Source organism: Oryctolagus cuniculus, chromosome 16 (genome assembly GCF_051225735.1).
Source record: "Oryctolagus cuniculus isolate XC-2025 breed Fujian yellow rabbit chromosome 16, ASM5122573v1, whole genome shotgun sequence".
NCBI classification, from domain to species: Eukaryota; Metazoa; Chordata; class Mammalia; order Lagomorpha; family Leporidae; genus Oryctolagus; species Oryctolagus cuniculus.
Genome location: NC_142882.1, coordinates 84566109 through 84707296, shown reverse-complemented (window position 1 = coordinate 84707296; position 141188 = coordinate 84566109). Strand labels below are relative to the sequence as shown.

At 43.8% G+C, this 141188-nt stretch overlaps 3 protein-coding genes and 1 long non-coding RNA gene across 12 annotated transcripts; 2 read left to right on the top strand and 2 right to left on the bottom strand.

Annotated features, from left to right (window-relative positions):
- Nucleotides 1-21747: 21747 nt before the first annotated feature.
- Nucleotides 21748-39185, bottom strand: LOC127492632 (uncharacterized). The gene is made up of 2 exons (XR_007922265.3): nt 38507-39185; nt 21748-22712 (listed from the first exon to the last, which is right to left on the bottom strand). It is a non-coding gene; the product is annotated as an uncharacterized LOC127492632 (long non-coding RNA).
- A 29-nt stretch (nt 39186-39214) lies between these two features.
- On the top strand, nt 39215-86515 carry DMTF1 (cyclin D binding myb like transcription factor 1). Of its 7 annotated transcripts, XM_070059436.2 has the most exons (19): nt 39263-39396; nt 41069-41208; nt 50342-50463; nt 51534-51650; nt 53669-53791; nt 59004-59098; nt 63096-63210; nt 65024-65100; nt 70123-70280; nt 71452-71484; nt 72343-72452; nt 74558-74786; nt 76581-76732; nt 78119-78328; nt 81068-81153; nt 83422-83577; nt 83971-84348; nt 84955-85099; nt 85235-86515. In XM_070059436.2, exons 4-19 carry the CDS (start codon nt 51542-51544, stop codon nt 85342-85344), a joined length of 2286 nt encoding a protein of 761 aa, XP_069915537.1. In that variant the 5' UTR covers nt 39263-39396; nt 41069-41208; nt 50342-50463; nt 51534-51541; the 3' UTR covers nt 85345-86515. The 7 variants fall into 7 exon arrangements, with proteins under 7 accessions (XP_017199821.1, XP_002713886.1, XP_008260021.1 ...); XM_017344332.3 differs by lacking the exons at nt 41069-41208; nt 74558-74786 and adding an exon at nt 74978-75047 and having other exon boundaries at nt 39215-39396; XM_002713840.5 differs by lacking the exon at nt 41069-41208 and having other exon boundaries at nt 39215-39396.
- TMEM243 (transmembrane protein 243) lies at nt 77580-103414 on the bottom strand. Of its 3 annotated transcripts, XR_016222814.1 has the most exons (6): nt 103272-103414; nt 102809-103047; nt 88992-89042; nt 87895-87999; nt 86745-86940; nt 77580-77793 (listed from the first exon to the last, which is right to left on the bottom strand). XR_016222814.1 is itself a non-coding variant. In XM_002713839.6 (5 exons), the coding sequence occupies exons 2-5, from the start codon at nt 102884-102886 to the stop codon at nt 86818-86820; spliced, it is 357 nt and encodes a 118-aa protein (XP_002713885.1). In that variant the 5' UTR covers nt 102887-103047; nt 103272-103414; the 3' UTR covers nt 86342-86817. The 3 variants fall into 3 exon arrangements, 2 of the variants coding, with proteins under 2 accessions (XP_002713885.1, XP_051708969.1); XM_002713839.6 differs by lacking the exon at nt 77580-77793 and having other exon boundaries at nt 86342-86940; XM_051853009.3 differs by lacking the exon at nt 77580-77793 and having other exon boundaries at nt 86342-86940; nt 87895-87966.
- On the top strand, nt 102962-105642 carry LOC149121852 (uncharacterized). Its single transcript, XM_089315628.1, has 3 exons — nt 102962-103075; nt 103162-104101; nt 105438-105642. Exons 1-3 carry the CDS (start codon nt 102962-102964, stop codon nt 105455-105457), a joined length of 1074 nt encoding a protein of 357 aa, XP_089171754.1. The 3' UTR covers nt 105458-105642.
- Nucleotides 105643-141188: the final 35546 nt, after the last annotated feature.

Sequence of the window (141188 nt, the reverse complement as noted above, 5' to 3'; positions counted from 1 at the left end):
TCTGCTGGCTAATCAGACCTGAATCCTCCATATGAGCATTCAGACCATACAAATGTACTCTTCTCACATGCAAAGCCCAGCCAGAAGCACTGTCTCTCTCTCACTCCCATGTAGGTTCTCTTGTTGCCATCAAGGTTATATTCCTCATGATTCGAAAGCATAGATTGACAAGATTTGTGGCACAGAGGAGGGGACACAATATGATTTACCCTAGGCACCATACCCTACAACCCCAGCTCAAGTGTTGCCCACTTCCTAGAACTAATTAGAAAAAACACAATTAATAACACATTAGTCAGCCTTTGGAAATGCCTCATAGGTCAGCAGCCATGGGCCCTGCTGAGTTTTATGCTTGAGAAGTTGACTAACTTGACTTTTTTTCAAAAGGAAGCGTAGTAAGGGAAACACTTCTTTCTTTTCCAGGTAATGTATAATAATATCCCTTAGAGTAAGTCTGTAGCTAAAATAAGAAGTGCAAAGTTTCCTCCCTAATATTCATCCAAATGATCTTCAAAAATCCTTGATTTATAATTCATTTTTTTTTCGACAGGCAGAGTGGACAGTGAGAGAGAGAGACAGAGAGAAAGGTCTTCCTTTTTCCGTTGGTTCACCCTCCAATGGCTGCTGTGGCCAGCGTGCTGCAGCTGGCGCATCGCGCTGATCTGAAGCCAGGAGCCAGGTGCTTCTCCTAGTCTCCCATGCAGGTGCAGGGTCCAAGGACCTGGGCCATCCTCCACTGCACTCCTGGGCCACAGCAGAGAGCTGGACTGGAAGAGGAGCAAGAAACTGACCCCATTGACATAAATTTCTTAAAATGTATGTATGTCTTCATAAAGGGCAAAGTTTGAAAAATTCTCAAAAAATGGAATTAAATTATAAACTTCATTTGGGTTTGGCACTGTGGCATAGCAGGTTAAGCTGCCATCTGCAGTGCCAGCATCCCACATGGGCACCAGTTTGAGTCCCAGCTGCTCCACTTCCAATCCAGCTCCCTGCTAATGTGTCTGGGAAAGCAGTGGAGGGTGGCTCAAGTGCTTGGGCCCCTGCACCTATGTACGAGACCTGGAAGAAGTTCCTCTATCCAGGCTTCAGCCTGGCCCAGCCCTGGCCACTGTGGCTCTTTGGGGAGTGAACCAGCAGATGGAAGATTTCTCTTTCTCTCTGTTTCTCCCTCTCTCTCTGTAAACCTGACTTTCAAATTAATAAATATATTTTTAAAAAATAAAATAAAATTTAATTTATTGGGTACATTAGCTCCAAGTTTTCTAGTTGGTTCTTTTTTGTGATCTCTCTCTGTCTGCTGAATTTCTCATTCATATCATGAATTGTCATCCTGCTCTCATTGAATAGTCTGAATTTTCTAATATTTCAAAAACTTTACTTCAAAGTACTCTTTTGAATTCTTTTTCAGGCAATTTGTCAATTTCCACTTGTTTGTTGTCTGTTGCTGGAGAGTTATTATGTTCCTTTACAGGCATCATATCAACCTTGTTTTTTCATGTTTCTTGTGTGCCTGTGAAGGTTTCTGTGCATCCAGTAGGTCAGTTTCTTCTGCCATTGTTATAGGGTACTTTTGTAGCAAGACGTTCTACTGTCAATATATGTGTCCTTGGATGTTGGTTGGCTATGTTGTGTTGGCTCTGGTTCCAGACAGGTACTTTAATGTAGTGTCCATGTAGCTTCCTCGTTTCTAATCATTGTTGGTGATGTCTACATGTGTCTCCATCACCTGCACTACAGGGATCGTGGGACTGCACTTTCAGTTGTAATGCACCTTCCTTAGGCAGGGCAGATTCACTGGAAGCTCTGTGCATGGTGAAACCAACTGTGGGTTCAGGGATCACATCTGTTTCAGTTGGTTGTATGAACGCAGGACCACCCCTATCAGCATAGGTGGATGTGGTGCAGCATAGTTAATAATGGTATGAAGGTGCCTGTTAGTATCTGAAGGCTGGACAGGTAGCTTCACAGTATCTCTGGGGACCAACCTGCTCAGGGAAGTTCTGCCTGTCTCTTGAAGTCAAGGGTAGGTAGGCAAGGTCAAATACCTACTTCTCAAGGCTTCAGTAGGATGAACTGCTGTGAACAGGCTGCTCAATTCCCTTTCTGGGATGCAGGAAAATTGCTTGTTGCTTCCCAGAGAAGAAGATGGAAAATGGAAGTCCACTTGCTTCCCAGAGAACTTGGTGAGCCGAGGCACCCGGGAAATCCATTTTGTTACGTTCCAGGGTTGTGAGAACAGGTCTACTTGTCTGCTTCTCTGGGCCACTTAGGGCTAGTTGTCTTGTTGTTTCCTGGGGCCATTCAGCTACTTTCTGTAGACTGTTAAGGCTGAGCTCTCAGGGTAAGGCACTCAAGTTTTTCCAAGGGCTGTGGGAGGGTGGGCTGGGCCTCTTGGCATTCTCATAAGGCTGAGTCTGAAGAGCTGTAGGTAGGAGTTGCCCCACAGGATCCCAGGTAAGCAGTCTCAATATGGCTCCAGGCAACAAGATGGATGAGGGTACATCATGGGCTGGAATCCATCTCAGGAGCAACAAAGTGGTGTGGCCACCCAGGCATTTCCTAAACTGGGCACAGGGCCTACAAGGGCCCCAGGATTCTCCAGCAGTGAACAGAGATAATTAGTTTTTAATAATTAAATCAAATCTTCTTACCCAAGCATATGCTATACCTTTTAATTTGTTCATACTTTGGTTTTATGTTATAAATGCTATAGTTTTGTTCACATAGATCCTTCATTTGCTTTGTTAAAATTTTTGGTAAATTTAACTAGCAAAATTTTAGAAGCATACTATATTTTCCCATATCATGAAACTCGCTTTGGTCAAAAGAATAGAAGTGAGAACATGGTAGTTCCAAGGCCAGATCTCAAAAGCCCTTTGCCACAGCCATGAAAAGAGCTTCCTTAAAACTGCTATGCCTTCAACTTGGAGACAGATCCTGTAGTAGCACCATACAGTCAAGCTCAGCTAAAAATTATGGGTGAAAATACTTCACAAGATGGTCCATGCAAAGCTCCCATTGGCCATTCCCATCATCCTCTTGTGAGGAAAGTAGCCTCCTGTTACCTCTGACAAAGCTGTCATGATCTTTGCTACATGCTCAAGTACAACCAGCCCTGCTGTTTTGACCACAGCAGCTGGATCAGATACCCCTGTATATGCTAAAGACAGATATGATCTGCTTAACATTAGGAAAAGATGATCTTTGAGAGGTAGAGGTAACACAGCAAAGAAGAGTGGTTCTCAAACTTGAGCCGGTATCAATATCATGATGAAGACAGCTTGCTAAAACAGATTCCTCAACATTTCTGATTTAGTAGATCTCGGTGGTAGCCAAGAATTTGCATTTCTGACAAGTTGCTAAGGGATGCTGATGCTGCTGGCCTAGGGACCACAACTGAGACCCACTTCTACAGAAGCACAAAGGCCAGCTTTGGAGTCAGCTAGATGTAGTTCTCAGTCCCTTAACTTACAAGCTAAATGACATGAAGTTGTTATTTTACTTCTCTATTGTCTCGAAAGAATTTTTCAGTTTTCGGCTGGCACCACAGCTCAATAGGCTAATCCTCCGCCTGTGGTGCCGGCACACCAGGTTCTAGTCCCGGTCGGGGCACTGGATTCTGTCCCGGTTGCTCCTCTTCCAGGCCAGCTCTCTGCTGTGGCCCGGGAGTGCAGTGGAGGATGGCCCAAGTGCTTGGGCCCTGCACCCCATGGGAGACCAGGAGAAGCACCTGGCTCCTGACTTCGGATCAGCATGGTACTCCAGCACGCTGGCCACAGCGGCCATTGGGGGTGAACCAACGGAAAAGGAAGACCTTTCCCTCTGTCTCTCTCACTGTCCACTCTGCCTGTCCAAAAATTAAAAAAAAAAAGGAATTTTTCAGTTTTCTTCACTTGTAAAAAGGACACAACACACTGTTTCTAGCATATACTGCTCTCTTCTCTATTATACTGTAAATTTGGAAGGCAACAACAGTGCTTAGCACTGGTACCTGCTCCTATAGGTACTTCATATTTTGTTCCATGGGTAAAATTTTTGATGAAGAGTAACAAATTATGCATCTTGTCCCAGGATTTAAGTGAAATTGATGTTTGACATCTGCATTATCTACATACAAGCAATTATATTTCAATGTTCTTACCTTTAGAATCCAATTCTGGACTGTTAAATCCCTCAGTGCAAAATAGCTGTGCCTTTGTCTCCCATGACTCTCAAAATGAGTGCCATATGCTCCTGTATTACCATGAAGATAATATGGACAATGATGTTCAATTAGCTGCAGCAAATAGTAGATTATTATCTGAACAGATGAAAGAGGACACTCCAAATTTAATCCTTTTAAACTGAGAATTTTCAAGAGTTGGTGTAAAAAAATCATGAAAAGAAAAATAATATATTTTATAGGATATGAGATATACTTAAAACTCATTAAAAATCAAAAGTGGGTACAAATTTAATAAGCAGATGATTCTAAGTAGTAGTCCCATTATAATTCATAAATTGCTGAATGTTAGGATTGTTAATTCTCCTTTATTAGGGATAGCCCTATTGTTACAGACAACATAATAGAAATGGAATCTATCTATTTTTCATGAAGGCCCTTACTGTGATTTTTCACAAGCTTCTTTAGCTATGCATTAACACATAAATAATTACATGATTTGGATTCATAGAGTTCTCTCAGAAAGACTCCTATGTCCTGAAAAATTATATCCAAAGAGATCCTGAGTGATAAAAGATTTCCTACTACAAAAAAAATCCATCTCCAAAAGTAATTGGGAAATGAGAACCAACAATAAAACAAGAGGCAGATAAGATATGTCTTAATTAAATATAAATAGAGTCTTAAATATTTTACATGCCTTTTGAAGGACTTGTTTAAGAAGATGGTTATTTTTATTAAAACATATTCATGTGTTTGCACTGGGGCTTTCTGAAGGACATTTTAAAATGGGAATCTAGTTTGACTGAATCCAGACTATTAGAAAGAAGTAGCTCTGATTTAAGATGAATAAACAAAATTTTTAAAGACTGAGATAACAGGGGCCAGCGCTGTGGTGCAGTAGGTTAAGGCCCCAGCCTGCAGCGCCGGCATCCTATATGGGTGCCAGTTCAAGTCCTAGCTGCTCCTCTTACAATCCAGCTCTCTGCTATAGCCTGGGAATGCAGTAGAAGATGGCCCAAGTCCTTGAGTCCCTGTACCCATATGGGAGACCTAGAAGAAGCTCCTATCTCTTGGCTTCAGACCAGCTTAGCTCTGGCTGTTGAGGTCCTTTGGGGAGTGAACCAACAGAATGTAAGACCTCTCTCTCTGGCTCTGCCTCTCTCTCTGTAACTCTGTCTTTCATATAAATAAAATAAATCTTAAAAAAAAATTTAAACTGCTTTGAGCCATCATGCAAAGACTTAAGATGGAGAAGTCCTGTTTAAAGCAAAAATGAAATGGACTGATTCAGGCCATCAGGGTTAATAATCCCTTTCCCTTGACTGTGGGCTGGATCTAGCAACCTGCTTCTAATGAACAGAAAAGGGCAAAAGTGACGACACATCTTAGATACTCTGTCTTACTATCTCACTCACTCCAAGCGAAGTCAACAATCATGATAAGAATAGCCTTCTGGAGAGCTTCACATAGCAAGGAACTGAGTGAGGGAGGCCAAAAGACAGCAAAGAACAGAAGCCCTCAACCCAATATCCCAAAGTAGCTGAATCCTGCCAGCCATGTGAATAAGCCTGGTACTATGTCTCCATCCTTTGAGCCCCAGATAAGACTGCTTCCCCATTCAGCAGTGTAACTGGAACCTCATAAGAGATCCACAGAGGCATCTAGCACCTGACACATAGAAAATGCAATCATAAGTGTTATTTATTTAAGGTACTGAGCTTTAGGAGTAATTTGTTAAGCAAAATTAAAGCAAGGGATGGTTTAGAATCCTAAAGAGAAGCTAAAATAGAACTCACAGCTGTAGCTTAGCACTGATTCAAAGGTTGAAAGGAAAACCCAATTTTGATGTGTGCAGCTCAAAGGATCAATCCTTAGATGAGAGAAAGATCTGAGACAAAGGAGTAATGGTGGCAGAAGAGAATGAAAAGGATGGATCCAAGTGCTATATCCTTCTCCAGTAACTCAGTAAAGTAAGAATTCACTGTTAATTTCATGTAAAGTGTTTGCTTTGAAATTCCTTTGTGAATTATGAACATTTAGCTGTGCCTTAGTATCAGCTGTTTGGATTATATTGAATAAAAGGCAGAGAGCGAAATGAGGACACAAAAGAAGAAAAGGCAGACTATGGACAGGTCTGCTCCAAAGAGCTTAGCCTTTGAGAAAAAATCCCCTCCTTGGGCTTCATCCAGCAACAATCACAAGAACAACCACCACAAATCCACAGTAGTATTTATTCTGTTCTACAGCTACTGATAGTCTATCTTCTGCACCAGACGATGAGAAACTTGGGTAAAAATTGGACCTTATTTATTTACAAAGGTTGTTAAAAGTTTCACAGAAAATGTGACCTATGAAAAAAAAAAAACTATGGATTTTCAAATTCTTCAAGTCCCCTTGCATATTTTCCAGCACACTTTGTTAGAGTATAGGACATAGTAGGCATTCGAGTATTTTGTAAATAAGTGAATGGATGGGCCAGCGCCGCAGCTCACTAGGCTAATCCTCCACCTGTGGCACTGATACCCCAGGTTCTAGTCCCAGATGGGGCGCCGGATTCTGTCCCAGTTGCTCCTCTTCCAGTCCAGCTCTCTGCTATGGCCTGGGAAGGCAGTAGAGGATCGCCCAAGTGCTTGGGCCCTTCACCCGCATGGGAGACCAGGAAGAAGCTCCTGGCTCCTGGCTCCTGGCTCCTGGCTCCTGGCTTCTGGCTTCTGGCTCCTGGTTCCTGGCTCCCAGCTCCTGGCTCCCAGCTCCTGGTTCCTGGCTCCTGGCTCCTGGTTCCTGGCTCCCAGCTCCTGGCTCCTGGCTTCGGATCAGCGCAGTGCGCCAGCCATAGTGGCCAATTTGGGGGTGAACCAACAGAAGGAAGACCTTTCTCTCTGTCTCTCTCTCTCTCTCTCACTGTCTAACTCTGCCTGTCAAAAAAAAAAATAAATAAGTGAATGATGTATTAGTAACTAGTGGATTAGGGTTCCTTCTATCACACTGTCATATTGAATGCATCAGATCACATAGGAATGGGATCTCTCAATTTAAGAGATAATATACTAGGAATTTCTGGGTCCATTTAAGATAGCATAATCCCACTGCACCCTAACTCTTCTTGTTGATTTACAACTCAAAAAAGCAACAGAGGACTCTGAAAACAGGTAAGAGCAGGCATGCCAAGGAATGAATCGAAAAATCAAAGAGCAACCCTTACAGCATTGATTTGCCCTGCTTACCCTTGAGGGCAGCCCAAATCCTGGAACTCTGCAGCAGCTGTGAACGAGAAAATCTCCAGGAGAAACATTCTCTCTGATCACAGGGCTGGGTTGGGTACTGCTCGAGTGTGTGGGAGAATACGCTTTCTTTTCTTTTTCTCTGTCCCTATCCTGCTCCCAATCAAGTCCCCATGTGATGGCAGTGACAGTGGTGGTCACAGGCTCCTAAAACCCTCAGAGAAAAGCCTTATTTCCAGCTGGAAGACTGGGAAAGAGCACACTCATACTCCAGAGTGTAAGAGAGGCCCAGGGTATTTCTTCCTCTCTTGCCACCGTGTCCCAGAAGAAGACCCAATTATGGGCCATGCCCAACAGTGTGGACAGGCTAAAACTCAGAGGGAAATTGCAGCTCTCTAACTAGAAGTCTGGGAGAAACAGATCCCTAAAAACCAGGGCGATCCAGGAGACATGCTAAAGGAGATTCTCTACATCTGTGTGCCTCTGTGTGCGTGGACACAAATGCCAGGCTCACTCCCCAGATGTGCGTGCTGAAGACAGACCCAAAGGGCATCTTGAAGGCTTTGCAACAGGACTACAGGATGGACACACCACATCCCAGACTGGCAGCCAGGGGCTCACCGTGGGGTGCCTCCAAACAACGGCACACTCTCCCAAATCTGACTCACTGCCCGTAGCAGGCAGACAGGGCTCATGGACTGAACCCCACTGGGCCAACTGCCTGCAACAACTACCAGAAAAACAAAATCAGCCGTTGCCAGAGGAGTTTCACATGATTTGGAGGTTTACATATTTACATAATACCCAGAAGGTTCAGGATAAAATCCAAAATCGCTTGGCATCCAAAGAACAAAGAAAATCTAAACAGCTCTGAAGAGAGACTGCAATCATCAAATGCCAAGCCCAGGATGCCAGATGTTAGGATGATCTGACAAGTATTTCAATGTGGTTTTTGTAATCATCTCTAAGATGTAGAGTTATCTTCTCTGGCTACTGGAATTGCTGAAATAAATACTTTTCGTCTTTCACCAAGAGGGCTTATGCTTTCCTGCTGGTACCTGTGACAGACAAACCTGTGAGCTTACAAGCAGAATAAAATCTCGGAGCTTCCACAATTCCTGACTTGACAGCTTAACAAACAACAAGAATGAAGAAGAAATAGCACTACAGATCCAACAGATAATTTAAAATAAACAAATGAAGGAACACTGCCAAACAATTATATGGCCACTGACTCAACAACTTACATGAAATGAACCCATTCTTGTGTTTTTCAAACAGAAAATATCCAGGAATACATAAAAAGGATAATACATCTAACCACATATATTTTCTCTCATCCTAGAAGTATCAGAATGCTCTAAAACTTGAAAATCAACAAGTGCAATTCATTGTATTAACAAAATAAAGAATAAAATACAGGCACAGGCATTTGGGCAGTTAAGATGCCACTTGGAACGTCTGAATCTCACATGGGAGTGCCTGAGATTGAGTCTAGGCCCTGCTTCTGACTCAGCTTCCTGCTAATGCACACCCTGGGAGCCAGCAGTGATGCCTCAAGTACTTGAGTCCCAGCAACCCAAGTAGGAGACATAGATTACTCAATTGTCTCCTGTCTTCGGGTGAACCAGTGGATGGGAGATCACCCTCTGTGTGTCTCTATGTCTGTCTGTCTATCTTTTCAAATAAGTCAAATAAATAAAAAAATTTTTAAAGAAAGCATATGTGATCCTCTCAATGGATAAAGGAAAGGCATTTTTACAAACTTTTACTAAAAATAAAATCCTATTTATCAAGAACAGTATGGGTTCCTTAAAGTGAATGGAAAGACTAAAGAGGTCTCCTTTAGATATTATATAATTTGTTTGATTATATGAATACACACCTTCAGAGACTAAGAACTATGGTTGGACTAATTTTAGATGAGAAATCTAGGTAAAAGTTGGAAGCCTTAGAAACCACTAGCACCTTAAAGTCTGCTCCGGGTACACTCACTCCACAGACACTGGCAACACAGGAAAGTAGTCAGAACCTAGCTCTGATGCCTGCCTGACTGTGGCTCATCCCAGCCCCAACATAAGTGCACTTGAGGATACACTTAGGTCACCTCTTGGTTTCTTAATTGTAGTGCCTACCTAAGGGGACTGATGAGGTTAAGGGAGTTAAAATGGACAAAGCTCTCGGAGCAAGTTGGCTGGAGACAAATAGACAGCTTACTCCCTTCTACTGCTTGTGGCCTCTTCCTCCTGCTCCCCTCCAGTCCCTCTAAATGTAGTGGACCTTACTGAGATCTACTATGCAGTAGGTGCTGCACTAAATGCTTCACATGCATCATTCCATTTAATATTCCAAATATTACTGTGAAACAGTCATTGTTTTCATTTTTCAAATAAAAAATATTGATTCATTTTATATATACAGACACACACACATCACCACCACCACCATCATCATCAATTAGGTTGCCATCATGTCTTCCTTCATTTGTATGAGTCTTTCTGTCTTTGTGGGTAATCTTTCCTAGGTCTGACCCATCCGTTATAGATCATACAGGTAAATTCACAAAGGTAAAATCTATTTCCCTTCTTTTAAAATTTCTTGGGTGGTGATCCACTGTTGCCCCCATATGCCATCTACCTGACTACCAACTATTTTTCCCTTTAAATATGTAATTTTATAGACTTCCTTTGAGGATAAAATCCTCCTCCGCCCCCAGGTCCAGTTACTTTTGCCTGAGGATGGATGTGTCATGGACAAGTGCAAAACTCTGGATCAGCACAGTATTTTCTGGATGCAGAAGTAGGCATTCTTAGAGCCAGTGTGCAGACAGTTTTCAGTAGCCATTTTACATATTAACAGCAGAGCCATGGCATCAGTGGGTAGATCAGACTCTCCCTGGTGTTTGGAAGCAGAATTGACTCTTTTGGAATGTTTTCTTAGAGAAAAGTTGATCAATTTTTCTGTCCTTTAAGCAATGGCTGTGTCAGCAGAGCTGTTTTGGAGCCTAATTTCATGATTTCATAGCTATTCTGGGAAAACATGAACATACTGGAAATAGAATGGGGGAGGGTATGCAAGTGATGACTGCAAAATAGAGACAAGCCAGACTGTTAATGATTTCTGTGCTGCTCAGTGGAAATGATCTCCCATGTAATCCATTGAAATAGCTTGAATCTAGGAATAACAGGTTTCCAAATTATGATTACTTGTCAAGTGATTATAAGACATAATCTCTTCCTGTCATTAAGAAAAATCTAAGGTCTACTTTAAAATAAATAATCATTATTCAACGTACATTTTTACTGACCAAATTTTTGCCATGGTCCCTATATTAAGAAAGTTGCAATTCATCTCACATAAGAATAAATTAGATGTACAGCTACCACAATCTCAGAAAGTCTTTCAAAATAAGCAGCAAGAAGAGGCAGACATTAGGGAGCAATGAGAGCAGAGCTGCTCATGATGGTTAACAGTTCAGAGCAATCATTTTAAGTGGCTCCTTCCCATACCAACATTTCCATTCATTTTTTTTCTACTACTTCTGTTCATATTTTTGGCTGGTTATCCAGAGTTACAAATAAATTTGACTTTTTAAAATATTTTATTACACGTATCCTTGAAATCTGAATTTCTCAAAATATTTTGTTTGTTTCCTATTTCCACCTACCTGCCCCCACACACACTGTTCAGCACTCCAGAATCTGGCTTCTGTCTCATCTTTATCATCATCATCACCAGTGAGCTCCACGTCACTGGTTCAACTGACATTTCTCAGTTTTTGGATTTCATTACTTGATTTCTCAAGGCCCTAAAAACATTGGACCAATTATTTGCTCTTTCCTTGGACACTTGGACTTCATACTCCCCTGTGATCCTCTTCTTTCTAAGTATTCCAGCTGGTGTCTTCTGTGCAGTCTTACCCTCTTCTACCTAGCCATTAAATGTTGGGATCCCCTCTGTCTAACTCCTCACTACTTTCTTCCCAGGAAATTTCACATTAACACAGTGGTTTGATACATCCTATCACACCAGCTCTTGCATGCAGATAAACTGAAAATTTATATCTTTGGTCTGGATATAAATCTGAGACCCATATCCTATTATCCAGCTGTCTAATTGTGGCACTGATTAGCACTGCTGAGACTCCATCTCCAAAAATCGCCCATCATCCAGTGGCAAAGAATGTGGTGAGCTCATAGCTTTTGGCTGTCGGTTGCGTCAGAGTCCACCACATTTTCAAGACAAAGTCATACTCTTCTCAGGAAGGCAATAGTAACAAAGCAACCTAGTGCAGTGCCAAGGCCTACTCACATCTGCACAGTGCAAGTCTCCTCTCAAGGACAATCCTTGTTCCACTACTACACACTGGGCTGACAGAGACTTTGTCAGCCATGTCTTCATGACCTGATGGCTCCTCCTGGCCAGTCCTGCTTCCTCCACCTTTCTTTCATAGATGTTGCTTCTCAATAAACATTTGAAATTTCCAACTCCACTTCAGCATCCACTTCCCAAAAAACTTAACATTTTAAGCCAGAATTTCTTCAAGAAAACCTACATGGATAGACACATAGGGAGTCCAAAGAATGAAGATCTTCGTGGCACATATTAATACCTTCTAGAAAGAATCCACTGTGGAAGAGGGGCTAAACACAGGCAAAACAAGTTGGCTGGCTCTTGTTAGACTTTCTGAGCAACCGGTTCAGTGCTGGCTGATAGCTGGCTGATGACAACGAGGTAGTCAGAGTAACAGAGATGTAGTCTGTGCATAGATCCTACAGCCTAGACTCCCATGTCTTCAACTAAACACCTTACTTGACAGCAACAGTAATCAGAGCTGAGCTCCGGTTACAGCACTATTCTTCAGAGAGATTGGTTACTTGGCAGCAAGTTGATGGTATTGGACCCCTTCCATTATAGAAGGCCAGTAGTTCTTTCTCATAGGAATAGCCTATGGATTTGCCTTTTTATCCTTCAAAGAATTAGCACCACTATGCCTAATTCACAGGCATGGAATCTCACACAGCATAGGTTCAGACAAGAAAACCCACTTTACAGCGAAGGAAATCTGGGGTGAGGCAATATCCACGGGAGACAGTGGTCAATAGCATACCTTACCACACAGAATCTGTCAGATAGTTTCCGGATATGACAGCCTTAGAAAGGCGTAGCTGAAGCATCAGTTTTCAGGAAGTACCTGTCGCTCCCCCTCTTCGTGGAGGAGCAACACTGAACCCTGCGCTGTTCTTTTTGTCTGCTCGGCCCTCCCCGGGTTTGCCGCTGGCTCCTCCCGGGCTGGCCACCATCCCCTCCACCTCCGTGGAAGGGCAGTTCCCCCTGGCCACATTCCCCACTTCCGCAGGGGAGCGGCACACCGCCGGCCGGCTCTTCTCGGGGGCTGCACAGGTGTTCCCCCAGATGTTCCCCTTAGATGTTCCCCATAGATGTTCCTGGTGCATGCCGTCTCTCTCCTCCTTTATAGTCCTCCTCTGCCAATCCTAACTCGGCTGCCCACACGCCGAGTACGCTGCTCTCCAATCAGGAGCAAGTCCTACAGTTTATTGGTTGAACTGGAGGCAGCTGTGCGGAAGCTGTTTACTTCTCTCCCAGCGCCATATTGTGGGAGAGCAGATGCATAGAATAAGTCTTAATTCCAGTAACTTAGTCCAGTCCGGATTGCTCCCCACAAGTACCCTGTTAAATGAGGCAACATGGGGCCCGTACTGTGGCATAGTGAGTTAAGCCACCATCTGCAGTGCCAGCATCCCCTATGGGCATGGGTTCAAGTCCCAGATGCTCCACTTTCAATACAGCTCCCTGTTAACACATTGGGAAACAAGTGGAAGGTGGTCCAAGTGTTTGGGCCCCTGTACCTACTTTGGAGACCCAGAAGAAACTCCTGACTCCTGGCTTCAGTCTGACCCAGCTCTGGCTATTGTTGCCATTTGGGGAGTGATTCATTCTCTCTCTCTCTCTCTCTCTCTCTCTCTCTCTCTCTCTCCTCTCTCTCTCTTTTTCTCTATCACCTCTCTCTCTCTCTCTCTCTCTCTCTCTTATGTGTGTGTGTCCTTCTCTCTCTGTAACTCTGCATTTCAAATAAATAAATTTTTTAAAAAAAGAATGAGGTGTCATTTTTTTAGGATACAGTATATACTTTGAGTAGAGACATTTCCGTGCTCCTGTGTCTTCAATAAGAATTCAGGAGTTCAGGAGCCAAGCATGGAAGAGATGGCCCAGCTTTCCAACACTCCCACTGATGCACTGAGGAACTCAGGCTGTCCAAACTCAACTCTGAATTCTGCGGGGAGCACACCCTCGCTGGGGCTACAGCAAAGATCCTATTGAACTAAAAGCTCCACAGCTTTTTGAGCTCTTTGTGTCTAGCTCTAGCTGGCAAGGTGAGAAGTTATAATATCATCACAGGCAAATGGCCATAATCAGTAGGACGTACAAGGCTTGATAACACAGTCACAGTGGGAAAGAATAAGCACAAAACTCAGGGGACCCACTTGGGTGCCTCTTGGCTTCTCTTTTCCCTATTTAATGAATGGAGATGTGCAACGACACTGGCCTGAGAAGAATATGACTACCAGGCTCTCTCTCCTTCAGGAAAGAGAAGGCTTACACCACCAGATAGCCCACCAAGAGCAGCAGAGATCTTAGTTGTGGTTGTAAAATAATTCCAGTAGAGAAAATCAGTGAAAGGATTGAGTCATCAAATGATAGGCATGCTAAATTAAAAAAAAAAAAAAACTGGCACCGGCACTGTGGCATAGTGGGTAAAGCTGCCACCTGCAGTGCCAGCATCCCATATGGTGCCAGTTCCAGTCCTGGCTGCTCCAATTCCAATCCATCTCTCTGCTATGGCCTGGGAAAGCAGTAGAAGATGGCCCAAGTCCTTTGGCTCCTGCACCCACATGGGAGACCCAGAGGAAAACCCTGGTTCTTGGCTTCAGATCAGTGCAGCTCCAGCCATTGTGGCCAAGTGGGGAGTGAACCAGTGGATGAAAGACCTCTCTCTCTCCCTCTCTCTCTCTCTCTCTCTCTCTCTCTCTCTCTGCCTCTCCTTCTCTATTTGTGTAACTCAACTTTCAAATAAATAAATAAATCTTAAAATTAAAAAAACAGTGTCATAGGGTCCTTTGGGTTTAAAAAAATTTTTCAAAAAAAAAAACCTGTACCATATGGGTCAGGACCATCTTTATGTTGCAAACAATTTACTTTGAGTAACAGAGCATTAAGTCTTGGTCATTTGAACTATTTAGTCTTGTTGGATTGTTTGTACTTAACTTGTAAATTTACCTTGGGTTTATAAATGTGCATTAAGCACATGCAAAAGCAGCTTAAACCAAGCTTTATGTTTGCATTTAAAGAGTAATATTCATCATCATTGATGGTCCATGAGAACTGGTTTCTTTGGGGGAGATCTATGTATACATTACTAGGGTTTTGAGAGAAAACACTACACAATAGTATTACTTGAGCAGCTGGCTAATTCTCCTTAAATTTTCTCTGATTCAGAATAGGGTCAGTATGGAGCCTGGGCTAAAACAACTCTCAAAGAGAAATTACATGGCTCTGGGGGCAGGCACCAGAGGGCCAAGAATGGCTCAGTGGGAAGCCATCATCAAATTTCTGCCCTACTGAGCTTTCTTAATCCCAGAATAACAAAAATAATATGTGACAATTTGTTACCCCTACATGATTGCCACTCATCATGAAAAGTTAAACTTTCTCTACATGAAAATCGGGTTTTTTTTCTTGCAGGTATCCCACATGGACTTCTTTCTCTCATGTTAGTGTTTTGGAGTTTCGTTTAACTCATTTCTAATAGGAAACCTGAGTGTAGTCTCCTGTATCACTTGGAATACAATATATTCAAAATTCCAAATAATGGATCAGGCATTGTGGGACAGCCAATTAAGTTGCCACGTGAGTTGCCCAAATCCCATATCAGAGTGCAGATTCAAGTCCTGGCTACTCTGTTCCTGATCCAGCTTCCTGCTAATGCACCCTTACAGGCAGCCAATCACGGCTCAAGTACTTGAACCCTGCCACTCACATGGGAGATCCTGATGGAGTTTCGGGTTCCTGACTTTGACTTGGCCCAGCCCTGGCTGTTGCAGGCATTTGGGGAGTAAAACCAGCAAATAGACGACATCTCTGCCTCTGTCTCCTTCTCTCTTCCCCTCCCCCTCTCCCTCTGTCACTCTTTCAAGTAGATGAAAATAAGTAAATATTTTTTTAAAAATCCAAATAATGCTATATAATCATCAATGAACTAATCCATCAAATATCCTATTTTGCAGTTAAGTTCCAAGAAATAGAAGCCTAAATGATATACTGTGATCATAACGTGTCACTCTGACTACCATGACAACAGAAACAAGCTAATTATATTTGAACAATCCATTAACAGTATAGACTGTATGACACTGAAGAGTTGAGGTGGTGACCTACATCAAAGGAATCAGTCTCAGTGACAAACAGCTGTGCCTGATTCAGATGTTTCCATGGAGAAAGGCTGAACAGAAGGGAACACCTAGGTTTCTCTCATCAGTACGGAATCAGGAAGTTAGAAAAACACAGGCCAGACTGCCTAACTAAAGTGAACAGACACATTAATTTCCTGTTTTCTCACCTGACTGTGTGAGAGAAAACCCAACTCCCATCCTAAATGGTAAACCACAGAAACCCTTGCTCAGAACAATACTTTTAAAATTAAGGGGAACAATAAACTTTAGAATCTGTGGACTGGAAGGGATGGAATGGTGTCATCTGACCCAACTCTCTTTTTCCCAAAAAGAAAATAAAAGAGCTATTTCAGAAAAATAGGTATTGGATTCTTTTTCTGAAACAAATAAAATCATTAATTAAATTACAATAACATTAAAAATAAATAACTTTCAAAGGACACCTGTTAGGAAATTCTTTTATCTAATTTCCTGTGTGTGGTCAGAGTATCTGGATGGTTCCTGATGATACTTTCTCACCACAATGGAGCCAGGAAGACTAGGGAAGTGTGTGGAGACTGGCATGCCACCGGTGCTGGCATGCTTGATCAACCTGAGTTACCTAAAGGAGAAAGCCATGATGGTCATCTGGAGGGAGCCAGTTGGATAAGCAGCTGCCAGCAGGGTGGGCACTGCTGCGAACCATCACAGGTCTGGCTCTCAGCTCTACAAGCTCATTGACCTAATCCACTCTGTGGTACCATGGAGCTTCTCACTACCCCAGATCACAGACTGACACACAAACTCAAATCCAAATATATTAATTTGCAGAGGAAATCATTTGCTGCCACTCATTCCAATGATCTACATCTTCTTTACCCATGGGAATACTTCACAGGAAGACAAATTATTATCAAAATATTCATTGGTAGCCATTATCATGGGGAATGAGTGGAGCAAATTTTTTTTAAAGATTTTTTTATTTACTTATTTGAGAGGTAGAGTTACAGACAGTGAGAGGGAGAGACAGAAAAAAGGTCTTCCTTCCTTTGGTTCACTCCCCAAATGACTGCAACGGTCGGAGCTGTGCCGGAGCTGTGCTGATCCGAAGCCAGGAGCCAGGTGCTTCTTCCTGGTCTCTCATGTGGGTGCAGGGGCCCAAGCACTTGGGCCATCTTCTACTGCTTTCCCAGGTCACAGCAGAGAGCCGGACTGGAAGAGGAGCAGCTGGGACTAGAACTGGCGCCCATATGGGATGCCGGCACCGCAGGCAGAGGATTAACCTACTGCTCCAGGGCGCCGGCCCTGTAGAGCAATTTTTTATGCTGTCTTTGGACCAAGGTATTCTCTTTCCATGATCTTTGTCTCTGTGAAGTTTCAGGGCTAGCCCAGCAGGCACCATTCCATCTGACATGTTCTTTCTTTAGCTACTAAATACATCGTGCAATATCAGGTTAGAGTTCAATGTTAGCTGCCAGGCAACCACTGTTCGTCTTTAGAGAAGATTTTGCTACTCTATTCTGAGATCCTGTTAACATTTTAACTCTGAACAGACAATCTGAAGTCTTTAAGAAGGAAAGGACTTCAGATATTAACACCACATAGTAATCTTGAATTTCAGAAATTCCTCTTTATTTAGTCATCTTTGTTTTTGGGAAATATGTTTTTTTCAGTAGCACTGCATTTTTAAGAAAGACATAGATAGTTAGGGAGTGCTAGTATTTGGATATTGGATACCAGTTTGCTTCTATAATTAGTACCCAGACTGATAGGTCAGAAGCTCAAAAACAAACGCAGATGCAAGATCAAGAAAAGCAAGAAGAACCAGAAACTTGAAAAGCAAACAGAAGTCATGATCATGAATAGTGAAAGCACCAACAGAGGGTTGTTTTGAAAACTGGGAACCAAAAAAATCAGAATAGGATTTGGGCCACGCCATTGCACAATTCCAAGGGGTACCTTTTATATCACTGTCTATTTGAATGATGGCTGCACACAGACAGTATTTCAAAGGTCCTAGGCATCAGAGTAAGATCAGAGGCCTAGCTAGTGAAGAATAAAGATGTAAGAGGAAGGGCAAAACAGGAAGACATAAGATGTGAGGCTATGGCACTAACAGGACTTTAAAAATTAGTTTGTCTTATTAGTCGGGAGGAGTTGCTCTACAGCTCTGCCAAGGTAGGAAATAGATTCTCCAAGTATGATTGGTTTGTGATACAAACCGAAGTGAGTTACATCCCCTGCTGCAGTGGGAACAGTTGGGTGAGGAAGATGACAAATTCCAATAGGAAGAGCTATTTATAATTAGAGTTTCATTCCAAGTTTCACACTTGATCCAGACTGTTTCCAAACACACATTCTGAACCAGCCTGAGGCACCATTGAAAAAGCTTCTGTGGCCAAGAAACGTTTGAGAAATGAGTATAAAGTATTCTCTGAATGGGAATTCATAATTTTCAAAAATTTATAATTATTCATGCTTAAAAGGCTAATCCAGATTATTTGAATATGAGATACCTTTTAAAAATAATATTAATATTCTGTGGGATACCCTTTAGGAATACGCAATGATTGTTATGTGGGACAACTACCGGATTCTCCCTTACAGGACTGATAGTACACTTAGGTTATACTGAACCACTAACCAGAAAAATTGAGGGGAAAGGAGATCGGGGGAAGTATACCAATTAGGAAATGGTTTGAGCAGCTGGGGCTCAACTATAATGACTTAAAACCATTAGGATTCCTCTCTGCTTCCCCTGAGAGTGCACACACACACACACACACGCACTCTGGAGATATGTAGCTCAGGAATGCTCTCTGGTCCTACAAGATATGAGGACCGTGCGCTGTGTCTTTCTGCTTCACACTTCATAACTGTCCTCTCCTGGAGAACTCTGTCAATTGGAGTGGAGCTTGGGGTGCCCAGATTAAACATTATTTCTGGATGTGCCTGTGAGGGTGTTTGGGGTGAGATTACTGTTTTCAGGCAGCAGACTCAACCAAGCAGACTGCCCTTACCAAAGAGGGCAGGCATCGTCCACGCCACTGAGGGCCTGGATTGAACTGGGATTTATACTCTCAGTTTCCCTGGTTCTCAGACCTTTGGACCCAGAATGCGTCTACCCCTGGCTTTCCTGGGTCTCCAGCGTGCAAACAGCAGATCATGGAACATCTCAACTTCTTTAATCACATAAGCCAATTCCTCACAACAAATACATAGTAAGTTCCTATTGGTTCTTTTTCTCTGAAGAATCCTAATAAACATCACATTTTCACAATGGTTTTCAGGAAGAAGGAGCAAGATGAGGCATAAAAGCCTCTCCTCCAAGCTGAGTTTACCAAAAATGTAAATAGTGTACAGTGAAATATTCACATCTGGGGCCAGCACTGTGGCACAGCAGGTTAAGCCACTGTCTGCATTGCCAGCATCCCATATGGGTGCTGGTTCAAGTCCTGGCTGCTCCACTTCCAAACCTGCTCTGTGCTAATGCATCTGGGAAAGCAGTGGAACATGGTCCAAGTGCTGGACTCCTATACCTATATGGGAAACCCTGATGAAGCTCCTGGTTCCTGGCTTTGGCCTGGCCCAGCCCTGGCCATTACAGCTCTTTGTGAAGATGTGTGTGAAGTTCTGCTCACGGAGAGGGCCTGGGAACAGCAGCATTCCAATTATATGACCACATATACTACCCAGTTCTTTATTTCTAAATTACATTTTCTATTAAAAGGAAACCAGGACTTCTTGGAGAAATGACTGACTCAAGGGTCTATCAGAGAAAATACAATATGAGCCTGGAACAAGATGTTGACTCATTTATTTACTTATTTATTTTATAAACAACTATCTTACATTTTATTTTACAAAAATAAAAACCCATGATTCCATATTGAAGTAAATAATGAAGTAAATGTTCTATGAGAAATAGGATATTTAAATAGTCTGGAATCTCCCCCATAGAAGTTATTAATTACAGTAGGGAAAAATTAACTTTACAGTGGAGAAAACCAGCAGGTGCCACCTTCAAGTGGTGAAACCTTACCCAGACAGGGTAATGTGGGCAGATCATGTCCCCAGAATGTCCACATCCTTATTCCCAGAATCCGCAACTTTGCTCCTTCCATGGCCAAAGGAACTTTGCGGACGGGATTGAGTCAAGGGTTTTGAGCTGGGGAGATGATCCTGGCCTCTCCACTGGGCTCAATGTCATCACCAAGGACAGCAGAAGCAGAAGAAGCAGTCGGAGAAGGAGATGGAATGAAAGCAGATCTTGGAGTGAGGTGACTGTTGGTTTTGAAGGGGGAGGGAGAAACTAGTCAAGAAATGACAGCGGCCAACAGAAGCTAAGAAAGGGAGGGAAAAGATTCTGCCCAGGGCTGCTGGAAGAAACGCACATGTACTAATACCTTGATTTTAGCCCCATGAAGTCAGTTCAGGTTTCTGATCTCCACAAATGTAAGATAATGAGTTTAAGGTGTCCTAATCCATTAAATTTGTGCTAATTGGTTACAGCAGCAAGAAGAAATGATTACAGAGGGATGAATAAAAATCTTGGCCCATCCAATAGGATCCAGTGAGGGGAATTTGGCATTACTTCTACAATATTTCTGACAAAGTCCACGACTAAATTTAGTCGTGAGGAGACATTAGACAAATCCAAAGGGAGTGATATTTTGCCAAATAACTGGTCTGTAATTTTTCTGTGAAGGCTATGAAAGTCTAGAAAAACAGGGTTGACACTGTGGGGTAGCAGGTGCATCTGCCACCTGCATTGCTGGCATCTCCTATGGGCACCAGTGTAAATACCGGCTGCTGCACTTTTTTTTTTAAGATTTATTTATAGAATCACTATATTCCTAAAGTTGTACTTATGAAATTTGTACTCATTAAATAAAAGGTTTCTTTGGGAAAAAAATTTATTTATTTATTTGAAAGACAGAGTTACAGAAAGGCAGAGGCAGAGAAAGAGAAAGGTCTTCCACCCGCTGGTTCACTCCCCAAATGGCTGCAACAGCTGGAACTGGGCTGATCCAAAGCCAGGAGCCAGGAGCTTCTTCGTGGGCTCCCACATGGGTGCAGGGGCCCACGAAATTTGGCCATCTGCTACTGCTTTCCCAGGCCATAACACAGAGCTGGATTGGAAGTGGAGCAGCTGGGTCTTGAACAGGCGCCCATAAGAGATGCTGGCACTGCAGGTGGTGACTTTACCAACTAAGCCACAGCACCAGCACCTATGCTATACTTCTGATCTTGCTCCCTGTTAATATGCCTGGGAAAGCAGAAGACAGCCCAAGTACTTGGGCCCCTGTATCTATGTGGGAGACCCAGAAGAAATTCCTGGCTCCTGGCTTCAGCCTAGATCAGTCCTGAAAGTCCTGAGAGTGAAGCAGTGGTTGGAAAATTCCTCTGTTGCTATCTCTCTGTAACTCTGCCTTTCAAATAAATAAATCTTTAAAAAATAAAAGTCAAGAAAAGATGAAGGAACTCTTCCATATTGAAATAAAGACACACACATCTCAATGCAACACATGATTCTGGACTGGATTCTTTCTCTACAAGGGACATATTGGGTCAACTAGTGAAATTTGAATATCTGAGGATTAGAAGGTAGTAATATATTGATCAGAGTCATGTTGGAAAATGTCACCGTAGGAAATACACATTGAAGAATTCCTGGGTGATGGTATATCATGTTTGCAACTTATTCTCAAATGGCTTGAGGGAGAAAATTGATTATTCTGTTCTTGCAATTCTTCTTCTGCAAGTCTGAAGTTCATTCTATTTTATATAATAAAAAATAAAGCAAAATTAGGGGCGGCATAAACTTATGTGCAAGGACACTTCAAAAAGTTAATGGAAAATTAAAAGATCAGTTTATTTTGGTGGAAAAAAAGTTTAAATCCATGTATATTTTTAAAAGATTTATTTACTTGAAAGTCAGAGTTACACAGAGAGAGAAGGAGAGGCAGAGAGAAAGCGAGGTCTTCCATCCAATGGCTCACTCTCCAAGTGGCCGAAACAGCCAGACCTGCACTGATCCGAAGCCAGGAGCCAGGAGCTTCTTGTGCGACTCCCACGTGAGAGCAGGGGCCCAAGCATTTGGGCCATCTTCTACTGCTTTCCCAGGCCATAGCAGAGAGCTGGATTGGAAGTGGAGCAGCCAGGACTTGAACCAGCACCCATATGGGCTGAGGGCACTGCAGGTTGTGGCTTAACCTGCTACACCACAGCGCCAGCCCCACCATGTATAATTTTATCATTAAAAAGTTTATGGAAAATGTGTAGTAATGAAAAAGCAATGTATGAATTTCAAATTTTTTGCACAAAAATAATCTTAATTCCATTTTCCACAAACTTTTATGTAGAGATTAAATTCTTCAGAACCCTATAAATAATAAAATTGACTTTCAGTGTGAATTAATTTGTCTAAGAGTAGGTAACTTGTAAGTGACAGAATTAACATTAAATAATGGACACAAATTTTTGGACTGGATTTTTTCCCTGTAGGAGGCTATTACATCATTTTAGGTCATTTTAAATTGTTCGCTTCTTCATTACAAAATTTTCAAGTATTTCTGTCTTCAAAGTTGAGTTTAAATCCAGTTTCTGATTCTATTTTCATTGTGTTGTTCAAAGCAGGCACATGGAGATCTTTGATCTCTTGAGGCTTTGGTCATCTAAATCCAGTCCTCCAGCAGTGGTGGGGAGAGGTTGGGGGCATGAGAAGGATGGGAAGCAGAGGAAGATTCCCTGTTTCTCCACTTTACCTCAGTCTCTGCTATTCACACCGCTCTTCCTACCTTCCGCTTGCCATCATTCTTCCCATGTGAAGACCCCAAGTGTGGTACCAAAATGCTTGAAAGGTAGAGAATACTGTAAAAAAAAAATACAGACTATTACATTCCTTTCTTCTAAACCTAAGAAAGTACAATGAAAGGACCCATTTATCATTCTTTACTTGTTTCCAACAGTCTTTTTAAAAGTAATTTGCAGGGCCAGCATTGCAGTGTAGGGGGCTAAGCCTCCACCTGCAGCATCGGCATCCCACATGGGCGCCAGTTTGTGTCCTGGCTGCCCCTCTCCCAATCTGCTATTGCCTGGGAAAGCAGTGGATGATGGCCCAGGTGCTTGGGCCCCTGCACCCTCGTGGGAGACCTGGAAGAAGCTCCTGGCTTCAGATCGGCCCAGCTTCAGCCATTGCAGCCATTTGGGGAGTGAACCAGCAGATGGAAGACCTTTCTCTCTGTCTCTCCCTCTCTGTAACTCTACCTCTCAAATAAGTAATAACTAAAATCTTTTAAAAAATAATTTGCATGATGTCTTTTTACCCTTAAATATTCAAAGTACCGGTAATTCTACAGTATTCTCTGCTTGCACTCTGCAAAACTCAATTCTAATTTAATAGCCTTTTTTTTTTGTCAACAGCTCATCTAAGTACTGACAGCTCAAACAAGCAGCATATGCTCTACATTCATTCCTGTGTCAAATAATTATTTGAGCAAACAATTACTAGTTACTAATTTGCCATTTGTCAGAAGATATTTTTATTCATTTATTTAACTACCAAACTCCTGGTCTGGGGCTTATACTGAGATGTTATAACTTCTCCTAAGTGCCCTTTGGCTCATGTAACTAAAACTCCCGCCTCCCCACCTTCCACAGGCCTCAACCTCTGGCAAACGCTTTGATAGCTCCTTCCATTGCATTCTATTGCCTCTCTGTTCAACTGTGAAACTCTTTTCACTCAAACTTTTCTAAAAAGTGTTTTTCGGTCATAACAGGGTCAAAATCTGACTTTCATCTGATGGTATCTTTAGCCTTGAAACCTGCTATAATGGAATAATTCTTATTTTCTCCAATTCATATATAGAGGGTTAGGCCTTACCCTATTCCCACTGGCCCTTCAGCTGCCCTTATGCAACTTCCCCTTTGTGCCTCCTATGCCTTATGCCACTTACTCCTCCTACTTGTAAAGCCTGGCTTTCTAAGCTACATGATCCAGTTTTGGATCTCCATGATCTAGGCTATACCTAGGCCAATGATTATAAAACAGTGTCATGATAACTCTGGGCTTGCCCAAATTACCTTCATTTGAACCACTATTACCTTGATGACTGGATTCCATTTTCCCTTTGTAAAATGTTCCCCAGTTAATTACAGAAGTATATGCCTACCATTCACTGTCTGCTATAATTACTGTACCACATCTTCTATATCCTTCTAGTTGTCCTTGTCTGGCTCTCTTCAGATGATATACAGAGTCCTTGAAGCTACATAAAGTTACAGTTCCTACCTAAGAAGTTTCTAAGGGGAAAATTCTAAGTCTCAACAGTCAAGGAAGGGCGGCAGTAGCACTTCATTACACTTGTAACCTACAACTTCCAACACTGCCCTACCTCCAGTGATTATTTTAGCTACATTTAGACTCTTCCCTCTCCTTGACAGTATTAACCTTTGACTTTGACATTTGTCCCTATTCATTCAATATTATGGTCTTATTTCTTGACCCCAAACTCTACCCCACCTCTATTCACCAAGACAACTATATCATAAAAGATGCCTTTTCCATTGCTAAAATTTCAGATTCTGAGTTTCATCTCACTGCTGCTTGTCTTCCACTCTCCCTACTCCATCATTATTCTCTACTCCCCAAGAGATTTTATATTCAGCTAGAAATATAATTACAGATGAAGAGGTCTCGAGATCTCTTCAAGATCAATTTATTTCTCCCTTGTATGAATCTTTGTAGCAGACCGAGACCTTAAAGGACAGAAACTACACATATTTAAAAATTATTTATTTACTGTTTGTTTGTTTGTTTATTTGAAAAGCCAAGGGACAGAAATGCAGAGACAAAGAGATTGAAACAAAGGATCTTTCATTCACTAGTTCACTCCCAAATGCCTGCAACAGCCAAGACTAGAAGAGGCCAAAGCCAAAATCCAGGAACTCAATCTGAGTCTCCCACATGGAAGGCAAGGACCCAAATACTTGAGTCATCACTTGCTGCCTCCAGGATATAGACTTTGGTTATTAATACTATACCCATATCGCCAGCGTCGCGGCTCACTAGGCTAATCCTCCACCTTGCCGCGCCGGCGCACCGGGTTCTAGTCCCGGTCGGGGAGCCAGATTCTGTCCCGGTTGCCCCTCTTCCAGGCCAGCTCTCTGCTGTGGCCAGGGAGTGCAGTGGAGGATGGCCCAAGTGCTTGGGCCCTGCACCCCATGGGAGACCAGGATAAGTACCTGGCTCCTGCCATCGGATCAACGCGGTGCGCCGGCCACAGCGCGCTGGCCACGGCGGCCATTGGAGGGTGAACCAACGGCAAAGGAAGACCTTTCTCTCTGTCTCTCTCTCTCTCACTGTCCACTCTGCCTGTCAAAAAAAAAAAAAAATACTATACCCATACGGACTCATTAAGTGTAACAAATATAACATAGTAATGTAAGATGTTAGTAATAAGGGATACTGAGTGTGAGGCATATAAAAACTGTGTGTTATTTTCTTCATTTTTCTGTAAATCGAAAACTGCCCTAAGGAATAAAGCATTTATTTATTTTTTAAAAAAGTTTATTTGGGTAACATCTAGGGCTGGTCTCTATTTTTTTTTTTAAGATTTATTTATTTACTTGAGAGGCAGAGTTACATAGAAAGGGAGAGACTAGAGAGAGAGGTCTTCCGCCCACTGGTTCACACCCCAGATGGCCACAAAAAACCTAGTCTCTAAGCCTGTGTACTTCTTTCTTCATCATATACCAATTACAAGCCCACATTTCTTAGCTTAGTATCCAAAGGGCTTGAGCATTGCAGTACAATGTCTTTGCCATTCTTGGAACGTTGCTACCTTATGAACAAGCCCATATCCTGCCAACTGCTGCAGCTGGAGTCAGCTGGAAGATCAGTAGAAAAAAAAAAGTGGAAAGATCAGTAGGAAAAAAAAAAAAAGAACTGTACAACTGCCTGCACCCAAGTTGCTAACCCATTAAGTAGTAAACTAAAAATAGTTTTAAGACACATCTCGTTATACAGCAAAGCAGTAAAGGCTAACTGATACATCTGTCCAATTACCCTACCTCACCCAAGTCATATTTACAACTGTTTTCTGGAATTCCCCTAGGCTCCACCCAAAATTTCACTCAAGAAATTTCCACCTGAAGTGACTTTACTCCCAATCTCTACTTAAGGAAATGTCATTCATGTTCTTCTTCCACATAAAGTTTCAAAGATAAATATAAAGAATGGGAGAAACTATAGCCCATATTATTTCCTCTTAGAGAGAGCACCATATACTTAAGAAATTCTGGGGGCTGACACTGTGGCATAGTAGGCTATACCTCTGCCTGTGGTACCAGCATCCCAAATGGGTGCCAGTTCATGTCCCCGCTGCTCCTCTTCTGACCCAGCTCCCTGCTATGGCTTGGGAAAGCAGCAAAAGATGGCCCAAGTGCTTGGGCTCCTGCACCCATGTGGGAGACCTGGAAGAAGCTCCTGTCTCCTGGCTTTGGATAGCCCCAGCTCCGGTCATTGCAGCCATTTGGGGAGTGAACCAGCGGATAGAAGACCTCTCTCTGTCTCTCCCTCTCTCTGTAACTCTGCCTCTTAAATAAATAAATAAAATCTTTAAAAAAAAAAAAAAAAAGAATGAGGAAGAGGAGAAGGATAAGGGGGAGGGGGAGGGGGAGGGGGAGGGGGAGGGGGAGGGGGAGGAGGAGGAGGAGGAGGAGGAGGAGGAGGAGGAGGAGGAGAAGGAGAAGGAGAAGGAGAAGGAGAAGGAGAAGGAGAAGGAGAAGGAGAAGGAGAAGGAGAAGGAGAAGGAGAAGGAGAAGGAGAAGGAGAAGGAGAAGGAGAAGGAGAAGGAGAAGGAGAAGGAGAAGGAGAAGGAGAAGGAGAAGGAGAAGGAGAAGAAATAATCCTGGGAAGAGTGTTGTGCCACAGAAGGTTAAGTTGTTGTTTGGGATGCCCACATTCCATGGAGTGCCTGATTCAAGTCCCAGTTACTCTGCTTCCAACCAAGCCTCCTGCTAATATGCCTGGGAGACAGAAGATAATGGTATAAGTACCCGAGTCCCTGACACCTAAGCAGGAGCCCTGAATGGGATTCCTGGCTCCTGGCTTTGACCTGTATGAGCCCTAGCTGTTGCGGGCATTTGGGGAATGAACCAGTGAACAGAAAAAATCTCTCTCTCTCTCTCTCTCTCTCTCTCTCTCTCTCTACTTTCAAGTAAAGAAACAAATATTTTTGAAAGAAAAATTCTTAAGTTTGAAGGGCAAGAACCTGAAAGGCATGTATTAGTTATGACAGCAGCTCAACTGCAGAAACAGAAACTCAAAACGTAAATGGATTCAACAAGACAGACGTTTACCTCACTGTCATTTAAGAGTCAGAGCATAATTAGTAAAGGACAGGCATGAGGACTCCCTAGTGTCAGTCCCTCTTGCTGTTCCTGTCCCCCTCATCTGCAGAGCTAACAAGGTATCACTCCCACCACAGTCACATTACAGCCAGAAGGAAGAGGGAAAGTTCACATGCAGGGCAGGCTCATACCTTCAGGGAAAAAATAAATAAATAAACAAACAGATGCTGTACATTTCAGTGATGCTCACGTCACACTGGCCAGAGCACAGTTAAACAATCATACAGACTGTGCAGACAGCTAGGAAATGGAATTGTTGCCTTAGTGCTCAAATATTCTACTATTACTATAGAAGAAGGGATAAAAATCAATATAGTCACTATCACAAGTCAGCTGCAGTATATCAACCTGTTAAAATGCTTTCTTTCAGGTAGGAGATGGATTGGCTTTGTTCGTGAGAGGCAGGACGAAGAGCAGGAAAGGAGGAAACCAGGGCAATAGTGGGAAACTATGAAACCTCTAAGTGCCCTATGAATTCATTCTAGATTCTTGGAAGGAGAAATGTTAAGGGAAGAGGAGAAGAGATTGCATTCTTCAAGCTCAAATAAAGTATATGTGGGATAAGAATGAGCGGGATTGTATGAAACTCTGAGAACCTGCCAAGGATAATGGAAAGCTTTGAGTGTGATGGACTTTAGAATTGGGCAGTTAAAGCCGGCGCCGTGGCTCAATAGGCTAATCCTCCACCTTGCGGCGCCGGCACACCGGGTTCTAGTCCCGGTTGGGGCGCCGGATTCTGTCCCGGTTGCCCCTCTTCCAGGCCAGCTCTCTGCTATGGCCAGGGAGTGCAGTGGAGGATGGCCCAGGTGCTTGGGCCCTGCACCCCATGGGAGACCAGGAAAAGCACCTGGCTCCTGGCTCCTGCCAGGATCAGCGCGGTGCGCCGGCTGCAGCAGCGGCCATTGGAGGGTGAACCAACGGCAAAGGAAGACCTTTCTCTCTCTGTCTCTCTCCTCTCTCTCTCACTGTCCACTCTGCCTGTCAAAAAAAAAAAAAAAAAAAAAAAAAAAGAATTGGGCAGTTAAGAAAACTTAAATTAAAAAAAAAAAAAAAACTTTATCTTGATTTCATGAGACAGCAGACAGGAGGCCCTCGCTGATTATCACCAGTTTCTTTAAAGCTTACAACATTTAAACAAACAAAGGTGGTTTTAAAAAAAGCAGCATTAAATAGAGATGGAAAAAACATGGTTTCTTTTTAAAAAAAAAAAAGTGTAGAGTTCCTAATTATGCCACGTATAGCAACTATAAAGTTAGCAACTTGAGAGCGCTTTAGTTGGGCTTTTCGTAGTGTTAGTTTTAGCTACTGAAAATAGACATGAAGTATGAATCACTTTCTTCACTGAAATGTAGGCTAAATGTAGCCATCACAGATTTTAAGAATATCACCTAAATTTCTTCTCAACTACATTTTGTATGCTGACACCAAGCGATCAGTACAGGAAACAGGATGACCTGGCCAATCTACAATTCTTCCAGAAAAGCTCAAGCAGACCATCATGTAGAAGGTCAGTGGAAACTACACAATAGATGGACAGCTGTGTGCTTCTCATGATTGCAAGATGCCTGATTACAAAATCATTCGTTGCTGAATAAGCCTCATTACCAGTAGATGCTCTCATGCAGCATCTGCATTAGAGCAACGGCAGTTAGACTTCAGTAAGCATAAACCAAGAGTCTTCAGAAAACTGTAGGTAAGCCTCAATGTCTCATTTTTCAAGAACATGATTTTCCAGACATTAGCCAGGTACAACATGAGATGGCCCTCTTGGAAGAAATTCCTTGTTCAACAAGTTCAGTTCTTTCTATTTTGCTGTGAGAGAAAATAAATTGAAAATATATCCTCAGCTAGAATATGCAGAACAGCATTCCGTTCCATGATGCTGTTAGTGGGTACTTCAGTTTTCTGCCCAGAGACGCAGGTAACGTTGATGTCACTAATAAATGAAATATAGAATTTAGGCAATTCCTATATTTCACTGCATTAGCAATATAGTAAATACAGAAATGTCTATTATGCTGAGAACATTTCTGCACACACAATGGCTTGCAAGTGCTTATGTCAATTATATTTGGAAATACATTAGGGGTCAGGACGTTTGGAACAGAAGTTAAGATACTGCCTTGGATGTCCAAAGCCCATAGTAGAGTGCCTGGGCTTAAGTCCTGGCTCTGCTCCCAATTCAGGTTCCAGCTAATGTGCATCCTGAGAGGCCACAGGTGATAGCTCCTTGCCATCTACATGGGAGATTTAGGACTAGGTCACCATGAGGCACTGTGAAATTTAAAAGTCAGCCCAACAAAGAAGTATTTACTGAGGCAGAAGGCATTCCAAATAAGGTATCACAAAGCCAGGGAAAGGGGTAATCAAAAAGAGAGGCAATCATCTCAGGAGCAAATGCTGCTCACAAAGTAATTAAAATAATACAAAATTATTCATTGGATTTAGCAGTGGGGAGTCATTACCAATCTTTCACTGTATGTTTTGGGTAGAAACCAGGCTATAGTAGCTGAAAACATAAAAGATGGGGGCAAGCGCTGTGGCACAGCCAGTTAAAGCCCCGGCCTGAAGCACTGGCATCCCATATGGGTGCTGGTTCTAGTCCTGGCTGCTCCACTTCCAATCCAGCTTTTTTATATGGCCTGGGAAAGAAGTAAAAGATGGCCCAAGTCTTTAGGCCCCTGCACCCGCGTGGGAGACCCAGAAGAAGCTCCTGGCTCCTGGCTTCGGATCGGCACAGCTCCAGCCATTGCGGCCATCTGGGGAGTGAACCAGTGGATGGAAGACCTCTCTCTCTCTGTCTCTACCTCTATGTAACTCCATCTTTCAAATAGATAAAATAAATCTTTAAAAAAAAAGAAAAGAAAACATAAAAGATGGAATAAGCATAGTCCTGGAAAGGGATGAGAACAAGAGTACAGAAGAAGGGATTCGGTTTGACTAGGAAAAAGAACATCTGTAGGATCGATAGGAAGGAGTTGAGGAGGAGTATAGGTAAGTGCATACATGAAGGAACAGACGACTGAGGGAGTTCACGCCCCCCAATCTCTACAAAGGTCACTTGTTGGAGAGACCCTTTTCAGGGTCTGAGAAGTACTCTGAAGGCCTATTACAGAGGGGAACGCAGGAACAGCCCTTCAAGCCGATAGGATATGGGCTATGACATTTAAGAGTTCACTGAAATCATTTTACTTTTTGCTTATAGAACAATAAAAGAAAATGGAAGCATTTTACTTTCTATTCAAAATCTAATGAAAACAAAGGATTTGTGGCACAGTGGGTTAAACCACTGCCTGCACTGCTGGAATCCCATCTGGGTACCAGTTCCAGTCTTGGCTGTGCACTTCTGATCTAGCTCCCTGCTAGTGCATCTGGGAAAGCAGTCTAAGATGTTCCAAATGTTTGGACCCCTCTACTCAATGGGAGACCCAGATGAAGCTCCTGGCTCCTGGATTCAGCCTGGCCCAGCCCTGGCTGCTGTGGCCATTTGGGGAGTGAAACAGTGGATGGAAGATTTCTCTCTCTGTAGCTCTTTCACACAAATAAAAAAAAAAAAAAGGATTTAAGAATGTCAGGTCTCAATACCAATTGAATATGGGAACGGTAGGCAAATTCTGGTTACTTATTGATCCTACCATCAGTTATAAGCTACCTACTCTAGGGAGATCAATTTTTATCATTTATTCAATTTATTACTTTATCAAAATGTTATTGCAGTGAAAAAGAGATACAAAACATTTAAAAGCAAAAGACTTCAAATTTGTTTCCAGTATCATCCATTGTGAGAGAGAGATTTCACATAGAATACTCTATTTACTTTGACCTTTTCAAATAACATGGTCATTTATAATATGTGTGGGGACACTGTTTTATCATATATTTCTCCTATAATTGGTCTACACTGATAAAACAGCATGGACTCCTGCTCCCAGAGAAATTTCTGTGAAAATTTATTATAGGCTCAAGATCATGGGTATTCTTAATGAACAATTCCATGGCAAATGGCTTTTTGGCAAGGGAAAAGAAAAAGACAGCCATATCATATGAAAATGGACTCCTGTTCCACAAAAATAGAGCTTGTCCAGTTGTAATGCAAATAGAAGGGAGACTCACCTTATTTCAGGCAATAATTTCATGTCTTGCTACACCAGACTGAAACAACATAGAACCTAATTCGGCATAAATGTAAGTATCTAGTAAGAAATAAATGGGATGGGCATTTGGCACAGCAGTTAAGACACTACTTGGCCTGCCGGTGTCCTATATCCAAGTGTCACTTCAGTTAAAGTCCTGGCTATGCTTCTGATTTCAGTTTCCTGCTAATGTACACTCTGGAAGGCAGCAGCAGCTGATGACTCAAGTAATTGGGTCCCTGCCACCCACAAGGGAGTCCCAGACTGTTCCTGGCTCCTGGCTTCAGTATAGCCCTGATCCAATGGCATTTCAGCAAGAGACCAGCAGATGGGAGTCCCTTAGTCTATGTTTCTCTCTGTCTTCAAAATAATTTTTGTAAAAAGAGATGTCAACAAACCTGAAAAAAGCTATTAGTAATACTATGACTGCTGTAGTCACATCTTTTTTTTTTTTTTTTTTTTTTTTTTTTTTTTTTTGACAGGCAGAGTTAGACAGTGAGAGAGAAAGAGAGACAGAGAGAAAGGTCTTCCTTTTCCATTGGTTCACCCCCCAAATGGCCGCTACGGCCAGCGTGCTGCGCCGATTCGAAGCCAGGAGCCAGGTGCTTCCTCCTGGCCTCCCATGCGGGTGCAGGGCCCAAGCACTTGGGCCATCCTCCACTGTACTCCTGGGCCACAGCAGAGAGCTGGACTGGAAGAGGAGCAACTGGGACAGAACTGGTGCCCCAACCGGGACTAGAACTTGGAGTGCCAGTGCCGCAGGTGGAGGATTAGCCTAGTGATCCACGGTGCCGGCCACATGTCTTCTCTACCCTAGGTTTGTTGGAATGAAACAGCAGGTAAGATATTTCCGTCTATCACTGTATCTCAAATAAACAACACTAAGAAAACACTTAGTGTTTTGCCTTGAAGGCAAGGATCTTGTCTCTTGCTCTCCACCACACTACCTGTACATAGAACAGTAGTCAGCACAAAGTAGGTGCTCAGGAAGATCTGCTGAATGAAATGAATAAATTAGTACAGCACCAGTATGCAAACTCTTGAAAGTTAAAATAAAGGCTATAGGGATTCCTTGTTTCTTTGTCACTGCATATTTTGTGCAAGAGAATTAGGTATATATTGAAGAGCAGGGGATTAATTTGATGTAAGTCTTTAAATGCTACAGGGCATGTTCATATTTGGATTTCAAAGTGTAATCCTTATCCCTGTGGTTTTATTACTGGTGAAATTTGTCCTTGGTCTACATAGCCTATCACTAGCAATGCAAGCCACAACATTTCCTACTACTCTTGAAACTGCTACTCTTCAAAGAAAAACAAGATCTTGTTGGACAACAGAGACATCTGCTGGTTGACAATGACATAATTCTGTCCTTAAACTACTGCATCCAGATGAAGATGTGAGCAATAAAGTTTAGAGTAATACAGAATGTTTTGTTGTTAAAATATGATAAAGTAACCTCTTTCCACTTGAATAACATGTAACTGCTTTATTCCAGAATTGCCCAAATAGTGATCTAAAAACCCCACTGTGTGCTTTCCTATACTCAGTATTTATTGCCAATGAATAGAATTGGATAGCTTCTGGATCTTCTAGTTTAAGACACTTACTTGTCTTTAACATAAACATTTAAGTATATACTAAGTTAAGGGACTGTGTCATATGCTGGAAAGCCAATTCTGTGAAATGGCAGACGGCCCCTCATGCTCTGTCTGGTCTTAGAGGAGTAGGAATACTACTCAGCCCTTAAAAAGCAGCAAGTTCTGCAATCTGCAACTACTCAGCCCTTAAAAAGCAGCAAGTTCTGCAATCTGCAACATGGATGAAAGTCTGAGGACATCATGCTAAGTGAAATACATGAGTCACAGAAGCACAATTACTACCTGATTCCCCTCACATGAGGATTCTAACAGTCAAATTTGTGGAATCAAACTGTGGAATGGTGGTTAGGGGCTAGGCAGAGGGGCAAATGGGAAGTTACCAATCAACCTGCATAAGTTCCAAGCACAATGAACACGTTTGGAGATCTGCTGAACCATACTGTACCTGAAGTCAACAAAAATGGACTATACACTTAAACTGTTATTAAGAAGGTAAGTCTCAAGTTAAGTTGGTTTTCCTACAATAGTTTTTTTTTTTTAAATTCAGTTAACATCTGCAAGGAACTTAGCCTACCACCTGCCAGTGATGTACTTTCACTATTTATATATAATATATATATTATAATATGTATAATATATATTATATAGGCCAGCTGTGCCCTACAAACACACTTTCCCACGCTAGCTGGAAAGAAGTCCTCCACCCCCACCACCTATTATGATTTCTTCTCACTTTCAAGTCCCTTTTAAATATCATCTCAGAAAGGCCTACTCTGAACTCCCCATGTAAAGTTCAGCTTTAGAACACTCAGTTTGCATCTTTCTTAGAACTTACAAAAAAATGACAATTTTTGATTGGCTCACTAATATATCATCCCCCTCCTTTCCACACCATACTATAAAGGAATGATCTTTGAGTTTGGCTCTAGATAGTCCATATTAATGAGGTAACCTCACTATTTTCTTTGGACACCAAAATGTAAAGGAAAGCACTTACCCTCACTGTCTTAGAGTATTTGAAGCCTAGCTCCCCACTTTCTTAACTGGAAGAGGAACCAATTTTTGCTAATTAAATTATTAAATTCCATTCAGTTCTCAGTAGAAATCTACTGCAAACAGAAAAGGCAGTGGAGAAGGTATGGTGAGGTGGTGACCAGGTGGAGGGATTACAGGGTGTGGAGAGGAGATAAGGACACCAAGTGGAGGACAGGAAAGTGTTCTAAGAGTACCAGAGACCCTGGAAGAAATTCTACAGGAAGAATCTGAGACAACAGATGGCCTGAAAAAGCCAGGTTGTGGTCTACCTAGGACAGTGTGCTAATTCCTCGACTAGCATAGGAATTCCCATCAGTTCTCCAGAAGTTGCTGAAGAACTTCCAGGCTATGCCCATCACCTGCATTCACAGAACCCAGAGACTGTAGCAAGAAAACTACTCTGTAACTGAATTTTCCTTTTACTAACAAAAGCCTTTATTAGCATCTTTTCCTGAGTCATACTATCCAGCACATGAGATGATAATGAAACAGAACTTGTTTCTCAGTAGTTAAAATAATTTCATAATATATCAGCCTTTCTTAAAAGATAATTTAATCATTATTCAATCACTGACAAGATTCACGAAAGTTAAAAAAAAACCTGGAGTTCAACAGTTAATCATAACTAGAAAGTAAATCAAATATCATGTACCTGTCCTATAAATATTTTTATAACTTCTGTCTCATGGTTTTTCTACAAAACACTCAATTCCTAAGTAAGTAAATCCTAGGTTAATATATAGAATCTCAAGCATTCCCTTATACACATGTTGACTAAGTAGTGAAGAGGTGATAACTGCAGAAAGTTGCTGTGATTCAGATTGTGTTATAGTCAGTAAATTGATTACTCGTTACAGGCATACAGGTGTTACTATGAAAACAGAATTTAAATTATGTACTATGCTCATATTAAAATATAGCTGTCTTCCCAAGAATGACTAACTTTAGAAAAGAATATGAAGGAAACTAACCCAGAAAGGGATAATTTAATTATGAGGACAAAATTGACTTCTTATAGGGAATTAATATCAAGAGTACAGATTGATGTAAGGCTTTGCAGAAGAGAGTGGGCAGCTAGACTATAATTTATAGATATCACCATTTTATGCCTTGTGAAAAGAATACTGTATGGTTATACCTGATGAAAAATATGGCTCATTAAGAACTACTTCATCATAATTGTTAATATCAACAATTTTATGTATAAGTTATTACTTCATTAAAACTGTTGAGTAGTTTTATTGCTTTCTGGTTCCAGGGTTTATTAATTTTCATTTTTATTTTACTGCCCCTATTTTGCTAAGGTAAATGAAGCTTACAGAGGTGAAGTACCATACAGAATATTAAGCAACAGAGCCAAGATTCACATTCAGGTATGACCCCATGCATACCACAATAGTATCCTGAGTTTTGCTTACATAAATATTAGTTATGTATTCATTTAAAAATGGAGCATGTCATCACACATTGATAATAAAATGGCTAACACAATAAAATATTGCTTCCAGCATATTTGAAAATCAAATATGTTTCCCAGTTTTGAATCTGGAAACCAGTGGTAATAATTAGTTTCATTATGTGAAAACCAACGCCAGTTTATTGTGTGCACTAGAACAGAGTAGCTCAGAACATAGGCTCTGAAGTAAATTCTTCAATTCTGACTTTATCACTTAGTTTCTGCATACCTTTGGACATATTCCTTCACTTCTCTTTGGCTCTTACGTAAAACAGGATTCTTTGTAGTAATTGTAGTGACGCATGTGGCACTTACAAACATTAAATGAGCTTACTACAGGTAAAGAAAACTGACACATAAGCACTCAAGGAATGTTGGCTCACATTGCTCAAACCCAAAGGTTTATACAGCCCTCCCACACTTTTTTTTTTTTTTTTTAATTAGGCAGAGTTAGACAGTGAGAGAGAGACAAAGGTCTTCCTTCCGTTGGTTCACTCCCCAAATGGCTGCTACAGCCAGTGCGCTGTGCCAATTCGAAGCCAGGTGCTTCCTCCAGGTATCCCATGCAGGTGCAGGGGCCCAAGCACTTGGGCCATCCTCCACTGCCTTCCTGGGCCACAGCAGAGAGCTGGACTGGAAGAGGAGCAATCGGGACTAGAACCTAGCACCCATATGGGATGCAGGTGCTGCTGGCAGGAGAGTAACCAAGTGAGCCACGGCATCAGCACCCAACTTCTTTAAAAAAATTTTAATTTTTTTATTTTTTGGACAGGCAGAGTTAGACAATCAGAGAGAGAGACAGAGAGAAAGGTCTTCCTTCCATTGGTTCACCCCCTATATGGCTGCTGTGGCCGGCGCACAGCGCTGATCGGAAGCCAGGAGCCAGGTGCTTCCTTCCTGGTCTCCCATGCAGGTGCAGGGCCCAAGGACTTGGGCCATCCTCCACTGCACTCCCGGGCCACAGCAGAGAGCTGGACTGGAAGAGGAGCAACCAAGACAGAATCTGGTGCCCAGACCAGGACTAGAACCCGGAGTGCCGGCACCGCAGGTGGAGGATTAGCCTAGTGAGCCGCGGTGCCGGGCTTAAAATTATTTTTGAAAGCAGTTTTAGGTCCACAGAAAAACTGAGTGGGAAGTATAGAATTACTCCTACTATCATCATTCCTCACCAGAATGGTACACCGGTTACCATGAAACTTCACTGACACTCCAAGAACAGCCAAAGTCCAAAGTTCACATTAGGGTTTATTCTTGGTGCTATACATTCTATGGGTTATGGTAAATCTATAATGGCATGTATCTAACATGAGGCATTTCGCTGCCCTAAAAGGCCTCAGTTCTCAGCATATTTACATATTTATATTATATATACATTATATGTAAAGATATATCATATAAATTATTTTCTTTCCCCTAAATCCTAACAACCACTGATATTACCATCCCCATGGTTTTGCCCTTTCCTGAATTTCATACAACTGGAATTATATAGTATACATTTAAGATTCTCCCATGTCTTCTGATGATTCAACAGGCCACTTCTGGCCGGCGCCACGGCTCAACAGGCTAATCCTCTACCTGTGGCGCTGGCACACTGGGTTCTAGTTCCAGTCAGGGAGCCGGATTCTGTCCCAGTTGCTCCTCTTCCAGTCCAGCTCTCTGCTGTGGCCCAGGAAGGCAGTGGAGGATGGCCCAAGTGCTTGGGCCCTGCACCCCAGGGAGACCAGGAGAAGCACCTGGCTCCTGGCTTCGGATCAGTACCGGGCGCCCGCCACAGTGCGCCAGCCTCCGCTGCCATTGGGGATGAACCAAAGGAAAAGGAAGACCTTTCTGTCTCTCTCGCTCACTGTCTACTCTGCCTGTCAAAAAAAAAAAAAAAAAGAAAAAAGAAAAAAGAAAAGAAAAGAAAAAAGAAATAGTCCACTTCTTTTTAGCACTGAATAAAATTCCATCACATGAATGTACCAGTTTATCCATTCATCTACTGTAAGACATCTTGGTTAACTTCCAAGTTTCAACAATTATGAAAAAAGCTGCTGTGTATGTATATATATAATGTGCTGGTTCTTGTGTGGAATTTTCACCTTATTTGAGTAAACAACAAAGAGCAATTTCTAGGTCATATGAAAACACAGGTTTTGTACAAATCTGCCAAACTGGATATACCATTTTGCATTCCCACCAACAGTTCATCAGAGTGCCTGTTGTTCCAAACTTGCCGGTATTTGGTATTGTCAGGGTTGTGGGTTTTAGCCATTCCAATAGATATGAAGTCAAAGTTCATTCTTCTTTTACATTCTTGATTTAGGTGAAATCCAACATTTTTGAGAAATGTTATCCCTACAGAATAGTATGGTAATGTTGACTGATGAAAATTGTAAAAGCATTTCAAAAATTTCGTGGGAAATGGAATTAAGTTTGTTTCAGGAAGTGCTGTGGCACAGGTTAATCCTTTGCCTGTGGTGCCGGCATTCTATTTGGGCGCCAGTTGTAGTCCTGGCTGCTCCTCTTCCAATCCAGCTCTCTGCGGTGGCCTGGGAGGGCAGTGGAAGTTGGCCCAAGTGACTGGGCCCTGTACCCGCGTGGGAGTCCCAGAGGAAGCTCCTGGCTCCTGGCTTCAGATCAGCTCAGCTCTCCACGTTGCAGCCATTTGGGGAGTGAACCAATGGATGGAAGACCTCTCTCACTGTCTGTAACTCTACATCTCAAATAAATAAATAAAATCTTAAAAAAAAAAAGTTTCGCTGCAAAAAAAAATTGAAATTCATTTTACATAATATGCATCTTTCATGAGCTTTTAGAATACTCCCCGTATGTACATTTGGCTGGAAATCCAAGCAAATCTTTATTTTTCTAAACTAATTTCAATGTGTAGTTTGCGTATTTTCACCCAGCGTTTTGACGAGTGTCACTTTACACTTGTTTTCCAGGAACACTTTGTATTCAGAGGAAACCAGGATTGCACAAGGCAACTGAAACTGCTAGTAGAGAAAAACAAACCACTGACTCTTAGCCTCAATTACTTACAATTGAGGAGGAACATTCACCCATTCCCCAGAGCCTCCACTTGACAACATCACAGCCAACGGATATTAATCAAGTCTAGAAGTGACTGCCGTGACCCACAGAATACACTGTACGTGGCATCTTATGAGTAAGTCAAGTGAGGCTGGAAGCAGAGGCAGAGCAAGCAGCAGGGCTCGACCAGTCTGGAAGTGCAGGGTCGGCGAGCAGCCGAGACCGGGGCGCACCCTGGGGGCAGGTCTTCCCTCCACCTCTCCAGGACACGGAGCAACTCAGAGCACGACGCTAGAGCACCTTCCTGGTCCGTCCAAGACCGAGCCCACGCTCGCAGCAGGCGCCCTTCACCGCGACGCGAGCGCGCCTCAGCCTCCGCGCAGCGGCAACGCGGGCCCAGCGAGAAGCCCCAGACTCGCGCGGACCCGGGTGCCCGCGCCACACGGGCGGCTCCCCTCGCCGCGAGCCACGGGGATCCACGCAACTCGGCCGGCGGGGCCTAACGTCCCCCGGAGCCACAGAAGGGCCTCCAGCCCGGCACAGCGGCGCAAGAACGGCTGCCGAGACGCCCTAGCAGGAACCCGGGAGCAAGGAAGCCCAGCACCATGGCGGCACAGCACAGCAGCGGAGCAGCCTGCCCCGGGACTTTTTTCGCGCGTCGACTTGGCCGGAAGTGACGCCAGCAGCCGGCGCGCGGGGCCGCCCCTCGGGAGAGGCGGGGGGCAGGGGGAACAGGCGGGGGCCGGGGGCGGGGCGCGGCCGTAGCTCCGTTTCCGGTGGCTCGTCGCGCTCGCTCACTCCAGCTGCAGCCACTCTCGCCCGTGGCTGCTTCCTCCATCCTGGTATTTTTTGGAGCCTCCATCCTGGTTCTTCCAAAGTGCCCGGACCCAAAACAGGAAGTAAGTGCGATGGAACCTTCAGGTCCCAACCGCCGCCAGGGCCGCTCCGCCCAGCGGAGCCTGTCCGGCCCCCTTGCTGCCCGCTCGCTGCCGTCGGCCGGCGCAAGCTGCGGGCGCCCAGGCACCGCGGGCGGGGTCGGAGCCGGGCCTTGGTGACGCGAAAGCTGCCGTCTCCGCACGCTCAGGCCGGAGCCTCCCTCTCGGGGCCCGGCCGGCGGCGGTGGCGGCTCGAGCTACAGAGCAGGGGGACGAGTGGCCGCCGCGACACGGCTGCGATCCGGCGGGGGCGGAAAATGGCGGCGGGTTCGGAAGAGCTAAATGGCGCCGGGACCCCTGGGGGGTGGGGTGGGCCGGGAGCTCGGGGGCAGAATTGGGCCGGGGAGCGGGCACGGGCAGCGAGCCTCGCTGGTTTTCCCGAGGTGGTCCTTTCTTGTTTCTTTGTTGCCTTTTCCGGTTTGGTTCTGGGGTGCGGAGGCGGAGCGGTGGGCTTGGGCAGGGATGAGGGGGTGGGGGCAGGTCTCGCCGTAACCCCCCCTCCCTTTTTTATTTTTTATTTATTTTTTTTTGTTTTTTTCCCCCTTTTATTTTTTGTGGGCATCTTGCACTGTTTTCGCCTTGGGGGTTCCGCCTGGCTCGGTGGTTGGCGGTCCAGACCGGAGACCCGGGGCCGCGGGTTCCTGTCAGCCGAGTCTCTGAGGAGAGCGGCGCGGGCTGCGGTGCGGGGAGGGTGCCGGGCTCCCAGGAAGTTTAAGAGAGAAGAGAGCACCGCCAGTCCGCTCGGGCCTGTGGACGGGGGCGTCGTGGTGCGGACCTCCGCGGGGACGCGGGTGCGGGTTTGCCTCCGTGCCCGGCGCGGCCCGGCGCGGGGGGCTGTCGGGGGCTGCGTTTTGGTGACAGAAAGGCTCGCCTGGGGAGGCAGGGGCGACGCCCCCTTCAGGTGTCGGCCTGGCCTCGCCCCTCTCCCCGGCCGGAGGCGAGGCCGCGCGTGCTGGGACGCCTGGGTGGCTGCAGGGGACGCTGGATTCTCCGGGGTTCCTTTCTGCTCGTGTGTCTTAAGCTCAAAACCAGTGCCATTTGGAACTCTATTCAGTTCGTAGGGGACAGTCTTGCTTGAAGCTTGTGAGTTCCAGTCCAAGTTAGGAAAATATTTTTCTCTCTATGTAGAAAGTTCTACAGACATAAAAACCCGTCTTTGTTTTTCAGCTGAGAGCCTTCGTATGCTTCAGTTACATCGAATTTCTTTCTGTAAGCTGATGGAAGTTTGTGTGTGAAGGTTGTTGGTTTTAGACCTTGACCACCACTTGAAAGACGGCCATGGTGGTACACCAGAATCTTAGCTTTTTGCTACGATGGTGTAGTCGTGAGAAGACTTAGTATATTTAAGATTTAGAAATTTAGTGCTTAGGAAAAAAGTAGGAGGTTAAAATTACATTCTCTAACATTACAAAAATTGTCCAGCTAAGAGAATACAGCTTGATGTGAGACTTAGGGTTTTTTCCTCCAGTCACAAAGCACAAAAAACAGCCTGTGTTTGGAGGGGGAAAAAAACTTGTTACAGTTATGAATGAAGAAAACACTTTCCATTATTTGTGATATTTAATGATTTTTAATTTCCATATATTGGGTGTTTTGTGTGCCACCAAACAAGCTAATTTTTTTCCCACTATTTTAGTTGATAGGCTCATCCCAAAATATGCTTTTTGGGACTGATCTAGAACCTGCATATTCTGCGTGAATATCTTTAATTGATTGCAGTTGAGCTAGATGGTGCAGCCAAAATGCTATTGCCTTGTCTTCAGCAACATTTAATCAGTAAGTACTGGGCATTCTGTACTTCTTAAGGATTTAAGTCCACATTTTTAGCATTTGCATGAATAAATATGTATTGTCCAAGCATTTTGCACTTAGTGCTCAGGATTTAGAAATATTTTGAGAGGAAGAAAGCACAAAGTTTTGAAGTTAGCATTTGAGAGTTTGAAAGCAGAGCATGACTGGGAAATGGTTGCCGATAGGAAAACCATATCAAAAGAAGCAGGTGTCCTCTTTAGTGGTTGTTTGCTTTAAGTTCTATTTCCAGGTTAAACCCCCCCCCCCTTCTTATTTTTTAAATTATTTTTTGGATGGAGAAAGGTTATCATTCTGTTCTAAGATTACTTTTAAGAGGCGGAAGCTGAGTGTATTTTGAGTATATTTAATAAGGTTGGTTAGAAAGCACCATGTAGTATTTAAAGAACAGAATACTACCCTTACTCACTTGATGCTTCTTTTTGTTTTTTTAGCTTCATTTATTTGCCCAACAGCTACAGACTTTTTTAAAATGATGTTCATGTTCTGAAAATAACATCATTGAACAATTGTTTTCATTATGCTCCAATAAGTACATAGGCTTAAACTAACAGCTGTGAAGATAGAATATAAAACAAATATCCCTAAGAATCCAGTCTGATGTTAATGTTGAAGGAGCTTAAAAATGTTTTTGACTTTTCACTTTTTATTTGTTGAGCTCTTTATTTGGTGGCTCCAATAGTCTTTGACTATGTAAATTTAAAATGTTAACTAAAAAAATAGTATTTTTAAAAACCACAAATGAACACACAGTTTAAACAGTTTTTGAAAGTGTTGAAGTTCTTGGCCGGCGCTGCGGCTCACTAGGCTAATCCTCCTCCGCCTTGCGGCGCCGGCACACCAGGTTCTAGTCCTGGTCGGGGCGCCGGATTCTGTCCCGGTTGCCCCTCTTCCAGGCCAGCTCTCTGCTGTGGCCAGGGAGTGCAGTGGAGGATGGCCCAAGTGCTTGGGCCCTGCACCCCCTGGGAGACCAGGAGAAGCACCTAGCTCCTGCCATCTGATCAGCAACACACCGGCCACGGCGGCCATTGGAGGGTGAACCAACGGTAAAGGAAGACCTTTCTCTCTCTCTCTCTCTCTCTCTCTCTCTCTCTCACTCTCTCACTCTCACTCTCTCACTGTCCACTGCCTGTCAAAAAATAAAAAAATTAAAGTATTTAAGTTCTAAATCATATTGGGGCTAGTGATCTGAATGCATGCTGCTCTGCTTCTGATCCAGCTCCCTGCTCATGCACCTGGAAAAAACAGCAGAGTACTTGGGCCCCTGCCATCTACATGGAAGCCTAGGGTGGCATTCTGGGCTCCTGGACCAGGCCTGATGAATTTGACCATTTGGAGAGTTAACCAGCGTATGGAAGACATCTGTCTGTGTGTGTGTGTGTGTGTCTCTGCCTTTCAAATAGATTAGTCTTGAAAATAAAAACACACATACATATCTCTGTTGCAGAGATCAAAACTTTAGAACAGCACATTCCACATAGCCTGTTTGACAGAGATGTTACCCTGCCTTCTCAAAATGAATTTTCTAGTAGTCTTTTACCATCACTTTCAGCATTGCTTTCTATTAAGAAAAGAAAAATTCCCTCAGACGAGGTACACTTTGAAATGCTTTACAGTTTCAATTCTAAAAGGTTTTTCTATTTCTTAAGTAATTTTAAGATCTGAGAAAGTGATAAACTTAGTGGCCAAGTGTGAAATACAGAATACATTATTAAAGGTGTGTGATACTTGTTTGCTTTCACATTATTTCTCCCTTTGTCTCTGTGGTAGTTTGTGAAGAGAAGTTTTGCAGTAGAAATTGTAAATGGGTTTTGATTACTTTGTTCCATAAAAGTACAAATAAAGAGGAACCTGTTTATCATGTCTGGTTGTTTTTTTTTTTTTTTTTTTTTTTTCCAAGTTTATGGAAAGAGCCCATCTCATGACTGAATGCTAGAAATAAGTTACTGGGAGAAAACACCCTGTGGGTAGGTGTTTGGTATGGCTATTAAGATGTCACTTCAGAAACCCATATCCCGTATCAGAGTGCCTGGTTGTGAGTCCTGGCTCCAGTCCAGATTCAGCCTTCCTGCTAATGCACACCTTGGGAGGCAGCAAGTGATGTCTCAAGTACTTGAGTTCTGGCTCCTGACTTTGTCTTGGCCCTATCCTGGCTATTGCAGGTGTTCGGGGAGTAAACAGAGGGATGGGAGATCTGTTTGTCTACCTTTCAAATAAGTAGAAATTTTAAAGAATGCACTAGAAGGCTCTTTATGAACAATATTTTTGTTTTTCTAAGTCTTGTTTTTTAAGATGGCTTTTTGATTATGTACTATGTTAGATTATTCCAAGCACTAGTCAAAGCTAATTGTTTGTTTACCATCAGCAAAAGAAATACTCTGTTTATTTACTGCCTTGTGTATTTTTTTATTTAAAAAATTTTAGTATTTTTGAGTGACAGGCAAACACAGGGCACACATCTGCTGCATGAGTCAAGCTAAACTGATTTAGAAACTGAATTTAGGCCTCCCAAATAGGTGGCAGGGACCCAACCACTTGACACCCAGGATTCACCTTTGTAGGAAACTGGAAACAGTAATGATGGGAGTGAGTGTCCTAGCTGGACCAAATGCCTACTCCTGTGTGTTTTTTGGAATCTGCCATAGAAGTAGGCTTTAAAATTAACTTCAGAAGTCTGCATTTGGTGTGGTGGCTTAAGCTGCCACTTGGGACACTGCATTCCATATCAGAGTTCCTGGGTTTGAGTCTTGTCTCCTTCAGTTCCAGCTTCCTGCTGATGTATATCTGGGATGGGAGGTATTGTGATGATTACCCAATCACTTGGGTCTGTGTCACCCACATAGAGGGACCCAGGTAGGGTTCCAGGTTCCTGGTTTTAGCCTGGCCTACTCTAGTCTGTTAACAGGCACCTGAGAATGAAGCAGCAGATGAAAGACCTGTGCATGTGTGTGTGTCTGCCTTTCAAATTTTTAAAATTTTTTTTTAATTCATTGTAAATTAGGCGATTGTGATCTTAAGAGTTTTTGGTGGTGCCTTACATAGAAGTACTATTTAGAATGGATAGAATTCATAATCACAGACTGGGTGAAAAGTAAACCTTTCAATAAGCAATATGACTTTATTGCCAAACCAGGAATGAAATTCTGTGCCTTAAAATGACTCACCTTACTAAGTAATTATCTTTACTCAAATAATAGTGATGTTTTCAGTAGATAATTGAAGCCTACATTTTAAGCAGTAAGCCTTTTAGGATATATCATTAATTTTATTGACGTTTTATGGTCATATTTTATCATATTGAAACCAAGCAATAATAAACATTAGTTAAGTACTTTAATTCTTCTTGTTTTATGTTCATTTATAGCACTATTTCTTCACAAAGTTTACAGAGGCCCAAATCCCCAGGAACCTGGAACCATAGTCCAAAGCATTCTGCCTCAAGTGTGAAGTCTCCGTTTTCTTAACTTTGAATAAAATTGGTAGTCTTAATGATGTTAACTCTGGCCTTGTCTGCTTTTTTTCCCTCCCTCCCTGCCTTCCTTCCTTCAGTTACAGAGAGATAAAGAGAAAAGAGATCTGTCCACTGGTTCAGTCCCCAAATGGCCACAATAGCCACTACTGGGCCAGGCTGGAGCCAGGAGCCAGTAGCTCCATCTCAGTCTGCCATGTGGGTGGCAAAGGCTCAAGTACTTTGGCCATCTTCTGCTGCTTTCCCAGGTGCATTAGCAGGGAGGGAACTGAATCAGAAGTGGAGCAGCCAGGACTTGAACTGGTGGTGGTACAAGATGCTGGCATCTCAGGAGATGGCTAATTCACTTCACCACCCATGTTCAGCAAATAAGAATTGTTGTCAGTTACTTACCACTAAGATTTTCTGTTTAGCAGACTTTGATTCTTTCAGAATAAAAATACCTTAACAGATCTTTCAAATTCTTTCATATACATTATTAAGGCATTGCTTATGTGCAGTGGCAGGTATATTGATCAGTGTGCAATGTTTTCAGTAGTATAACCTCAACAAAATGTATAAATAATTAGTTGTTAAATAAATGCTATGACCCACTGAATATGTGGACCAAGTGGATTGGAAAATGCTTCTTATAGTGAGAACTTTATTTATAAATTTATAAATTAAATTTATAAGAGATAATAGTGTGATCTCAGTGTTTAAAAATATAGGTAAAAGGTTGGGAGGTAATCACAAGAATATCGGGTATAGATAATTTTTCTTACTTTGTTAGAAAATACATCTGAAAATTCCATATGTCCTTATTGTCTTATTAGTTGAATTATGTCAGAGACTACCTGTTAGCCAGTTGTTTGTCAACCTTTAATTCACCCAGTAAAACTGTGAAAAACATTCTGTAGTTTGCTAGGTTTCCCATTATAAGAAAATCTTACAGCACTGAATTTTTTTCATACCATATAGTCTCATCCAGTCTTCCAGTTTAGTATCATGACCCTGAAGCAGTTAGGATCTGCACATGCTAGATCCTGTGATTCTCCTTATCATCACTAATAGTATCTGTTCTACATTTGTGCTAGTGTTCTGCTTGGGAAAAGATAAGAATCTGGTTATACAATTAAGGCCCCCCCCCCAAAGTATCAAGAAATGCAACTTCTTTATTTTGTTTTTAGAGGTTATTCAGCACTTAGTTACCCAGAAAGTCAGGACAATATATTGGCTCAGTGGATGGAAATACCACCTAAGCTAATCTGTTGAAAAAGAACTTTACATCAGTGCTAGAATGGAGAGTATCATGAATGACTCATTTCTTTATTTAAACCATATTAAAAAATAGGTCCAAGAGTTATTTCATTATACTTGTCCCTTTTTATTCTAGGTTATTAAATAGGATCATTTTGTTCATTGGGAGTTATTAATGAAAACAAAATGTATTTTTAATATAAATATACAAGCTCCATTATAAGTTGGTGTTGTGCCACATTTCAGGAATCTTTTCTTAAATTTGTTGGGATTTTATTGCTATTTAAAGATACTCATCAAATGATGGGACATGGTAAAATACCACTTCTCCAATTAAAATGGCTATTAAAATTTATTTTTCTTCCATTTTGTCTTTTCATTTTTAGTGTTAATGGTGCATATAAACAACCTATTACAAAGGAGGAAGCCAAAATCAAAATGGGCTGTTTTATTTATTTACACCAGAAATTTGTTGGCAGAGTTGGAGGGCTTCATTACATTTCCCTGATAAACAAGTGGGGAAGAGTTCAAGAAGTTGTTCCTATTCTTATAAGCTGATTTATTCCTGAACATTTCTCAGTCTAACATCAGATGTAGTCTTCCAAGTAACAAATGTCTTGGCCCCACTTGATCTCTCATTCTACACAGTTTCAAAACTAAAGCTTTTGAAAGAAGCACCTGTGGATTTTTCCAACAATTCTGTGTATGCCAGTAGAGCTTCTATCCCCTATATGAAAACTTCCTAAGGTCATGCCAGTTGTTTTCTATTGTGCCACATCATACTATCAGCTTTTGATGCAGTTGACTACTTAATGCTCACGAAAAACACTCAGATTTTTCAGTTAACACTTAGTTTCCTTCCTATATAACATTAGCTAGTCCTCCTTAGTTTCCTTTGTTTTCCTCTTGACGTCTGAAAGTACTAAAAATAATCCAGGCTGTCTTCTGTAATCTCTAGATATTCTTTCAAAATAATTTGTATGCCATTAACTCAAGTATAGATCTAATACTGATCTGTTGAGATCAACTCGTGTCTATCAACTTGACATCTTCATTCAGTTGCCTGTATCTTATATTTCATTACTGATATTGGTATTAATTTTTACATTAAATTTATACCTTGATTTAAGTGCCTCAAAACTTTGTCAGCTATTCAAGCCCAGAGATGAGGCATCATCATTTTTTTTTTTTTTAAGATTGATTTATTTTACTTGCAAGTCAAAGTTACACAGAGGAGAGAAGCGGCAGAGAGAGAAAGAGAGGTCTTCCCTCTGATGGTTTCACTCCCCAGTTCGCCGCAACAGCCGGAGCTATGCCAGTCGGAAGCCGGGAGCCAGGTGCTTCCTCCAGGTCTCCCACGCGGGTGCAGGGGCCCCAGGATTTGGGCCATCTTCTGCTTTCCCAGGCCACAGCAGAGAGCTGGACAGAAGGTGGAGCAGCCACCCATATGGGACTTCAGGCCAGGGCGTTAACCCGCTGTGCCACAGTGCCAGCCCTAAGGAATCATCTTGAAACAGGTTCTGCACACAGTCACTATCATATCTTCATTCAAGTCCTGCCTCCAAATTCCAACCTCTGTCCAGCCTCTTTGCTTCCACTTTTCTAAACTATAAGAGATGTCTTAGACCTCAGATATTTATGTCTTAGTCCCTTACACATTATAGTCCCTTACACATTATATGTACAGCAGTCTGAGTGTTCTGTTAACAACGTAATTTGTATTCCACCGTTTAAAATCCTCCATGAGGGCCGGCGCCGCGGCTCCCTAGGCTAATCCTCCGCCTAGCGGCGCCGGCACACCGGGTTCTAGTCCCGGTCGGGGCGCCGGATTCTGTCCCAGTTGCCCCTCTTCCAGGCCAGCTCTCTGCTGTGGCCAGGAGTGCAGTGGAGGATGGCCCAGGTGCTTGGGCCCTGCACCCCATGGGAGACCAGGAGAAGCACCTGGCTCCTGCCAGATCAGCGTGGTACGCCGGCCGCGGCGGCCATTGGAGGGTGAACCAACGGCAAAGGAAGACCTTTGTCTCTCTCTCTCTCTCACTGTCCACTCTGCCTGTCAAAAAAAAAAAAAAAAAAAAAAAAAATCCTCCATGAATGTTGAGGCCTTTTAGTATCTGTCCCTGTGCTCACCTTCCCTCATGCTCAAAAGCCTTTGCCATTCTGGTTGCCTTTTTCCCTTCCAGCAGGCCAAATCAGGTCCAGCATAGGGACTGTGCTGTTCTCCGCAGTAGTGTATCATCGTTTTGTGGTTGACAGTGTAAAAATAGCCACTAATCATACAGTTCTGTGTTTAATTTGCAAAGCAATGTAGAATTATTTACCAAACTCTCACTAGGGTTTCAGAACTTGTAAAAGGAGCCCAGATTGCTGACTTAAAGCTGTACATTTCATGAGATCACCTCTAATGAATGTAAGTTGTCCTGGATGAAATGGTTTCTTTCATCTAACTTCTTCAGACCCCTTTTCCGTTATACTTAGAATATCGGCCGACGCCGTGGCTCAATAGGCTAATCCTCCGCCTGCGGTGGCGGCACCCCAGGTTCTAGTCCTGGTCGCTCCTCTTCCTGCTAGCTCTCTGCTATGGCCTGGGACTGCAGTGGAGGATGACCCAAGTCCTTGGACCCTGCACCTGCATGGGAGACCAGGAGAAGCTCCTGGCTTCAGATCAGCACGGTGCACCGGCTGCAGCAGCCATTGGGGGGGTAAACTAACGGAAAAGGAAGACCTTTCTTTCTGTGTCTCACTGTCCACTCTACCTGTCAAAAAAATTTTTAAAAAAATAAAGAATATCAGCATATCTTTTCAAATCTACCTTTAGTTTTTCTTTTTTCCAAAATGTTAGATTTTAGGTCCTCATGATAATGCCAAGCGAGTAACCATTTTGCACCTATCAGATGAACAGGTGTTTTGTTTTTTGCTTGAAAATTTCTTTTCAGGTCAGCATCCTCTAGTTCACTCCCCAAATTTCTACAGCTGCTGTAGCTGGACCAGTCTGAAGGCATGAGCCAAGAAAAACTTCTGGGTCTCCCACATGGGTACAGGGGTCCAAGCACTTGAGCCATCTGCTGCTGCTTTCCCAGGCCATTAGCAGGGAGCCAGATTAGAAGTGGAGCAGCCAGGACTCGAACTGGCACCTATATGGGATGCCACCATTGCAGGCAGCATCTTTGCCAATATGCAACAATGCTTAATTTCTTTAAGAAAATTTAAAATTGGGGGCAACAAAAATGCCCAGCAATAGGGATTTATGAATATTGTCAACGTTCAATGCAGCATGATACAAAAGTCTTGTATTAAATGTCTAAGGTGATTTCCTTAATACTTTTCAATGTGAGTCGACTCTAAAAAGCAGTATATAAATTTGCACATAAACTGTAGCCTCACACAGTAAAGGATAAAATCAAAGGGAGCTATGCAAGAGAATGAAAATGCATGCTCATTTTTGTTTATGGATTTTAATCTTTTACATTTCCCCATGTTTTGCAGTAGATATTACTAACCAGCTTTATTTTTTAATGTAGTAAATTCAGAAATGAGAGAAGTATGAAATCTGATATCTAACTTGAGGTTTTTCTGGCAAGATGTATACCTTTTCCATTGCAGATTTATATATATGCAGCAGTTCTCAGTATTGAACTACCCTGGAGTGGTGTGGAGGGATGTTGCAAAAATGGAAACTTTAATCATTTTTGTTGAAACATCCCTTAGGAACCTCAAAACCTATACTTTTTCAGTTCTTTGGTTGAACTTTGCCCTGACAATGAGAAACCCATTGAAAGAAGCCTTTGAAAATGTAGTCATTTCAAATTTCTTAAGATTTCACATCATATTCAAGAACTTGGTTGTAATATACCTTTTCGTGCCTGATTGTTTATAAAGCTTGTTTTCCACAGATCCCTAGTAGGGTTGTTCACCTCAAAATGATTTCTGAGTGAATAAATAATGTATACTTTTTAATGCTTTAAGAGGAAATGTAGCATTAAAAAGAAGTTGATAAAAATTATAAAGAAACTATAGTTATTTGTAACATGTAAGATGGCATAGTTGACATACATAACCAGGTCATCTTGCCTAATGGTTCCAAGGTCTACTTCATAGAAGCACTAGCATAGCTTAGCCTATTTTTTCAGAGAATGACTACCTGGTGAAAGACAGCTTGGGTTGCAAGGAACTGGCCGTTAACCTAGTACACGATTGCAGTTCTATCCTTCATTCATTACAGAATACTTGCGCAGGCTAATTTCCAAAAGGTCTAATTAAAAGGACTCTGGTTTTGTCTTATTCTTCTAGAATGGAGACTTCATGGAAGCTTGAGAGTGTCATCACAATACACATTGCCAGCACTCAGTTTTTGCTCTTATTAAACCTTATTGCATAATGCTATTATTTTTTCAGGGTTTGTACAGATAGGAACATGGGGGAGAAACAGTTGGGATAACATGAAAGTGATGCTGGTGGCTAAGAGAAGGCGACTTGGTTCTGTGGGAAGGGCTGTACCTGCTCCATCCGTTGTCTAGGTAAGCCTGCCTTTGTTACAAAGACTACCTCATAAGTTGCCTTTTAGAAATAACTAAATTCTTGATTTCCATTTATCATTATTTTGAGAGTGGCATCACCATTGTAAAGTAAGTGATGTCCTTTTCCAACTGTTAATTTATATTGTAAAATCTTAATGAATTGTTGAATCTTTACCATGTAAATGTTAATATATTTAATTTTCTGCTGAAAGAAAAGCACTCATTTGGTAAATTCTGTGTATGAATTGACTAATGTATGGTGTATATGAGCCAAATAAATAGTGATTAATTAAATACACATCAAGGCTTATATGCTCTATTTTGCAACAAAGTATGTTGACCAAAAATTAGTGTTGTGGCAATAACTTTGTTAAGCACTTAAGGTGACTATGAAGACTTTAGCCAGACCACTGATGATAATCCATCACGTTTCCCCTTATGATCCATAAGATTCTGTGACCTAAGACTTTAATCAATCTGTCTGAACAAGAAAAGGTAATATGCTATGTATCTAAAATAGCAGGTAAATGCACAATTATGTATTTAGAAGTAGCACCTAACTATCAGAAAAATAGTTTGGTCAAAGAATCATTTTTAGTGTTTTATTTTTAAGCAATAGAACTTGACTACTGTAAACAGTACTGGAAACCATTTTTGAATCAAAATAACACTTATGATGTATCTTCTGGGGAATCAGAAGTTAAATGCCTATTTAAATGTCACAAGGCTGTGAGTAAAAGCATAACCAAAAAGAGTTTTGCTTATTTGACAAATGACTTTAAACAGGTCTTCTTTCATTGATTGTGATGAAACAACTCTTTTTTTTAACTAAATACTGTAAATTTTAAAAATCAGAGTAGTTTCTTAATTATGTCTGATTTTAAATGTATATAAATTTAATGAGACATTTCTGAAATCTGAACTCTGCAGTTTCACATAAAGAACAGTATAGTAATAAATTCATAAATTTGCAGGGTATTTGGTGGATGGAAGGTCTGAGAAGGCTATTTTTTATATTTGTATCTGGAAATAATTTTTAAAATTCTAATCTGGAGTCTGTTCTTATGCAGATTTGAGTATGAGCACAGTTGAAGAGGATTCTGACACAGTAACAGTAGAAACTGTGAACTCTGTGACTTTGACTCAGGATCCAGAAGGGAACCTCATTCTTCATTGCCCTCAGAATGGTAGGGGAGTTGCTGACATGAAATTGTGACTTTTTTTTTGGATTTTTTAATACCTTGTCACCTTTGACCTCTATTAAGGAGATGGTTTGGACTGGCACAATAGAAGAGGAAGTGATGTCTTTGGATCATAAATTCATCTTCATTTACATTTTAAAATATAGTTTTACATGTCTAAATTTATCATAAATGTCAGCTATTTGCAAATCTCATTGTTTATTTTATAAAGAGGGTCTGTTGAAGCTCAGAAGATGATGGTGAAGTAATTACAGCACACTTCTTTTATACCTTTTGGTGCCAGCAGTATATTTAACACATTGGAAACATAGACTTAATCCTGCCAGTACAAATAAATGTTTATTTTGTTGGAATCTGTTAGAATGTTTTATACAACTATTTGAATAGAATTTATTATTGACCATCTATAATACCTTCAGCTTTGAGATTATTTTGTTGCTTCTCTCTAAAAAAATTTTTACTTATTTATTAGTCAGAATTACAGAGAGAAAGGCAAAAAGAGATCTTCCATCTGGTTTACTCCCCAAATGGCCACAACAGCCAGGCTGAAACCAGGAGCCAGGAGTTTCTTCCAGGTATCCCACATGGATGTAGGGGCCCAAGCACTTGGATCATCCTCCACTGCTTTCCCAGGCACATTAGCAGGGAACTGGATCAAAAGTAGAGCCGCTGGGACTCAAACCGGTTCCCATCTGGAATGCCAGCACTGTAGATAGTGGCTTAACCTGCTGGGCCACAGCTCCCTTCTCCTCTCATCCCTCTCCCCATCCCTATTTCTGTATTCTTTAAATTCATCTTTACTCAATGTAGATTCTTTTTTTCATTTTGTATGTAACCCCCAGATTATTTCATTTAAATTTGTGATTTTAACTAGCACGCACCTTTAAAGATGACTCAAACTTCTTGTCTTTATTCTGCATTCTCAGTGCCTCTCATAGGCACCTTAAATTTATCATATCCAAAGCAATTTTTTCAGTTTCTAAAGCTAGTTTTCTATTTCATTTCTCAATTAGTTAATGTCCCAGATCGTAAGTATTCCTTATCTCCCTCATTATCTTCCTTTCATTCTATCATGAAAACTTGTTGATAGTATTACATTTTCAAATCCATTCCTTCCTCTCTTTAAGTCCCTCTTCCTTAGTTCAGATTCTCATTTCTCATTTTTCATCTGGGTGTCTCAGTCTCTTAAGTAATCTCCTATGTTTAATTCATTGAAACTACAGATGAAATTGATTATGATGCTCAATAGTATGAGAAGGGTTTTTTTTTTTTTTTAAGCTTCCTATTATTTTTAGAGTAAGTACTAGTTCTTAAATTTGGCTTGTAGGCGTCCCGTCATTTCAGCTTTCCTCATGGCTTCTCTACCTTCCACATCTCATATACCTGTGTTTCCGCAGTTCATAACTGTTTTTGTGTTTTATGTCTCAGTCTGCACATATTGCTGCTACTGTCTGGAAGAATAATAATTTCACCCTGACTTCCTTTCTCTTGCAAATTTAAGGCCTCTTCAGGAAATCTTCTATCACCTCTGGTATAAATTAAGTGCATCCCCTTTGTACTCTCTTAACAACCTCTTCATTTTTCCTTCATAACTCCTGTTACAGTGTGTTGAAATTGTTAGTCATCTCCACTACATTGGAAGCTCCTTTACTGAGTGTCCTTTATTGCTCTGTTCTTAGCACTTAGCATGTAGTAGGCATTTATTAAATATTTTTGAATGAATGAAATAACCAGGCTTGGTCTTCATATGTGAAATATTTGGAAAGCCAAATGTGATGGTTTCAAAAGCGGCACCTTTGTTCATAGCTGCTTGTCATAAGACTAGGAGCTAAGTATTACACTAAATGTAGTGAAGGCAATGACCTTTTGAATCGTGTTTGTACAAGTGAGTTAAGTTAGAAATGAGCAAGACAGTGCTATAGACTCATTAGTAGTTAGAGCTTTTGTTTTTTCCTTATTGGTTTTGAAGTTTTTGTTTGGTTTATTTTTTTCCCTTCTATTAGAAGCTGATGAAATAGACTCAGAAGATAGTACTGAACCTCCGCATAAGAGACTTTGTTTGTCCTCTGAGGATGATCAGAGTATTGATGATTCTGCTCCTTGCATATCAGTTGTTGCACTTCCACGTAAGTCACCATATATTAAAAATGCAGACTTCCCCCTTGGAAGTAAAATTTTAGCTTGTTAGAGATTCAGTTGGCCATTCTAGGTAGACTTGGACATGTTACTTTACATTTAGTGAAAAAAATAAATAAAACCTCTTAACCAGCAGTTAAGAAGTGCTTATTTGCCATCCATAACTCTAAATGCTGCTTTTATGTGTATTGCCCAATTTAACCTCAATCTATCATTATAGGTTCCATAAAGAGCCTTTCTAGAAATTTTTTTTCTGGTTCCAGTATTGTGGCGTGCTGCACATGTGGGTGGGTTTGAGGCCCATCTGCTCCTCTTCCCATCCAACTCCCTGCCAGTGTGCTTGGGAAAGCAGCAGAAGATGGCCCAAGTCCTTGGGCCCCTGCCATCTATGTGGGAGACCTGAAAAAAGCTCTTGGCTCCTGGCCTCTGGCTTTGGACCTGCCCTGTTCTGGCCATTGCAGCCATTTAGGGAGTGAACCATTAGATGGAAGATCTCTGTCTCTCCCCCCTTCTCTCTGTAAAACTCTGCCATTCAAATAAATAAATAAATAAATAAGAAAAAGAAAAGGTTTTTTTTCCCTGATTGTGCTCACCTCCAGGAAAATCTTTCCCAAAGTTTTTAAATGTACTGTATTTATGTCTTTGCTTATCCATAAAAAGAATGAGATTTTTTTAAATTACCTCCCCGCCCCCATCCATATTTATTCTCATTGGCCAAGCATGTTCTACAGTAGGTACTCTTTTATTATCCTTATTTTATAAATGAGGAAACCGAGGCACAGGGAAATATAATAACTTATTTAAGATCATATATTACGAAACATGTTATTTCAAGTGGAATACCATTGGCAGAGGGTTATAACAACCAGTGCAAGAAGAGAGTTAAGTTTTTGATTTGCTGAGCAAAACGTGGAATCTTATTGAAGGGTGCAAAGCTGAAATGAATGTCTCAGTATGTTAAAGATGGAGATGAGGCACAGTGTTGTTTGGTTACAATTAGCACAAAGCAAAATTTTGTCATATCACAGTTGATTTTTGCCCTGAGCATCAAGAAAAATCACATCTTCAATTAAGTCTATGTTTTTAACAGAGGAAGTCATTTCTTAAACATATAGACATGTGCCATGTATTTAGAGTTAGTAACTTGTTAAATTGAATAAAAGAGAAACTGCTGTATTTCAGTTTAATGTGACATCTATTGAAAAACAGTGTTAATGTTGATGTTAATGGTAATGGACAAGCATGCCGTAGTTCTAATTAATATTTCCTCCTAATGGTGACTCATGTTTTTTAAATTCTTCACTAATTTGGCTGTCATTATGTTGTGATTCCATTGTAAAACTTGATTGGCCTGTCAGAACTGATACAACCCTATGGACATTTTCTAAACTAGAATATTTTTGTAAGAGTATTTTTGTATTTATTTGAAAGGCAGAATCACAGAGGAGAGAGACATGAAGAAGGAGAGAGCGAGATCTTCAATCTACAGGTTCACTCCGCAGAGTAGTAACAGCCAGGTCTAGGCTGGGGCAGAAGCTGGGAGCTAGGAACTCCATCCTAGTCTCCCAAATGGGTGGCAGGGACCCAAGCACATGGACTGTCTCCCACTGCCTTCTCCGGCACAGTAGCAGGAGGCTGGATCAGAAGTGAAACAGTTATATGTGAAGCAGCACTCTAATATGGGATGCCAGCATCTCGAGGCTAGCTCAACCTGCTGTTCTACCATACCACCCACTAAACTAGAATGTTTGAACAATCATATTCATGGAAACTATGAGTCACTAATTAAGTAGACTATCTTGATCATGACCTTAGGTTCAAACTACATTTGACATTTTGTTGTGTTTCATGGCGTTAAAACTGACTTTGTGCTCTCATTCACTTAACCTGAGAAGATACTGATATGTTGACCTGAAAGCACATGAGCTACTTGATATTGGGTCATAGCATCATCACATATGGAACATATTCAGGAACCTAATATTTAGCAGTGAGACTGAATTTATGAAAAGTGGACTTTGAGGCATTTTCATGTTCCCTGGATCAGTAAATTAGTATGTTGATAAATGAGCTCAAGACAGTTTCTAAGGTTTTCAAGAAACATAGAAAAGCATGAAAAGTATGAAGTAAAATATTCAGTACCATCATCTGAGGCTGGACTTCATGGTGACAAATAGTTTTTAAAATATGTATATTTAGGGGGCCGGCGCCATGGCTCACTCAGTTAATCCTCCACCTGTGGTACCTGCATCCCATATGGGTGCTGGGTCCTAGTCCCAATTGCTCCTCTTCCAGTCCAGCTCTCTGCTGTGGCCTGGGAAGGCAGTGGAGGATGGCCCAAGTGCTTGGGCCCCTGCACCTGCATCGGAGACCAGGAGGAAGCACCTGGCTCCTGGCTTCGGATCGGCACGCCAGCCGTAGTGGCCATTTTGGGGGGGAACCAACGGAAGCAAGACCTTTTTCTCATTCTCTCTCACTATCTAAGTTTGCCTGTGAAATAAAAATAAATAAATAAATAAATATGTATATTTAATTTCAATATTCAAGTTTTTTCTAATTGTTTTATATAACTGATAAATTTTATCTCTGGGCCTTAAAAATCCTCTCAGCATCTTGCTTGAATTATCATATTAATCACTAACATTCTAATCTCTCTTTGCAGTTACATAACATTACATTTACCCTAGCCTCCATTCAGAGTTACAACTGTATGGTGATTAGGATATTCATTCAGGGATAGGGAGCCTTTGTTCTGCCAAGTTCCATTTGGATATTTATAACATTCACAGGCCACACAAAATTATTAACTTAAAAGTTAACCTGCTATAGATTTATTGAATTTCACGTCCCACCTGCAATTGCCTTGGTAGGACCTGATGCAGCCCTCAGGCTGTATGTTCCCCACCTTGTTACATGATTCTTTTAGAACCTTAGCCTGTTATTCCGTTACTCATTTTATATTCTTGCCTTTACTATTATTTAAGTCTTTTTTTTTTTTAATTATTTGACAGAGTTTACCTTCAAATCCTTTTTCATTCTTTCACTTCATTTTTGTTTAGTGAAACCATAACCCTATCTAAATCTATTTTTGCCAGTTTATCTCATTGCCAGTGCAGCTAATTGAGCAGGATTAGAAAAACAGCATGAGCAAGCTTTTTGGTTTCGTTCCTGATCATTAACCTGTACAGGACTCAGTGCTGCCTGCAGTCACATCATATTTATGTGTTCTTTCTCCCATTCTGAAATGACCATCTCATAGATCCTGAAACTGCCTCCTCCACCTCTCTTACTCTGAACTGATAACCTGTGAACATTGAACAAAGTGATTTCTGTTAAGTTCCCACTGTGAAACATGTACACCCACCTGGATCCCTGTCTGTATATTCCATTCTTATCCATTATCTCGCTCTTTTGTTTGCTACATTCTTTTCCCTTTTGCTTCTCAGGTTGTTAATAGTGCTTTCTCTTTGAATCATCAGTTGTTCATCCTCTACTGAACCATCCCTGTCTATATGACAAACATGTCCTTATTTTTCCTTTAAAATAAAATGTCCTGTTTGCCAACTTTTTCCATGCAATTAAAACAGAATACCTTGAAAAAGTTGCCTATATTTTCCTCTGTGTCTTATTTCATTTTTCTTTAAATGCACTCTGTTCAGGATTTCATCCTTTTACTAAAACTCTTTTCCAGTCCTCCAGAGATCTTCTGGTTGCCAAATCCAGTGATCTTTTTATTATTATTTTTAGTTTTGTGTTACTTGATGTGCCAGCAGCTTTTGACAATATTCGTCACTTCCTCCTCCCTGAAATAGTTTGTCGGTTCGCTCTGAAGAACACATTCCACTGGTTTTCTTCCTACTTTTCTTTCCATTCCATAGTCTCCTGTGCTGACTTAGGTACACCACCTGTAGCTGTAAATGTAGAACACCCAGTGACTCAATATAAGACTGCTTTTTTTTCTGTTTTTACTCATTTCCTAGCTGGTGTTAATCCAGGGTTTTAAATACTTTCTGTAGTACCTCCAGTTTTTTTTTTTTTTTTCCTATGTCATACTTAAACTCTAGATATTCAGTAGATATCTCAAACTAATATATTAAAAACTGAGCTCCTGAAACTTCATAAATTCTTAAACTTACTTCTTCCTCATTTTATTAATGGTAAATGCATTATTCCAACAGTTTAAATTTTAAAAAAATGTATATGTTGTGTCATTGTTGACTTTTGAGTTCTTTTCCTATTTGGTTTACTTGAAAATCATATTGCTAATACTATCAAAATAGAACCGTAATTTGAATTAGTTACCAGTTGTCACTTGCCTTCAAGCTAGCGTAAGCCACTGACCTCTCATCTGGATTATCATAGTAGTCTCTTAACTGACCTCACTGCCTCTCAGACTGTTTTCCGTATAGCAGCCAAAGTGATCCTATTGAAATGAAAGGCAATTCAGAATCCACCAGTGATCATGGGAAACCCAGATAGGGAGGGTGCCAGGCTCCCAGTTTCGGCCTGGCCATTGGCACCATTTGGGGAATGCACCAGCAGATGGAAAGTCTCTTTCTTTGTCTTTCCCTCTTTCTCCTTCAAATAAAATATTTTAAAAAAAAAATCTGTCAGTGGTTTCTCACCTCAGGTTAAAACCTTTTACTGTGGCTTACCAGGTCCACATAGTCTCCGGTTCTTGTTGTCTGCTCTGGCCACACTGGCCTCCATGCCATTCACATGATCACTTCAAGCAGGCCACATTTCAGAACCTTTGCACTCAGCTGTCCTTGAAATGCTCTTACTTAGGATGCTTGCTTAACCAGCTTCCTTCCTTCCTTCCTTCCTTCCCTTGTTCCAAATCTAGATTCTTTTCTTAGCCTCCTATCTAAAATTTCAAACACCCTCTTCTACTTCTTGCTTTTTTTTTCCCTCCTGTCACTATGCAGCATAATACCTGTTTATTTTGTATCTTTCCCCACTAGAGTATAAGCTCCACAAAGGCAGATATTTTTTTTGCACGCTGTTGTATCCTCCACCCATGGCAACACCCTTAGTACATACCAAGTAAAAAATACCTCTTAAGCAGATGAATATATACATGTGAGGATGTAGTGACAAGGAGTGTGTTAGGAAATTAAATGGTCATGCTTCTCCCATAGATAATTCTTGAATAATTTGATCCTGCCATTATTATTCTGGTGATGAAATCTTCTCTTGCAGTTTCAGAAAATGATCAGAGCTTTGAGGTGACCATGACTGCAACTACAGAGGTGGCAGATGATGAAATCACTGAAGGGACTGTGACACAGATCCAGGTATAGTACATCATTCAGATGGCCTCAGGAGGATACTCCTTCACATGTTGCTTAGGTGGTAAGGTGTTGAAAACATGTTCGCCTGGCAAAGTAGAGAGAGGTAAGACTTAATTCAGGTTTCTAGTCCCCATATAAGTCTCGGTTCTAAGCAAAGATTCTTGTTTTAAAGTTTTTTGTTTTCTCTTCTCTCTGGTTCCTTCTCTAAATGCCCACACCAGCAGGAGGTGGGCCATGCTGCAGCCAGGAGCTGGGAATTAAATTTGTGTCTCCTACATGGGTGGCAGAGACCCAAGATGCATTTGGCAGGAAGCTGGATTGGAAACAGAGTAGCCAAAACTCGAATCAGGAACTTCAGTATGGGAATGGATGACCCATACTGCACCAAAGACAGATTTTAAAATGCATTCTATGTGGAGTGGTTTGCATCTGTTGGAGCAGGAGACAATACATGCGCATTTGTGTGCATTGATTTCCCTGGAGCTGTTGAGACCAGTTAGGACAGTAGTTACTGTTCAGTCTGGTACTTACAGGACTAGACACACACTGTCACGTGCTGAGAGGGTGGGTAGTAGTCAGCCTTTCTGTTTGTTGTGTGAACTACTTTGTGTCATGTAAGCCCTAGCTAAATGAATTTTCCCACAGTAATCAGAATTCTTTGCTTCTTAGCCTGAAGCTTAACTGTTTTACTTAAACATATACTCTGTGCATTTCTTTTTTAGTAGCTTTTTGTTTCATACATACATTTGGTAAAATATTATTTCTTGGAAGAGGGAATGACGGAGAGACAAAGTGATTTTCTGTCTGCTGGTGCAATCCCCAGATGGCCACAATGGCCCCACCCTGGCTGTAACCAGGACCTAAGAACTCCATTCTGGTCTCCTGTGTGGGTGGCAGGGACCCAAATATTTGGTCATCGTCCCCTGCTTTCCTAGGCACGTTAGCAAGGGGAGTTGGATGGGAAGCAGAGCCACCAAGACTCGAAATAGCATGCCATTATAGGATCTGGTGTGCCAGCATTGCAAGTGACAGTGTAATCTACCACAACACCAGCCCAGCATTTTTTCTTTCATGAAGCATCATATGTATGTATATATGTGTGTGTATATATATGTACACACACACACACACAGAGTACTTTTTGGTGACAAGAGATTTTCAATAGGTTGAATACTTGTTTTTAAATTTCTAAGCCCTGTATCTGTATTGCAGAATGAAATCCTCCAGCCAGTTCACTAAGACCTTAAAGAGTGACAGCAAACTAAATAAAGCCTGAGTAATTTTAAAAGATATATATATATTTAGGCCGGCGCCGCGGCTCACTAGGCTAATCCTCCGCCTAGCAGCACCGGCACACTGGGTTCTAGTCCCGGTCGGGGCGCCGGATTCTGTCCCAGTTGCCCCTCTTCCAGGCCAGCTCTCTGCTGTGGCCAGGGAGTGCAGTGGAGGATGGCCCAGGTGCTTGGGCCCTGCACCCCATGGGAGACCAGGAAAAGCACCTGGCTCCTGGCTCCTGCCATCGGATCAGCGCGGTGCGCCGGCCGCAGCAGCCATTGGAGGGTGAACCAACAGCAAAGGAGGACCTTTCTCTCTGTCTCTCTCTCTCACTGTCCACTCTGCCTGTCAAAAAATAAAAAAAAGATATATATATATTTAAAATAATAGCAGTTATTCAGCATGATAGCCTTATTTGTAAGGTTTGCAAAATGTGTTCTGCTAAATATATAGACCTCTTTTGGAAAGTGGTGATCCACCACTTTTATTTAACTTATTAAAAGATCATCCAAGGGTATTTTCTCCATTACAGTTCTTAAAAGTGGTATTGTATGTATGAAGGTCTTTTTGGTAGCCTTATGTTATACCTTTTACTGATATATAACTCCTGTGTCATATCTTACAGAATTTTGGCATTAAGAACACAATGGGGACTTAGACAACATCTAGTACATTGCATGCCTCAGCTTCATAAAGGTTTCTGTTAAAGATTCATTCATTCATTCATTCATTCAAAAGGTAGAGAGGGGAAGGGAATGAGAGAAGAATGGAAGGAGGGAGGGTGGGAGACAGTGGTTTACTCAGCTGTGGCTGGGCCAGGTCAAAGCCATGAGACAAGAACTCCTTCTTGGTCTCCCATGTGGGTCACAGAGACCCAAGTGCTTAGATTGTCTTCTCCTAGGTGCATTAGCGGAGAGCCACTGGTACTCAAACCAGCACTCCCATGTGGGATGAGGACTATGGGCTCACAAGGCAGCTTAACTCAGTGCACAACACTGGCCTCAAGGTTTCCCTTAAAAACAAAAAATCTAGGGGTCAGGCACTATGGCATGGTAGATTAAGCTTCTGCCTGAAGTGCTGACATCCCATATGGGCACCAGTTCAAGTCCCAGCTGCTCCACTTCCGATCAACTCCCTGTTAATGGCCTGGAAAACTGGTGGAGGATGCCCCAAATGCTTGGGCTGCTGCATCCACGTGGGAGACTGGAAGAAGCTCCTGGCTTTGGATCAACTCACCTCCGCTGTTGTGGCCATTTGGGGAATGAGCCATCAGATGGAAGACTTACTCTCACTCTCTCTAACTGTACCTCTCAAATAAATATATTTTTAAAAAATCTAAACATTTTATGCACAGATATAGGGCAGATTTGTCTCAGTGATTTCTTCCTCTTTGCCTATTTTATTAGCACTGTATAGGTATTCATAACAGTGTAAGAATAAGGCAACAATAGAGACAGGGATCTTCTCATTGTGCTTTAGTTGTTTGCCAACAGTTCATTGAGCTTTCCAAGTAAGATGGATTTCAGTTCTTAAGGTAGAAGTTCAGTTTCATGGAGCCGGCACTGTGGTGCAGTAGGTTAACGCCCTGGCCTGAAGCGCTGGCATCCCATATGGTTGCTGCTTCTAGTCCCAGCTGCTCCTCTTCCGATCCAGCTCTCTGCTATGGCCTCGGATAGCAGTAGAGGATGGCCCAAGTCCTTGGGCCCATGCACCTGCATGGGAGACCCAGAAGAAGCTCCTGGCTCCTGGCTTCGGATCGGTGCAGTTCCAGCTGTTGAGGCCAATTGGGGAGTGAACCATCGGACAGAAGACCTCTCTCTCTCTCTCTCTGTGTAACTCTGACTTTCAAATAAATAAATCTTCAAAAAAAAGTCCAGTGACATAGCTGACTAGTTTATCTCATCAGGAACTGAATTGGGTTGAGTGGTCACCAAGCCTGTGAGTCTAACCATGTCCTGGTCTGCCAGTGATAAGCTCATACCTTACATAATGGCACTGTTTAAGTCTTCCTCACTTAAACTATAGTTCTTTCCAAGGTCAACTCTGTTAAAAGCAGCTTTATTATATTAGGTATCTAGTCTGTAACATAAAAAGTTCCTAGTAAACGTTGCACAACAGACCACCTCAATTGCAATAGTAGTAGTAAGTGCACTTAGTAGCACCATGTGGTTCTTGGGAAAGTGCACTCATGAGGCTGTAAATCAGCTCTAGAGGTTAGCTGAAACAGTTGTTAGAAAACAACATGCAATTACATCTTCTGATTCAGCTTGTTAATCCTTTAAATTTAGCAAGAAATTGTGTTACAGATGATTGTGTATTTAGGCAACAAAGTACTTCTCAAAACATTAACAAATCATAACAGTCAACCCTTCTATTAACATCTGCTATCAGTTACAGCTCTGTGTCATCTCATTTTACACATATAAATACACAAATTACTTTGTTGACTTAAATACATGCTATAATACTTACATAAAATAGAAGCCTACCCAGTTACTTGCTTAAGTAAGTAAAGGTCATGTTAATGTAAATAGTTGTGTTATACTGCCATAATAAAAACAAGGAAATTTGTGTATGTGCAGATTGGATATATTTTTACTATATAAAGAAATGAATTCTATATTACTTTATTAAAGTTTTATAATGCTTAGCATTGGAGAAAGAGGTGATTCAGGTTGGCTGTTAAATCAAGTTGCTACCTTTTTCTTATTCTTACCTTTTCAAGATTTTACAGAATGAGCAACTAGATGAAATATCTCCCTTGGGTAACGAGGAAGTTTCAGCAGTTAGCCAAGCATGGTTTACCACTAAAGAAGATAAGGACTCTCTGACTAACAAAGGTAAGATACACTATGAATTTTAGTGTCCACTGGAAAAACTGAAGATAGAAACGCTTGCAGTCAGTTGGAATTTCATTGTTGATTGGGGAGTTCGAGTAATTGAGCTGCTCTAATTGAATTAAATTTGGCCCTGAATGATTTTGAATGAGACTAGGAAACGAAAATTGTTTTTCAGTGGTTAAAAGCTATCTTCCTCTTTCTGATTCAAAGTAGATTTTATCTTAAGTTTTGAACAAAAGTACAGTGGTGACATTTAAAAAGAAATTGCCATTGCCGGCTGGCACTGCGGCTCACTAGGCTAATCCTCCACTTGCGGTGCCGGCACCCCGGGTTTTAGTCCTGGTGGGGGCACCGGATTCTATCCCGGTTGCTCCTCTTCCAGTCCAGCTCTCTGCTGTGGCCCGGGAGTGCAGTGGAGGATGGCCCAGGTCCTTGGGCCCTGCACCCGCATGGAAGACCAGGAGGAGGCACCTGGCTCCTGGCTTCGGATCAGCGCAGCGCTTAAGGGGTGAACCAATGGCAAAAGGAAGATCTTTCTCTCTGTCTCTCTCTCACTAGGCTAATCCTTCGCCTTGTGGTGAAAGGAAGATCTTTCTCTCTGTCTCTCTCTCTCTCACTAGGCTAATCCTTCGCCTTGCGGTGCCAGCACACCGGGTTCTAGTCCTGGTCGGGGCACCGGATTCTATCCCGGTTGCCCCTCTTCCAGGCCAGCTCTCTGCTGTGGCCAGGGAGTGCAGTGGAGGATGGCCCAAGTACTTGGGCCCTGCACCCCATGGGAGACCAGGATAAGTACCTGGCTCCTGCCATCAGATCAGCACGGCGCGCCAGCCGCAGCGCACCTGCCGCGGTGGCAATTGGAGGGTGAACCAACGGCAAAGGAAGACCTTTCTCTCTGTCTCTCTCTCTCACTGTCCACTCTGTCAAAAAAAAAAAAGAAAAAAGAAAGAAAAAAAAAAGAAAAAGCAATAAAAAAGACATTGCCATTATTTCTTGTGAGAGCTGAGGTCAAACCTTTTCAGGAGTCTGCTAACTGTAGTCTAAGCAGTTTATAGGCTCAAAGTATAAGCGGTCTTCAAAAAGTTGGTGGAAGATGCAGTTATGAAAATAAATGAATTTCTTGCTCCAAATAAACTGGCCTTTTCCAGTTCTCAAGAATCTTTATGAAGGGCCCTTGTGACTTACACGCTTACAGTGTTGATGTGGTCAAAAGCATAACCAGGGAAGCTGCTACAAAACCTGTAAGGATTGTATATATTCCACACTGAAGTAAGGAAAGGAATCAGAAATAACTAAATAACTAAGTTGATTGGTTTCAACCATCATACAGTAAATACTCTTTAAGAAGACATTACTCATTTGATATACAGTGTGTTATTTACCTTGCCTTAGAAACTTTTGTAAATGTTCTTTTCCCATAAAGGTTATTTTTCGTTGCAAAGTGTTGCAGAAACTTTTGATCATGGTTTGGCTTTTTAAAGTCTGTTTTAGCAGTTTTACACTGCTGCTGCTGAAAGGATAAGAGAATATTTTTTGGAAATCTTTTAATTGCTATTGTCTCTTATGGTGAGATAGATTGTTACTTAAAAACCAGAGATTAGGGAACACTTACTTTGTTTTGCAGAATGAAGTGTTTCCCAACTCTAGATTTTTAGAAAAAAGTTACAAAAGTGATTTTTACTTGGTAATCTTTCCAGTTTACAGATGAACATGAAATTAGCCATGTTTTATTCTCCCAGATAATTTAATCAAAAAACAGATCTTTAGTGCTCTTCCCAAGGAAATAACTTCTTAAATAACAATGTTTCTTTTAAAGGGCATAAATGGAAGCAGGGGATGTGGTCCAAGGAAGAAATCGATATTTTGATGAACAATATTGAACGATATCTGAAGGTACCTTATGGCGTATTTTTGTTTTTCACCAATTTGTTTACTGCCAATTGTAAAAATGGCCATGCATCATGTTATACGTATTTAACAGGAACCTTTCATCAACTTTTGTTAGATGTTAACTAAGCTTAATAATTTAAAGTGTATGATTATAGTGTATTTTTAAACTAATTTTGAATTTTCAGTTTAGAATAATTCAAGATCTTGAAGCCTAATGTTTTCAGGCAATCTCTACAGTAGAGTTTAATTTATATTGTATGCATTCTAACTTACATATCTTTGAGTTTATGCTGTCCTACTAATATTTCCCTTTAAAAAAAAATTAGGGCCTGGCACTATGGCTCAGTGGGTTAAAGCTGTGACCTGCCATACCAACATCCCATATGTGCACCTATTCAAGTCCCAGCTCCTCCACTTCTGATCCAGCTCCCTGCTAATGCACCTAGGAAAGCAGTGGAAGGTGGCACAAGTGCTTAGGCCTCTGCACCCACATGGAAGACCCAGATGAAGCTCCTGGCTTCAACTTGGCCCAGTCCTGGCTGTTACGGCCATTTGGGGAGTAAACCAGCACATTGAAGGATCTCTCTCTCTCTCTCTAACTCAACCTTTAAAATAAATAAGCAAATGCAAATACATCTGGGGGGGGGGGGCGGTGGTATCAAAGGTGGATGTTTTTTGCAGTAGCTTAAGTAGCTGCTTGGGCCACCTACATCCCTTATTGGAGTGACTGGTTCAAGACATAGCTACACCACTTCCCATTCAGGTTCTTGTGTGCGTCCTGGGAGGAAAGCAAATGGTGGGTAATGTACTTGAGTGTCTGCCATCCTTGTCAGAGGCCCAGATGAAATAGTAGCCTCCTAGCTACAGTCTGGCCTAGTCAACTCTGGCTGTTGCAGGCATTTGGGGAATGAACCACTGGATGGAAGATCTGTGTGCCTGCCTTTAGTATAAAAGGAAAGTAAATTTTTAAAAATTAAGAGAATTTATTCATGTTCAGACTTGCTAGCTTCGTCTTCTTTGTTAAATAATGGTGATGCTGTGAGGTCTACCTAAGTTCTGAAAGGGAAGAACTTGTTCTCAGAATTAGGACAGTCAGGAAAACTTTTAGAACAGCAAGGATTTGAACTAAGTCTTAGAACTCGGACTGGAGTACACTAGAGTAGGCTACAGTATAAATGCATCAAGGCAAGGACTCAGAGATAAAAACCAGAGTGCATTAAATTGACCCCCCCTAAGTTGACCAGAAGAAATGGCCTCTAGAAAACTGGGCTGTGAAATCCAGGCCAAAGAGTTAGAACTCTGTCCTATAGGAAATGAGAAGCACTGAAGAATTTAAGAAGAGTTGATAGCTTAGTTAAATGTGAAACCCATGGTTAGATCTTAACTCTTCTCATGGAAATCTTTCCAGAGATGTGCTGACTGTCCCCGTAATGAGTTAGATGCAAATGGTGCATGTCTTGAGATTCAAATTTGTACACTGCTAGCATTGTTTGGGGAAGACAGGAGTCCAGTATGAGAATATTTCAAAAAGTTCATGGAAAAACATTTTTTAATTTTCCATGAACTTTTTGAAGTACCCTCATTTATTTAACCATTCTGCTGTTAGATACAGAGTTAACGATTTTGTTATAAATGAAGTGCTGCCTGAAATATACATTCTTAAGCTTAATTTTAATTGCAACCTTGCCAAGGTAAACCTTGTAAACTGTAAAAAGTTTTAAAATGTTTAACTCCTTTTTTTTTAAAGATTTATTTATTTATTTATTTATTTATTTGAAAGGCAGAGAGAGAGAGAGATCTTCATTCCTCTGGTTCATTCCCCAAATGGCCACCGCAGCCAGGCCTGGGCAAACTGAAGCCAGGGGCCCAGGGACTTGGTTCATGTTCTGCTGCCTCTCCCAGGTGCATTCAGCAGAGAACTGGATTAGAAGTGGAGCAGCTAGAACCAATGTCCATATGGAATGCCGGCACAGCAGGCGGTGGCATAACCTGCTGCACCACAGCTCTAGCCCCAAAACTTTTAAAACCGTCATTTCTGTACAATGAAAAAAGATCTTTTTCCATCAAGGGTAATGAAACAGAGAGAAACAGAAATAGTGATCATTGAAAATGTGTCCACAAGTTTGTTAAAGTTATCCACTAGTTACATATGCTTCGGTTAAAACTAGAAAATGTTGTGGGGTTAGATAGGCAGTAAAGAATGTAAGAACATTAAATTTTGGGGATTAAGATGGTTTCTTGTCTAGGATATTAGCATAGGTGATCTCCAAGGACAATTCCACCTCATGATTAATGGGCAGGAGTGTGACTAAGATGTGAAACCTTTCAGAGGAGCCAAAGCAGGCCAGTTGAGAATGGCAAAGACTGTTAAGCTCCAGTGGTAGATAGAAAGACAGGGAGAAACAGATAAGCCAGTAGCCTGTTAGAAAATCTGGTGACTGGGTGTTGGAGAAGAGAAAGGAAACAGTAAAAGCAGCTTATGAGTTTTTATTTTGAGTGATTGAGAGAATGATGATAGGATTGGCAGAAATAGGAAATGTCAAAAAAGTGCACTGCACTTGGAAAATAAAATTGATTTGTGACCAAGTTTTTATGTTATGGTATTCTTATAAAAACACTGCAGAAGTCATTTTTAAGCTTCAGAAAATGTCAGTTATATTTTCCAATCATATATTCCATATTTTGGGTTAAAAAAAAACTGCCAGGAGCTTTAAGAGAGGCAGAGGAAGCTTTGATTGCATTGTGCGATCACCCACCCACGTGGTGTCTGACATGTACAGGTCACGTATAGTATGGATTACTCATTCCACAGTTAATGGTACATGGGCTTCTTTTTAGTTTTTAGCTATTACTTTATATAAATCTGATGGGGTGAATAGCATTTCATTGTGATTTTATGTGTTTCTCCGATATTTTCATGTTCTTAATGGCAATTTGTGTTTTTTAAAGTTCTTATGTCTTACCAGTTTTTCTATGCAATTTTTTTTCTTTTATTAGACATTCTTAATGTATACCAGATACTGATGGTTTATTGGTCATTTGTGTTACAGATAATCTTGTCCTAGTAAGTGTAGAGTCTTGTTTCCTCTTTAGTTGTCATTTCAAGAACAAGGATTCTTAATCTGAATATCACACTCACCATTTTATGCATGCTGGTTAAGAAATCTTCCCATCTCAAAAACATGATAGTACTATCATATACTATCTTAGAAATAATTATAATTTTGCATTTCATGATTTTTCTTTCCCATTGAGTGAGAGATAGGGTTTCAGTTGTTGTTTTTTCTTTATGAATGACAATTGTCCCAACATTGTTCATGGACTTTTTTCCCAGTCTATCATAGTATCTATTCCATCCTAAATCAAGCATCTACAGATTTCTTTCTAGGTTTTGTAGACTTGTTTCCAGGTTCTTTTTATTAATACCTGCAGCAGTACAACACTGTCTATAAGTCCCACTATCTGATGGGGCAGGTCTCTTCATGAATATCTTAGTTATTCTTGACCCTTTACTCTTGTGTTAATAAATTTAGAATGAGCTTACGGAGAAAGAAAAATTGAAAGTATTATTGGGACTACATTGCAGCTGTACATCATTTTGGGGGAAACTAATACCTTTACATTACTTCATCTACCTATTGAAGAACTTGGTATTTTTACTTAGTTCCTCTTAATATTTTTCAAACTTTTCCTCCATGGAGGACTTTCACAGTGTGCCTGAAATTTAATCCAGGTGTTTTTAATATTGATATTCTTGTAAATGAGAACTTTAAAAATAGGTATGAGCTTTATATAGAAATAAATTGACTTTGTTGATTTTTGTATCCATCAACTTTGCTAAAATTTTTTTTAATCAAAAGATTTTTTTCATAGGTTTTTGGGTATCTATATGGAGGTACTTCAGAATTTTTATGGAATGTGGAATTAAAAGATGAGTTTATTTTGATACAAAAAATTAAAGTTAATACACAGTTTTTTCATAATATACATTTTTCCATAAACTTTGGAATGCCCAATGTAACATTATCTACAAATGATTCTTTCTCTGGTCTTGAGACTTTCTATATAATTTCTTTTATCAGGTTATCAGCAATTCCTAATTTTCTAAAAGTTTGATCATACTCATGTGACTTAAATTTTATGAAAGCTTTTGCTAAATCTATTGAAATTTTTACATTTTTTCACAAATGTTCTGATGTGATTAATTATCAGTGATTTTTTGTTCCTCCTCAAATTAATAAAGCTTATATTCCTGGGATAAATTCATTTTTTGCACTGCTGTATTAAAACTGTCTTTCTCTGGTTTTCTGTAGATGTTATGCTAGCCTGATAAAATGAGAAAGAAAGTATCCCCGTTACTTTTTTTTTTTTTTTTTTGTGATCAGAATTGTGTGTCTCTTGAGTAGGATTTACCAGTAAAGTCATGAGAACCTAGTGTTCTCATTGTGGGATATTAATAGCTAATTAAATTTTCTTGATGGTCTATGCCTATCTGATTTTATGTCTCTTCCAGAGTCAGTTTGGTAAGTTGACTTTTTCTATGAATTTATTCATTTTTAATCCAGCTTCAGATTTACTGTCAATATTCTTTAATTAGTTGTCTAATCTTTTCAGTATCTACTTAGTTCCCATTTTTTGTTTCTAATATTTGTTTTTAATTTATCAAAAGTTTATTTCAAATTTTATTGATTGATTTTTTCAAAGAATAGATTTCTAGATTTGTTTACTCTTTCTATGGTTTATTTGATTCTTGATTCCATTCATTTTGCTCCTTTGATTTGCTTCTTTCTTTAGATTTATTTTTAATTTCTTTAATTTATTGAGTTTGATAGCTGATAGCTTATTTTTGGAGTTTTTAAGTATCACTTTATTGTCTTGTAGCATTTTACGTTTGTATCTGACTTAATTAGTAATATATTATTTTAAGTGTCATGAAATTTAATGTTAAAGCAAATTTTAGAAGCATAGTATATCCATGTGCATTTTATCAGAAATCCCTAAATCAAAGAAATGTAACCCATTTAGGCACGCGGAATAAAAGATGCCACAGAAATCATCTTTGAGATGTCAAAAGACGAAAGAAAAGATTTCTACAGGACTATAGCATGGGGTCTGAACCGGCCTTTGTTTGCAGTTTATAGAAGAGTGCTTCGCATGTATGATGACAGAAACCATGTGGGAAAGTATGAAAACTTGTAATGCTGCATGTTTTCATGTAATTAGGGGAAATATTTAAAATATTTTTAAATGTCATTTTTTTAGAACAGTCATGATCAAGGCCTTAATTGGAGACAGCTATAAATTACTGCTAATATTTTCATCCAAGTCCATTAGAGAATGTGATGAAACTTCATTATAATAAGGCCTCCTTTAGAAATTTAAATCACCTTATGTTAGTAAGACTTAGCTGTAGTAAAGTAGCAAAGAATTGTGGTGGTTAAAGATTGAGATTTAGGTCAGTGACTTTTTCTTTCTTCTTTTTAAATAACCAGAATGGAAACGCAGTATTTCTGGAAATAGTGTGTGGATTTCTGTTGTAGGCAGCATGAGTGGGAAGGCAGTGAGGTGATCATGTAGTTGACTAGCATGTTGTTAACCCCTCTCTGGGATGCTGCCAGGTACTGGCGCCGCTTTTCCTCTGCCCCTTCAGCAGCCTGATCCTGGGAGCACACTGCAAAGCTCTGAAAGGAATTCTGTTTTTATAACTGGAAAAAGAGACTTTTTAAAATGGCATATGAATGACTTGTTAACTTTTCAGAAAATTTGCATGCAGTATAGCGGTTACAGAAAGAACAGACTTTCAAATAACTGCGACATGAACATTTCAAAAATACTATATTGGCTGTATTGAGTACTTGCCCACTGAAATAAAGAGCAAGAGTATGGCAGAAGTCCATGCTAGATAGAGGAAACTGAGAAAAATTTTTGTTTTTTTTTGTTTGTTTGTTTTGGTTTTTTTTGTACCTTCAGAGGTATAAAAATTTGAGATTTTATTTCTAGCTTACAGTGTCATCCATAAGTCTTTGGGAATACTTAGAATTTCAGAGTACTTAATCCTGATTTTGCAATAACAGAAGAATTAGGCAGCATAAGAGTAAATATATGCTTTAAATAGTGAAGTTTCCTATAGAAAAATTGTATAGTATTTACCTTCATTTTAATTGAGTGTTTGGGTTTTTTTTCTTTTAAGAAAATAGAAGCATTTGTTACTTTTATTAATCTACTTTTAAAATGAGTTACTTTAGAAATATCAGTGTGCTACATGATTTGACATTAAATTCCCTAAATAAAATTAATTTATGACTAAGTTTTTAGCATTCTTTAATTATCTTTTTAATGTCCCTTAATTTCCAGATATACACCTGAAGAAATTGAGAAGCTCAAGGAGTAAGTTTTAAGTTATTTTTCCATTAATTCTAATTGTTTTTTATGTCTTTTTTTTAGTTTTAATTTGAAAATTTGAAGAGATTTTTGGCAGACTGGTATAATTTAATCCTCATAGTTGACCATAAGGAAAGTTCATCAGGTCTATCCTTGAACGAAGTAACCCATGCCCATAATATAGAAATTGAGTTTTCTTGTTGTCAGTCACCAGAACCTTCCTCACACCACTGCCAGGGGTTCTAGAAGAGCTTATAGATGGCCATATTGGGCAGCCTGAAGACCAAATTTAGGGACTCAAACCAAACTTGTGCTACATTCAGTTTATAATGATGATTTGTCAAATTATTTTGCTGAGAGTCTGGGCTGTCCCTACCTTATAAAGGCTATTGAATCTCAAGGAACAGAATTTTGCTTTATTGAATTAGGGCCATAAAATATGGTTTTAATGGATTATTTCAATCATAAAGAAAATTAAAGGTAGATCCTGTTGATAATGATGAATTTTTCTGATGTCTGAAGAAGAGCTTGTTCAATGTATGCTCAAAAGGGAGAGATTTGGGGCTTGCCTGGGGAGATTGTGTCAATAACCTGAGGGGAAATCTGGTCTTTTTGAACACATATCCAAGTTACTTATTTCTTCTCTGACCCAGGAAAAAGGCAATTGCTGCCTGTTTTTTTTTCACCCACAGACAACTGTGGACCCCCAAAAAAGGCCACACTTTCAAACTTTGGCTCTCAAAGTATTGCTGCCCACAACTTCCAAACCAGTCAAATGGGAAGAAGAAGAATGAAGAATAAATGATGAAATTAAAAGGGAGAAAACAGTTGAACCAAATGCTGATTGGCAGACTCTTGTTTTAGGCTCCGGATAAAGCATGGCAATGACTGGGCAACAATAGGGGCGGCGCTAGGAAGAAGTGCATCTTCCGTCAAAGATCGGTGCCGACTGATGAAGGATACTTGCAACACAGGTACTGTGAGTGCTCCTGGTGGCATTTCCTGTCACCATTTGAGCCTCCTGCCCCTTCAAATACTGTCCTCTCTTCTAGGAAAATTTTTAGGTCCTTCACCTCAGTTCAGGTTTCATTTTCTGGTCTTCCCTTTTTCTCCAGCCTACTAAAATAAACCCAACTTATCTTTGTTTTTGTGCTTTTGTGTAAGATGATACTGTACACAAGGACACAGTATCTCCTTGGTTCCAAGAGGATTTAAGTCTAGTGTATTTCAGTTTTGTAACAGTTCAGAATTGCTCCTGTCAAGAAAGTATTTAAGACATACAAGGGTACTTCATAAAATTAATAGAAAGTGGAATTAAAAGATGTGCATAGTTTTTTCATGATGCATGTTTTCCATGAATTTTTTGAAGACTACCAGAATTTAGCCCTATCAGATTAACTAATGTGAATAACAGCTTATTAACTCATGTTTGTGAACAACTTCAGTTGCAGGAAAGTCTCAAATTAGGAATAAGTAGTGCTCAAAAGGTTGTATGCATTTTACTTATTTCAACTCAGGGTATATTTTTCCATATGTAAAATTTTTAATTGGTATTTCAGTCCCCAGGCCAGAATACAAATACCCCTTAAGGTACACACATGTACTGAAGATACTATTAAACCTAAGCTTTGTAATCAAGAACAGTGTACAGGCTCTGCCATTAACTGTCACTAAACCTTTCTGAGTCCCACTTTGTTCTGTAAAGAGGTGAGAATACATGATCTTCTAGTTCACTTTTAACCCTAATATTCTTGCAAGAATCCACAATCTGTGTTCAGTCTTTGGATAGTTCTCAAGCTGAACTTCAGATTCTAAAGCATGCATTTTTTTATCCTTAACCACCTTATTCTTCTAAAGTCAAGAATGTTTCCTTCATACCTATTCTATCACTATTAATAACAAGACAGTAAGAACATAGATTTCAACTGTAAAATTCTGTGTTATGGCCAATGTAATAAACAAAGTAGGAATGGAAGCTTCAGATTTGGGTAGGACCCCATCGGTTCCATGTTTAAGATATTGTGAGTCCAAAACTCACAACTTGGAAAGAGACTGCTATTCCCTGATTGCCAGCCTGAGAGATTAATCTGCCTGCTTCCTGTTCACGATGCAACATATGGCTTCTGATGACTTTGTTTTATCCTGTGTGCCATACCATGGAACAGCAGTGTCATTTTTCTGTTCTTTCATATTATGCTAAGAAAGCAAAGCCTTGGTCTTGAATTCATCCACAGCATAGAGAGCTGTATCAAGCCCAAAATAAATACTCAGTATTTGTGAATGAATGGATCCTGGAAGCAAGCACATGGTCTTTTTGAGTTTTTCTAAAAGTTTTCAACTATTAGTAAAATGAAAACAGGCTTTTTAAAAGTTCTTTTATTTTCCTGCTTAAGTTCCATAACATAAAGACAAAGATGAATTTCAGATTTTATGGGTTCATGGGTTTGATATTTAGGCTTATAAGTGCAAAAAATCCAGGGATACAAATATGTATGAATAGTATTGTCAGATTTTATTGTGTTTTGGTTGGTTTTTGTTTGTTTTTTCATTTTTTTCATCACAGTAGCTTTTGGAGTTGGGCTAATTAGGAAAACGAGACAATATAAACCTAGTTTTTACTAAAATAGATGAGAACCCAGAGATATCCCACTTGTTTCTCATCTTTAATTCCTAAAGGTAATGGCTTTTTGAAATTATCCTCTTCTACCAAGCAGGGAATCCTAGGTGAGAGTAAGGGAAAAAAAAAAAAAAAAAAAGCACAAGCTTCTGTGTCCCATGAAGCTACCACTAAGTCTTCCTGGCTCATTGTTTGTAAAGTACTTGGTGTAACTTGAGAAGACATAACCCTTTATAGTATGTTTTGGCTACTTTTCCTTTCCTTAATGAAAAGGTCAGTACTTTCCATCAGGAATCTATTTTCTTTTATACTGGGCTGGTAAAATGCAGCTTAGTGGGGCCAGTCGGAAACAGACCTCAGTACTACTGCATACTTCCTGTCAGTCCTTGAAAATACTGGGCAGAATCAGATTTGTCAAAGGAGAAGTTAGCAGTGGTAGTCCGGATGATTTCCTTCTTTCAGGGAAGTGGACAGAAGAAGAAGAAAAGAGACTTGCAGAGGTGGTCCATGAATTGACGAGCACTGAACCTGGCGATATAGTTACACAGGGTGTGTCATGGGCAGCCGTGGCTGAACGAGTGGGTACTCGCTCAGAAAAACAGTGTCGCTCTAAATGGCTCAACTACCTGAACTGGAAACAGAGTGGGGGTACTGAATGGACCAAGGAAGATGAAATCAATCTCATCCTCAGGTTTGTTTCCTAAAGCTTTTAATGACCAAAACTGCTAAGTTTAATGGCTGTGACTGTCATGATTGACTTTCCTCCTTTGGTTTCCTTAGTTGCCTAATATCTGGAAAGCATCCTTCCCATAGAATGCCACTGTTTAAGATCCTTGGTATTTCATATTGAGCTCTTGTTTGTTTTGTGTTTGTTCTTTTTAGTGCGTTTAGTTCCCTGGTTCACCAGATTGAAGGTGTGGAGACTGAAGTCCTGTCTATATCCACAGAACAGGTATGGCACAGGCCGCGGCAGTGCAGCTTTTCCACTGTCCCACCAATGTGCCTCTGTCTGAGTTAGCCTAAGGGGAACATGGCTAGGGTAAGAGGGCTGTTCAGTCTCCACACCCTTCAATCTTTGGCTGCTGTGCTAAGATTGCCAGGAAGGAGACTCCCATTCTACAGTTACCCCACATATTCGAAATGGACCAAATTGAGTACTTTAATTTCATACAAATACAAAAATCACTTTAATAATACCAAGTTTATTTTTTTTTAATCAGTTGGTTTAAACATGAAGAAAATCTGTAAAATTACCCGTAAGAAATTATTTATGACCCTAAAATAAGAGACTGTCATTGTGGCTGTTCTCTACTGAAAATCAAAAGCTTCATAATTAAAAGCTAGAAGACACCAAACAAGCTTTTTTTTTTTTTTTAAGATTTACTTATTTGAAAGACAGTTACAGAGAGGCAGAGAGAGGTCATCCATCTGTTGGTTCACTCCCCAGATGGCCTGGCTGTCGCTCTGAAGCCAGGAGCATCTTCCAGGTCTCCCATGTGGGTACAGGGGCCCAAGAACTTGGGCCATCTTCTTCTGCTTCCCCAGGCCATAGCAAAGAGCTGGATCGGAAATGGAGCAGCCGGGACTAGATGGCCAAACAGGGTTTGTTTTTGTTTTTGTTTTTTTGACAGGCAGAGTGGACAGTGAGAGAGAGAGACAGAGAGAAAGGTCTTCCTTTGCCGTTGGTTCACCCTCCAATGGCTACCGCGGCCTGCGCGCTGCAGCTGGCGCACCGCGCCGATCCGAAGGCAGGAGCCAGGTGCTTCTCCTGGTATCCCCTGGGGTGCAGGGCCCAAGCACTTGGGCCATCCTCCATTGCACTCCCGGGCCACAGCAGAGAGCTGGACTGGAAGAGGGGCTACTGGGACAGAATCCGGCACCCCAACCGGGACTAGAACCTGGGGTGCTGGCGCCGCAGGCGGAGGATTAGCCTAGTGAGCCGTGGTGCCGGCCCAAACAGGCTTTTAAAATCTGAGATTTTATTGCACAATTATGTTGGTTACTTTTTGGTTGCTACTTTGTTTTTGTCCATTGTCATTGTATTGGAGTTTAGCTTTTAATCTTTTTTTTCAACTAGCCATCTTTATAAGTAGCTCATTTCTAAAATTTTTTTTTTTATAAGTGGAAGGCTCAGATTCAGGAAATAGCTAATGTCATAAAAGCCGCACTATAAAACACTGCAGAATACTTTACAACTAAACCTGTTTTTACTGTTTTTAACTCCCTTTCTTTTACAGTTCTTCATCTGGTTCTAACCATTTACAATTCAGTCCTTGTTTGTACCTTTAACAAAAGATTGTTGATAGTGGTGTTTCTCAGCTCTTAGCTTTGAAAGCAGTTCTGTTCTGGAATCCTTCCCCATGTGCATTAACATAGTATCCCACTGGCATAGCTTCCCAGTGCCATCATCACCTGTGGTCAGAGGAGAGTTCATATGGAGAAATAAATTTAACATCTGATACATGTTTATTTTTTTAATCTGTAGGATAGCGGAGCTTGATGTGGCTGATGAAAATGACATAAACTGGGATCTATTAGCTGAGGGATGGAGCAGTGTCCGTTCACCACAGTGGCTTCGAAGCAAATGGTGGACCATCAAAAGGCAAATTGCAAACCATAAGGATGTTTCATTCCCTGGTAATGTATTATTTGCTAAGTCCTCCCCTCCTCAGCATACTTACTCATTAAGAATTAGGGGTTAGAAGTTCTTACCTCAAGTAAAGAGCAAGCTCAGCAAATGCATTAAAACTTGGGAAATTATCTTTTATTCCCAAGAAAAAGGTTCATAATTATTGTTCATAATTGTTGTTTTACACAATCCTTGTTCCTCCACATGAATTATGAATCAAAAATTTCATGTTTTCATTTTATACAAAGATGTTTACAAAACTTAAGTTACTATGATTTTAATTATCTAGAGAAATTCTGTGGCAATTTATTTCGTAAAACAAAGCTTCTACAAATTGCTAATTTAAGGTAAATCTAGCACTCTTAAATTGGATTTGCTTAAAGTGAGGTATAACATGCTTTTCATTATGTTGCCTGTTTGGAATTCAGACACGTATAACACTACAGTTTCCATTTTTCCAAAGTAAAATTAAATGGTCTGATTAAATGAAAACTTTGATGTGATGAAAATGTGACTCTTAAAAATTAAATATCCAGTTATAGATAGTGAATTTATCATGAATAGAGAGAATAGTGTAGAGTACCTCGGTGTGCAAGAACTGCAAGTGGTTGCATATTCCTGTTTGGAAAAGGTCGGCTGCTACCTCTAGGAGTTGTGAGGAGACCCACAGTTAAGTGCCTAAGAGTTCCTAGAGAAAATCATCTACACTGGTCATTTAAAAACTAAAGATGCTTAAGCATTAAGGCTATAATAAGACTTTCATCAAGAAGGTCTAGAACATAGCATGTTCTTCACAAGGTCCACTGGTATTTTTTCTCTATTAATAAATTATAGATGGCAAGAACACTATTGAAATTTTTTTTTTTTAAGGATTTTTTTATTTGAAAGAGTTACAGAGAGAGTTAACAGAGAGGTCTTCCATCTGCTGGTTCACTCCCCAGATGGCCACAATGGCCAGAGCTGCACTGATCTGAAGCCAGGTGCCAGGAGTTTCTTCTGGGTCTCCCATGTGGGTGCTGGGGCCCAAGGACTTGGGCCATCTTCTGCTGTCCCAGGCCATAGCAGAGAGCTGGATAGGAAGAGGAGCAGCCGGGACTAGAACTGGCACACATATGGGATGCCGGTGCTTCAGGCCAGGGCATTAACCCACTGCACCACAGCGCCGGCCCCCTGAATTCTTTAAATATTATAATGGGTAGTGTTTCTAAAAATTTCAGGATACATTATTTTTTTTTTAAGTATTTTTTCATTGTTATCTTGATAAGCTCTTATATCCAATATACAATTATTTATTACAAATAACTCCCTTCTTACCCCCACCCCCCCTCCCTTGTTGCTTAGATGGTGATCTGTCAGAGAATCAATGTTCATTTTGTCTACCCATCTCCCTTCAGTCCTAATAAAAGGTCTTAAACAGTTACATGAAAACCAAAAAAACAACCCAACGCTTTTGGAGAATAAATCAGGATCCGCAGTTCCCAACAGTAATTCCAGTTCCAGTGTACAGCATGTTCAGATCAGAGTCGCCCGCCTGGATGATAATGCAGCCATCTCTCCAGGTCCCATGACAGCGTTGCAGATTCCAGTCCAGATCACCCATGTCTGTAAGTGTTTGAAGCACAACACTTTTTGCCATTTGACCCTTTAGGATTTTGGTGGGTGGCTCTGTCATCTTTCAGTCACTTAGAATGTTGATAGAAATTTACCATAACTCAATTGCAGGCTAAGGTATTTTATGTTTGGCTTAGTTAATATGTACACAAAGAGTGAATATGTGACATGGATTACTTAGAACCAACTGTCCAGCCATTATAAACCATCCTTCTAATTTTTATAATTAATGATTTAATAGAAAAGTGAAGCAAACAAACAGAGTTCACAAAGTAGCACATCATTGGTAGAAATTTCACCAGAAGACAAATTGGAGATGGATTTGAGATAACATGAAGAAATGAGTTTTGGCAAGCTTTAAAAGATTTGCTTCTGGGCCGGCGCAGCAGCTCAATACGCTAATCCTCCACCTAGCGGCGCCGGCACACCGGGTTCTAGTCCTGGTCGGGGCGCCGGATTCTGTCCCAGTTGCCCCTCTTCCAGGCCAGCTCTCTGCTGTGGCCAGGGAGTGCAATGGAGGATGGCCCCAGCGCTTGGGCCCTGCACTCCATGGGAGACCAGGAGAAGCACCTGGCTCCTGCCTTCGGATCGGCGCGGTGCGCCAGCTGCAGCGCGCAGGCCGCGGTAGCCATTGGAGGGTGAACCAACGGCAAAGGAAGACCTTTCTCTCTGTCTCTCTCTCTCACTATCCACTCTGTCAAAAAATAAATAAATAAATAAAAGATTTGCTTCTGGAAAGAAAGGGCTCGTTTCCTATGGGAAAATTTTGTATTCTTCTGTATTAACCTCTGACAATTTTGTCTTTAATGAGATTATGGGAAGCCAGCATAGTTTTAATCATGTACCTTTATCTTTTTTTGGTCTGCATAAACTGTTTGCCTTTTAAAAGGCCATTACACAAGATTATGGTGATCTGTTTGTGATTCTCACCCAGCCAACTGAGGCATTTGTAGTGAGACAGATCATTACAGGGACTACCCTTGACATTATAGGATGCTCAGTGTCCACCAATTTCACCCACTAAATGTCAGTAGTGTCATTTTGACAAATAACACCGCACATTTCCAATTGTATTCTTAATCTCCTCGTTGAGAATTACTGGGACACCTATGAGTGATGTTAATACCAACCATCAATATTTGCATTGACTGTCAGAGTCACCTTGGAGACATCTGAACTAATCGTGCCTCTCAAAATGCTAATTTGAGTTTGGTTATTTGCTTTATCTTTCTACAGTATAATAAAGTATGAAGAATTTATTTTCTTTGGCCCTGCTTGTCTTTGTTTCAGAAGTCAGAATTGGAAAGCACCTCAAATTACTAGTATGATAGCTAGTAGCCATAAATGGATAGTGCATGAAGATTGCCAGTGTTTTCCCTAGCTGTTAGGTTGACAGTACTGACTGGGAATACAGCAGACCTTTTTATAATGTGGGTTTAGTAAGAATTCTACAACCCACCCATTATTAACTTTTGGAATATAATCTCTTGATTCTTGTTTTTTTTAGGTTAGGAGACAGGAATCGACAAATTTTTTCTTTATGTAAAAGGTCAGATAGTAAAAATGACTGACCCTTTGCAGGTCCACATACCTGTGGAACATTGTATTTTTAAAAAGCCCTTTTAAAATGCAAAAGCCATTCTTAGCTTTGAGCCACATTGGTCTTTGACCATAGTTTTGCTCACCTTGATTTAGTTTGCTTATGTGGAATTACCTGAAATTATTGAGAATGATGTTAAGAATCCAGCATAGTAAGAGAAGTAACAATAATCCAGTGGTAAGGGTGTTAGCTTCTTTTTAATGAGAAATGTTATGGTCAGAATATAAATAACAATAAGCACTATATATTAAAACTCATTTCCAAATCATTTTGGGGTTTTACGTACATATATGACTACAAGTGTTATTACTAGTCTTTTTTTTTTTTTTTTTTTTTTTTTTGACAGGCAGAGTGGACAGTAAGAGAGAGAGACACAGAGAAAGGTCTTCCTTTGCCGTTGGTTCACCCTCCAATGGCTGCCATGGCTGGCGCACTGCAGCCGGCGCACCGCGCTAATCCAAAGGCACTGCGCTGATCCGATGGCAGGAGCCAGGTGCTTCTCCTGGTCTTCCATCGGGTGCAGGGCCCAAGCACTTGGGCCATCCTCCACTGCACTCCCTGGCCACAGCAGAGAGCTGGCCTGGAAGAGGGGCAGCCGGGAAAGAATCCGGCGCCCTGACCAGGACTAGAACCCGGTGTGTCGGTGCTGCTAGGCGGAGGATTAGCCTATTGAGCCACGGCGCTGGCCCATTACTAGTCTTAATCATTTTATAACCTTGAACATTCATCAAGTCTGAGCCTGGATTGATACTCCAGGCTGATCTGATCTCAGTGCTGTTCAATTCCCCAAATGTGATCTAAATTAATAGCATCTTCCATTTCCTATGAAAGGTCAGATAATAAAATGTTTTGGGCTTTTACAAACCTCATGTTGTTTGTGACAAGGACTAACCACAGTTAAAGTGTGAAAGCAACCATAGGAAAAAATGGCATGGCCATGTCCCAGAATTGGCAGTGGGCCATCGGTGGCTGATCTGTATGACATCTCATATAAATCCATTAGCTTTTTTATTTCTCATAAGAAATTTAAACAACTTCATGTTTCCAGGCAGATTTTAAAATTGAGACAGTTAAATACACTGGAAAAACTTCAATTTATGAAGCATCTTACTGTCCTCATTCTTAATTACAGCTTCAACAGACTCCCCTGCTGCTACTGTTGACTCAGAAACAATAACACTAAACAGTGGAACACTACAGACATTTGAGATTCTTCCAGTGAGTAATACTCATGAAATAGATATTAGCCATTTTTTTGTATTTTAGAAAATGAAGTGTTATTTTCAGAAATGCTGTTACATAAGCAGTTGAAATAGTTTGAGTCAGATGGATATTTGACTAGACATAAACCACACTTTCACTTTTATAACTTAATCTTCCCTCATCTGTGTATAACTCATTATGTCTTTTTATATATGAAAATGACAGTGCTATATTAGGGATTTGTACTGAGTCATAAATTTGTAACCAGAAATGTTTTTTACTTGAGAGAAAGTTTGTGTATAAATCATGAGCTATTGAAAAGTCCCAGTCGTAAGTCATTAGCCACTTGGGAAAATTCTTTAGATTCCTAAAAAAGTAGGTTAAACAGGGTCAACAAACAATCCACAAATTCTACTTACAAGTTACCTAAGAGAAATGAAAACGTGTCCACATAAAAATTTTTGTATGAATGTTCATAGCATTCATAGTATCTGAAAGATGAAAACAACCCAAATGTCTGAAAGCAGATAAATGGAAATTATTTTCATATAAACAACATTGAGCTCAAAGGAATGAAATACTGGTGTATCTACAAGATAAAGATGAGCCTTGAAAACACAATGTTAAGGACCCTAGAAACAAAATTAGTACATTCAGTCCTCAGTTTTGAGTTTTGAGAAAACAACATGCATTCAATTGCAAGTGTACTTGGAATTCTGAATATGATGTGCACTGGGTCAGCGTCACATGGTGCAGTCCTCTGTCATGCTGCAATGCATAATGACAGGGTGAACAACAGATGCTGGACAGGGTGCTGTGTTGCTAAACTGGTGTTTGGTAGGTTGAGTACTAAATGCATTTTTCTTAAAGTATTTTCTACTTATGATGGGCTTATTTGGATATTAACCCTATCATAGTCAAGGAACATCTGTATGTGACTCCTATGTAGGTGAAATTCCCAGAACAGGCAAATCTGCAGATAGAGAAAGTAGATCCCCCTCTGGCTAGGGAAAATGAGGCATCGGCTGTTAATGTATGTGGGTTTCTTCTGTCCCTTTTCTAAAATAAGAATTAAGTTTACTTTGTACCTTTGTAATGAAATATAAATATTTTCTAAGTTAAATTGAGATTTATTTATTGTGAAGAACATCAGTCTCCTTCCATCCCCCTGTAAGCAACATATTTGGAATATACAGACTAAGTATACTAAGTTACATATATAACATACATGTACATATAAACTACTTCAAATGCCTGACCCATGTATGATTAATACATGCAACCTTTAGCAAAATGATTAGCTTTTGCTTTTACAGAAAAGGAAAGAAATTGAGTCCCCTCTGGGTACTAGGTACTTTTATAATCATTTCTAAGCCTAATAGCCCTTTCCATGAAAGGCAGTTATCCCCACCTGTATTCAAAGATTCAGTACATAGGAAAGTTTTTTGGCTGAGTCCATAAGATTACATTGGAATGAAAAACAGCCTACATGATTTTAACCTTTATCCCTATTTAAATACAAAACAGGGTGGCAGGACAGTGTTCTTGTATAGGGGATTAAGCTGGTTTGTGTCCTGGCTGCTGCACTTCCCATCCAGCTCCCTGACAATGCACCCAGGAGAGCCATGAAAGATGATCCCAGTGCTTGAGCGCTTGAATTTCTAGGCTTCTGGCTTCTGCCTGGCCAAGCCCTGGCCATTGTGGCCATTTGTGGAGTGAACCAACACATGGAAGATAATTCTCACTCTGCCTTTCAAGTAAATAAAATAACCTTTTAAAACAATTAAAAAATTTTTAATAAAAATTTTCTTCTGTACATCAGAATGACCCTAACTCAGATTATTGTATTTATAGTTGTGAAAGGTTTATCAGTGAATAATTGTTATATTTTTTAAATTTCAAGATTAGTAGTTGACCAGTAGTATTATCAGCTAATCAGTTTTTCAAGTCAGAATCTGTTTTTCTTCAGAACACTGCTGTTATTTCTGTACATCTCCCCTTAATATAAAAAATACTTCTTGAAATTAAAAATGTTCAAAGTAAACACTGCTGATATTGAAGGTCTCCCCCCAACTGGGAGGCTGCCACTTTTTATGTGCTAAAGAGAGGTGACTGGGTGTGCTGGGTTATTGTGGCTCCTGTGGCTGTCTTGGTGCCCTGAAACAGTTGAGACTAAACCATGGGAACAAAGGGCTGAGCCCAGCAGGTTATGTATATTTGTTTTTCAATACAGAGACAAACCAGCAATCTGCTGCAACTCTTTTATTTTTCTTTTTCCTTTAGTCTTTCCATTTACAGCCCACTGGCACTCCAGGCACCTACCTACTTCAGACAAGCTCAAGTCAAGGCCTTCCCTTGACTCTGACCGCTAGTCCCACAGTAACCCTGACAGCTGCTGCTCCTGCTTCTCCTGAACAGATCATCGTTCATGCTTTATCCGTATGTTACAAAAATTACTTGACTTTGAATGTCTTTTACAGACTTGGATTACTTGATAGCAAACATAAGCACCAGAAATACAAGGTCATTATCTAAACAATTCTTCCTGCTACTATTGTCCTAGGTATAGTGTTTTGCACCATCACTTTTCCTTCACTGGGATATGTCTCTCTTCTGACTCGCCTTATGAGAGAAGGATGTACATTAGAATAAGGGATTTAGGAGAGCAAGAATGGATAAATAACTGGTTCTAGAAAAACAGTGATTAAAAATACTGTAGTTCCAGAGGTGAAGGGGACAGTGAGAATGCCATCTATGAATGTCATTTGTTGATTAACTTTAATCCAGTGAGTGCTTTTTAATTTTGTCATAATTTTCCTCAACATTTTCCAGCCAGAGCATTTGTTGAACACAAGTGACAATGTCACACTACAGTGTCACACGCCAAGAGTCATCATTCAGACTGTTGCTACCGAGGACCTAGCTTCTTCCATATCCCAAACAGAACTGACAGTAGATGGTGATATTCAGTCATCTGATTTTCCTGAGCCTCCAGATGCACTAGAAGCAGACACCTTCCCTGATGAAATCCATCAGCCTAAAATGACTGTGGAGCCGTCATTTAATGATGGTCACGTATCCAAATTCAGTGACCAAAATAGCACAGAACTGATGAACAGTGTTATGGTCAGAACAGAAGAAATCTTGGACACCGACCTTAAACAGGAGGAGGAATCTCCCTCTCACTTAGCCAGTGCGTATGTTACTGAGGTAAGTTAAGCTGCACCTGAAAGAACAGCCTGTTGCAGGCATCCCTTGAGCCTCAAATCTGCAGTCTAGAAAAAGCTCTGCAAATATTTAAGACATTTTGAGATACCTTTCTTTGTTCTTTAGACTCAAAGCACAAATCCCTACCCTCCAACACCACAAATTATCAGTGAACCAGTAGTGTTGTTGCTAACAAAAGTGGGCAAAATTGTCTTGTCACAGTCAAGGTGATTAGTACCATGCTGTCATGTTCCTCACTAACACCTTGCCCCTCTCCACCCTGCAGCAGATTGAGAAATGTTTACAGAAACCTACTCCTGAGAGTGGTCAGGAACAGACTTTGATTGGCTTGGGGGACGACCATCCACAACGATGTAAAAAGAATTGGTTCTGATAAGGTCCTTTTTGTTAACATTTGTTTTACTATGAGATTATTACGGTTACTTTGTCCACTTTTTCAAGGTAGTAACCATTGTTTATATTGTATTTTTAAATGGGATATATTCGAGAGTAAGTCGTGTCAAACTCAGATGTGCTTGAGATCTTTCTTAGGGAAACTAATGAGGAATATGAGTTAGAATCTTTTTTTTTTTTTTTAATATTGTTTAGGATTTAGAGTCTCCCACCATAGAACAAGTTGATCAAACAACAATTGATGATGAAACAATACTTATTGTTCCTTCACCACATGGCTTTATCCAGGCATCTGATGCGATAGATACAGAATGTGTCTTGCCTTTGACAACACTAACAGGTACTGTAATATGATTGTAACTATGTGCCTGATATGTTAAAAAGAAATCAAGCAATCAGAAATTTATAATTCTTCTTTTGATCCAACAATATATTAGTCTTATATAAGACTAACTGGAAACTTAACTCATTACAGATCCCATACTGCATCATCATCAGGAAGAATCAAATATCATTGGATCATCTCTGGGCAGTCCTGTTTCAGAAGACTCAAAGGATGTTGAGGATTTGGTAAACTGTCATTAGGTAATTCTTAGAAACAGATAGTTGAAGCAAAGAAGCTACACTGTCAATTACCATATCTTTAAAGGAGCAGGAGCAACTCCCACAAGGCTTCATACACCATTCCTCTGGCTTTTCAATAGCTACAGTGCTTAAGCCATGCACACTGTTGCTGCTGTGACCTTTTTACCTCCTTTAAATGTACCATCTGAGGTCTGGTTTTATGACAGTGTGTAAGCTGGAGTATGTGAGTCTTAACTGCACAGATTCCCATGTTTATTAAGAGGGAATTTCATTTACTCAGCTCCTGAGAAAAGTTTCTCACCAGAGCTTAACTGCTCTGGTTTAAAAGCAGTAAGGGCACTCTATCCAGCTTCAAAGTAAGCCTGGTTGTATGTTGGAGAACTCATTATCAACATGGTCTGGAACTTACTATTAGCTTGATATTAGACCAGCAATCAAATACAGAAACCTAGGAGGTGACTGTATGGCAGTTATTAGCCCATTGCTGGCAGTGGGAGCTGGTTTAGGCAGGGTATAGAGGAAAGCATTAAAGAGTCAAGAAAATTCACTACACGTTTTTATTACTTTTAAAACAAATATGGGTAAGAGTAGTTAACAAACCCACCGGAAACTTAGCAGTTTCCAGCCCCTGCTAAGAAACCACTGTTATTAGTTCAAAAAGTAATTTTACCACTTTGAAGTAAAACTAAATTAAATGGGGGAGAGAAGTAATGTTGCCTGTCCTTGATACCATGACTGTTTATTATTACTTGTTTTGCTATATAAATTACCCCTGAAAATAGGTGGGGGTGGGCACTAGAGTTTACAATTAATTTAGTGCATTAACTGGTTGGGAGTATGGTATAACTTCTCCCTCTCAGGCAGTTTCAAAACACAAAATTTGCTTCTATTAACAAAAGGAAACAAAGCAAGAGTCATTCCTACACTAGAAAAAAGTTAAGCCAAATTAGCCTCTAGGGCTTTAATGAGTATGACCCCTATAGAAAAGTCACAAAAATCTTGTATAAATTATTTTATTTATTATTGTAATTAGATCTTCACAATCAAAGTTGTCTTTTCACCGTCTGTGTTTTGTTAATGTGAAATTGTAGTTTAAGCAAAAGTTGGTTGCCTAGGGAACAATAATTGTATATTCAGTTTAACAGAAATAAAAGAATATTTGTCCTAAAAATGATTGTTTGTTACATAGCCTTTTGCCATGCATTTACATTGTATGTAAAAAAATCTTAATTTCAGAAGTGAAAATTGTGCTATCGAAGCTTTAAGGGCTGGAATGTTTACGTGCAACATTTCTGAAAGAAAAAGCAAAGTGATCTGTGTGTCTCCCTTGCAATAGGGAATTTAGATTTACAGTTAACATGAAAATCATGTATCAGATTTAGAGGAGATCTTCAGCATACCTTCTCCAGCTATTTTTCACTGTCCTAATACACAGTTTTGAAGAGTCCTGGTAGGTATTTCTCCTTGGCAGCCTCACCTTCCCACATCATGGAAGTACAGGTTCGCACATATACATAACATGATGATAGAAAATAAGATGTAGTAAATTAGATTTCTAAATTTCGGTTCTAAATCTCCTTGTCGATACCAGTAGATCTAAAAGAAGAATTAAATAGAAGTTTTAAGTTAATAGTTATTAGGCCAACTTTTTATCTGTATTTATTTCCCTAAATCTTAGCCAGAATTTAATTCTTATTCCTTGTAATTCAAGCAGTACTACCTGAATTTCCACACCCAGGAATCATACTCATTCCTACTTTGTCAGTTTATTCTGTTCAAACCCATACAGACAACCTGTTACATGGTAGGAGAAGCTACCCTCTTAAATGTATTGCAAGGGAAGACAACTTTTAAAGTTGATATTAGGCAGAACAAAATAGGGATTAACATAGTATATATTTAAAGTAACTCAGTGTTAATCACACAGAAGGGAATAGGAAGGCTCCCAGAATAGGATGCACCAGTTCTTCAGGTTGGAGGGATGTGGTAGGATCAGTGAATTACCACATTCGGAAATACCTCCTAGTATAACTTTAACTCAAAGTAGCTAACTACTATTAGGAGTTAAACCCTATGTAAGTCAAAACACTTGTTTTTAAGAGTTTCTTGTTTTGATTATTTTCAAAAGGGATATGAAGTAATGGTCAACTAGTGGATGCACGAACACGTTTACACCACTACTATCTTGTGTTTCTTTGCATTAAAGGGTCTATTTGTAGTAAAAATCAAGCATTATTGTGACAAACACAGCTGGCAGCTTTATGTTTCCCAGGAAATTTTGGTATTGGTAAATACACATTAAGATGTGTTACTTTAGAGATCTAGAATGCTTTCCCCTTAGGAACAATAAATGGCATTTCCTACAGCCTGTTAAGCCAGCACAAGGGAACACATGTTTGGAGTTAAGAGAATGAAAACTCAGATTTCAAAAAGTAGCGTGCAGTCAATAATAAAGAACTGGAACATCCTTTGGCAAAGGGGGACAACTGGGGTTCAGTGCTGGGACTCTGTCCTAAAGCACATTGTACTTAAATTGTAAATAATACTCACAAGTATGCAGGCAGTAATACTGCTCAAAGAGATGCATACAGCAAAAAATATATTCAGCGGTTTTGGAGGTAGCTGCGGGAAAACAAATGCGCTGATCAGCGTTACCTGTAGGGTAAAGTTACATGAGGTCACCAAGGGTGTTCCCAGAAATTACTTAGCTGAGGTTTAGGCAAGGCAACACTGCAGAACGCTTCACCGTGTAAAACTATATCTGGACAAGGTTTGCTTTCTGGAATGTTAATATAATTTTATTAAATTTTCAGATATACCTCATTTTGTACTACTTACTCTTTGAGATAAAAAATATCCATAAAACTAGTTAATTAGCAAAAAAATAATTTAAATCACAATCCCTGGATTAATGACTATACTTGAAAAAGCCATAACCATTTGTTATTTTGCATGCTCCTACCAAAAAATGAATATAGTCAAAGCTGGTGGTGTTTAATAGGATAAATACTAGATGATGGGTTTCTAATACCCTATATAGCTCTGTCTACCAGATTTCAGCATTGAAACCCTTTAAGAAGTAATGGGGGAAAGTAAAATGCTCTTAAATGTAATGAAAATGTACCTACCAGCCAAATGTCATTATCATCAAACAATGGGAAATCAGCTGTTTTTATATTACTAGGAGACCATCCAGCTCTGTTACAGTACACAAGATGAAACATTACTAGACAGTAACCCATTCCTTTTTCAACTTAACCAAAAAGTAATGAATGTTGTTTAAGACCAACTTCACAAATTAACACCAATGGGGAGTCATGCTGGGTTTACAACAGGAGCTGCTGGTGCCAAGAATATTTTTACAAATTTATTAAGCAAGCAAACATGGCCAGCTCAGTTCATTGAAAGCCCAGTTACCTGACTTGCACTACTTCACAAAATGTACTGGGGAGCAGCAGTGAAAATCAAATCAGCCACTCCAGTTGTCGGTTGCGGTTTTGTGCTAATGACATGGAAAGCATTCATACCGACTCTGACTAGAATGCTTCACACACTCAAGTATTTGCCCCTCACAAATTGATCTGAAACTTAACCACAATTCTCAAAATTTTGACCGAGAACCTGGGTGAAGCACAAAAGATACTTACAAGAATCAGTAAGGATGTTAAGCTGCCAACAACTAAATGGATGATTCGATCCTGAAAGAGAAAAGAGTTTAAGCTTCATGAATTGGATCCATGGCAGAATAGTATAATGACAGGCAGTAGGATGGTTTATAATGAAGATATCAGCATCCTATGCTCTGCGCTAACATGCTGGACAAGGAAAAGTGAACTGAGCTTTATGGTCAGGGGGGCTGGCACTATGGTGTAATAGGTTGAGTTTCCACCTACAGTGCGAGCATCCTAAATGGCCACTGGTTTGTGTCCTGGCTGCTCTTCCAATCCAGCTCTCTGCTGATGGCCTGGGAAATCGATGGAAGATGGCCCAAGCGCTTGAGTCCCTGCACCCAAGTGGGAAGACCTGGAAGAAGCCTCTGGCTCCTGGCTTTGGATCAGCCCAGCTCTAGCAGTTGCATGAGCAGAAAGAACGGCACAGAGGCACTTGGTGCCAGAGCCTTGGTGAAAAGTATCAGGAACCATACCTGATAAAAAGTACCATGATCAGTTTGGATCTGTATTTGGGATACAGCTTAGATGTCCTTGGTAAAAACCATACAGCAAGTTAGAAGCAGCACTGAAGCCAGGGGTTCTAAATCTAAATCACCAGTTTCTGGTGCAGGACTAAAAAATCTGGGTTCGTAATAGTTATTTCCAAAGGGGCAGGCGTGTGGCTCTGTAGTTAAGATGCTTCTGGGAATACCTGAATCCCACATCAGAATGCCAAGTTTAAGTCCCAGCTCCTGTTCTGATTCCAGCCTCCTGCTCCCACACACTGGTACAGGCATAGCTCAGTTCCTGTGCCCTGCCACCCATGTGGGAAACCCTAATTAAGTTCCAGGCTCCCACTTTTGACATGACCTAGCCTGGCTATTGCAGCCATTTGGCGAGTGAAACAGCAGATGAAGATCTCTGTCTCCCTTGTTAAAAAAAATTCTTTACAGAACTTCAGAACAAGGTAAAGGTTTAAGACCTGACTCAAACATACTGTAATAAAATTTGAATACAAGTGGTTGTATTTCTGAGGAGTCAAATTTGAGTCTTCAAAGAAAGGCTGTTTTGTTAACAGATCAGGAAACAACTTCAAGATATGGGAAAGGCACAGGGAGGATCACATAACAGCAATGAACCTTCATTTCCAAGTCAAGCAGGCAAACTGGAAAGCTAAGTATGTGTAGGGTGTGCCTGATGTAACCCAGGGCAAACCACACTCTGCACACCAAGGCCACTGAAATGCAAAGATTAGAGAATAAAAAAACAATTCCAGCCACACCCTTCTTAAACATAGCAGGCTGAGCAGACCATAACCGTGGCCTTAGCCAGAGACACCTGCATGGCCCACAGGAGGCTGAAATGAGAACCATTTGTTAGAGACCCAGAGGAAAGGCTCTGCTCATTTTTCCCCACACAGGACAAAGTAGTGTGTATAAAATAAACATGCTATCTCAAAGTTGAAACAAACTCTATGGGAGACCTTTATTTTCACCTTGTGCAAAAGGATCAACTATATTTTCTGCTGGCCTCAGAATCAAGAATGTGTGTTCTCCCAACACATGTCTGGCATGGCAGGTTAAGGTCCAGTTTGGGAACCCAACATCCCATATCCAAATGTCTGGTTTGAGTCCAGCTTCCTGCTAATGCACACGCTAGGAGACAGCAGGAGATGGCTCCAGTATTTGGGGAGGTCTCAACAATGTGAGAAAAACTGAAATTGAGGCTTCTGGCTTTGGCCTGGGGGCACTTTGGAAGTACACAAACAGATGGAAGACGTGTGTGCCCGCCACCCCCACCCCAACTCTATCTGACTCTCAGTTTTCTAAATCCTGGGATGTAATGGTATATGACTACTTTACAGACAGCAAGAGGCTCAAGGAAGTTGAGACCTTGTCCAAGGTCTCAATACCACTAAGTGCTATAGACAGGATTCAGTACCAGCCCAGCATTCCCCAACAGAGAAGACTCCATATTTTCTTCTCACTGAAGAGCAGCCTAGAATGCTACTCCAAGCCTAAAGATGGCAAGTGGCAGATGGCATCTCACAAAGTGTTGACAAGTAAGTGGTTTTAAGAATGAAGATTTGGATTCTGTCCCGGTTGCCCCTCTTCCAGGCCAGCCCTCTGCTGTGGCCAGGGAGTACAGTGGAGGATGGCCCAGGTGCTTGGGCCCTGCACCCCATGGGAGACCAGGAAAAGCACCTGGCTCCTGGCTCCTGCCATCGGATCTGCGCGGTGCGCCGGCTGCGGCGCACCGGCCACGGCGGCCATTGGAGGGTGAACCAACGGCAAAAGGAAGACCTTTCTTTTTCTCTCTCTCTCTCTCACTGTCCACTCTGCCTGTCAAAAAAAAAAAAAAAAAAAAAAAAAAAAAAAAAAAAAAAGAATGAAGATTTCCTTGGGGCCAGTGCTGTGGCAGGTCAAAGCCCCACCTGCAGTGCTGGCATCCCATATAGGTGCTGGTTTGAGTCCCGGCTGCTCCACTTCCCATTCAGCTCTCGGCTATGGCCTGGGAAAGCAGTGGAAGATGGCCCAAGTCCTTGGGCCCCTGCCCCTGTATGGGAGACCCGGTGGAAGCCCCTGGCTCCTGGCTTTGGATTGGGCCAGCTCACGCCATTGCGGCCAGTTGGGGAGTGAACCAGCGGATGGAAGACCTCTCTCTGCCTCTCCTCCTCTCTGTAACTATGACTTTCAAATAAGTAAATAAATCTTTAAAGAAAAAGAATAAGAATGAAGTCTTTCCTTAGATTATTTTTTCCAGGTTGCTGTATTTATCCAAGTAAGCATGACTGGTTTTAACTATTCTGATGAAAATATATCTAAACTTAGCAAGTTCTTTCCTGCCTTCTAGAGAGTCTGACAAAATTTTCAGGTCATCTACATGAGTATCCATAATTCTACTGTTTTATTGCCATCACCAGTGATCCCCCTCTGAGGCTCCCAAGATACAATGCATGATTTAGGAAACACAAAATGATTCTTGCGCTATTTTCTTTCTACAAGATAAGGCTTTTGCTTCTGGCTTTCTACCAAGGTAACCATGATTTAAGAGAAACAAAGGAATAACAGAATTAATTGTGGAAAACCTCCCACTCCTAATGCTTTCTTCTGAAGTCCTGCTACTCAAAAGTACTGTCTGTGGCCAGCAGCATCAGCCTCACCAGGAGCCTGTGTGAAAAGCAAGAGCTGGCCCTTTGCCCCAGACCTGCTCAAGCACAGTAGGCACTTGAACAAGTTCTAGTAATCTGTTCACCTTTCATGAAAAGCACTGTTCTGAAGTTTAAAGTCTGACTGAACTATTTTGGGTTGTAATATTCAAATTCATAGGGTGGAGAACCTTCTCTGAGCTCAAAGATTATTTTTCAGGCCTTCAGCAGCAATGCCAGCTCCAGCCTCCAAGGGGATAGCAGAATAATTAAATAGTTAATCAGCATTTCAAAGGACAGTCTGGGGTTTAATATGCTCCAAATGAGAACCAGAGTACACAGAAAAGTGGATATTACATTTAAACTTGGCTGTTTCCACAGCTAGTCTGTTTATTCAGTTACTTCTCAGAAAAACTATCTCCTCCCAGTTTTGTTTTCTTTTTTTTTTAACCCTAGTTCCACCTTCCAAAAGGGTGCTCCTGTAAACCTTGTACAGTAGCTCATTTTCACTCCCAAAGCAAGCTGGCCAAGTTAAGAATCAGCTTGGATTCTTTTTCAGGTTCATTTATTTTCATTTACTTGAAAGCCAGAGTGACAGATCTCTTGATTTGCTGGTTCACTTCCCAACTGCCCGCAACACCCAGGGCTGAGCCAGACTAAAGTCCGAAGGCTAGAGTTCCATCCAGGTCTCCCACATGAGTGGCAGGGTCCCAGGCACTTCCGCGATGCATTAGCAGGAAGCTTGACTGGAAACAGAGGTGTCAAGACTGCAACAACACAAGCTGTACAACACCCACCCGGAGCCTGGTTTCTTAACTGCTGACAAGACATGATACAGAGTTAGGATGCCCCTCCCAAAGACAAAATATTCGGCAGCAAGCTTAATCTTCGTATACATACACACATGCATAAAAATAAAATATGTATGTATATGAGATTGCTTCAAAAAGAAAAAAATGGAGTTAAGGTTTATTTTGGTTCAAAATAGGCATTTTCCATGAACATCTGAAGACCCCTCATATATACTAGAAACAAATTTCACATATTACTTATAAATCATTTAATAATTTGAACACCTGCTATAACTCAGATGCAACAATGAGTAGAACCACCTCTTCTCCAGAGCTCAGGAGGCCACTATGGAGAAAAGAGGGAGGTATCTTGGGGAAGCAGGGACAGATTACAAGTCAAAACCTGAAGGAGGACTAGCAGATGCGGAAGAAGGGAGGGAGGCACTCCACGGGGACCCACGGGAGAACACAACCACTGCTGTTTGGGGCAAAATAAATACTTCCATGAGCTGGGATGCAGCACACAGTGACATCAGCCTGAGCCTGAGGGAGTCACATCTTTGTCTTCCTTTAAATTGGGGGAAATGGACAAATGATTTGCATCTGGGATAGGAGAGAATAAGCCCAAGAAGCAAACAAGGGATTCTTTGTTTTCATTTGCCGATAGGGAACTAGGCTTATCAGAAGAGTTGCCCAACATCACACAGTAAGGTGGGTTCTATGTCTCCCATCTAATGCTTGCTTTGGCAGCACATACACTAAAATTCTCCTATCTGATGGTCTTTGTAACAGACAAACCTGATGAGCAGTACAAACGGCCCAAGGATCCTTCAGCTAATACCTATGAGCCTGAATTTACAACCAGAGACCAAGGTTCTCAGGGCATTCTGCTAGCTGGCTAGCTAGCTATGTGTTCTCAATTCCTCGCCCCATCTGGGCGTACCAAACGAGAAGATGGGGCTAAATGAGAGCTGGTCCCCTACAGTTCTGGATCGTCAGCTTTGGGGTGCACTTACACCAAAGAAGCAAGACCACTCCTCTTGTGATCACAACATGCTGGGTGGGGGTCCTACCTGGTCAGCCATTGGGCAGCACCTTGGCACCGAACAGAGAACCCCACACTCGTTTCAAATGCTCAGGCACAAGGATGGCTCTGGGAGGAAACTCAAAAGCCAGCTTTTGACCCCAGCTCCTTGGAAATAGGCTGCTCTAGAGTTCAGAATGCTAGCAAGTAGAAACAATGTACTCAACCTTCCATTTCCATGGCAATTTATATTTTGCCTACTTCCAAAACAGACTTGAGGGACTTGGTGCTACCATAATCCATTTAAGCAACAACAAAGACCAAAGCAAAATTTCTAAAGGGGTTTGGAGAGTACACATTTAATTAGAAAAAATTTAGCTGAAGAAACTACTTGTGATCCAAAGACCAATGTTAGGGGCCAGTGCTGTGGCATAGCGAGTGAAGCTGCCACCTGCAGTGCTGGCATCCCACATGGGCACCAGTTCAAGTCCCGGCCTGCTCCTCTTCCAATCCAGCTCTCTGCTGTGGCCTGGGAAACCAGCAGAAGATGGCCCATGTCCTTGGGCCCCTGCACCCTCATGGGAGACCCAGAAGAAGCTCCTGGCTCCTGGCTTCAGACTGGCACAGCTCCAGCCATTGCAGCCATCTGGGGAGTGAACCTGCAGGTGGAAGTTCGTTCTCTCTGTCTCTCTGCCTCTCTGTAACTCTGCCTTTCAAATAAATTAATTTAAAAAAAAAAAAAAAAGTCCAACATTAGAACAGTAGTCCTTCCAAACTGTGGTTCTGCTTTCTGTGGTTTCACTGACGTGCGGTTAAGCGACCCAGAAATATTATGTAGAGAGTTCCAGAAATAACTTGTTTTACAGGTTATTTGCAGGCGAAGGCAGGTGTTTGGCCTAACAGTTAAGATGTCATATGGGACGCCACATGCCCATTAGAGTCCCCTGAGTTCTGCTTTCAGCTCCTCCTAATATGTGCCCTGAGAAGCGGCGTGACAGTTCCAGTATCTGGGTCCATGTTGCCCACATGGGAAACCTGATTGAGTTCCTGGCCCCACAGCCCTGAGTGCTGTGGGTATTTGGGGAGTAAACCAGCACACGAGAGGTTTCTCAGTCCATCTGTCTGTCTCCAGGGTGGAAAACATGTCACAAAAGCTCTGGAAATGGCCCACCAAGAACCCTGACAGACAGCCCTCAGAGACTAGACAACAGGATGTGACACATGGGAGGGGGCTGCTCCAGGCCCTGTCCAGGTATTTAACTGGGTTCCACCAGAGCTGCATGGAAGCACCTAAACAAGAGTTTCCCCTTGTGCTGTCACCAGAGAGAGCCAGAGGGACAGAACACACACAGGTGGGAAGCACGCAGACAGCCTGGCTGCACCAGCCAGCTCTGGGGTAGAGTGAACTCTGACCTTAGGTTTGCTGTTCTGACATGTCCCAGAAAACCCGGGACTTTGGACTCTCCAAGAGCACAGGCTGCACCAGAAAGGACTGGGAGGCGCACCCACCCTCCACATCCCCCTGGCTGGGACCTCCACTCACACGTGGCTCTGCGTACCCACCTGCCCCCCATTCCTACCCACACAAAGTTAATGCGCAGATACTTGTTAATTTCCCTTTATTTCACAGATTCACATTCAAGATTCGCATCTTGCAGTTATGAATATTTTTATACATGTATCCCACCAGATTCTTCTCACAGATGTATTTTCATTGAAGCACCAGTTATGGATATCAGGACAGCAAAAGCAGAAACGAACCCATGTCACGTGTTTAAGGGGAAAATAACCCCTGGAGATGGTACCCAGAGGAATCAACATAACTTAATCTGCTCCAAGCCTCAGAACAGGAGGCGCAGCTCGAAGACCATGAGTTCAGAGCCCCAAAGTTCTGACTTACGCTCCTGCACGCACTTGCTGTGGCCTTGGCTAAGTCAATGAACCCCTATGCCCCAGATTCCAAGGTCACGCAATGGTCTAACATGCAGAATCGCTCAAGGATTAGGAAATAATGCGTGTAAAGGCCTTCAACATCCACTAGGGGTCAGTAAATGGTAGCTATTATGGTACCGCTGGTATTTCTACCCTATCTACTGGAGAGCCTTACAGCTTACTGGGAGTTGAGCTAGCTCCGTGCCTGGCCCCAATTTCTAGAGTAACCCCAAAATCAAAAGCATTTCATCACTCCCAGAGGGACACTCAGGTTTGGCAACACACATGTTCCTGTAAGGCTCAGAAAATAGTCACCATACCTATACACAACCTATGGGCTGATCATAAGGAAGAAATGAGTCAATTCTATTACTCCAGACCAGCAAAAATTATGTCTACAGAGAGGAAAACTCTAGACCATCAACTTTGAAGAGGCCAGGCTTCAGTTTACGTTTTCTTTCCAATACTGTGCTGCACACTCACTACCCTCTTGGCTTTACATAGTGCAGAGGGAGAGCAAAGGAAGCACTTTCAACCCAGGAGAGCTTGAACACCACTTCCTGTTTTGATCAGCAGCGTGCCCTGGCTCCTAAACGCCAGTTTCAGCCTTCTATTGGTTCAAAATGCCCCAAGATACAGGTTACTTTTTCGCGATCCTAAACTCTCACTTCACGTAAAACTGAAAATACATAAAAATTAAGAACTGGATAAGGCACTATGCCTATTGCTGAGAAGGCTACAGAGATGTGGAAACAGGCTCATACTCCCGAGACAAGATCTAGCCAAGTCCCTCACTGCACAAAGAGGAAGCGCCAGGGCACATCTGACAGCCAGGCTCACAGGAGAAAGGTTCTAAAGGGGAGAGCCAGGCAGAGCGGAGAAGAGAGGGCGCTACACAAAGAACAGCAGTTGCAAAGAACAGGGAGGCAGCTAAAGGAAAGGCATCCGTGGAGAGGCGCCGGCCTCACGGAGCAAGGGAGCCAGTGGACTGCAGCCCTCCCTCTGTACTGAAATCCCCTGGTTGTCCAGAAACACTGTGCCTGGGTGTGAGCCCCACGCCCAGACACTCCAAGTCCACTGCTCTGCGGTGGGGAGAGAGAGAAAGCCTCCAGACGAGGATGGAAACAAGTCGTGTGCTTATTTGTCCCGAGCAGCTTCTCTCACTCAAGTAGTCTCGAGATAGGCTGAGAGGAGACAACTGTCTCTAGTCCCTTCCACTGGGAAGCTCCGTCAGAAGGGAAACCAGAAGCCTGCACTCACCAGAAACCAGCCTTAGGGGCCTGGGGCACAGAGACAGGAATCGGAATCACAGCTTTGTTCTTAATTAAGCAGCAGAAAGCTAAAATAATAAAGGAATAGAGCAGCACTCAAATCTGTGCTACTGGCCGGCGCCGCGGCTCACTAGGCTAATCCTCCGCCTTGCGGCGCCGGCACACCGGGTTCTAGTCCCGGTCGGGGCACCGGATTCTGTCCCGGTTGCCCCTCTTCCAGGCCAGCTCTCTGCTGTGGCCAGGGAGTGCAGTGGAGGATGGCCCAAGTGCTTGGGCCCTGCACCCCATGGGAGAATAGGAGAAGCACCTGGCTCCTGCCATCGGATCAGCGCGGTGCGCCGGCCACAGCGGCCATTGGAGGGTGAACCAACGGCAAAAGGAAGACCTTTCTCTCTCTCTCTCTCTCACTGTCCACTCTGCCTGTCAAAAAAAAAAAAAAAATCTGTGCTATTATTTACACGAGCTAAATGCTCCAAGTATGAATTGTTTGACTAGGTCCACCTGTCATGAAAAGACCTTGTCTTCCACCAGTTTTGCTTGCTTACTGGGGGAGGGGAATGCAGGATGTTTTAGCTTTGGGAACCCATGATCTGAGTCTCATCCTCTGTCATCTGCTGGTAGCTCAGCGCCTGCACCTCCTCCCAAGTCACTCTCTCCTCCTCCATCACCTCCAGTAAGAAACAGACAAAAACCCTCACCACCTTCTCAGAGGAGGCATCACCTCTTTGTTATGTGACCACTGAACACCAGCAGAGTAGGCTGACCCAGAAACCGTTCTCACTACAAACCCAGCTTTTCCCCTGGCACAAGCTAGGACAGGCTTTGCTTTCTTCTGAGATAACCACCCCACCCTCAGATCACCAGGCTACAGGGGCCGAAACTGACTCCAGACCAGCAGGCAGCCAGCTGGCAAGTCCAGAGATCGGGACGGACTCACATGCCCCGAGAGTAACTCCAACGCCCTTGCAGAGAGTGCCCAAGCTCTGCTGTGCTCCCGCAAACTTACAGGCGGCTGTGGAGAGACAGGGTGGAGTGGGGAGACAGACGTCCAGGTTTTAGGGCACACCAGGGGAAAAGAGGAAGAAAACTCCTCGGGCCACATTTCCCAGAGGGTTTTCTGTAAAACTTGGCCTTGTGAGTGCTACTGTAGGGGAAGTTAGAGCCCAGTAAGGCCTTGTGCTAGGGCTAAGAAAGCCACACCATGGAAACTGCTAAGAACTACTCGCCCTCACCAACAGCCACAATGAAAACGGGCACACTTAAGTTTCTCAAAGTCTCACAGTGAAGAACATTTCACAGACATGACTACAAAACCCTAAGAAGGGGTCGGCGCTGTGGCGCAGTGGGTAAAGCCGCCGCCTGCAGTGCCGGCATCCCATATGGGTGCCGCTTCAAGTCCCGGCTGCTCCACTTCCCATCCAGCTCTCTGCTATGGCCTTGGGACTGCAGTAGAAGATGGCCCAAGTCCTTGGGCCCCTGCACCTGAGTAGGAGACCTGGAAGAAGCTCCTGGCTCCTGGTTTCGGATCAGCGCAGCGCAGTGGCCATTGTGGTCATCTGAGTAGTGAACCAGCGGACAGAAGACCTCTCTCTCTCTCTCTCTGCCTCTCCTTCTCTGTGTAACTCTGACTTTCAAATAAATAAGTAAATCTTTAAAAAAAAAAACCCTAAGAAGTCACTTCCATTAGACTCTCACAGTGTGGGCCAGCACTGTGGCATAGTAGGCTCAGCCTTTGCCTGCAGTGCTGGCATCCCATATGGGCAGCCGTTCTAGTTCCAGCTGCTCCTCTTCTGACCCAGCTCTCTGCTATGGCCTGGGAAAGCAGTGGAAGCCCTTGGGCCCCTGCACCAACATAGAACCCAGAAGATCTAGGCTCCTGGCTTCGGATCAGCTCAGCTCCAGTCATTGCGGCCATTTAGGGAGTGAATCCACGGATGGGAAGACTTTTCATTCTGTTTCTCCCTCTCTTTCTCTCTAATTCTACCTCTCAAATAAATAAATGAAATCTTTTTTTAAAAAAAATCTTATGGTGCAGGCCGGTGCCGCAGCTCACTTGGCTAATCCTCCGCCTGTGGCACTGGCATCCCAGGTTCTAGTCCTGGTCGGGGCGCCGAATTCTGTCCCGGTTGCTCCTCTTCCAGTCCAGCTCTCTGCTGTGGCCCGGAGTGCAGTGGAGGATGGCCCAAGTGCTTGGGCCCTGCACTCGCATGGGAGACCAGGAGAAGCACCTGGCTCCTGGCTTCGGATCAGCGCAGCGCACTGGCTGTAGCGACCATTGGAGGGTGAACCAATGGAAAAAGGAAGATCTTTCTTTCTGTCTCTCTCTCTTTCACTGTCTAACTCTGCCTGTCAAAAAAAAAAAAAAAAAAATCTTATGGTGCAAAACGGTAGCACCAGCCATATGTGGTTACTGGGCACCTGCAATGTAGCCAACTGACCTGAGATGGGCTGTAAGTGTAAAACACTGGCTTTCAAAGGCTTAGTAGGAAAAGCTGAAATGACAGTATTTCACACAGATGAGATTAAACATAACTATTAAAATTAATTTCACCTGTTTCTGTATACTTTTTAAAACAGCTACTAGAAAATTTTAAAATATATATATATTTACATTTACACACACACACATATATATAAATAAAATGTGAATACAGAAAACACAGGCTTAGAGACTTCAGGAGTTTCTTATTAACTTGGTACCTGTACCACCAAAATAAACTTGTAAACTTTTCACCCGAAAGACTCGAACAATAACACCGAACTTGGGAATGGTTGAAAACATGAAAAAAAATCTGGAGTTGTCAGCCAGAGCCATGTGACAGCTAACTAGCAACTGAGACGAACACCTTTTGTGTCCGTCAGCGAGCCCTTCGACACTGTAACCGAAGAGCTGTTCCACGCCGCCTTTCGCTCTGCAGCTCGGTCTCTCATCATTCCTAAGTATCTTGCTTAAAGGCTGGATAAACGTGGGGGTTTGGTAAGTCAATCACCATGTGCGCCCCCAGTACAGGCGAAGACAGCAGTTCCTCAGGGACTGCCCACCGGGCACAGCACAAGGCCCACTGGACCTATGCAAGGTCTTCACATCTTCACAGAAAACGTGTGGTATGAAACACTGTGTGTGGATTTCCAATTTTCTGCACCCAAATACACTTGTAATCCCATTTCTCCACAGCCTTTGCCTGCGCTCACAGACTGACTGCTCTGGGTGGAGTTCAGTCAGCAGCTCTTGCCCAGTACACGAAGTGGGGCAGACCACCTCATCAGCTCCTCCCGTGAACGGGCCATCGGCGTGGGCCCCCAGCGGCAAGCGCCAGACTGCACCGGGAAGGCGCCGCCACTCCACGGGCTGCCCGCGGGAAGGGACGTGCCTAGGGGAGAACCACTCATGCAACTCAACAAGGCCCTTCTGTGAGGTTCCGCTTCTGGTTGTGAACAGAACAACGTCCGTCTCAGAAAGGAACGTGGTGATGGAACACGGAGAGCCCAGACCCGGCCCACTGCCCCGCACTGAGGACAGTGTCTCCCCAGACGCTTCTGCTGGGGGGGGGGGGGGGCGGGGGGGCTTCTTGCCATGAAAGGTACAGGCCGCACCCAGTGCGTGCAGGCTCAACTCTCAGCAGCTATAAAAACAAGGAAAAGCTCAGACCCCCACGTGCCCACCACAGGAAGGGCGCTTTCTGCTCAGAAGTGGTGGTCACCACGCCCAAGTCCCCGCTGTCGAGTGGCTCTCAGAGCCCCGGCACCTGAAAGGGAGCAAGCTGGAGACACAAGGTACCAGGGCCACTGAGGGGATCCCAGGGCCCCCAGGAATCCACTGCCCTAGCAGTCACTGCCCTCTGTGGGAAGGGCTCCAATGCCGCACCAACTCTCCTCCCACCACTGAGGTCCATCCTGCGCCCTGTTCACTTCCGGCCCTGGGCGCCTCTCCTCCCTGGCGTTCGGCAGCTGGTCAGTAAGGAGCCGGCCCACCTTCAGACCTTTCTAAACCGTGGAGAAATCACTCTGCCGGCCTCCCACAGAGAGCCACGCCAGCAATTATACCTCATTCTTCACTTTGTTCTCTAAGTAGCTTTACCTACTGTTCTCAAACTGCCCAAGTAATAAGGAGGTTGGACTAAACAGGCAACAGAGACAGATCTGCAATGGTAAAAGTCTCAGATGGGTTTCAGATGGACCTTAGGTAACAGAAAACAAAGCCGCTGGGCATCGTGGCCCTAGGTTCAGAAAGCAGCCGTGCTTGGCAGCGTCTGCATCAGTCAACAGGTCCATTCCCAAGTCCTGCACCTGTTACCACGGCGGCTACAGGGCTAAAAGAAAGCAGGTTTTGATCACTAGGAATCCAATCTGTGCGCCAATGCCCGTGGAGGAGATGCTGAACCTGCTCTTGGCACAGGGGACAAACCTCAGGCTTAAAAGTGACCAGCTGGCTGGCGCCGCGGCTCACTAGGCTAATCCTCCGCCTTGCAGCGCCGGCACACCGGGTTCTAGTCCCGGTCGGGGCGCCGGATTCTGTCCCGGTTGCCCCTCTTCCAGGCCAGCTCTCTGCTGTGGCCAGGGAGTGCAGTGGAGGATGGCCCAAGTGCTTGGGCCCTGCACCCCATGGGAGACCAGGAGAAGCACCTGGCTCCTGGCTTTGGATCAGCGCAGTGCGCCGGCCATTGGAGGGTGAACCAACGGCAAAGGAGGACCTTTCTCTCTCTCTCTCACTGTCCACTCTGCCTGTCAAAAAAAAAAAAAAAAAATGACCAGCCGCTCCTCTGCACAGCCCTGCCCCAACCCCACCAACGTGTGCCTATCATCCCCATCTAACGCATTCCTGGGATTCCCAGGCTGAGCTCAGCCACGGCTGCAGAAAACCAGCATCTGGACCAGGGCCAGCTCCTCAGGAGCACGTGGTGCCGACCAGGCAAAGCCAGGAGAGCACAGGTGCACCTTCCTGGACATCAACCTGAAACGTTTTCTTACCAACACACTCGGAGAAAGCGAAACCCACGTGGATTTCAACAAATGAAGGAATCCAGCGGCAGGCTGGCAGCTTTCAAATTCAGACCTGTGCCCCAGACTGTGCAAGTCCCCATCCCGTGAGCCTGAGGCGTCTGCCGGGGCTAAGAGATGCCGGCGGCTCCAGACTCGGGCCTCTCCAGAGGCCCGAACGCACTTCACCGCGGGAGGCGGCACAGAGCAGCAAGGCCACTTTCCAGACAGGGGGTCGGGGGCAGCCAGGCACAGGCAAACTCTGCCCAAACCACTCACAAAGTTAAGAGGGCACAAGAAGCGTTCTCCCGGCCTGCTGGCCGGGGGCATGACAAATTGTGAAGTCAAAGGCGAAAGCTCTCAGAAGCCTGGAGTACTGTGAGGTTGGCTTGCCCGGCCCCAAGGACCCTTTGATCTCGGGCCACTTCCCGGAATCCAGGCCATCTTCAAAGAGGCCCTCGGTGCACGGGAACCCCTCGAGGACGCTGTGTACACACGGCCCGGAACTTTCCCAAGTCCACCCCAGTCCGCAGGGCTCGCGGCCCAACCCGAGGGCAGGCCGGACGTCTCGAGCGGGCACTCGGCTGGCTGGCGGCAGCGGCTCTTCCCGCCCTCGAGCGCCCCAGGGGGCCCGCGGGGACCCCCGCACGGCCCCGCGGACACGCACTCACCTTGGCAGACGTCTCCCCGAACAGAGGTCTGTTGTCCAGGCCACTGGTGCCGTAGGTCCTGGCGGAGAAGTCCTCCATTTTGGGGCTTCCTCGCTCTCCCCAAGCCACTCAGCAGCGAGCCGGCATCGCTTCCCGAGGCCTCACGGCGCCCGCATGGCGGAAGCCCCCGGGGGTCCTCACGCGCGCGAGTTGCGGCCGCTCCGCCCGAGCGCCGCCGTCCTCCTCCTCATCCCGAGCGGCTGCCGCACAAGGGAAGGAAACACACACGCGTGGCCGCGCCGGCCGGGGCGCCCCCGCCCGCACCTCCCGGCCCGGGGCACGGCTCCCGCCCGTTCTCCACCCTCTCCGCCCAGGGAAAGTTCTCGCAGCCCCTGCGCCGCCCCAGCCCTCCGCTCCCGGGCCCCCGCACGAGTCGAGTTGCCCGCGCGCGCCGAGCAGGCTCGGGTCGCCGCCGGGACCGCACCTTGCACCTTGCACCCGTCCCGCGCGGCTGTAGCGTCTTCTTCCCGGGAGCACGGCCCGGGCCTGCCCAGCCCGCCCGCCCGCGCCCGCAGGCCGGACCTCGGCGCCCCCCAGCCGCCCGCACGCTGGGGAGTCCCGGCCGCCCCGCCGTCGGGGTTCGCGGCCCAGGCTCGGGGACGCCGCGGGACGCGCGCGGCAGGACAGAGCCGGCGCCGCTCTGGGTCCCGCTCAGCCGCCCCGGCCGGGACCCGCGGCCACCGTCGCCGACCGGCCCGGCCCGCCCAGGCCGCGTCACCGGCGAGGCGGCCAATCCCGCGGGCCGGGGCGCCGCATTGGCTGCGGAGCTTCCGAGGCGCCGGCCCGTTCCCCGCAGCGACGCGGCCCGCGGGCCCGGAGGGCTCAGGCGCCCGTGGCCGCGAGCGCCCCTCAAACGGCCGGGGCGCGGCGGGGGGCGGCGGCCTCCTGGGCTGCCTGGACGCGTGTCTGGCGTTGTTCTGTCACAGGGAGACTTTGTGTGCGAGAGCGGCGGCGAGGTGCTGGTGCTCGGTCCTCCTGCGCCTCGCGCGCTCAGTCCGCCGGCGACGGCGCTGACTCAGCGCGTTCCGGCGGCCGAGAAGGGCGCTGGACAGGCCAGGAAGGGGAACGCGGCGGCGCTTGCCGCTCGGGTCATCTCTAAATATTCCGAAAGAAAGCGTGAGGAGCGGAGCGCCCGGTTCGCGGTTGTGCGCAGGGAGAGTGCTGGGGCCGCTGCCGCCGGCGCCCCGGTGCTCGGGACGAGGGCTGCACCGGGAACCACGCGGGTTTGTGGACCACACCTGGCACCTGGGGACGGTGCGTGTCTGCCCTACTAGTTAAAGTGTTCGCTCCGAGGGCTGCGTTCAAACAGCCCCCACCCAGTTCTATTAAAAGTCTGATTAGGGGCCCGCGTTGTGGGTCGCTTCCGATGCAGCCCCCCGCCAACGCCCCTGGGTTGGAAGAAGACCCAAGTGCTGGGACCCCTGCACCCACGGGGGAGACCAGGATCAAGCTCCTGGCTCGGGCTTGGGTCAGCGCTGGCTGTGCGGCCAAGCCTAAACCTGTGGAAGATGTCTCTGTTTCTCCTCTGTATCTCTGCCTCTCTCTCTCTCTCTCTCTCTCTCTATATATATATATGTATGTATATATATATTATACTTATTATATTAATGTTTATTATTATATATAAATAATTTATTTGACAGAATTATAGACAGACAGAGAGAAAGGTCTTCCTTCCGTTGGTTCACTCCCCAAATGGCCGCTATGGCCCGCACTGTGCCGATCCAAAGCCAGGAGCCAGGTGCTTCCTCCTGGTCTCCCATGTGGGTGCAGGGCCCAAGCACTTGGGCCATCCTCCACTGCCCTCCAGGGCCACAGCAGAGAGCCAGACAGGAGGAGGAACAACGGGGACTAGAACCAGCGCCCATGTGGGATGCTGGTGCTGCAGGCAGATTAACCAAGTGAGCCACCGCGTCGGCCCCAGCTCTGCCTGTCAAATACATAAATCTTAAAAAAGTTTGATTAGGCCTACAGATAACTTTATTCACTCACATTCAGCCATATTCAACAAAATTCTTAGGAGTATCTGCTGTTAGCCAGGATAATAGAGGGATGGGGTACTACAGTGATAGAGATGGGTTTGGGCTGCATTCCCAAACACAAGTCCCAAGACCATATTACTGAAACATTAAGATCCAGAAAAATAAAATTTGGGGAAATATAATTCTGTACTTTAAAAATTATTTTAAAGACATTTACTCACATTTTTTAAAGAGGACTTATATTTGAGAAACATAGTAATGGGACAGAACACCACGTAGGCCACTTGATACAACAGGCATGGAATATACGTATTTTTTGCAAGCATAAACCGATATACCATCAACCTTCACACAGGTATAGCAGTTATGAGCAGATAAATGTATTCATAAATGGAAAAAAGTAAAATTGTAAATGCATGTCATTACGGTTGGTGATTGTGTGCGCCCAGCCTGGTAACTGCAATCGTGTGGAATTCCACGAGAAGCAGCCTAAGGCTCTGTCCAGATCACTAGAAAACCGTGATGGGGGAGGGAGCAGGCACTCCCTTAAGTGAGAGCATGCCATTTGGGAGTAGCTGGTTTTGATGCTTGGTTTCCTGTTACTTCAGATCCTGAGAGGCAACTGTGATGGCTCAGGTAACTCGGCTCCTGCCACTCACGTGGAAGACCTGAATGGAGTTCCTGGCTTAGCCCTAGCCATCATGTCCATCTGGGGAGTGAATCAGCAGATGGAAGACATATCTACCTATCTCCATGACCCCCACCTCTCTCCCTCCCTCCCTCTCCTTTCAGATAAAATCAAATTTAAAAAAACAGTAGGCACTCAAATGGTGGCTTCCTGTATGGTTACAAAGCTGTGAATGGGACACTGCTGGTGCAATGGGGATCCATGGGAAGGTCTTCTCTAGCCTCAGAAGGCTTGTTGAGGAAGCTTCTAAGTCAGGGCGCACAAGAACGAGTCAGCCAGGCCAGAGAGGCCAGCTATTGGTGTAAAGCGAATTTGAGCAGGAAGGTCGAGTCAGATAGTGACCTTCTTAGTCTAGAGCTGCTTATCCTCTTGTGTCAATAATTTTCTTTGCCTCTGCTGCATTTTTCCTAAAACCCACCTCCTCATGATTACTACCTCCCATCCCCCCAAAGTCCCACTTGCTATGGCCTTGGCTTGCTTTGGCACCAGACTTGGGGGAAAAGGACCGTGCAGCCCCAGTGCCCACCACTGCGTATCAGGCTCAGTCTCTGTTACACCATTGAGAGGCTCACAGAGAAGTTTTGAGTGATTCTGAGCTGTACTAAGCTGTCCGCCCCAGCCAGCCTACAGGCAGGACCACTTTTAAGTTCCGCTGCTTTCTGCAGAGTGGAGCACAGGACTGGTGAAAGAAGACCACGTATGCAAGTCAATGGCAGGTTAACCAAGGTCCTTGCTACTCAGGGTGTGGGTAGACCCGCAGCATTAACACCACCTGGCAGCTTGTCAGAAATGCAGAATTTCAGGCCTCATCCAAGATCTGCTAAACCATAATCTGCTGTTTATGGATCCTCAGGAGATTCATACGCCCACTGAAGTTTGCAAAGTACTTTTCATGTACCTCTATTTTTGCACACTGAAGCAATGTGATATAATTGACCCTTCCACTTTTTATTCTCTATTTTCCTTTCTTCAAATCTCTGCATGTTCATTCTGCTTTAAGCCCTCCTTCCCACTGCACATTTTGGATTTGTCCACACCCAGAGCTTTATCGTGTTTGAAATCAGTCCACACAGACCCTTTGGTAAGACCACCTTCCAGCCCTTTGCTTCTCTCACTTGCGCCCCTAACACAGCCCTTTAGGGATTGCAGTGTTTCCGGTCCTTGGTCTCTTGACTTTGTGCTGGTGGGTCTCCTCCCCTGTTTTCACTTCTCCTAATTTTCCCCCTAATTCAGACTCTATGTCCTGTCGCCACAGTGCCTCCTTAGAATTTCCAGTTCCCTTGCCCACTTATTTATCACGTCTGTGCAGAAAGTCCTCTGAGGTGTTAATCTTTCTTCCTTCTCAACACCTGTGACCAAGTTGAGGGAGGGGAACCATAAATGCCCAACTGGAGTAATCTTAAACCAAGGCCAGCCAATTCAGCTGCACCCTTAAAGCCGCTTGGAAATCCTGGGGTGCCTGGGCAGTTCTCGCCCTGTTGTCTCTTCCCTCCAGCTCAGCAGATGACTCGGCCTGCACTTTCCAGGGAGAGACAGCAGCCATCGGTGGGAATTCCCTCAACTCCCCAGCAAGCCTGTACGTGCACCCATGCCTATCCTCTCTCGTTTCTGCTTCCCGCCAGTTGGAGTGGAAGAGATGTGGGTTCAGCTCAGATTTCACAGCCCACTGCACCCCACAGTCACAGAGGGATCATTCTTTTATGAAAAGAACTTAAACAAGGGCAGGCATTGTGGCCCAGCAGGTGAAGTAGCCGCCTGCAACACAGGCGTCCTGATATGGGTGCTGGTTCAAATCCCGGCTGCTCCATTTTCATCCAGCTCTCTGCTAATGTGCCTGAGAAAGTGGAGGATGGTCCAAGTACTTGGACCCCTGCCACCCACACAGGAGACCCTGATGAAGCTCCTGGCTCCTGGCTCCAACTCTGGCCTGGCCCAGCCCTGGCCATTGCAGCTATTTGGAGAGTGAACCAATGGATGGGAGATTCTCTGTATGTGTCTCTCTTTCTCTCTAATTCTTCCATTGAAATAAATATTTTTTGAAAAGCACTTAAACATATTTGGTTTCAATCTTTTTTTTTTTTTTTTTTTTTTTTTTTTTTTTTTTTTGGACAGGCAGAGTGGACAGTGAGAGAGAGAGAGACAGAGAGAAAGGTCTTTCTTCCTTTTGCCGTTGGTTCACCTTCCAATGGCCACCGCAGCTGCCGCATCACACTGATCCAAAGCCAGGAGCCAGGTGCTTCTCCTGGTCTCCCATGCGGGTGCAGGGCCCAAGCACTTGGGCCATCCTCCACTGCACTTCCGGGCCATAGCAGAGAGCTGGCCTGGAAGAGGGGCAACCTGGACAGAATCCGGCGCCCCGACTGGGATTAGAACCCGGTGTGCCGGCGCTGCAAGGCGGAGGATTAGCCTAGTGAGCCACGGCACTGGCCAGGTTTCAATCTTGTTAAAGTAGAAACCTTGCACTAAGCCTGTGTCTCCTTTGGCCACCATGCTCTCTGCACACCCCCTGTGGGACTCTTGGCTGCCTGTACAGCCATCTTTCTCGTCCTTCATCCTTGAAAACACCAGAGGTTCACTTTCAGAGACGCCCTTGCAGCTGGAGAGGGGATGAGAGGGTTTATGCCGAGGAGTCTCAAGGGTGAGGCAGCAGGGCTTGTGGAACGTTTCCCTGACAAAAGAAGAGAGACACGTGAGGACAGCGAACCTTCCAGATGTTTCTGTGCAAGGACATGGTCTTCGAACATGTTCCCAGCACCTAGTGGCCTTGGGGAGTGGCCAAGAGTGTCCTGGAGAAGCCAACAAGTGTCTACACCTGGAAACAGCCCACCTCTGGCTTCTCCTTGTGTATCACATGTGTGTTGAGCAGACAAGGAAGAAGGGCTGTATACTGCAAGTCACTTTAATTTGAGGTAGTCCCATGCTTAGAGCTGAAAACACATCAATAACATTTTTTAAAGTAAAAATGCTGTAGACAATCCGTGTGGATTGTCTCCACCCTCTTGCCTCCTACTCTGCCCCAACCCCCTGCAGTCTGGTTTACTCACAGGAGGGTCCAGTGAGGGCTGCTTGCCGTGTCCAGCGGACACGTTTCAGTCCTTGTCCCACGTGGCCTCTTGGCAGCAATTAGCATTAAACATCCTGCCAAACGCTTTTACAACAGCAGTTCCTCTGCTCTCCATCTGCACACCTCTTAAATATGAGCCCCCAGGGTCCTCTTGCCTTTCCCACCACATGTTCTGGAGGGACTAACCACCTACATCTGTGGCCTCCATTAATAACTATGCCAGTTCCCCAACCTGCACAGACTTCCACACTGTGCCAGGAGCCATTTTTAAGTTAAGTAATTCTATTCAGTGCAGGTGCAGCTTAACTGTGCTTCTCTTTTGAGGTCTCAACAGCAGCTCTCATTATAGAGAGTGGTGGCTCTCAGTTCTGGTACAGCATCTCATATGGGAGTTATTTAATAGTCTGGAGCTACGCCCACACCAATGACCTTCAGATCTCTGGAGATGAGCCTCAGACAGGAGCATTACTTTGACAGCTCCCTTCTACTGTCCACTCCCCAAATATCTGCCACCAGAAACTCAATCCAGGTCTCCCATGTGGGTGGCAGGGACCCACATCTTTGAGGTGTCAGGGGGTAGGGGGACAGCAGGGTTGTTTAAAGCTCCCTAATGATTCTCTTGTCCAGCCAAGGTAGGGAACCACTGATGAGGTCAGGAGTTCTAGTGGGGCTCCTCACTCCGTCATCTGACAGGGAAACAGCACAGACCTTGAAGTCAACAGACCTCTGTGTGAATCCTGGCTAAGCCCTCACCAGATGCACCAATTTGAGCGAGTTTCTCAATCCCTATGAGTTCAGTTTTCATTTTTGTGAAATGAGCAAACAAATCCTTCCTCTGTAGGGTTTTGAGAGAACAAAATAGTTTTAAACACCCACCATACTGTTAATACTCATAAATTATGCATACTCCGTATCTACTAGAAAGAACATAAGGACAATTGTAGCAAGATGGAAAACGTGTGATTTAATGTTAAAAGGGAAAGTAATATAAAGTGCAATCTGCACAGTGTAATTGCATAAGATATCTACACATGTTGCAACATAAGAAAACACATGTATTTCAATTTCACACTCAATCCCGGACACAGACCTCCTAAATCCCTTAGAACAACCTGGGTGACAGCAGCACATTTTGTCAAATGAATTGAATCTTGTAAGACCCCAGATAGCCTGGTCACCAAAAAGACCAAACCTTGACTACAGGCCCCAAACTGTCAGCCTCATCTCCCTTCTTTGAGGGAAGGGAAGGACTGGAGATTGAATTACTAATTAACCATGCCTACATGATGAAGTCCCCATAAAGATCCCCAAAAGACAGGGTCTGGAGAGCATTTGGGTTGATGCCAGGAAAGTGGCCCAGCCCGACTCCCTGTGGGCCTCCTGCTTGTGCATCTGGGGCCTTTATAACATCCCTTGTAATGACCCAGTAGTGTTTCCCCAAGTGCTGTGAGCCACATGCAAATGATCAAACCGGAGGAAGGGGTTGTAGCAACCCCCAGTCTGTAGTCAAGTCCGATAGAAGTGTGAGTAACCTGGGGCCCACTATTGGCAATCAAACCTGAAAGGCCATGTTGTGAGACGGAAGCCTTCACCTGCAGGGTCTGCACTAACCACAGGTAGACAGTATCACAAGTATTGATGGCCGGTGCCATGGCTCAATAGGCTAATCCTCTGCCTGCGGTGCCGCCACACCGGGTTCTAGTCCCGGTCGGGGCACCGGATTCTGTCCTGGTTGCCCCTCTTCCAGTCCAGCTCTCTGCTGTGGCCCGGGAGTACACTGGAGGATGGCCCAGGTCCTTGGGCCCTGCACCCGCACGGGAAACCAGGAGAAGCACCTGGCTCCTGGCTTCGGATCAGCGCAATGCGGCGGCCATTGGAGGGTGAACCAACGGCAAAAGGAAGACCTTTCTCTCTGTCTCTCTCTCTCTCTCTCTCTCACTGTCCACTCTGCCTGTCAAAAAATAAAAATAAAAAAAAATAAGTATTGATAGAGAACAAGTTTGTTTCTTCTCTTTAGTTAGTGTCAGAAGTTGAGAGTAGAGTGAGTAGAGGAGAAACAATTTTTCTTCTTTTATGTATGAACCAGCCCCAGGAGGGAAGATGGAAACGGTTCACACCTCTGTAAATTAGTCTTTCTCCCTCTCTGTGTGTTTTCCCGAGCTGTTTTGAAGGCTCATACCTTTGTGAGATCAGAAAACTGGCAGTGATGTGTTCGTGCTGCGATATTCTTTGCCTTCCTTTCTTAGGACATGTTCAGTAGTGACAGTGGCATCATATGAGCCCCAGTAGCTAAGGGCGAAAGTATTCAGAAACTGAGCCAAAAATCAAGAGAGGGTGAGAGGAGCAGCAGCATCCAAAGATGCCGTAGGAAATGAGAACTGAGTGCGGGAGAAAGTCACTTAGCTGCGTTACGACAGGAGTGATGCAGTCGCCCCAATACGCAAATTTACCCCAACACGCAAATATCACAGGTGTGTAGAATCATACACCAGAACTGCGGGTAGGGGCGTTCTACTGAGAGCAGGATTTCGAAGTTTTCTCTCTTCTCAGCACCCATGATCAGACACCAGGGAGCCTGTGCCTGGGTCTCGCTGAGCTAGGCATCTCTCTCTCTCTCTCTCTTTTTTTTTTTTTTTAAGATTTATTTATTTATTTGAGAGTCAGAGTTACACAGAGAAAGAAGGAGAGGCAGAGAGAGAGAGAGAGAGAGAGAGGTCTTCCATCCACTGGTTCACTCCCCAATTGGCGGCAACAGCTGGAGCTGCGCTGATCCGAAGCCAGGAGCTTCTTCCAGGTCTCCTACGTGGGTGCAGGGGCCCAAGGACTTGAGCCATCTTCTACTGCTTTCCCAGGCCCTAGCAAAGCTGGATCAGAAGTGGAGCAACCGGGACTCAAACCGGCGCCCATATGGGATGCCGGTACTGTAGGCGGTGGCTTTACCCACTATGCTACAGCGCGGGCCCCAGCTGGGCATCTCTTAAAGAGCAGGAAGCAGGCAGAGCACCTGCTTTCAAATTCCTGCTCTGAGTGTGGATCCCATGGCCTCACTCAGGGCACCTCGAGAAATATATGCAAGAAAGAAAAGCAAATCAAGGTGGAAGAAAGACTGCAGTACCAAAGAAAAGCAACCCAATTTGAAAGCAAACAGCGTCCAACAACACAGGAGCCAGATGGGAATGCCTGCTGGGGAGCACACAGGCCGAACAGCCCGGGATGTCGCAGCTGGCCACAGAGACTGTGAAAGTGGCATTGTGGCGATCTGTTCGCATCTGTCTGTCTATACTCCTGTCTGTACTCCTGAGTGTAGGGAGGCTCTCAGGGCCCACTGATAAAACCATTTTTGAACAGAAAAGGAAGGTTTCTATATGCCCCTCGCAAATCAGGCAGGCGCGGTGGAAAAAGCAGTTCAGTAAGTGGGACACTGGTGTGAGCTGGGCAAAGTCAGCTTGTAAGAGAAGTTACCTGTGACCCCCCTCAGATCCAAGATGCTGACGTGCGAGGAAAATAAGTACAGGATCTATTTCAAATGTAAAAGGAAAATTATTTTAGATTGACCAAAAAGTTAAAGAGGTAGTTCAGAGGGTACTATGTACTTGCCAACCAGCCTTTCCCAACTTCAACATCGTATAACACCATGGTACATGTAACAAAATAAAAAATTGGTGTTGGGACAATGCTATTAACCAAAGACTTTATTTGGAGGTTCTGGTTTCCACTGAGGCTGCTGAGTAGTGAGAAGCATGAACCTCCAGCAAGTCTCAGAGGCTCTCTTATATCTGCTAATGAATAGGGAAACACCCTCGCTCACAATCGAGTGAGATGCAGCCGATGCAATGGATTTTGTACTCTGAATTGCTGTTCACTGGAATGAGCTGCACTGGATAAAAGGTCACTTTTAGATATTCTAATAATTGACTCAACACAGCTCTGAAACACAAAATCTACCACACACTTCCCAAACACTGTTATCAATTCAAAAGGGCAAAACTCGCACAGAGATTAAACAAATATGTTCATCTAAACCCATCCTCCCTGATCAAGTAGACTCATGAGCAGATAAGCAATTCACTGAAGACCCTACAATAATGTCTAGATTTTTCATGTGTGTGTGTGTGCATGTTGTTTTTAATTAATTATTAATTTTATGAGTTAGAAATTTGAAAATAAATGGCCAGCCACCACCTGCAGTGCCAGCATCCCATATGCGTGCTGGTTTGAGTCCCAGCTGCTCCACTTCTGATCCAGCTCTCTGCTATGGCCTGGGAAAGCAGTGGGAGATGGCCCAAGTCCTTGGGCCCCTGCACTCACGTGGGAGACCCAGAAGAATCTCCTGCTCCTAGGTTCAGATTGACCTACCTCTGGCTGTTGTAGCCATTTGGGGAGTAAACCAGCAGATGGAAGACATTTCTCTCTGCCTCTCCCTCTCTCTATCTATAACTCTGCCTCTCATATAAATAAATAAATCTTTAAAAAAAAAAAGAAATTTGAAAATAAGATACAAACAGAAGGTAAGTAATTTTTTTCACATTTTGAACTCTATTTCTCAAGAAAGCTTAGGGGGAAAAAATGGAAATGACACCAGTAGGCATTTTGTTATTATTTCTTTCAGGATCTAGGATATTTCTGGTAATAATTTTGAGTAAGTTACTTCACACTCAGGTATAGCTTTCAGGTGATGTGTGTACTAGGCCCTAGCTTTTTTTTTTTTTTTTTCTTTCAGTTATTCATTTAACCTGAAGAGCTGCCACCGTGTTTTGCTGTGAGGTAGCACCATGGAATAGATTGCTTTCTTTAAGCTCTCTGTCACTAAAGTCACAGAACTCCGGCCACGAGAGGGAGGCCTGCAGAAGAAAAAGAAAGAAAACAAAGTAGACACAAATGCGGTTCTCACGAGCAACGTGGCTACAGCAGGCTTTTACAACGTGGTGTTACTGCTTTTGTGTGTGTGAAGGCAGGGTTTAAAATCTTATGGGCCCAGCGCCATGGCTTACTTGGTTAATCCTCCGCCTGCGGCGCCGGCATCCCATACGAATGCCAGGTTCTAGTCCCGGCTGCTCCTCTTCCAGGCCAGCTCTCTGCTGTGGCCTTGGGAGTGCAGTGGAGGATGGCCCAAGTGCTTGGGCCCTGCACCCGCATGGGAGACCAGGAGAAGCACCTGGCTCCTGCCTTCAGATCAGCGTGGTGCACCGGCTGCAGCACGCTGGCCACGGCGGCCATTGGAGGGTGACCCAACGGCAAAGGAAGACCTTTGTCTCTCTCTCTCACTGTCCACTCTACCTGTCAAAAAAAAAAAAAAAAAAAAAAAAAAAACAGTGGGGAGGACTTTTTCAGGACCCTTGCTATGGGGTTTGCAGTGGGAGAGACAGACAGAGATTGGGCTCAAGTCTGAGGACAGCAGGGGCAGATGGGAATTCATAGCTAAGGAGCAGAGCAGAGCCTAGGGGATGGGGAATAACTAAGAGGGAATGGCAGGGGTCAGGGACACCCTGGGGAACCACCCCACAGTGTTCTGCTAAAGACAAGGCATGGTGACCAGACATCACCTGGGGCCTGGAGGACCATGAGGACCCTGGTCAGATGTTGAGGGCAGGGACTTCTTGCTAAGTTGACTTAGCGGGGTTCTTTGCTAAAACTGGGTTTTACAAAGAAGTGCGCAGATGGGACTAGGAGAAGGCTCAGGAGTCTGGTCAAATGGAGACTCCTTATCACCTGTTTGTGTCCTCCCAGAATGCATTGTTCAAACCCTCACCCCTAATGTGACAGTGCTTGAAGGTGGGCTTCACAAGGTAATTAGAGCATGAGGTGGAGTCTTCATGCATAGGGCTAGGGCTCTCACAAAAAGAAACATGAGAGGTGATTCTCCCTCCCCCTCCCCCTCTCCTCCCCCTCCCCGTCTCCCTCTCCCTCTCCCCGCCACTAGAACACAGCAAAAAGGCGACCACCTGCAAGCCAGGAGGAGGTCCCTCACCAGAACCCAACCATGCTGGCACCTGTACTGGACTTCCAGCCTGTGTGAGAAATAATGGTTTGTTGGTTCAGCCACCAGTCCCAAGGATTGTCAAGGCAGCTCCAGGTCCCAGAGCCTACTTGTTTACAAACAGGGTCTTTGCAGGTGTCCTCAGGACAGCCCCTGGACTGGGGTGGGTGCTAAGGCACTGACTAATTCTCTTAGAAGAGAAGAAGGCTACAGAGAGGCACACGGAGAAGGCAGACTTGCGAATCTGAGGCCAGGACTGGGCAGTGTGGCCACAGCCAAGCAACTCCAGAGCTAAGAGGGAGGCACGGAGTGGACTCTCAGAGCACCTGAAGGAGCAAACCCCACTAGGCAGACTGCGGACCTCAGCGCTGAGAGAGCACACTTCCGTTGTTCGTGGCCCAGAAACCTCGCGTGTTTCTCCTGGGAATTGTTTCTCTCTTCCCTGAGGATGTTACAAGAGCTTCAAATGGTGGCAAAGTTTTCTCCTGTGAAGAGCGAGACCCTGAAGAACTGCAAGTGAAAAGGTTGCTAGGAGAAACATTTCTAAAAATACAGAGTAGGAAGCCCGTCACCTGCCAAGTGTGAGACCTGCCTATAGAACACGGACACCGGATTTCCAATAGACACACAGAGCTTTGGGGTCCTGCTTCAACACTGTCCTCAGACCACACGCCTGAACCGAGTCGCTACATCCAATCATAGTTCTGAAAGTCTTCTTCCGTATTCTCCTAGAAGCTGTTGGCAAGTCAGGCAGCAAAGCAACGCCTTTACCGTCAGAACATCCAATCTTCATTATTAAATGATTTAAATTACAAAGATAGAGATAAGTATTTGGATTGGACCTCATGCAATTTATTTTTTAATTAATTTACTTATTATTAATTATTTATTATTTCTTTATTTTCATTTGAAAGGAACAGTAACAGAGAGAGAGAGGGGTTGTCAATCTGCTGGTTCATTTCACAGCTGGGAGTGGTCCAGGCCAGAGTTTGGAGCCTAGAACTCCATGTGGGTCTTCCAACTGGCTAGCAGGGACCCAAGTACCGACCCCTCACCTGCTGCCTCCCAGAGGGCACGTTAGCAGGAAGCTGGGATTGGGAGCGGTGCCAGGACCTGAGCCCAGGCACTCCCACATGGAACGCAGGCATCCCACGCAGCACCACTGCCCATCCCACCCATCTGATTTTTAAATTAAATATATGAATGTATGTATATATTTATATATCCTCAGAGAACAAAGAGCTTTTACTCACCAGTTCAACTCACTTGCAAAAATTAAAAGCCTAATAATAGCATGTCCTGACAAAGATGCAAAATGCTCTAAAAATCGGGGCCAGAGTTGTGGCCCAGTGGGCTAGGCCACTGTCAGCAACACTGCAATCCCGTGAGTGCTGGTTTGAGTCCCAGCTATTCCACTTTCGACCCAACTCCCTGTTAATGAACCTGGGAAGGTAAGAGAAGCTGCCACCCACATGGGAGACGCGGATGGAGTGTCTAGCTCCTGGCCCAGCCCTGGCCATTGTGGCCATTTGGGGAGTGAACCAGTAGTTGGAAGACCTCTCTCTCTCTCTCTCTCTCTGCCCCTCAGATAAACAAATGAACCTAATTTATATGTGTTATCTCATAAAATATTCTGCAAGTCTCACATTCTGCAAGCAGGGGCGAGACTGGAAGAGCTGCTGGGCGCATTACGTAGTGAAGCTGAGAGGCAAAAATCCGCTACCTCAACGATTCTGACCTAGTGTGGGAGACACTCGTGCAGAAATGCGCCTGAACCGTGTTTGTGAGCAAACGCGGGAGTAAGCTGTCCGTCACAGAACAAGGGATCAGCAGACAGAGCGCGCTCACGTAACAGGTGACGCCAGTGGAAGTGAGGCGTCTCTGTGGTGGGCATCCGCGCCCCCAGGACGATAGGCTCAGCCACGTGGAGAACAGAGAGAAGGGAAGGCGCCCAGCCCCTGCGGGCTTGTCGCTGCAAGCGCAGGCCGTGCGTGCTGCACCCCGCGGCCCTGCCCGGAGAGAGGCAGAGCTCTGAGGCCCTCGCGCTCCCCCTGGCGGCCAGAGCTCCCGGCGTGGCTGGAGTCAGCGGCCCAGGGTGGTAACTGGTAAAAGCCCCTTGGCTGCCTTCCCTTCTCTGCCTCAGTTTCCCCCACCCCACTCTCACTTCCCAAACTACTTGCATTAGAACCCGTATCTGAGGGTGTGCTTCAGGGTAACCAACACTAAGTAGCACAGTAGTATATTGTGTAGAAGAGACTGATGGTTCGATGGTCAAGAGTATAAGAGGTAGAGCTGGCCTGCCTGGGTTGGGACCAGGATCTGCCACGTAGAAGCTGTGTGACTTTGAGCAAGTCACTTAACCTCTCTGTGCCTTGTTTATTATTTTCTGAATGGGGATGATAGTCATATTTACCACTTATGGTTGTTGTGAGGAGTAGAGTTAATATTTGCAAAGGCAGCAGTGATGGCTCAAGTGCTTGGGTCCCTGCCACCCACATGGGAGAGACCCTGAGTATCAGGCTCCTGCTTTCAGCCTGGCCCAGCCCTGGCTGTTGCAGATATCTGAGGAACAAACCAGTAGATGAGAGCGCTCATTCTCTCTCTCTTTGCCTTTCACATAGATAATTAAAAAAATAATAATAAAGCAATCAAAAAGACCTGGAAAGGCAATTTTTTAAAAAAATTATTTGACAGGTAGAGTTATAGACAGAGAAAGAGACAGAGAGAAAGGTCTTCCCTCCATTGGTTCACTCCCGAAATGGCCGCCAAGGCCGGAGCTGTGCCGATCTGAAGCCAGGAGCCAGGTGCTTCTTCCTGGTCTCTCACGCGGGCGCAGGAGCCCAAGCACTAGGGCCATCCTCCACTGCCCTCCCCCGGGCCACAGCAGAGAGCTGGCCTGGAAGAGGAACAACCAGGACTAGAACCGGCGCCCATATGGGATGCTGGCGCTATAGGCGGAGGATTAACCATGTGAGCCACGGCGCCAGCCCCTGGAAAGGCAATTTAAAATATTATCTTTTTAATGAACATTGCATATAAACCCATAGAACATTAAATAATTATTGTGTGATTTAAAAAAAAAAACTTATGATAAAAGAATATGTTCACACTACCATCAGCCATTTATAACCATTGCTAACATCTAGAAGTATCCATATGCCCCGGCTGGAATTCTGGGTCCTCTCGTGGACACGTCAAGTATTACAAGAACCACGATATTCTAGGATTGTTTTCCAACCAATTAGGATGATGAAATCAACAAGAGGTTGACAGCTGAATTTTTTAAATGGAGTGGAACAAAATGGAATAGATAAGAGTATATCATATCTATTAAGATTATTATTTCATAAGACTTTTATTTCAGATGTGTGTATGTATCACACAATGTAGACAACAATCAAAATGTTTACAAACTGACATGATGCAGGGCGAGACCAGACCACAAGTGACCAATACCACTGTAAGGGGCAGGCTGTGAGGTAAACGTTTAAATACAAGTCATAGCAGAGGAGTTTGAAAGGCACTGTTCTAGAAAACACCTCAGTAAAGTTACTCGTAATTTTTTTTAAAAGATTTATTTATTTATTTGAAAGTCAGAATTACACACAGAGAGAGGAGAGGCAGAAAGAGAGAGAGGTCTTCCATCCAATGGTTCACTCCCCAAATGGCCGCAACAGCTGGAGCTGCACCAAACCGAAGCCAGGGGCCAGGAGCTTCTTCCGGGTCTCCCACGTGGGTGCAGGGGCCCAAGGACTTGGGCCATCTTCTTCTGCTTTCCCAGGCCACAGCAGAGAGCTGGAGTGGAAGTGGAGCAGCCGGGTCTCGATCCAGTGCCCACATGGGATGCTGGCGCTTCAGGCCAGGGCGTTAACCCACTGCACCACAGTGCCGGCCCCGTTACTCGTAATTTTTAATGACCACACAGTATTTGCATAACCGTGCTGTGATTCCTGTCACCCCGAGGTTTCTCCCCTCTTTCCTCTGCAATACTCCAGAGGAGAGCACATGTTTCTACAAGAGAGGCCCTGGGTAATCGGCACACATTCGCACGTCTCTCCCCATCTAAGACTCACATTCCCACATTCATCTCGTCTCTCTCACTGATGCACACACACACATTGATCATTACCAGTTTTAACTATTTGCCTATCCCTGACTGCTCAGATTGGCGAGCTGGGGGTAGGGGAAGCAGATGGATAAGAATGTGCCTCTGGAGCTGGACTGCCGCGATGAAATCCTTGCTCCACCTACCCTACGGATAGCCAGGTTACTTAGCATCTGCCTGCCTCGGTTCCCCATCTGTAAAATGGGGTGATATTAATAACGCTACCTTCCACGTCGGGTTGTTTGTGAGGTTTGAATGAACTAACCTATGTAAAGTGCTCAGGTGAGTGTCTGGGACATACTAAAGCTCGATTAAATGTTAGCTGTCACCAATATTTAAGTTATACCCGGTATTTAAGTTATACCCGGCTTTCCTCTACTACAGATGAAACCAGCGATGCAACAGCATCTTTGTAGCAAAATCTTTGCAAAACAGACTTAAGGCTACTTGTGATTGCTAGGTGAAATGTACACATTTTTAAAGCTTATGCAAGTTTTGCTGAATTATCTATTTGAAGGGATCTTCCCCCACCAGTGCTTGATAGCCCATTTCATGAAATCTGAGTATGAAGATTTAAAACCAAAAGCCTGGAGTGGGCCTTAGGTGCAGAGGTTAAGATGCAGCTCTGGATGCCCGTAACTCATATTAGAGATGTCCGATCCTGGGCACTCCACTTCCAAACCCAGCTCCCTACCAGTGTCACTCCAGGAGCTGGCAGATGCTAAGGTATGTAGGCTCCTGCCACCCACCTGGGGGAACTGGATGGAATTCTTGGCTCCTGGTTTTGTCCTGGCTGTTGTGGAAATCTGGGGAGTGGGCCAGCAGAAGGAAGATCTCTGTGTCTCTCTGCCTTTCAAATAAAATGAAAATAAATAAAAATTCATAACAAAAAACCTTGCCAGTGTGATCAGGGAGTCAAGATGTGCATTCTCACAAACATGCACTTGTTTTGTTCAACCAGAGAGGTGGAACAATTTCTCGTGTGCTTCCTGGGAACCCTGATGTTTGCCTCGTCGGTGGAGCCCCATTGCAAGGCGCTCCTGCAGGGGCTGGTTGCCTGCTTAGCCCCAGGGACTCTCACCTGCATCTCCCTCCCAGGCTAAGCACCACGTTCTGCACCCGGCCAGCCCCACTGCGTCTCAGCTAACCTGAGTACCAGAGACGCCACTCCCAAGCCCTGCAGTGAATTCTTGAGCGGATGACCTGACAGTCAGAAAGGAGAAGACTTCGGGCTGACTGCTCCCTACTGTCAAGATGGCCTGGAGCTGTCCTTGCTTCCGAGCTACTGAGAGGCAGACGATTACACAAGAACATTTAAATGCCTTCCTCTTGTATTGCTGTTCCTCTCTGCTCATTCTGTGTTGAAATTCTTTTTTCTTGTCAAAGAACAAATAATCGTTTTCATATTTGAGACGACACAGCCATTGTTCCTTTTCATTGCCAGGGAATACTTACGGTGTACCTGCTGCAGGCCAGGCTTGGGACCAGTGTGTGTGAGTATGGGACAGAGGGGCAGGACATCTGCAACAGGCACTGTGTAGTGCCTTCCGCCAGCTGTGAGGGCGGGAGGAGGCTGTGGAGGGGGCATCGGAAGTCGCCCTGCCGTGTTGCTGTCACCTTCGCATTGCTGAGCTTGGCTTAACCTGGGAATGTGAACGTTAGATTATGTTTCCAACATCCTAGCAAGTGCATCGTTCTGTGACTTACAAGGTATGAGAGATAAAGACGGAGAGACACAGGCAGACAGACGTGTAAGTGATCACTGCCAGGCAGCGAGAGCTGTGCCAAACACAGGAGAGAAGGATTTGGAGGCAGAGAAGGCACCACCGGCCCTGGAGGTAAGCGAGGGAGGTTTGTGGAGGTTGGAATCCCTGCTGGACCTTGGGGGTGGGGGTCTTCAGTGTGGAAATGAAGTTGGGAAAACAGCAGGAGCCAAGAGCAGATGCCAAGGTGGGAAAGTGCCAGGCAGGTGCGAGGGACGGTGAAGAGAGCAGCTTGGCCAGAACAGAAGGTTCTGGCAAGTATCTGCAAAGCGACCGAGGGGAGGGAGGGCAGAAGTTGGTCCTCATGGCTCTGGGTCCTGGCACACCTACAGCCTCTCCCATGTGCACCTCTGCTGGGGTTTCCAGAAGCAGCAAGCTGAGAGAGCACACGGCAGTGGTCAGTGCTGTGTGCTGGAGTAGGAGCAAGGGCAGTGGGGAGTCCAGGGGCTCCTCCTGGGACGTTGCTCATCATTCTAACTATAGGTCCCTAGGATGACCTGAATCATTGTTTTTGTTTGTTTGTTTGTTTGTTTTTGTTTGTTTGTTTTTTGACAGGCAGAGTGGACAGTGAGAGAGAGACACAGAGAGAAAGGTCTTCCTTTTGCCATTGGTTCACCCTCCAATGGCCGCCACAGCCGGCGCGCTGCGGCCGGCGCACCGCGCTGATCCGATGGCAGGAGCCAGGAGCCAGGTGCTTCTCCCGGTCTCCCATGGGGTGCAGGGCCCAAGCACCTGGGCCATCCTCCACTGCCTTCCCGGGCCACAGCAGAGAGCTGGCCTGGAAGAGGGGCAACCGGGACAGAAACCGGCGCCCCGACCAGGACTAGAACCCGGTGTGCCAGCGCCGCCAGGCGGAGGATTAGCCTAGTGAGCCGCGGCGCCGGCCTGAATCATTGTTTTTTAAGATTTATTTATATGAAAGACAGAGTGACATAGAAAAGAAGAGGCAGAAAGAGAGTTCTTCCATCAGTGGGGTCACTCCCTAAATGGCCACAGAAGCCAGGAGCCAGGAACTCCATCCAGGTCTCAAATGTGAGCAGCAGGGACCCAAATACTTGCATCATCTTCTGCTGCTTTCCCAAGCCATTAGCAGGGAGCTGGATTGGAAGTGGAGCAGCCAGGACCAGAAACAGTATTCTGACGGGATGCCAGTGTCACAGGCAGCAGCTTAACCTGCAGTGCCACGGACCGATCCTGAGGTTTTTGGTTTTTTTTTTTTTTTTTTTTTTTTTTTTTGGTAAGTGAATATAAGCTTTATTTATAAAATACTCTCTTGGCCTACTGGTTAAAATGCCTGCATCCCATATCACAGTATCTGGGTTCAGCTGCTGGTTCCAGCTTCCAGCTAACGTGGGCCCTACAAGACAGTGGTAATGGCTCAAGTGGGTGGGTTCCTGCCACCCATGTAGGAAACTCCCATTGAGTCCCCAGCTCCCAAATGCCAGCTCCAAGCCCAGCCCTGTCCTGCACATTGTGCACATCTGGGGAGTAAACCAGCAGATGGGAGCCCTGTCTGTCTGCCCGTCTCTGCCTCTCACACACATAGCATTTGTGAAGCCTTGTAACATGTGTTGTGTCATTCCAGGCATTCATATAGAATCCAGCAAACTTCGGGGGCTCTGGGGTGAAGAGCTCACAAACTCCGAGGAAAACCAAGAGTTCCTAGCAGTTAAAAGCCAGGAAACAGCCAGGCAACCTTATGAACAATTAGAAAGACAACAAATGATTCAGAGTACGGACACTGGGGTGAGCCGAAGGAGGGCGTCCGATGACGACCTGATCAGAGAACTGACCACGGAGTCTCCCAGAGAAGAGCGGAACCACACCCTGGCCCTGGCTCCACCGCGGGTCACCGTGCGGGCACTCTGTTCTGCCTTAGTCGCAGTTTTGGATCAGCATGAGATACGTGTACATTTTAGGGGGCCCAGGACAGTCCTTCAGTGCACATCCGGGGGATGAGCCGGGGGCAGTCAGCCTTTCGCTCTCCTTGTCCTGTTCCTGTGTTTGGAGCCTGCCAGCTCCTCTCCTCCACTTGTTCACTCTCTGTCGAATATGTGAGCTGCCGGCACCCACTGTGCTGTGTGAACAGCAGGACTTGTTCCTTCTATGTGACTGTGTTTTGCTTCTGCTATCCACCCTCCCCCCACTCCCACTCCTTCATCCTTTCCAGCGAGCAGTTATCATTAGTTTTTGTTTTAAGAGACGGAGAGACAGAGAGCGAGCAAGTGGGCCCCCATTCACCAGTTCATTCCCTAATGCCCACCATGGCTGGGACACGTTGGGACCAAGCAGAGAGCCAGGCAGGCAGGCCAAGCCTCCCAGGTGGGTGGCAGGAACATGGTTACTCGAGCCACCACTGCTCCCTTCCCAGGGTGTGTGGCAGAAGGCTGCAGCCAGAGACCCGACGGAACCAGGCACTCTGAAGTAGGACAGGGCTGTCCTAACTGCCAAGTGAAATGCCCACTCTGTAATCAGTGTTAAGATCAACTGTTAAGCCGGCGCCGCGGCTCACTAGGCTAATCCTCCGCCTGCGGCGCTGGCACACCGGGTTCTAGTCCCAGTCGGGGCACTGGATTCTGTCCTGGTTGCCCCTCTTCCAGGCCAGCTCTCTGCTGTGGCCAGGGAGTGCAGTGGAGGATGGCTCAGGTGCTTGGGTCCTGCACCCGCATGGGAGACCAGGAGAAGCACCTGGCTCCTGGCTTCAGATCAGCGCGATGCGCCGGCGGTGGCGGCCCTTGGAAGATGAACCAATGGTAAAGGAAGACCTTTCTCACTGTCCACTCCGTCAAAAAAAAAAAGATCAACTGTTGTTTAACTTCCACGAAGGAGGAAGAACATGCCGTACCTATCTTTCAAGGTCTGGCTTATTTACTTAATGTGGTGATCTCTAGTTCCAACGTGTCGGGAGTTGCTTGGTTTGCGTCTGAAGAGTACTTCCTGGTGTACAGAGGCCACATTTCCTATATGCATCCAACTGGCCACAGACTCCCTGGCTGATTCCCTACCGTGGTGACAGTGAGGCCACTCTGCCACTCTGCTCTCTGAGGACTCCTGGTTCAGTGGAGCAAGGCGGCAGAACCAGGCAGCTCCGTGGGCCGCTCCAGCCCCTTTCCCAAGCTGTTCCTGTGAGCTGTGGAGAAGGGAGGGGCCGCGATCCCGCAGACTGAGAGTCTGGCTGGAGTCCAGGTCTGAGAGCCGGTGTGCGGCCGCGGCTCTAGCGGCTGAGAGTTTGTCACAGGTCATGGAAGCTGCAGAGGCTCCGGGTGTGGTTTGGAAGTTGGTTGTCTTGCTCTGCGCTGTCCAGACCACATGGCTGTTGGAGGGTTTTTAGCCATCCTAGAGGGAGGCAGACGGTCCCACACTTCTCCAGGTGTGTTCTTGGCCAAGGACAGCGTCTTGCGGTGTGGGCGCTCGTGCGCGCGCCATGCAGGGGCAGTGCCGGTGGAAGTGGGACCGTGGCCCCTGCTGTCCCTGTCCACCTCAATCAGCCTCTGGAAGCACTGGAGGAATTGTCAGAAACGGCTCGAGGTGGGCGTCTGAATATTTGTCTGCCCTCTTCGGTGTTCTTGTCAGAGCCAGGCTTCTTTTTTTTTTTTTTTAAATATATGGCATGGAATTTTTTTTATTTTTTGATTTTTTTTTAATTTATTTGACAGGTAGAGTTATAGACAGTGAGAGAGAGAGAGAGAGAGAAAGGTCTTCCTTCTGTTGGTTCACCCCCCAAATGGCCGCTGTGGCTGCTGCTGCGTCGATCCGAAGCCAGGAGCCAGGTGCTTCTTTTGGTCTCCCATGCGGGTGCAGGGGCCCAATAACCTGGGCCATCCTCCACTGCCCTCCCGGGCCACAGCAGAGAGCTGGACTGGAAGAGGAGCAACCGGGACTAGAACCCGGCGCCCATATGGGATGCCGGCGCCACAGGCGGAGGATTAACCAAGTGAGCCACAGTGCTGGCCCCGAGCCAGGCTTCTTAAAACTCCCGGCCAAGAAGCCATTCACTTTGGCCTCCGCCGACCTTTCTCTCTGCCCTCCGTTTCTGTTTCCTCGCGAGCCTCACTACCACCAGGCCCATGCTGTGCTCCAGCATCCGGCAGAGTTAGGGCCTGGCTCAGCCTCGCTCTGGCCCTCCGTCTTCGCTAGGTGATCTAGGCTCTTGGGCCTTTTTAATTTGCGTAAGTCGTGCGGCAGGGTTGTCAGAGTCCTTGAGGGAAATTCACTTGTGCGTTTCAGTTTTTCAGCCTCTAGGGAAGACCTGCGTGAAAATGTGTACGTCCAGGGGATTCTGTTGCGGTCACTGCTGCTGCTGGTGTCTAGCGGCAGGCAACCCACTCTCCGGAGGTCCGTCATCGCTGGCTCTGAGACTCTGCGGGTCTCTGTTGCCAACAGGCCATTTTGGAGAAAAACAAGTAGGGCGCATCGGGCTGGTCTGACTTCTCCAGAACCTTCATCACCAAGAGACTGAAGGAGCGGGCCACACGCTGTCCTTCCTAGACCCTCACTCTGGGAATCAAGCATGAAGGAGGAGGCCGCCATCAGGGCTTTCAAGGACTCTCCCAGAGACCTGCAGGAAATTCACGCGGCCAATGTGACACCATGCGGCTGGACAGCCTCACCCTTCTCCAGTTTTGCACCTGCCATCTGTATGTTGTAGATGATGAGTCTTAGCTGCATAACCATGGCCAGCAGAAACCAACCAGTGTGGCAGGCACAGCTCTGTCTTTGTCTTCCTGTGTCAGGAACTCACTGATCTGCATCAGAGCTTGGACACTCATGTCAATGGCATCACCTGCTAGGCGGCAGATAAGGAAATAAATTGTGGAAGCTGTGTTAGCACACACAGCATCCTAGTGTGGAGAAATAGCCCTGACGCTGGGTTCAGGAATGAGGTTTGGCTTTAAAGCATCGTCCGGTTGGGCTGGATGAGTTCTGGAATCTCACCTTGGGCTGCGCTGCGTCACACTGCATCTCATCTAGATCCAGCTGGACTTGGCGAACCCTCTGGGCTGCCTCAGGACGCCCACTTCAGACGTGGATGTGTTTGGAGGCCGTGTCCTCAGCCAGCAGCTTACATGGATGTCACCGCTGCAGCCATCCTCTGTGTGGAGGTTCCTCTTCCACCTGCCTCACTGGTGCAGCTGTGACCCTCCTCGTTGACTGCTTCTTCCTCTCCTCCAGCTTCCACTTTTCCTTTCAGACTTGCAGGTGTCTCAACGGGGTCATCACCAAGCAGTACTGGGAACACACATTAGCCCGGAGAGAGGAGAGACTGCAGGAAGGAGTTGGTTAGCAGGCTACTCTGGCTTTCAGGGCCTCATGCCTGCCCCTGGGTCCTGACAGGGGACTGAGTAAGCAGTTATGGCCACAGGAGATGGCTGCAGGGAACGGTGAATTGCCATGGGGGCAAGAATCTAGAGTGGCCCTGGGTCGGCTGTGCCCTTAGGCTCCTGGCAGAGAAAGTATACATTCTCCCTGGAGGAAAATTCCTGACATTCAGGCTTCCAAGAATTCCCACAAAGTTCCAAGAAATTGGAACAAACATTGTGAAACACCACAATATTCACAAACAGCCAGCAATGAGATCCAACAGAAAAAACACTAGACACTTGAATCAGAACCACATATACTCTCCCTATAAAAACGATCAGAAAAGATTCAGAACACAATACAAGTCCACAGGCAAATCTGCTAAAGCTGACAGAGGTAATGAAGAGTGGTTCACCCCAGGGTAGTGAGTCAATGAGTGGGACCAAAGTTTTTAGCCACAGTCTGAAATGAGGGCTAGCAGGTGCAAAAACCTTTTAATTTTTTCTCTTAAAGGCAACACTTAGTGCACGATTTATATACTTCCCTCACCCCTGCCAACAGTTATCATGTTGGCATCTTATTTCTGGTAAAGAAATAAAACCTGTTTATTGGACAAAAATCAAAGTCCTCCATTTGTAACCTTGCCTGATCCCATCCCCCATCCTACCAAATCCCAGAGGTTTGCAAGTCTATGCCTGCTTACCTGAGACCTCTGCAACCTGTCCTTCCCTTTAATGCTTTTTTGAGATTTACCTATGTTAAGATTTATTTATTTATTTGAAAGGCACAGTTACAGAGAGAGAAGGAGAGACGGAGGGAGGCAGACAGAGAGAGCCTCCACCCACTGGATCACTCCCCAAATGGTCGCAGTGGGACAGGCTGAAGCCAAGAGCCTGGAACTCCATCTGGGTCTCCTAAGTGGGTGCAGGGCCCAAGCACTTGGGCTGCATTCCACTGCTTTCCCCGTGCATTAGCATGGAGCTGCATGGAAAGCGGAGCAGCTGAGAGTCAAATGGGTACATTGCAGACAGAGGCTTAACGTGCTACACCACCTGCTGGCCCCAACATGTGTTAACATAAGGAGTTCATCTAGCTCATTCATTTTAGCTACTGTCTAATACTCAAATGTTGGAAAGTTAATGAATACGTCAAAAACTTCATGGGAAAATGAAATGAAAAAATAGTTTATTTTGGTGCAGAAAAAATTTTGAAATCAATGCATAGCTTTTTCATAATATATGTACATGCATTTTAATTTTTTGTGTGCCAAAATAAAGTTACTTTTCATTTTAAGTTTCTATACATGTTTTATTTTCAGATTTTTAAAAAAATTATTTAAAAGAGTTACAGAGAGAGGTAGAGCCAGAGAGAGAGAGAGAGAGAGAAAGAATCTTCCATCTGCTGGTTCACTCCCCAAATGACCACCACGGCCAAAGCTGAGCTGATCCGAAGCCAGGAGCCAGGAGCTTCTTCAGGTCTCCCACATGGATGCAGGGGCCCAAGGAATTGGACCATTTTCCACTGCTATCCCCGGCCATAGCAGAGCTGGATCAGAAGTGGAGCAGCTGGGACTTGAACCAGCACCCATATGGGATGCCAGTGCTGTAGGCCTGGGCTCTAACCTGCTGTACCACAGCGCTGGCCCCATCTATGAACTTTCTGAAGTTCCCTTATGTAACCATAACTCATTCATTCACCTTCACATGAATGGAAATTTAGGTTATTTTGAATTTGGCACCACATGTGGGAGTTTCTTTGCTACCCATGTGGAGGGCAGGCAGATCCAAGCATCTTCCGCCTCAGTGGATAGAGCCCAGCATCCAATGTCCATCCAATGTCCTTCCAATATCCTGCCCAGTTTTAGGCTCCCACTGGCTGTGCATCACAGTTCCGTTAGCTCCACATACTTAACAAAGCTCAGGATTTTCAGATGTTTGCGTATCTGCCAACATAACAGATGTGAACGGTGTTTCATATTAAGCTGCATTTTCCTGATTTCGAGGGAGACTGAGCATCTTTTCACCTCTGTACAGGACTTTGGATTTCCTCCTCAGTGACTTGTCCAGACCCGTTGCACACTTTGCTATTGGGCCTGTTTGTACTTTTCCTTACTGATTTCTAGAGTTATGTTTATAGTCCAGATACTAATTCTTTGTAGGAAGTAAGTGCTGTGAATATCTTTCCCCAATTTGGAGTCTGACTTTATATATTTTTTCCCTAACTTATTTGAAAGGCAGGCAGGCAAACATACACACACACAGACAATAATGTTCCATCTGCTGGTTCACTTTCCAAATGCCCACAACAGCCAGGGCTGGGCCAGGCCAAAGCCAGGGCTCAGTGTGGATCTCCTATGTGGGTGGCAGAGACCCAACTACTTGACCATCACTTGCTGCTGCCTCTCACGGAGCACATCAGCAGGAAACTGGAACCGGAGCACAGCTGATCCTTGGATCCAGCTCTCTGACAAGGAAGGCAGGTATCCCAAGTGGCATCTTAACTGCTCTACCAAATGTTCACCCTCCCTTTTTTAAATATATCTTTTGATGCATGGGAGCTTTAGTTTTGTTGCAAGTTATTGTTTCCTTTATTCTTTGAATATCTTGTTTAAAAAGCATTTCTCTATGCAAGGAAACAACAGCTCCCTTCTCTATTTCATTCTAGATGTTTTAAGATTACTTTGCGGCCGGCGCCGCAGCTCACTAGGCTAATCCTCCGCCTGCGGCGCCAGTACCCCAGGTTCTAGTACCGGTTGGGGCACCGGATTCTGTCCCAGTTGCTCCTCTTCCAATCCAGCTCTCTGCTGTGGCCCGGGAAGGCAGTGGAGGATGGCCAGGTCCTTGGGCCCTGCACCTGCGTGGGAGACCAGGAGGAAGCACCTGGCTCCTGGCTTCGGATCAGTGCAGCGTGCCGGACGTAGCGGCCACTTGGGGGGGTGAACCAATGGAAAAAGGAAGACCTTTACTCTGTCTCTCTCACTGTCTAACTCTGCTTGTCAAAATAAAATAAAATAAAATAAAATAAAATGATTACTTTGCACATTTACACCTTTAATCCACATAAAATATGTTTGTGTTGGTAGGAAGCAGGGGTTTTGTATAATGTTATTCTATGTAGGGAACTAAGAACCCCTACTTTCTCCATTGATTCATAGTAAAGAGAAGGAAGATAAAGACTCACAGCCTCAACAGCAATTAGGACTAGGACAGGATGGTCAGAGAAATGTTGCCCGAGTCCACCAGAGCTGAACTGAGCCACAACGGATGGACAACCTGCTCCGTGCGTTGAGGGCAGGGCAGCTCAGCCAGCTTTAGAGGAGATGTCTTTGACTTTTCTGCTGCTGTGTTTTTCTCCTCTTCTGACATTCAAGGTCCGTTGGTATTGCCTCCTCTTTGAGGCAGTCATGGTGCTTTTTCCACTCTCCCTGCTGCCACCAACGTCAACTTACTTTTGATAAAATCCCCTCTCCCAGCATGCCTGATGTATTCACCTTTGTGTACCTAGTGCCAGTTACACTGCATGGCTCATGTTCTCCAGTAAATATTTCTCCCATGAATGTGTTAACAGAATCAGTTCCAGCCCAGTCCTGTTCCCGTCTAGGTATCGGCTTCCTTCCGCCAGTGGAAGAAGGAGTCAACTTGCCGGGGTTTTACAGGTCTGTTGTTTTCAGCACAGCTCGAAGCTAGAGCAGCAGGAGGAAGAAACTGACCGAATCCGTACACCAAGTAACTGCACTCGAAGAGGAATAAGCAGGAAAAATAAAGGAAGAAGACAAGGAACGAAAGCGGGAAGGAAGGAAGAGAGGCAGAGAGAAACGAGATGAAACCCTGCCCAAAAGAAGGAAGGAAACCAGAAAACAAGAGTGAGCCAAAGCTTGAGGAAGAGCAGAGGAGGAGGAAGAGCCTGTGGAGGTGGGAAAAGCGGAGGGAACTTTTGGGGAACGACTGATTCAGTCTCTCCAGGAATTTAAAGCAGACATACACAACAGGCACTTGAGCAATGAAGATATGTTTGGAGAGGCAGATGAAATAGACGGGATAAGAAGAGTAAGAAACATGGGGCTGGCACTGTGGCTCACTCTGCCTGTGGCGCCGGCATCCCATCTGGGTGCCGGGTTCTAGTCCCGGTTGCTCCTCTTCCAGTCCAGCTCTCTGTTATGACCCGGGAGGGCAGTGGAGGATGGCCCAAGTGCTTGGACCCTGCACCCACATGGGAGACCAGGAGGAAGCACCCGGCTCCTGGCTTTGGATCGGTGCAGCGCCAGCTGTAGCGGCCATTTGGGGGGTGAACCAACGAAAGGAAGACCTTTCTCTCTGTTTCTCTCACTGTCTATAACTCTACCTGTCCAAAAAAAAAAAAAAAAAAAAGAGTAAGAAGCAAACTTGTAGTGATGTGTTGGAAGCTTCATTGAAACCAGCCTTATCCCTATTCAGTGTAGTTTACCTTGATTTTATATGAGGTTAACATTACTGTACAGCTTTCTTTTTTTGCTAGCATTTTCCTGATATATCTTTGTTGATCTTTCCACTTTTAACTTGTTGCTGTTCGTGGATTAGATGCATCTCTTATTATCTACATCTCATTCTTTAGCATATTTTGAACCAGTCTATAAATCTCTGACTTTTAATAGGAGAGCTTTACTCATTTGTAAAAAAGAGGGACTGGTGCTGTGGCATAGTGGGTGAAGCTGCCGCCTGCAGTGCCCACATCCCACATGGGCGCTGGTTCAAGTCCTGGCTGCTCCTCTTCTGATCCAGCTCTCTGCTATGGCCTGGGAAAGCAGAAGAAGATGGCCCAAGTGCTTGGGCCCCTGCACCCATTTGGGAGACCCAGAGGAAGCTCCTAGCTCCTAGCTTTGGATTGACTCAGCTCCAGCTGTTGCAGCCATTTGGGGAGTGAATCAGCAGATGGAAGACCTCTCTCTCTCTCTCTCTCTCTCTCTCTCTCTCTCTTTCTACCTTTCTACCTTTCTACCTCTCTGTAATTCTGCCTTTCATGTTTCTAAATATATTCAACAAATAAATATAATATCTATTAAATGAAATTTGAAAATAAATATTTTAAAAAAGAAAAAAAAGGTTTCTGATAGGAAATAGGTTACTAAATCATATGTGAATATTATAATTTTGAAAAGTACACTTGCATATTACATATATGCACTTGAAAACCTGCAAAAGAGGAAAACATAAAGTATAGTGGGTTTTTTTTTTTTTTTTTTTGGACAGGCAGAGTTAGACAGTGTGAGAGAGAGAGAGAGAAAGAGAGAGAGAGAGAGAAAGGTCTTCCTTTTCCGTTGGTTCACCCCCAAATGGCCACTAAGGCCGCCACATTGCGGCTGGTGTGCTGTGCCGATCCAAAGCCAGGAGCCAGGTGCTTCCTCCTCGTCTCCCATGCGGATACAGGGACCCAAGCACTTGGGCCATCCTCCACTGCCTTCCCGGGCCACAGCAGAGAGCTGGACTGGACGAGGAGCAACCGGGACAGAATCCAGCGCCCCAACCGGGACTAAAATCTGGGGTGCTGGCGCCACAGGCAGAGGATTAACTTAGTGAGCTGCGGCGCCAGCCAAAGTACAGTGTCTTAATGATGAGATTCTGGTTTTTTTCTTTCTGCTTATTTTTATTTTCCATTTTCCTAATATGAACACAATACTATTGCTAAAAATAACAATAAAAGTTATATAACAATAAAAAAAGAATTGGTTCCTTTGTCTTGTATCCATGAGGGGATTGCAACGCTCAGAAGTTAGACGAGGGTGCTTGCAGCCACACAGTGCATGCTAGGACACGCAGTGCCACTAAGAAAAGCTATAAATAGAGGCAGAAACATTACGGGAAATATTTTTGTTTTACCTGTGGTGACCAAGAGCCAGCAGTGAGGCAGAAGGCTCCTTTCTGATGGGCAAAGTCACACCAGAGAGACTGCCAGATATGGGGCTTCAGGAGAGAGTTGCACAGCTAAAAACACAAGACACCTGTCTGATGTTTATCAGTCTATAAAAAGGACCCACGTCTGTTTTATACAACACTGAGCATCTAGTAGGAGCTTAATAAACTGCACTTTATCGTTGCACTTAAACGTGTAAGGTACTCAGGAAATTAACTACAGTTAATTGCAGTATGTGCACAGTACTTACCCAGTAGAGAACAATGAGAATCAGTTAAGATGATGGTGGGATGGGGCAGGGAACAAAGCTGGGATAGAGAATAGGGAGTGGGTCTACAGGGAAACCGGGCCTTCGCTGGGGAGCGTGACGGGAAGGCAGGGAGGGCTGCTTGTGTGTGGACAAGGGGCAGCGATCCTTGAAGAAGGAATGACAAAATCTGGGACGGGCAGAATACAATTAGTGCAGAAAGTTCCAGTGAAGCGGAAAGAAGCACGGCAGGAGCTCGGGGAGACGAGTCTGTCTTGGAAAGCGGCAGGCGTCTGCTCCTAGTGAGGACAGGCAAAGGTGCAGGGACGCAGCCATTGTGGAGACCCACTGGCCTCACCCCCACACCCCAGTTGCATCCGAGTGACCAGGGCCAGGGAGGCAGCTCTGGGGGAAAAGGGGACTCTGGGCTAAACAGATTCAGCATCATATCCTGGTTTACCACTTAGCAGCTGTGGATCCTGAATCAAGTTTCTTAATGAATCGCTTCCTTTCAATCATGTGTAAGATGGAGATAAAACAAGAGATCTGAGGTGAGGGTTTACACAAAATGTACGCAGTGTCATATAACTTTGTAAAGATCTGTTTACTTATGTGAAAAGCAGAGTAACAGAGAAGAGCAGAGACAGAAAGAGAGATTTTCCTTATGCTGGTTCATTCCCAAAATGGTTGCAACAGCTAGGGCTGGGCCAGGCCAAAGCCAGGAGCTTGGAACTCTATCCAGGTCTCCCATGCGTGTGGCAGAGGCCCGAGTACTTGGGCCATCCTGCCTGCCTTCCCAAGAGCATTGGCAGGGAGCTTGATAGAAGCCGAGCAGCCAGGACGCCAGTCAACACTCCGATATGAGATGCAGGCGTCACAGGTAGAGGCTTAACTCACTGCGTCACAATGGCAGCCCCACATGTAATTATTTAGTGCATGTCACACGCACAGCACTGTGTTGGGTGCATTGTGTACCCTATGGATGAGCAAAAAATCAGTAAAAATCAGCACTAAATTCTGACCAAGTGTGAGTTTGTGGTTTTTTCATCTACTTGAATATCAGGGCATGAGAGAGCGAGAGCATCTTCCAGGCCAAATGCAGGAGCCCAGAACTCCATCCAGTCTCGCACATGGGCGACAGAAGCCCAAACACTTGAGCTATCATCTGTCAAATCCCAGGACACATTAGCAGGGTGCTGGATGGGAAGCAGAGCAGCCAGGACCGGGCAGCTGGGCAGGCAGCAAGGAGCAAGGTTCCAGCCAATGGAGAATATGGAGCAAAGTGAGCACAGGACTTTTGTCTTGGAACTCAGTGCCAGGCTGATACAGCTTAACACTCACAAGATCCTCTGTACCTGTCCCAGGGCCAGGTAGAAACTTGTGGCCCCAGCTGGTGATATTGGACTTATATCCCATCCATTATCACCTACGGTCAGTTACTGCGGCTTAAGGTCATGAATCCCACTCAGCAGTAGGCAGCCATAGCAGCATGGGATTTGGCCCTGCCCCAGGGTTGCACTAGTCTTGGTAGGCTATGGGCCCCAGTGTGATCTCACATTGAAGTATTGGTGGCCATGGGACTGTCCACTCCACTAACCCCCAAATCTGTGCAGCACAACACAGAGAGGATAATTATCCACTTGGTGGAAGAAGTGGACAGTAATTCTGTGTCTTGCATAGAAACCTGGTTCTGAGCCTACCATGGTAAGGATCAGAACCAGATAGAATTCCAGGTTCCTGACCACAGGCACTGTGGTTGAGTAATCTAGGCCTATCAGCTCTAGAAAGATGTTTTAAGGGAGGAATTACCTCCTTTTTTTTCCCCCACAAAGAAATCATTTATTTAATGAATACCAATTCCCTAAGTACAACTTTAGGAATATAGTGTTTCTTCCCATAATACCTCACCCTCACCCCCATTCCCACCCCACCTCCTCCTCCTCCCTCTCCCATTCCCAGTCCCATTCTCCATTAAGAAAAAAGAATAAAAACAAAACTGTTCCCCAACAGTCAAGACAAGGGCTGCTCAAGTCATTGCTTCTCAAAGTGTCAATTTCACTTCTACAGATTTCCTTTTAGGTGCTCTATTAGTTATCACAGATCAGGGAGAACATATGGTATTTGACCCTTTGGGACTGGCTTATTTCACTAAGTATGATGTTTTCCAGATCCATCCATTTTGTTGCAAATGACTGGATTTCATTTTTTTTACTACTGTATAGTATTCTATAGAGTACATATCCCATAATTTCTTTATCCAGTCTTAATTAATGAGTATTTAGGTTGATTCCATGTCTTGGGTATTATAAATTGAGCTGCAATAAACATGGGGTGCAGATAACTCTTTTATTTGCTGATTTCATTTCCCTTAGGAAAATTCTCAGGAGTGTGATGCCTGGGTCATATAATAGACCTATATTCAGATTTCTGAGGTATCTCCAAACTGATTTCCGTAGTGATTTTACCAGTTTACATTCCTACCAACAGTGGATTAGGGTACCTTTCTCCCCACACCTTTGCCAGAATTTATTGCTTGTTGACTTTTGTATGAAAGCCATTCTAACTGGGGGGAGGTAAAACCTCATTGTGGTTTTGATTCACATTTCCCTGACGGTTAGTGATCCTGAGCATTTTTTAATGTGTCTGTTGGCCATTTGGATTTTCTCTTTTGAAAAATGTTTGTTTAAGTCCTTGGCCCATTTCTTAACTGGGTTTCTTTTGTTGTTGTGGAGTTTCTTGATCTCTTTATATATTCGGGTTATTAACCCTTTATCAGTTGCATTGCTTGCAAATAATCTCTCCCATTCTGTCAGTTGCCTCTTCACTTTTCTGAGTGTTTCTTTTGCAGTACAGAAGCCTCTCAATTTGATGTAATACCATCTGCTGATTTTGGCTTTGACTGCCTGTGTCTCTGGGGTTTTTTTCAAGAACTCTTTTCCTGTGCCAATATCTTGCAGGGTTTCCCCAGTGTTCTCTTGTAATTTGATGGCATTAGGTCATAGATTTAGGTCTTTAATCAACCCTTTCATGATGAAAACTCTAAGCAAACTGGTATAGAAAGAACATTCCTCAACACAATCAAGGTAATTTATGACAAACACACAGCCAGCATCCTATTGAATGGGGAAAAGTTGAAAGCATTCTCACTGAGATCCGGAAACAGACAAGGATGCCCACTCTTGCCATTGCTATTCAATACGGTCCTGGAAGTTTTAGCCAGAGCCATTAGACAAGAAAAAGAAATCAAAGGGATACAAATTGGGAAGAAGGAAGTCAAACTAACCCCATTTGCAGATGACATGATTCTATATACAGGGAATCCAAAAGACTCCACCAAGAGACTACTGGAACTCATAGAAGAGTTTGGTAAACTAGCAGGATATAAAATCAATACACAAAAATCAACAGCCTTTGTATACACAGACAATGCCACAGCTAAGAAAGAACTTCTAAGATCAATCCCATTCACAATAGCTACCAAAAAAATCAAATACCTTCGAATAAATTTAACCAAGGGTGTCAAAGAGCTCTTCTATGAGAATTACAAATAAAGAAAGAAATAGAAGAAAATACAAAAAAAGAAAAGTATTCCATGTTCACATATTGGAAGAATCAATATCATCAAAATGGCCATTTTTCCAAAAGCAAGTTACAGATTCAATATGATATCAATCAGAATACCAAAGACATTTTTCTCAAATCTAGAAAAAATGATGCTGAGATTCATACAGAGCTACAGGAGACCTTGAATAGCTGAAGCTATTCAATCTTATACAACAAAAACAAAGCTGAAGGCATCACAATACCAGATTCCAAGACATACTAGAAGGCAGTTATAATCAAAACAGCATGCTACTGGTATGAAAACAGATGGATAGAGCAATGGAACAGAATAGAAATGCCAGAAATCAATCCAATCATCTACAACCAACTCATATCTAACCAAAGAGCTAAAACCAATTCCTGGAGCAAGGACAGTCTCTTCAACAAATGGTGCTGGGAAAACTGGATTTCCCTGTGTAGAAGTATGAAGTAGGACCCCTACCTTACACCTTACACAAAAATCCATTCAAAATCAGACTACCCCTTTTGAGAGACTTTTTCAGTATATTCTAAGTAATATACCAACTGTGAATGTGGGACAAACCCTCTAGCACTCACAACAGACCAACAGAAGACTCGTGGGAAACCTCAACTTAGCGCATCATCTAATGCTTAAATAGCAGGCGTGTCCACACGCTCAGAGAAAATAAGCTTACAACTGTTGAAGGACAGCCAGAGCCAGCTTATGAAGACTGCGGAAAAATCCTAACCCTGCACTGTGAAGATGCTCTCGTACACTAGGAAGCCAAGAACTTTTGGAAAACGGTGACCTCACTTAATGAACAAAATAAGATGTCAGAAATGGCCCAGATACCAAGCAGCATCTGTAAATTCTAGGAGGAAGGATTCAAAATAGCTGTTTTAGGCAAACTCAACAAGCTTCAGGAAAACACAGGAAAACCATTCAATACCCTGTGAAAATTAACATAGAAATGGAAGTAATTTTCCAAAAATCAGAAATCCTTCAGCTAAAAACCACACTAAGTAAAATTTAAAATGTCATTGAAGATACCAACAGAAAAGATCAAACAGAAGAAAGAATTATTGAGCTTGAAGACAGGCTATTTGAAGAGCAGTTGGAGGGAAAAAGAAAAAGAACTAAGAATGAAGAAAGTTTACAAGGACTTTGGGACAGCCATGAAGAGGGACTATCTGAGCTTCTGGAGTTTAAGAGTGATTTGAAAAGCCAACAGGATAGAAAAAAAGATTCAGAGATAATAACTAGCAGCTTCCCAAACCTAGAGGAAGATAACTATGCAAGTGACTATAGATAATGGTAATCTGTTACCAGTGAATGACAGGGTTCTTGTCTTTGTGCAAGAAAGAATTCAGGCTTGAGACAGAGAGTAGTGGAAAGTAAAATAGCAAGGTTTATTAGGGTAGGGACATCTGTAAGAACGGATGGGCACCTCTCCAGACAGAACCTGATAGAGAGTGCCCAGTCACTCAGACTGGGGGAGAGCGAGGTTACTTGGTTGAATGGAGAGATTACACATGACCAGGTCAGGTGGGTGGCTCAGCAGAGAGGCAGAGGGCAGAGCATGCAGTCCGGTTGAAGACAGAGGTTTTAAGGGGATGGGCCTTGCCTTCCCTCTGCTCCTCTTGCAACAAAGGACCTTTTGGATGTAAATACTAAAAACTCCTATCTGAGTCCCCCGCCCCTCCCCGAAGTTATCAGACGGGGAAGCCTGGAAGGATGGGCAGGACCCCCTGGAAAATCCTCCGGAGCAGAATATTTGAAATGCAGACGTCAGGCAGAAGGGGCGGGGACCCCCACCTGGCAGGTTATTGGGTAGAAGGGAAGGGGCAGGGCAGGATGCAGATACTGGGCTGCCCCTGAAATGTTATCCGGATGACTTTGAGATGCATATGCTGGACCCAAATGTCTCCTTAGGCCTTTGTCACACACACACAAGCTCATATCTGACTGCCTACCTAACAAATCCACTGTTTATTTTTTCTAAAAAGAAAAAGATGGCCGGCGCCACAGCTCACTAGGCTAATCCTCTGCCTAAGGCGCCGGCACCACGGGTTCTAGTCCCGGTCAGGGCGCTGGATTCTGTCCCAGTTGCCCCTCTTCCAGTCCAGCTCTCTGCTGTGGCCTGGGAAGGCAGTGGAGGATGGCCCAAGTGCTTGGGTCCCTGCACCCGCATGGGAGACCAGGAGAAGCACCTGGCTCCTGGCTTCAGATGCGCCTGCTGGCCACAGCACGCCGGCTGCAGCATCTATTGGAGGGTGAACCAACAGAAAAAGGAAGACCTTTCTCTCTGTCTCTCTCACTGTCCACTCTGCCTGTCAAAAAAAAATAAATAATAATAAAATAAAAGAAAAAGAAAAAAAAAGAAAAAGACTACAAGAAAGGATTTAGAATATTTTCACAATAAAATGATGTTTGAGGAGATCTGAACGTTACACAAAATAAACATGTATCAAAACATCACATGGTATTCCATAAATATGTATAATTTTGATGTGTCAGCTAAAAACAAAATTGATTATCAATTTTACTTTTTCATTTTATTTTGTTTTTTCTTTTTTGCAATTGAAACATTAATTTTAATACAAGCCAATGTGAGTAGTTTTTCCAGCACACAGAACTTTCCTTTGAATTTCAGAAAATTCTACTGACAAAGACCTAGATTTTAATTTGTTTCTATTTTTCCTTCAGTGACATCAGTGTCAGAGCAAACAATTGTGTGAGCATAGAGGTTTTATTTTTTTTCTGTTTCATTTCATGATTCAGAAATACAGGAAAACAGATGTACTACATTTGAAAACATAACAAAGGAAAATGTTTCAAGGCTGCCTAGGAAATCAGCATGCTTCTCATTATTGCAAATTACGGTACCAAATATTGGGCAAAATTGCTCTCTTCCCGTCTCATACCAAATTGTTTTCCAAATGTCACAAGAACAATTTTCAATATAATAGGAACTCCTGGTGCTTTGATACCTTCACAGAATAGTCGTGGTGCCAAGTTTAGCATTTTTAGCTTTATAAGTTATCTAAATTCAATCAAAATATACAGCTAAATTGCAAGATAATAAACTACACACACTACTTTTGCGTGGCAAGAGGTTTTAGCAGTTTTGGGAAGTCAACAAATTATGCTTCGAACATTTAATAAAGGGTATTGTTACTGATAAATATGACAAACTTCGCTAAAGTATATCAAAATATAATGTATGTAGTCAAGTGAGCCATTTTTGCAAAACCATTTTAGAGGGAGTGCTACTTTCCCCTTGCATCGCTGAGACTTTACAGTCTGCTTAAAACCAATGTTCTTATATTATGGGTCCTATATTAATAGGATTCCTTCCCTTCTCAAATTGCTAACCGCTCAAGTGAAGAACCAGAAGTACTATGGAGGACATAGCATACTTCTCTTTTTACCCACCCCACATTCCTTTCTACTCCCTGAAGCAATGTGTGACCTCAGCAAACCATTTTCTTCCTGAAGTACAACGGTAAGTTTGGCCACCTCCTACCAGCTTGCAAGAGCAAATGGTTAAATTTTCAGAAATTTCCCAAGCTAATTGTTTAACCTATCCATTATTAAAACTAAAATACAAAAAACTTATAATTAGATAAATTATGCTTTAGGTGAATACTCAAATCTCATTACTTCTTGAGGCCGGCCAGTGAGGCTGGGGCATGTGGGCCTGACAGACAGAGGTGGAAGGTCCCTCACAAGCAGGCTGCCAGCTGTGGCTGGAAAGCCCGTCTCCAGACCCACCACATCTCCCCGACTAATAGCTTCTTTTGCTGCATGTGTGACCTTGTGGCTTTAAACCACACCTTGGGGAGGGGGTGCTGAGCCCCTGGAGAGACTCAGACTGGCCCTAGGAGATCCAGCTATCTTGTGTGACCCTTGTGGCTTTAAATCACCCCTTCAAGTTACTTGCAGTCTTCCCCCAGAATTAGCAGAGGAGGGGGCTGAGCCCCTAAAGAGACAGGCCATCTCTAGGAACCCCACCCCCACCCCACCGGCTATCTCCATGAGCCCCAAGCCAATCAACCCCCATCCAATGGGCACCCCCACAGAATGACCCAATGGAAAAAACAGCAAGGGCTTAAAAACCTGAGACTCTTCCTCACAGCCAGTGTCCCACTCAGGCACTCGGCCTGCTCTCTTCTCCTCCGTATAGTGACATCACCATGGCAGTCTGAAATCAGCCACAATGAGGTTCTTTACATCACGGAAATCAACAGACTTCAAACCAAGAATACCAAGAGTTTTGTTTGGTTTCCCAGAGAGCTCCATGTGGAGCACTGACCTGCACACCACTGAGTATACTAGACAGGCCAAGCCACGCTATCCAATAGCCACCTATTAGGGTTGCCACAGCATGCCTAGTTAAATTTGAGTTTCAGAAAAACAATGAATACATTTTGTACTATAACTAATCTCTATGTTGTATTTGGGTGTTTTTTAAAGTATAAATATGTCCTAAATACTACATGAATCTTGGCTGCTCCACTTCTGATCCTGCTCCCTGCTAATGGCCTGGGAAAGAAGCAGCAGATGGCCCAAGTGCTTGGGCCCCTGCATCCACATGGGAGACCCAGATGGAAATCCAGGTCCCTGGCCCTAGCTGTAGAGGCCATCTGGGATGTGAGCCAGTCACCCTCTCTGTGTATATAGCTGTGCCTTTCAGATAAATAAATAAATCTTTAAAACAAACAGTAACAGAGTAGACTAATGAGATGCTATCGTTTTCAAACATAAAACCAAGTGTCATTTAGCTGCCAGCAGGATCAACAGGCAAAACAAACCAGCACCAGAATGCAGGCAGCGGAGGTCTTGAGTAAGCAGCCCCTTATCTGTTCTATTTATTGGAAGGTCAGTAGGTTGACTAGTTGTCTTCAGGGACAGCAGAAGAGACAGAAGTGCTGAGTCACCTTCAAGGTGAAGCACATTAAAACCACATGGAGAGCTTCCAAACATACCAGCGTCATTCAACCAATCACTTATTCCGGAACTGCTGCCTGTGGGACCCAGGTTTCAGGTTGCTTTGTCTTTAAGCTTCCCAAGCAATTCCACTGGGCTGCGACAGTTTATACTAGAGAAATAAGTGTTCTTCTGTGGGAGATGTTGCCCATCAGCCAATTTATTGGGTTGTGAGTAATCCCAATGCTCTAAGCTACAGGCTGGTTACCTTGAAGTTACCTTGAAGCCCAACTGAGCTGCAGTACCTGTTTTTCAGCGTGGTCTCCCTTCAGAGTCATGCCTTATGCTTTTTTTTTTTTTTTTTTTTTTTTGACAGGCAGAGTGGACAGTGAGAGAGAGACAGAGAGAAAGGTCTTCCTTCCTTTGCCGTTGGTTCACCCTCCAATGGCCACCGCGGCCGGCGCACTGCGGCTGGCATACCGCGCTGATCTGAAGGCAGGAGCCAGGTGCTTCTCCTGGTCTCCCATGGGGTGCAGGGCCCAAGCACTTGGGCCGTCCTCTACTGCACTCCCTGGCCACAGCAGAGAGCTGGCCTGGAAGAGGAGCAACCGGGACAGAATCTGGCGCCCCGACTGGGACTAGAACCCGGTGTGCCGGCGCCGCAAGGCGGAGGATTAGCCAATTGATCAGCGGCGCCAGCATGCCTTATGCTTCTTAACGATGTCACCTACAGCCTACAGCCTCACCGTGTCTTAAATTCACAAAATATCCTGTACCTTCACAATAAGCTTCTACTAACCCAGTTAAATGTGGCAGTTTCTGTCCTTATGAGCC

What these genes read in the sequence shown, in the direction of transcription:
- DMTF1 (XM_002713840.5), top strand. Translation starts at nt 51,542, where the DNA reads ATGAGCACAGTTGAAGAGGATTCTGACACAGTAACAGTAGAAACTGTG. An exon ending in TCTTCATTGCCCTCAGAATG is followed by an intron (nt 51,651 to 53,668) that starts GTAGGGGAGTTG and finishes CCCTTCTATTAG; the next exon opens with AAGCTGATGAAATAGACTCA. An exon ending in TCATCGTTCATGCTTTATCC is followed by an intron (nt 83,578 to 83,970) that starts GTATGTTACAAA and finishes AACATTTTCCAG; the next exon opens with CCAGAGCATTTGTTGAACAC.
- TMEM243 (XM_002713839.6), bottom strand. Translation starts at nt 102,886, where the DNA reads ATGGAGGACTTCTCCGCCAGGACCTACGGCACCAGTGGCCTGGACAAC. An exon ending in TCGGGGAGACGTCTGCCAAG is followed by an intron (nt 89,043 to 102,808) that starts GTGAGTGCGTGT and finishes TTTCTCTTTCAG; the next exon opens with GATCGAATCATCCATTTAGT. An exon ending in TAACATCCTTACTGATTCTT is followed by an intron (nt 88,000 to 88,991) that starts GTAAGTATCTTT and finishes TTTACCCTACAG; the next exon opens with GTAACGCTGATCAGCGCATT.
- LOC149121852 (XM_089315628.1), top strand. Translation starts at nt 102,962, where the DNA reads ATGGCGGAAGCCCCCGGGGGTCCTCACGCGCGCGAGTTGCGGCCGCTC. An exon ending in CAAGGGAAGGAAACACACAC is followed by an intron (nt 103,076 to 103,161) that starts GCGTGGCCGCGC and finishes CTCTCCGCCCAG; the next exon opens with GGAAAGTTCTCGCAGCCCCT. An exon ending in ACACCTGGCACCTGGGGACG is followed by an intron (nt 104,102 to 105,437) that starts GTGCGTGTCTGC and finishes CTGTTACTTCAG; the next exon opens with ATCCTGAGAGGCAACTGTGA.